This window comes from Chelonia mydas, chromosome 18, assembly GCF_015237465.2.
Source record: "Chelonia mydas isolate rCheMyd1 chromosome 18, rCheMyd1.pri.v2, whole genome shotgun sequence".
NCBI lineage: Eukaryota > Metazoa > Chordata > Testudines > Cheloniidae > Chelonia > Chelonia mydas.
In genome coordinates, this window is record NC_051258.2 from 8788665 (window position 1) to 8931761 (window position 143097).

General features: G+C 50.0%; 1 protein-coding gene and 1 long non-coding RNA gene across 4 annotated transcripts; one reads left to right on the top strand and one right to left on the bottom strand.

Moving 5' to 3' along the window:
- Positions 1–336: 336 nt before the first annotated feature.
- VWA5B1 (von Willebrand factor A domain containing 5B1) lies at positions 337–77930 on the top strand. 3 transcript variants are annotated; one of them, XM_043531839.1, is made up of 22 exons: positions 337–782; positions 15303–15488; positions 16244–16405; positions 16955–17174; positions 17944–18089; positions 18546–18677; positions 19188–19312; positions 29276–29452; positions 37809–37919; positions 39635–39837; positions 42172–42286; positions 47035–47220; positions 48657–48852; positions 50160–50353; positions 55315–55537; positions 58381–58698; positions 62530–62667; positions 63617–63751; positions 67891–67959; positions 68644–68713; positions 70306–70429; positions 70958–77930. In XM_043531839.1, exons 2-22 carry the CDS (start codon positions 15350–15352, stop codon positions 71723–71725), a joined length of 3951 nt encoding a protein of 1316 aa, XP_043387774.1. In that variant the 5' UTR covers positions 337–782; positions 15303–15349; the 3' UTR covers positions 71726–77930. The 3 variants fall into 3 exon arrangements, with proteins under 3 accessions (XP_043387774.1, XP_043387776.1, XP_043387775.1); XM_043531841.1 differs by having other exon boundaries at positions 339–782; positions 17947–18089; XM_043531840.1 differs by lacking the exon at positions 337–782 and adding an exon at positions 961–1142.
- On the bottom strand, positions 28888–51377 carry LOC122463275. Its single transcript, XR_006286470.1, has 3 exons — positions 51308–51377; positions 35861–36007; positions 28888–29041 (listed from the first exon to the last, which is right to left on the bottom strand). It is a non-coding gene; the product is annotated as an uncharacterized LOC122463275 (long non-coding RNA).
- Positions 77931–143097: the final 65167 nt, after the last annotated feature.

Below are 143097 nucleotides of genomic sequence, written 5' to 3' on the forward strand. Positions count from 1 at the left end.
GGGAGGATTTATAGCACTTTTATTTTAAAAGGCTAAGGGTGAGGGTTGGGGTGTGGGGGAAGAGAACAGTAGAGAACTGTAATAAAGGAATTCCCCCCCCCCCCCCCCCGCGGATAGATTGCTGTGAAAAACCCTCACTCTTGGGAGAGAAGTGCCTTGATCTGCGATTCTAGTTTGGGCACTGTGCTGTGATACAGTCTCTTGGTAACTTTTCTATTTCAAGGGCAATATTTATCTGCTATGACCTTCCAACCAGCCTGGCTTCTTGCTTATCTTGTCTTTCCGGATGCCAGGGTCAGAAGAGGTATGTTAGAGAACCATAGGTACATTCACTCTATCGGTCTCATCTCCTCTGGTGACACAGATGTGTGAACGCTGCAGAGAGAGACTGGCCATTTTGACATACAAATGAGTGTCAGCTACTTGTCCCTTGCAGCTGCTGAGCTAAATGCTCCCAAACCAAGCAGAGAGAAACGATGCAAACTGGAGACTTGTTCCATGCCCTTAAGAGATGGGGCAGGGAGGGAGAAGGTGCTGAGAAAGACAGTGGTGTGTGTACAGGAGGATTGTCATGGTTACCTCTCTGACAAAACAAATGGCACCACTTAATGATGGTCACCCAAAGAGCTATGGAAAAGTGTGTGTTAATCAGCTGGCAGGCAGCGGAGCTAGGTCCCTGCTATGTGAAGCAGAAGCCTTCACAGGATCACAGACAGCCCCCAGGCGCTGGAGGGGAACGGTGGAGCTTTGGCAGAGGGACACATGTTGCTGCAGCTTGCAGGGTAAGGAAGCCCCGGCATCCGGCGGACTTAGCCTGGGGGGGGAAGGTAGCAATGAAGCCAGGGCCCCCCTGGGAGCCTGGGCAGGGTGCGCCCGGGGCGGGGGGCAGAGCGAGCTTGCTGGGATAGCTAAATACCACATGTTGCCGAGGTTTCTTCGCCTGCAGAGATCGCCTGCCCCCCGCACCCCACGCCGGTCTGCCTCCCGAGCTCTCGGTCTCCAGGCTGAAGCGGTGCCTGCCGCCGCCTCCCGGCTTGTCCGGGCTCTCGGTGCAGCCGCTCGCCCCAGCAGCCGGGCTCGGGCCACGGCAGGAGCGTGTGAAGTTGATCCCGGCCTCCCCGCCCCTCCTCCCTCCAGCCAAGGTAGGCGAAGCAGCCGGCTGCTCTCCGCGGCTTCCTTCCGCGCCCGCGCCCGGAGCGCGCTGGCCGCTCCGCAGGGCCGCGGGGAGCGTGGGCGCATTTCCCAGGCGCTGCGCGGTGCCTCGTCGCGGCGCAGCCGCTGGGTGTTAAAAATCCCGGGCACAATATTTCTGCGCGCGAGCCCCCCCCCCGGCAAAGTGCCGCTCCCCTCTCCCCGCTGCAGGGCACTGACCTGCCCCCAGCCCGGGGGCAGAACAGGCGGGGGGGGGGGGGCAGGAGCATGAGGGGGCAGGAAAAGCCCAACTGTCTCTTCGCCTTCTGCCCCGCTCGCTGGGCGGAGAATGAACTTCACTAGCCCCTGCCGTGGGGGTGTGTGTGTGTGTGGGGGGGAGATTAGATTGACTAGCCCCTGCCGTGGGATGTGTGTGTGTGTGTGTGGGGGGGATTAGATTCATTAGCCCCTGCCGTGGGGTGTGTGTGTGTGGGGGGGGGGGGGGGATTAGATTCACTAGCCCCTGCCGTGGGGTGTGTGTGTGTGTGGGGGGATTAGATTCACTAGCCCCTGCCGTGGGGTGTGTGTGTGTGTGTGGGGGGGAGATTAGATTCACTAGCCCCTGCCATGGGGGGGGGCGGATTAGATTCACTAGCCCCAGCTGGGGGGTGTGTGTCGGGGGGGGGGGGTAGATGGGGAGCCGCCGGGTGCCGTGCAGGGCACCGCTTGCGCTCCCCGCGGCGCGCAATGACCTTGCCAGGGCGCATCGCAGCGCAGCGCAGCCCAGCGCCGGGTTCGCATTACGCAGCGCTGGGGACAAGCGCTGGCAGCCAGCCCAGGGCGGCGGAGCGGGGCCGGGCTCAGGGAGGGAAGGCAGCCCAGACTCACCACACGGTGCTGCTAGGCTTGGCCCCTGCAGCACTTGGCTCACCCTGGCCAGCAGCCCCCCCCAGGAACAAGGGCTTTACTTGCAAGGGGATGGGCTTGGTTTGCTCCATCCTCCCTCCGGAATCCTCTGCTCCCACCAGCTGCTGCTGGGGCCAAGAGCTGGCTTCCCTCTGCAGCGACTTGGGCCTTGCTTCTGCCCGAGCGTGCCAGCACCCTGCGGCCAGCCAGCGTGGCGTGGGAATGCTGTTCTGCATCCCCCCCCATGGCAAGCTTACTTGGCAGCCCTGAAAACTGAACCCAGGGCCTGGGCAGGATAGGCACAGCCCACAGCCAATGGAGCTGCTCGCCCCCAGCTAAGGGGTCTCACCTCTGTCCTGAAAAGAACCCCCCCCACGAGCGTGAGAGCACAGGGCTATCTCGTGGGCCCCATCAGGCCCTGAGCGCTTTGCTTAGACTAGCCTTCCAGGTGGCCAATTAGCACCAATGCTGGTGGCCTCTGCTTCAGGGGGGATGAGTGGCTCCCTCCTTGGTGCTAAGTGATGGTTTTAAGGGCAGTCTCCTGTGGGTTTGAGGCCCGGGTCTTTCCGCTTGCATCCCAGAGGAGCTGGCTGCACAGGGGGCAGGGATGCACCTGCCTTTGTTCCTGCAGGATTGTGGGCAGGCGCCTGGCTCTGGGAACCAGGAGCTCTGAGCACCAGGCTGGCCCCTCAGGACAGAGATGAATGACACCCTCTGTGCTTGCAGAGAGCATGTTGCAGCCCGGTTGCTTGCAGGGGTGGCCAGCAGGTGGCAGCAGCCTAGAACCCCCCCTGCTAGGCCCCGGCAGGACTGCTGGAGGGTTGGGATTGGAGAGCAGGGGCTCCTGGGGCGGCTGCAGGTTGCTCCTGAAAATCTGCTGTCAAAAGACTCGCTTTCCCACCTACGGTCTCAGTCCACTTGGGGGCAGGGCTGGCAATGAAGGGCCAGACCCCCCCATCCCACCCCCATGGGCTCTAGTGCCTTATGGGTATACTGGTGTGTGTAAGCCCCCCCTTCCTCCTGCCAGCTTGTAAGTGACATTACAGACCTGGCTCTTGGCTCAGCCCAGGGCAGCCTTCCACGTAGTGGGGCTTCTGCCCGGGAAGAGAGACACAAGCCAGCCGGGAACCATGTCAGCTGGGCTCTTCCTAGGGATGTTTCTGTAAGATACAGACCAGCCATGACCCTTCCCAGGGAGCGCGCTGCTTTTCACTGTGAAGCAAGGCCTGGGGTAGATCTAGGGGAGAAGGTGCCTAGGGTTAAATAATCCACTGCTTCAAGTGCCTCTTCCACCAGCCATCACCACCGCTGGCTTGCAGCGTATGGGAAACAAAGCGCAAAGTCCTGGCCCTGCCCCTTCCACCACGTCCAGCAGCTTGAGGAGAGGAGGCCAGGCTGCCATAGCACTGAAGGGCAGCTGCTCCGCTGCCCATCAGCACCTGCCTACCTACCCCACCCCACCCCACCTTGGAAGCTGAAGAATCAGTATTGGGAAAGAACCTGAAGCACATGCAGCTTCTGACCTCAGTCAGTGGCGATCCACTCCCCAGATCAGGCAGGGGACCATTGCCAGGCCAGCCAGCCCACCCAGCACCATAGGGGACAACGTGTATCACCACCTGATCCAGAAAACTTAAGGGAGCCCTGTGTGGTTACTGTTTTGCCAACATGTCACCGTATTACAAGACCCACCACTAGGATGCAGCCGCTGCTGGGGAGGTGAAAAACAGCAGCTGTTTCTAACAGCACACGGTAACACAGAGATACCATATCCAACCAAAACTACCAGGCGAGTCTATGGCTGTGTCTACACTGCAAGCCCAAGTAGGCAGATCCGCGCTAGCTCTAAGCCAGCTAGGCTGGGTAATAAGAGTAGTGAAGGCAGGGCAGCAGGGGCTAACAACAAGCTCCCCCAGACGTGCTCTGGTGTCCAGCCTGTGCTGGAGTAGAGCCCCTGTTGGTGCCTGCACGCTACCATTACCCAGGCTAGCAAGATTGAAGTTAGCCTGGGTGTACCTACCCTAGTGCAATCACATCTTCCCCGTGCGTTGCAGGCTTACCCTAAGGGTAGGTCTACACTGGAGCTGGAGATGTAGTTTCCAGTTGAGGTAGATATTAGCAAGCCCGGATTGAGCTAGTGTGCTGAAAAGAGCGGTGGAATAGAGGCTGCACAGGTGGCAGGACAAGTGAGCTGCCCCTGGGGCAATTCCCAGGTATGTACTGGGGCGCTAGCTCACCCCGCCACCCCTGCAGCCAGGGCTGCCCTGCTATTTTTAGCGTGCTAGCTGGATCACAGCGAGCATGGGTGTGTCTACCTGAACTGGAAATTAGACTTCCAGCTCCACTTTTCACTGGATATCTTGACCTTGCTTAACTCTGACTTCTGACGAGGCTAAATGGCTGAAGGGAACATCCTGTGCTATATAGCAAAGGCACCATTTGGCACCCGTGCTGGTAGCTGCAAGGGTCCGACTGGGCCTTGGAGACTAAACTTCTCTCTCATCCCTTGGGGGTGAGCTTTCCAAAAGAGGGTTGAGGTGCATTGGTCTGTAGCGTTGGGAAGCTTATGCAATTATTGCCTATATTTTACTGGTTCTGCAGATGAACAGGGCTTCTCTTTCCAGTTCCATCCTGTGGGAACAGCCGCTGAATTCACTTGGACAGGATAGTAACAATGAATGGCCACAATGCGTCAGGTCCGTTCTGTCTTTAGTCTAGACAACAGAACCCGGGAGAGATGCTCATAGATTACAATCGGGCATTTCTTGTGATCATCCTGTCAAGCCACTGGATGTCAGTGTTGATTGATACAAATGAAGCTGAAGGAATATTTACCCAGCAGAAGAAAACCCTGTCTCTCTCTTCCTCAAAGCAGCTTGAATGTGGAGGAGATCTGGAGATGTGACCTCCTCACATCTCAGGGCTATGCCTGGTCTGTTCCTGGACAAGAGACCTCCGAGGAAACCCATACGGTATAGTTAATGAAGCCACCATTCCCTTAGTCAGTATCGATCCAGTACCCCAACCTGGCATTAGGGAGGTGCTGTGCTGTTGTGCGGCTCATCTTTCTGAACAGATTTACAACGGCAGTCCTGAGTGCTTGTGGTCATTAAACATCCCAAGGCACTTTTTGCAACAGTAGGAGCGATAGCCTTGGTATCTTGGCCTATTTCTGGCTGGGTAATTACATTCCACCTGGCTAAAATTTCCCTTGTTGTTTCAACTGGATGCAGTATTTTTCACCGACAGCCCTAAACTGTTGCACAGCGTTCTTATGTGCCGTTAAAGAGTTTCTGGGTTCCCCTGTCGAAAGGGCCGCAGTTCTGTGACGGGGCACACGATCCTTCTCTGTTTAATTCCAACTGGGGCGTTCCGCTGAAATAGTTAATCCCGAGAGCAGAACTCCGGTTCCCAGAGCTCAGCCGTGAGATGCGGCTATAGCGGTGTGTGGGTCCAAGGAGAAAAAAAAAAAAAAAAAAAAATCAGAGGCGTGGCAATGTAGTGGCTCGTGGCTGGGGCCAGTGGGGCATTGTGTGGCTTAGTTCATGCACAGAGGCTGTTTAATATCAGATCTGCTCTTTACTGGAAGCCAGGTGTTCACTCTTTGACCTTATTATCTATATTACAGTAGCACTGAGGAGTCAATCAGGATCAGGCTGCATTGTGCTAGGTGCTGGATAAGTATACATCAAGACAAGGCCCTTGTCCTAAAAGGTCTTTTCCATCTTTGCCTCCTCTGATGCTGAAGGCTGGTGGCAGCAGTGAGAAAATGCTGAAAGGAGCAGGATGCATTTTTGGAAGGGGGATTGATTTAGGGCCTAAAAAGTCCCTTCCCATCCCATCATCCTGAGCTCAGACTAGCAGAATAGGGCTCACTTTAAATGCTAGCTCCGTTACAAATATTAACGTTATCAACTGATCATTAACACTGCCGTTCCAAAGCTGAGAGGTCAACCTGGATGCAGTTACAACCAACCCCCAACTCCTGGCTCAGTTCTCCCTGCCATTCCTAAGTTCTGGATCCTCCCCGACCACCTCCTTTCAGCTGCTGCCCTCAGTTAGGGGGGGCAGGACCCAGACTGGGGTGCACAGTGGCTGGCTTAGCCTGCAAGCAGGACCAGCCATTCAGAAAGCAACATGGCAAAAGCATAAGGGGATGTTCCTGCAAGCAATCCCAAATTGTCTGCAATGCTGCATTGTATCTATTGGCCCATTCGCTAGGCTGTGGCATCCAAGAGGCATCATTATTATTAACTGTATTGCAGTAGTGTCTAGGACCCTTGTACAAACACAGAAACAAAAAAGAGATTAAGTTCTTTTGTGCGAGGACCAAGTGCTCTTGTCTACCTGCAATCACAATCCAGTCCCTCTTTCTGTTGACATTTAATGCAAGCAAACAAGCTCTAAAGAGATTTATCTACCCTCTCTCTTTAATAGAGTAGACATTTAGGAGCAGATTTTTAAAGGCTTAAAGATGCAGATGGGATTTTCAAAAGTGCACCCATCTGCATCTGTAAGCAATTAACCTTTAAAAATCTGGCCCTTAGAACCTGATCCAAAGCTCACTGCAGTCACTAGAAAGACTTCAGTGACTGGAAAAGGCCCTCACTGCTGTGCAAAGTGGGCGTAAAACGCTACTTTCAAGCTTGTTAGTGTGTAATAAAGTTTATTCTCGAAAACAAGGCTCTGTACTTTGCACATCACTGCTGCCCTTCTCGCATATCAATCCATCAAGTCACACTCCCATAAAACTCCCCCACCTGAGGAACATCCATCCACCATAAAACCATCCAGAGTGTCGCCCTGCCACATGACAAGCACAATAATTCACGCCTCCATAAAACTCCCTCACCATCATGTATGCAGAGGATCAGATCATTAACAATACAGGAAAAGGCTCCTCAGCAACATCCCTGCATCCAGGAGTTTGACTGACAAACTACAAGTGAATATTCACTTCATTGCCCACTGGCAGTTCCTCACCATCAGTTTGAAAGCTGATTCATGGAACACACCTGATGCATGGAGCATGCTGGCTGCAGACTAAGCTAGCAGCCTCACACATAGCCGCTTATCTGTCCAGCCTTGTATAGGGAATGCCTGTCCAGCCGCCGGAGCACTGTAATCTTCATTGAGCTTTCCCCTTACCTTTCCCTTACGCAAAATGTAGCAGGTAGATATGAGGATCCCTGGGCTGGTCAATGGACAGTCGCTGCAGATCGGACATCCCTACTTTACATTTGGTTACAGCTGTGCCAATAAGTGATCTTTCAGCTAGTTCACTGGCTGAACCGGAAAGGGGCTGGGGGGGGGGGGGGGGGGGGAAGAAGTTTCTGGCAAACAAAAAAAAATGTTTTGGGGCAAGTGCAATGTTTTGGATGTTTCTGATCTATTTAAACAATAAAATTGAAGTACATTTCAAGACAGATGTTGCAAATTGAAAAATTTTGCTTAGAAAATGTCAAAACAATTTTTTTTTTGTAACTGTGTTTGTTTTGACTGAAACAAATCAGTGAATTTGATGCCAATTCACAACATTTTGCAGTTGACCGAAATCTGCATTTTTGGCCCCCCTCCTCCCCCCAAAACCAAATTTGACTGAAACTTTTCCCCCAGCTCTACGCTCAGTCTTCTCCATGCACCCTGCTGCGCCCGCTGAGTGCGTTTGTGAATCTGTCTCTCCTGGCGGATGTGTAATTAGGGGAACATGGTAAAAGGGAGCGTACAGGGACACAACCAGCTCAGGGTTTTTGGGCGGAACAGGGCTGCCTTTTGCTCTCTTGGGGGAAGGTCGGCGATCATGCCAGCTCAGTGTCTGTAGTGTAGACGAGGACCGGAAGGTACCAGTCGTAGGGCTCAGACAGCAAAATGCAGAGCAAGTAGAGTGCAGACACGGAGAGCACAGTGGGAAGCATGGTAGGCAGAGTTCCTAGTTAGCACAGAGCAGGGTGGAGATGGCAGTTTCTCATCCACTGCTCCTAACCAAGTCACTACCAAATTCCTTGCAGCGCTGTCTGACTGAGGACTGAGAGAAGGGTAGAAGTATCTTTCCCATCATTTTCCTCTATAAAAATTCTCCCCCTTTCAGTCCTCCCAGCCTCCCCCTCTCTGGTGCATACACTTGATGGCGTGCTTGACACAGCCTGCAGCCCGCAGTCGTTCCATTCAGAGGTGATCAGCTGCGCAATGCCTCACAGAGCAGTTTTTGGCATATTCTCTTGGCTGCCTTAAGGGCCTTTGAAGGTGAAGCAGCAGAAAGAGTCGTCGGAGTGATTCCTTTGTTACGCTGCAGCGTTCGTGCTGCTGGAGCCCTCGTGCAGGTCTGATGCGGGGCCCCTCACAGATGAGGGCAGCTTGAGGCAGATAATAACCAGTCCCATCCTAGTGCCTACGGAGGCAACGTGGCCTAGTGGATCGGGCGTTAGACTGCGAGGGCTTGTCCTCACGTACAGCGCTACAGTGGTGCGGCTAGTGAAGATGCTACTCCGCCGATAGGAGAGCTGCTCCTGTCAGTGTAGTTAAACTCCAGAGCTCAGGGGGGTGGATATCTTCTCGTTATACCCATGTAGCTCTGCAGTGCAGGCTTGGCCTGAGTCAAGAGACCGGTGTTCTAAAACTGGTTCTGCTGTGTGCCCTTGGGGGAGTCACTTTCCCGCTCTATGGTCTGTTCAGCCGGTGAACTCTTTGGGGCAGGGGCTGTCTCTCGCCATGAGTTTGTGCAGCGCCTAGTGCACAGGGGGTTTCTAACAACAAGGCTGCAATGGACAGGAGGGGAAATGGTCAAACACAGAGGTGGTGGGGCCGTGGCTTGTGTTCATGCTTGGTAGCACAGGGGTCTGCTGCCCCGTGCAGCAGGGATGACTCTGTTTTCCCCAAGATCCTAAATTCTTCATCCGGGTTGGGAGGAGAGGGACCACGGACTGAACCTATTCAAAACGCATTAACAGCCCCTTCCCTTGAACAGAATATGTTTGAATATGTTTGCAGGTGGATTTGGCACCTCTTTCCAAGGAGAGCTTTAAATAGCTGGTAATCTGCAGCCCTAGTATGCCAATGCCTTTCTGCAGGCAGTGGACAAAAACAGTCGTGTATACAGCAGGGATGGAGGCTTGGTTTGAATAACTATCCATAGCTAGTCCCAGTGTCTCTGGAGCGCCATCTCCACGGTTCTGCCAATAGACCCTGACTCTCTTCCCCCTGTTGGCAACCTTCTCATTGCCCCCAGCTCTCCAGTAGGTTCCCAGCTTCCTTACAGCAACCAGATTCTCCAAGTGACAAACCAGGACAGTTGCTGCAGGGGAAAAGGGATGTGCAGAGTCAGACAGTGGGGTTTTGGCTGGGGGAGGGGGAACTACTGGGCTCATGGGGGAGGTGGAAGAAAGGCAGGTTGGCTCCCAGTGCCAGGTCAATCCGAATACTTGCACCTGTCGCTCCCAAGCTGGTGCTCACAATTCAGACCTGGCTGCAGCTTGAGCATCCCCCTCATAAGAGGCAGGACTTGGGTGTCATGCCTAGAAAGGCTGTAGGACACAGACAGACCTTGTGGTTCTCTCTGGTTCCCTAGCTCCCAGGCTGGGCTTGGGGGAAGGAGGCCCGTGTTGTGGGCCTGAGGTATTGCCGTCCCAAGCCACTCGGGACTGGCTAGTAAAACTTATTCATGTTTCAGTTCTGGTAACAGCCACAAAGAGGGCTCATCCCCTGGAAGAGCAAAGCTCCTTGTAGCTACTGGTGTGACCTGGGAGGGAGGGGGATGGGCCGAGGAATGGGGAGCCAGTAGGAGCCTAATGAAAGACACTGACTGGGAACGACTGACGGGGTGCACGGGTTTGAAGCCAGCTACGGGAATGCTGTCGCCGCTGCCCACTTGACTGCGGATGAGCCTAGGAGCGTTTTGCTCTGCTGGGCCCCGGGGGATGAGACGTCCTTCTCTACTGAGAGCCATTGCGTGCGAGTCAATGGCACTGAGCGCCAGGAGCACTTTGTTAGCACTCAGCCGCCCACAGCCGCGGCGGCGAACAGAGCCACCGCAGAGTCGTGTCTGCTCCAGGGGTTTTAGATCTCCAGGCTAGTAGGAGTCAAGAGCCCTCGCGGCCACCAGGAAAGGTTGGGAAAACCAGCGAGGCAGCCTGGAAGCCTTTTCATGCCTTGCATCATCTCTCAGCAATGGGTGTGCAGGGTAGAAGTATCTTTCCCATCATTTTCCTCTGTAAAAATTCTCCCTGGTGGAGGAGAATAGGTGGAGCTGGGAGGACCCCCCACCCCTGTCTCATCTCCTTCTCCCCTCTCTTCAGGAGGAAGCCCTGGGTGAAGGCAGCGGCCGGGAACGCAGGAGCTCAGTTTGGCCACTGACTCGCCACGTGTGAGAGTCACTTGTGCTCTCAGGGTGCATCTAAACTGCGATTAGACACCCATGGCTGGCCCATGCCAGCCGACTGGGGCTCGAGGGTCCCAGAGCTCACGCTGCAGCCTGAGCTCAAATGTCTAGGCCCACATTAAACGGCCTCGCGAGCCCAAGTCACCTGGCATGGGCCAGCCTCCGCATCTAACTGCAGCGTAGACATCCCCTCAGTTCCCCGTCCATAAAGCAAGGAGGAGGAGCTCTCATGGAGGGGTCGCTCACCAGCCAGTCCACCCCCGCATGGCCAGCATGACGCAGCAGTCTCATCTACAGTGCCACCTCCTGTCAGAGACCCCTGTGGCCATTTGCCCCTTCTCAGGACTCACCCTCCAGCCAGGTCACTTACAGTCCCCACCCCTACAGAGTCCAATAACCAGACAGGCTAATGGCCTTATGCCCACCCTGGACCCAGCAGCCCACAACTCCTTGCAAGAGGAAGGCTTTTACACCCCTTTTCCTGCTGGCAGGGAGACAAGCACAGATCCTCCCTCTCCTATGAGCTCCAGCCCGGGGACCCTGTACTAAACAGGTCTACTGCCTCAGATTCATTGCTGTTTTCCTAGGCCCCTTCCTACCTTCATCAGCCCTTGGCCCATTTCCCAGAGTGACTCCTTCCAGGGCTTTGTTGGGAGCGGAGTGGGGGTGCTAGCCACTTCCTGCCCACTTCACAGCTGATACAGAGTCCTCTTCAGGCTCCCTGGCCACCACTTTGTGCTCCGTCTGCAGCTCTTACCCCAGCTGTTGCTGGTCTGCCAATTAGCCACAGGTGAGAAGGTCTCTTAACCCTTCATTAGCAGTTGCAGGGTGGGGTTTATAGATCCCATCACACCTCTCTTTCTCCCAGGCTTGTCTATATGGATTGTGAACACGTACCCCGATGGGGCCCTGATGCTGCAGGCAGCTCCTAAGTCCTGCCATACTACACATAATAATAATTACAGCCACCAGCCTTCTCCCCAGATGGGATTGTTATTGTTTGTGTCACCATAGTGTCTAGGAGCCCACGTCCAGACTCGGGGCCCTATTGCGCTAGGCGCTGTGCAAACACAGAACAAAAGAGACAGTCCTGGCCCCAAAGAGCTGACAATCTATGTGTGCCCTTGAGAACCAATCTGCACTCCACCCCCAGCAGGAGAACCACAGCTGTCCTGCTTCTCTGAGGTAGCTGGGGACAGTGTTCCTTGCAGACCCTCACGTACCTCCACTCTGGCCAGAGAACTTTGATTACTGCTCTGAGGGACTGTGAATCAGCAAACCCTGGCACTAGAAGTTGTGATGGATGCAGCTAATATAAATGATCTCATCCTCTTCTAATTCCCTGCACTTGTCGTTGTCTCACGCCCTCTGTCTGGCCCTTTGGGAGGATGAGAGACAAGGCTGCTACAGAGTCTTCTTGACTCTCTAACACAGCGCGTCCTGCCTCCTATCACCTCACCGCACAGGCTGGCTGGGGTTAAGCAGGCACAGAAGAGACTGTTGGCTATGCTACAGCTGCTCCTTCCTAGGGGCAAGCTCCTCCCCAGCTTCCACCTGCTCAGACGAGAAGGCCAGGCACTTGATTCTGACCTCACGTGGCCTGGTGTAAATCAGGAGTAGCTTTGCGGAAGCCAGTGAACCTGCACTTGTATAAGTGATGGGGGAATCAGGTCTCAGGACTGGAGACTGAACCCACCTCTCCAATGTGGCACAGCAGAGAAATCCCATCAGCCAGGCCTGGCTTACTCCTCTGTTCTTCTTTCTAACCTGTCTCCTTCCTTCCATTTTCCTTTTTCACTCAGTTCTTTCTTCCATTTTCCTCCCTTACGGCAGGTGATTCAGCCTTCTGCCTCCCCAAACTGGCAGATCTCACTTCCCCAATGTCCTGACTGGCCTTTGCTATCTGGAGACGGTGTGTCTGGGTAGCTAGATTATCCTCAGTATCCTCGCACAACTACTCTGGCTTTTCCCCCTGCCACACTGCTGGCTTTACAGCACCCAGCAGGATCCTTGCACACAGCCGGCTCCTGGGTTTCTTAGGGTATGTTCTCACTGAAGTCCTGGGGTGTGATTGCAGCCCATGTAGACACACCCAAGCTAGCTGTAATCTGACTAGCTGGGGTACTGGTTGCAGTGAAGCCATGGTAGGGCATGCTTCAGTATGGGCCGTACAAACAGATCCAGAACCCTGGGAAATGACTCAGACGGCTAGCCCATGCTGCCACGGCTTCACGAGCTAGCTCGATTGTGCAGACATCCGCCAGAGGGTCTGGCTTGGGGCACCATGACTACCATGACACGCATTGCTGCTGAGAAGGAAAACAAACTACCCAGACGGCTGAACTGTGCATTAGGGAAAAGCCTGGCTGGAATAATCATGGTCCTATTGAGCACCCAGCAGCTGGTGACTGGAGGCTCCTTTGCACCAATGCCACTGACTTTCCACAGTCTCTGGCTCGCTCTCTCACATACGCAGGCACAAGCAAAGTTTTCTTTCCAAGCAGAAACATCGATCTGCAGCTTCTCTGGCAGGTTAGGCACCAGGGGAGCATCTATGCTTCCCACTACAAATTTCCCACGGAAAGTGGGAGATAGTGGGTACAGCAGGGCCCTGGCAATCTGGATTTTAGTTCCAGGTGTGACACGGACTACTTGGGTAAGTCTCTGAACCTCTGTAGCCCGGGGCTAATAGAACCTGCATCCCAGGAAGGTTCTGAGGCATACTACAGTCTGAGATCCTCAAATGGGAGGTGCCCTTATTGTTACTATTAATTTCTCGTTATATTTTCAGAGCCTTGCTGTCCCTTAACAGTCCTCATTTCAAAAAAGAACTAGATACATTCACAGAGGCTAGGTCCATCAGTGGCTATTAGCTAGGATGGGCAGGGATGGTTTCCCTAGACTCTGTTTGCCAGAAGCTGGGAATGGGTGACAGGGGATGGATCACTTGATAATTACCTGTTCTGTTCATTCTCTCTGGGGCACTTGGCATTGGTCACTGTCGGAAGACAGGATACTGGGCTAGATGGACCTTTGGTCTGACCCAGAAAGGTTGTTCTTATGTTCTTACTAAGTAGCCCCATCCTGGCAAAGTCCTTATTAACCCCATGGTTCCCATAACTCCATCTTGCTGGCCTCATTTGTTCTGTATCCCATCTTGGTTAGCCCTCGCTAGTACTTATCCTCATCTCAGTCACTTCTGGTTAGTCCTTTATGTCCCACCCTAGTTGGCCCAGCTTAGCTCTGCCGCGTTTCCACTGAAAGGCATGGGTGAGCTCCTGGTCCTAATGGCTTGTTGTGTTTGCCTTTCGGGACATTTGATTCAAAAGGTGCATTTAATAACACAGAGTTGGCCAGGAAACGAGAGGTAAATTGATGTCTTTCACTGTGGCTGGCTCTCCCTTGGTCATACAGAGCATTGCATAAAGCATCCAGAGCCAGCCAAGGAGCAGTCAGGCTGCAGCTGTCCCTGGGAATTCCTGACAGAGAGCGAGTGTGGTGAGTTCTGGACGGAAAGGTACCCGCAAGATCCTTATCTGAATTCCTCCGGCTGATGGACATAGTGGGAGAAGATTAGCTAAAGCGGAGATTGGGCTGGCAGCAAGAACAGTTGCAAGGAAAATTTAATTAACAGAAACATTAGAGGCAACAACTTTATGTATGAACAGCTCTGCTAAGGAGGCAATGAACTGAGTCACACTTTGCAGGAGTGAGGTGGAGACCTGGGGAGTGGGGAAGAGGAGTCATTGCATTTGCCTGAAATGCAGGGGAAAAAGGTGAATTAATATAGCCAGCATTGTGTTGCTGTCTGGTAATGGGCAAAGAAATGATAGGCCAAAAAGAATATCTGTCTATCTCCATACGTTTCTTTCTTTCATGAGAACTTTCATGTTTGTTATCACGGAGACACTTTATACTTTAAAAGAAAACAAAAACCAGAGGGGAGTGTGTGTGAGAAAGTTACCCAGTTCTGCACAACATAAAGCTATAAGCAGAAGCACAGCTGCTGGAAAGAAGTTTGATCCTGCCCCTGAAATATCAGCATGTCCTTGGTACAGTCCATGCAGATTTAACTTTACAATGTTCCCAGGTATTGTAGCACATGTCCGGGAATGGGGATTCATGGTGTCTTTCCCATCATGGTGGGAATGGTTTACTCATCTCCATGCCACGAGCTGACTTGGTCATTCACCGTCACCAGTTAGGAAGTGAATTCCTCATTATCAAGCGGGAACAAAGTTGTTCTCTAGTACCCAAGTGTACAGGGGAAGAACCATCACCATTTTCTACCCCCACCAGATCCACGAGATGCATGCCACTGTTGGCACAGCAAGGGGCTGAGGCATCAGTGCCAAATCCAGGACTATCCTCTACCCATAGTTATCCCTACAAGCCTTCCTCTCCCATTAGAAAAGATAACGTTACAGGTGCAGCTTAGGGCAGAAGGGTCCCATGGGGGGCATTTTACTCGCACCCGTCCCACTTGGCGCTGCTGTGGCCCATCCTCACCGTGCAAAGGGAAGAGAGGGAAGCTCAGCAGAACGTGATTAGGAACCAGTGGTTGCCTGGATTCCTGTCTTCAGCCTCGAGGCCGCTTCAGTTCCACCTTTTGCTATCAACTCTGTACAGGCCCCCGGAGGAAGGTCCTGCTGGGGAAGGTGCAGGCTGCCCTGCATGCTGGCTTCTGGGACAGTCGTGTACCTGCAGAGCTCTTGAGGCTGCAGACACTGCTGGGAGTGGGAGGCCCCCGATTGTTTATGCCGCCAAGGGCCTGTATCCGAGCTGCAGCTCTGCTACCTGTCCCCAAGGCTGTCTGAGGCGCTGGGAGTGTTTTGGGCTCCAGCAGTCAGGGATCTTTCAGGCGTCTCATGTCCTCCCCCCCTCTCTCCAGGCTGCCGCAGGTCCTGACACCCAAGCTACCCCAGAGCCATAAGCAGGATGCCAGGGCTCATTAACTGGACAAGCAGCTCCCCCCTCCCCCTCACAGCCTCCGAGGTCACCTCTTGCGTCAGCGGCTATGCCTTTGGGATGACTGCCTCCCTGACCTACGGCAACCCCGAGGTCCATCCTTTTGAAGGTAAGGCTCTGTTCCCTGGGGCGCAGGCAGCGTGGAGGGGGCTCAGGGGTCAGCATGGGAGGCTGGTCACTGCTGGTGTTAATGGCAGCCTCTGGAGTCCAGCTCGGCAGCCTCCCCTTTACGGACAGGGTACAATGCTTGCTACGGGTGGAACCATAGGGCCAGATTCTCTCCTGAACTGAGAACCGCTTGGCATAGCGGGGGGCATTGGGGAGTCAGTTACCGCCGCCTGATTCTCAAGACATGGCAGCTCCAGCCCCGGCCCCAGCCCAGGCATAGGTTAGAGCAGCCTAAAGGCTCTTCTAACTTACAACTGCTGGCTACGGTCCCTAAGGGACCCTGTGCCTGCTGGGAATGTGTGAAGCAGAGCTGCACTCCAGCCTGCCCCTTCCCCAGCCCACGTCCCTGCCCTCCTCTGACATGTGCCAAAGTGCATGAGGCATGCTGGGAGTAGGAGGCAGCTGAGCTCTCCTCCACAACAGCTCAGCAGAGGAGCTGTGGCCAAATTCTGGCCTCTTTGAACAGCAAAGGTGCTGGAGCTGGGAGAGGATTGGGCCCCTAGTGTTTTTTGCTTACAGTTCCAGGCTTCTTGCCTCTCCCAGTGTTTGCTCCTGTGGCTGGTGGTGCCAGAGGAAGGAACCTTTAACAGGGTGTGTCTCCTCTTGGCCACCGCACCAGAGCACGGGACCGTTGGTGGGGACTGGTTGGAAACCTCACCCCTAGGGCGGCTGTTCTAAGAGCCTTCCCTTTGGCAGGTCTCTTTGTCTACCCACTGGATGAGTACACCACCGTGGTTGGGTTCGAAGCTGTCGTTTCCAGGCGGGCTGTGACCGTGCAGATCAAAGACAAAGCCAAAATAGACGACTGTTACTTGGACTGCGGCAGCCTCCCCAGTGGAAGAGCTCAGGATGGCAGCGGTAAGGAGTCCTTTGTGGTTTGAATGGTCCAGGGGAGGAGTGGGCAGGGGAAGAGGAATCGCAGAGGGGCTGTCTGTTATGCAGGCTCGTGATGTGGTGTCAGGAGCGCGTGTACTGAACAGAAGTGGCGTGGTCCCTTTGGGGACGGGAAAAGTCACTGCATGCACTTACCACTGGCAGCAAAAGATCTGAAAATCAGAGGTGCTTCTAGTTGCTTGTAAAGGCTCCATTAGTTCTGGAAGTTCCAGCATATGAGTCTAGAAAGACTCATTAACTTCAGGGGGGTTTGGATCAGGCCCTTTCTGAGTCGCGACAAAGAGACAAGCAAGTCTCCTTCCCTGATCTCAGCCCAGAGCAGGATGGCTGTGGAAGCCCTTCTAATGCACCTGATGATACTGGGATGTTGCTGTGGGTTGTCTAGTATTTGATTAACAAATACCAGGGGCTGGTGCAGGAGGAGGGAGACCCGGACAGTGACATGGCCTCAGAGAGGAGCATCCTCTCTGGTGTCTACCCAGAGCATCTCTCCCGCGTGACCTCTCTGTGCAGGAAGGATTGCGCTGGATGAGGATTTGGAGCGAATCGTGTTTGTGGCTAACCTGGGTGTGATCCCTCCGCTGGAAAGCGTGTCCGTCTTCATCAGCACCTCCTCGGAGCTGCAGACTCTCCCGAGCGGTGCCGTGAGGGTCCTTCTCCCAGCCGTGTGTGTCCCCAAGGTGCCCCAGTGTGGCATGGAAAGCACCAGCCCCTCTGGACACCAGCTCCGAGCGTAAGGGGGAGCCAGAGTCTCCGAGCGGGTTTGCTTTTGAGGAGTGGCCCAGATGCTATGCTGCTGAGGGCTGTAGAAATGCCCCCATCCCTCCAGCAGCCTTCTCTGGAGTAGCCCCGGCCCCTCCTATCTATACCTGCAGGGGGCTGCATGGCTGGAGGGTTGGGCTTGAATTCCTCCTAGATTATGAGGAGCTGAAGGTCAGGCCACGTGCCATTGGAACGTTTCTATGAAAGCCCATTTTCCCTAGCTCAGTGGGCCCCACCATTTCTTATCAGCAGCCTCCCTTGCAACAGACTGGTTGATTGGCACACCGCAGCTCCCCACTTCTGCCCTCAGCTCCCCTCTTGTGCCCCAGCTGCCACTCTTTAGCCATCTCCTTGTCTGTCTCTTCTTTCCCAGCTCTCATCTTCAACTTCAGGGGGGTTTGGATCAGGCCCTTTTTGATCTGCCTTGCTCTCTTGCTTTGTGCCCCGCTGGTGCATCCTGCCCCAGTCCCCTGCTCACCCAACATGCTCCTGGGGCTGAGTCCAAGGGGCTGAGATGCATGAGCTGCTGGGGCTGACTTGGAGAGGAGAGGAGCTGGGGCTGGTGGGCTCCCGTCTAGGCCCACAGCCCTGCAGAAACGAGCTGCTGGCTGCATTAGGAGCTGCCGTGGGAGGCAGGGAAGCTGCCAGTTGCTTTACCCCCAGCCGTGGGGCTGTGTTTGCGGTGCAAGGCACGGGGCAGGCCCAGGGTTTGCAGCTTTGACTTGGTGTCATCTCCTCAGCAGAGATCGACATTCCTGTGGAGCTGGGAGCCTGGATCCAGCTAACAAGTTCTGTCTGGCCCAGCTGCTGGAGAGGGAGGCCACCAACCCCACCGAGTACGAGTTCAGCTTCCACCTGGAGATCCGGGGGCCCTGTGTACTCGCAGGTGAGAGCACCAGGGCTGCCCTTTGAAGCCAAGTCCGCTTGACAACCCCCTCTAAACATTGACAACAGCCCCCCACACAGAGTCAGTTTCAGCACGTTAACCCTGCCATGGCACCAGCTGTTTGTCTGCCAGCTGCAGCGCTGATGAGCGGGTGATACCATCTCCCTCCCGCCACTGATTGCTATTTCTTCCTGGGGCTGCATTTCTGTAAATGACGCTTCAGCACCCTGCACTGTCACGTGGTAAACTGGGCACCTGAGTGTAGACAGGAGACCAGACACATAGACACACACAGATCCTTATTCAACCCTCCTGGTTCCTTTATGCCGTACCCCCATCTCTGCACAGCAACTGTCTCTGCTTTCCCCCTCTGGCCCTCTGAGCCCCAGTTCCCCCCCTGAATTCCAGCTTCTCCACCCACCACATACCCGCGTCGCATCCCTCTTTCCTGCGCAGGAGTGGAAAGCCCCACACACGAGATCCGAGCTGACGCTGACCCCTCTGCCCGCTCCGCCAAGAGCATCATGATCACGCTGGCCAACAAACACACCTTCGACAGACCGGTGGAAATATTAATCCATCCGAGCGGTAGGTGGCCTGTGCTTTCTGTCTGCTATTCGCCCCCTTTCTGGGGGTCCCTCCCATTCCGTTGTCTGGGCAGCAGGTGCCATTAGCTCTGTCTTTGCATGTTGGAGGTAAATACCCCTTTCGTGTGGTAAACGTTGGGCCAGCTATGTGAACTAAATCTCTGAACATACTGGGACGTGCCTGTTGCTGTCCCAGGGTCCCCAGGTGCCAGTGTAACCCACACACCTCCTGGGTGCGGTGTTCTGTCCCATCTCGTGACACCGAGACCACTTAGAGAGAGAAATTAATGAGTTTGTCCTACAGTCTTAGCTAGCAGCCGTGTGGCTTTTAGCTCATGCAGTAAAGGCTCATGCACTAAGCTCCAAAGGCCCCAGATTTGATCCCACCTGCCGCCGACCGGGGTCTGTCGGCGTTACACCAGCTCGAATGCTGCAGTCTCCCACTTCTGCCCCTCAGCGTCTCTTGCAAACACTCTAAGGCTGTTCTCTGCTTGTCCTGCTGACCTTCCAGAGCCCCATATGCCTCACGTCTTGATGGAAGAGGGCGACATGACCCCTACAGCATATGAGCAACACCTGAAGGGGAGAAATGATTTCATTAAAGGGACCAAGAAGGACCCCAGTGCTGAGAAAAAGGTGAGATGGAAAAGGGGTTTGTCAGTAGCTGCGGTTTTATCCAGGACTGGAGGGGACCTTCCCATATGGGGTTAGAAGAGGCAGCAGCAGCATGGGGTTCCTCTGGGAATGGACCACGGAGCTCTGGTTACATACGTTCATCCCAACACACATCACATGGGACGAGCAACCCCTGCAGTCCAGTAACCTGCCTCCGAGGGTGCAGAGTTAGCTCAGTGGGTCTCAGTGCCTGGGTTAGCCTAGCCCGGGTGTGAGCAGCCCCACAGCAAAGCCCTGCCCAAGTGACTGTGTTCTCCCTGTTTCTGCACTCACCATGCGTGTCTGGGAGCAGAGCCCATGGCGCCTTGTGCTGAGATGCTCTAGGATCTTTTCCCAGACAGTTGTGTCAATTGCGGGAAACTTTGCCCTACGTGGGGGGAACTGTGGGAAGGCACCGGAGGACTCTCAAGCCACATCAGCTAGCCAGGGGTTAAAGCACCTCCTAACCTGGGCAGAAGGTTTTTGTGTTTGGACGGTAGAGAGCTTTGGCCCGGGATAAAACCCAGGTAAGTGCTTGGTTTAACTCTGTTGTGAAGACATGTCCTAACAGGGGCTTAAGGCTGATGAAGGCAGAAACGTTCTGTAGTTCTGGTGCTTCACTGAACATGGGGTGAAACTCAGTCACAGAATTAGGGTTTATAATCATTAGTATAGCATTACAGTATATTATATATAGTTAGGGTTCTAGCATTATTGTATTAATTCCATTACTTACAATAATTATCATAACAATTTAGTTATATGACAAACATCTTAGATTGCTAAATAAATATTCACTGTATCTGCACCGGGGGTCGGTTCCAGTGCGAACTCCTGCAGAATGGGTAACAGCACACACAAAGGGCTACTTGCGGTCAGGTCCCTTTAATGCAATTCCTTGATTTGCATACACCGTGGTGGCATATTGACCTGCAGTGTAGCTGTGCAGGGGGTGTCCAATGGAATTGGGGGTACTCACGTCAAACACCTAACTCAGAGGCATTCCAAATCAGTGGCCCCTTTTAAAAATTCAAGCCCAAGGTCACACAGGGAGACACTATCAGCACCAGCGATGTGATCTATCCTAGCGCCCGGTCCCACGTGTCCTGTGCCTCCTCAGGCTGTCACAATGACAGTTTTCTGGGTTGTTGCAATTGTTCATTACGTGTAAGACATGTTGACAATTTTCTTGTAGTTCTTTTCTTTCCTGTGCAATTAGATGCAATGATTAGAGCCTCGTCTGTATTACGCTGCAGGCTTCTCCTGTAATTCCGTTCTGAGTGCGGCAGGTGGAAGGATACGAACTTCCCACGCTGCTGCTCAGATGCCTGCCTGATTATTCTGTGTCTTGAGCCTGTCAGATTATCCAGTGCGTGTCTGACTCCAGAACCATTTTCCAATATGAATCCCACCTGCATGCCTAGGGGGGACTGGAGGCGTGATCACACTGGGAACAGAGCAGCTAAGTATGGATGGTGCGATGGCAAAGTTATGGCTACACAGGGCTTTCCGTCCCCTATATACATGACTCTAACGGAGGAGCCATTGAGTCGAGTGTCCTGAGCCTGTCAGATTATCCAGTGCGTGTCTGACTCCAGAACCATTTTCCAATATGAATCCCACCTGCATGCCTAGGGGGGACTGGAGGCGTGATCACACTGGGAACAGAGCAGCTAAGTATGGATGGTGCCATGGCAAAGTTATGGCTACACAGGGCTTTCCGTCCCCTATATACATGACTCTAACGGAGGAGCCATTGAGTCGAGTGTCCTGGTAGATTACAGGCTAGAGTTGCCGCTCCTGAGAGCATGACACTGAGCACCTCTTTGCTTAAATGAATTAACATGGATACTTCAGCAGTAAATGGTCATTAATTTCCCTTCTTCATTTTGTTATGCAAATGGTTTGAATGCTCATTAGCTAGCAGGATTATGAGACAACTGCTCTGGAATCAACTGGCAGCTGAGGAGATCTGATGAGTTTATTGTAATTGGATAAGGGTGAAGGGAGTGGGGGAAGGTATGGGACAGATGAAATATCTTCCCCAGCTGAGGCAGAGCAATTGTGACTGAGGGGGTGTCTACACTGCAACGTAAACCTGGGCTCTGACTCAGGCTCAAGTCCTAACCCCCCTTCTGTCTACACACAAATCTCTCGGACTTGGGCTCAGACCCAGGGTCCTACAACCCCTCAAGGGTGGAAGGTTCGAGCCCAAGTCAAGGTGGGATCCAGGTTTCAAGCCCTATTGTTTTGCAGTGTAGATACAGTCCCCCCTCCAGGCTCGGGTCCCTGGAGTCTGCCAAAAGTATCCCACAATTCAGTGGGCCGACTTCCTTTGTCCCCTCTCTCCCACGACTTGCCAGTCAACTCCAGGGAAATGGAAGCTCCCCCCCCTTGCTCTAGTACAGCAGCTCGGCATTTAACCCTTCCATTTTATTCTGACCTCTGAGCTGCAAACACACCTTAGGAGAACCTTGGGCATTTGCAATGGATCCCGCCCAGAAGTCCGTCACAAAGCGCACTGCACCCGTTGTCGCGGGAACACCGCCAGATTTCGGTTAGTCTCTGGAGTGAGGCCAGCAAAACAACTGATTTTAGTCAAAGTACCAGGAATGACCATTCATACCCCCAAAGAGCAAAGAAGCTGGCGAGGCTGGAAATTTACTGGGCCGGTGACCAGTGCAGGGAATGGAGTAACTGGCTGAAGACGAAGTACCTGAAAACCAGGGACCACAACTGCACCCCTGGCAGCTCGCTGACAGCGTGCCTGTTTTGTGATGAGTTTGATCAAATGCTGGGGACTGCGTCGAACACCAAAGCCACTGGCGGGGCACGATCACCTGGTCCGTTGGGATGGCGCCCTGCGAGCCCCAGAAGCCGGCACGGAAATTGATGGGCGCCAGCAGCAGGCGCCGAATGAGGCAAATGAAGTGACTCTGCTCATGAAACTGATCCCAGAGGAGGCTTTGCCACAGGAGCAGCTGCAGCACATCCCGGGGCCATTCTCAGGGGAGCTTTGTCATACCCCCCCCCCTTCCCTCGCCGAGAGGAACAGCCCGCCGCAGAACCGGCAGCCCAAACGGGAGAGAGCGAGAAACTGCCCCAGAGCCTGGTAAGTTTCTGACTCCGTTTTTGTGTTTACTAATATAGGAATGGGAGGGATTTCCCTTCTGTGAACCAATGCAAAAGACCTTATACGCCCCGGGTAGCAACGTGCATCCACTAATGTTGGATTGCATGCCAGCGCCCTGGCATCCTTCCCCTCCTGCCCCCACCGCTACGGGAATTCAAACTGGAGACTGGAAAATGCAAACAGTAAAACAAGCACATAGAAGTGACGTTTTCCTGGGAAGGTGCACATTTTTGCTAGTTCATTCTGGTTTGTTAAAATAAGAACCTTGTATTACCTTCCCTGTATGTAGGCTGCTCGGCCCAGCCCACGAGGTGACGAGCCACTTGAAGAGACGGAACTGTACAGGTGGCGAGGGGGATGGTCAGAGGTTCAAATGTAGTCCATGCAGTCCCTGGGTGACAAAACCATTCGTCCCAAATCTGCCTGGGGGGTGGAATTCAGCCAAGCGGAAGGGGGATGGCAGAAGAGTTGTCTGTGTGGTTCCACGCAGTCCTAACAGGCTGCACTGGAGGTTGTAGGGAGGCACTAAGCCGTGCGGATACAAATGCAGCATCCTGTTGATTCCCCCGTGAATTCTGACCCGGTCCTGGATGCTGATAGCCGCAAACTTTTCCCAAAGCAGGAACTCCAGAGAAGCAGTCCCATTTCAGGGGTGTATTTTTCAGGGTCGCCTTGGTAGCTCACTGGCCCACTCCACTCGTCGCTGTGCAGTTCAGTCACCCTACGTGTGACTATTTCAGTGGCATCCGTGCTCAGTGTTCCACCATCAGCTTTGAAGAACATCTCACTTTGCCAGTCGGGCACCACAAGGACTGTTCCATCCTCCAAAATGTGTAATGTCTGAAATGATAGAGAAGCGCTGTCACCAACCTCCCCCTAAATTCCATTTTTTTTTAAAATTGTGGTTTCGAATTTCCCATTCTCTCAGCACTGCTTTCACTGCAATGAATCCGGCTGGGTGCTGGAAGCTTTTGTGGTCTGAGCAGCCCTCTGCCAAGGTAATGAAGTTCAGTCTCAAAAAGTAACATTTTCTGTTCTGGAAATTCCAAAGTGATTTTTTCCCCTCTGCTCCTGCACTGAGCTATTCAGGACAATAACCGTTTGCGTCTTGTCTTATTCTAGGCTCCTTGGCATCTCCAGCTTGCAATATCTCCACAGCTCGCCCACATGCAGAAGCCTGGCTCACTGGACCTTCGCGGATTGTTCCAAGAGGAAGCTTTTCCGGGATTAATTTATGGTCGGCGTTCTGGACAGGGAGAATTGTTTGAGCAGCTGCTGTCTCTAATGGCTTCAAGGTTGCCAGCTGCTGCTGTGCCTGGACCATAGGCTGCATCCCCTCTGTGGTGCCCTGCACTCCAGGAGCAGCTTGGACAACTCCATGGCTGGGTGGCCCTATGAGTGGCTGAATAGGGCAAATGTGCCCCATGCAGTCCTCACTGCTGAACCCCTCTCCTGTGGGCACTTCCCCGCGCCCCCATGGCAAACAGGGAAAGGAGAATAGGGGGCTCACGGGAGATGCAGTAGTAGGTGGGGTTGTCTTGTACCTAGTTTCATTGTTTGCGTGTGTTTATGCGCTTTATTCATGGTAACTTTTAAAGGTTTGGGTGTTGCTCATGTTTTGGGGTGTTAGGGGCAACTGGCCTGCCCTGCAACGGTTTCATATTGTACTTGTCCAATAAATGTGTCAAAATAAAAGTTTTGATTTCATAAAGAAATCTTATTGCCATCACTGCAACACAGCATGTAATGTGTATTTCAAATAATAAAGGTAAACACATGATCAGGGACAGCAGGGAAGTGGCATGCAAAACCCATGTCTCAATCCAGCTATGTACATCTATCCTTACATCGGTTATTTACATCAATCCATACTGTCTCCCCATCCCCTTTCATGAGTGGTCACGTCATTCAAGAATATAATGCATGACAATCAACCCCCGTGACAGGTGACACTCACCTCCTGAGTGCCTCCTAGTGGCTGGGAGAAGTACTGTGATCCTTTCCCCCACTCCTGGCACCCCTTGTAGGTGGCTGACCTCGCTAGGCGGGTCTTCAGTGACTCAGTCCTCTGGCCAAGTCACACGCTCAAAAATGAACCCCTTCCCAGGTATCGATGAGTCAACAAACTGGCTGCCTGCCCTCAGCAGGGTCTTCAGCCCCATCTCTGGGTCCTTTCAATCCAGCCCTTCATTCTGGCTTCTAAAGCCTTGTCCCGCCCACTACTCCGGGTTCCACCCCTGGGACCCTATAAACAGCAGCAACGTATGGCTCCCTTCAGTTAGCTGCTGCTGCATTCCCTGGGCCTTTTCCCGCCTGCTCCCTTGACCTCCACCTGCTACCTTTGGGTTAGAGTTCCTAGGCCCTCGCTCTCCCAGGTCCAATAACAGCCAGCTGAGTGCCTGTGGCCAGAGGGGAGCCCCCTTCTTTCCTTCCTCCCTCTGGTCCCAGCCAAGAACTGACCCCCGAAGGCCCTGTAGCTCCTTTTAGCTGAGGCTGCTGGGCTCTGATTGGCTGCTTCCGTGCAGCCTTTCTAGGCAGGCCTGGAGGGCCCACCTCCACTGCTCCTTCCTGGGGTGGGGTGTGGTAGGAGCATTGGGCCTCCAGCAGGGAGCCAGGAAGGCCTGGTACACCCTGTCTCACCCCACAGCCTACACAAGCAATCAGCACCCCCCCCACTCCCCGCCACAAGCACATTCGTACGGGTACTGTTCTCTCTCTTCCATTGGTCCATGCAAGTCCATACGGTGGGAGCACAAAGCATCCCTGACGTCTGTTGCCCGGGTGCATCCAGGGCAGGTGCACTTTCTGGCTGAGTGTAACGGGTCAGCGGCCCCTCGCTGCCATAGGCCCATTCAGGGGGAAATGGCTCACCTCTGGCTTCACAAAGACTGTGACGAGCAAAACAAGCCACGGTGAGGCGGACAGCAGCAGTGTCACCGGAATCCAAATGGTTCCGTAGACATCTCCAACGGGATTTCAGCCTGCCAAATAGACATCTCCAACGGGATTTCAGCCTGCCAAACTCATTCAACCACCATTCTCCATCTGCCGGGAGTGGACTTAAACCTTCTTTTGCCTCCGAGATCAGGGGCTGGTTTCAAAAGCCAACACAAAAGGGGGCACACGGGGTCCTCCAGAATAGCAGTGGGGACAGTGACGCCGTTTATGACAATGTCACGTGGCAGGAATCATGGCTCAGTGTGTCCATGAATGTAGACTCCCAATTGCCAAAAAAAACCCCAAACCCTGGCATCATGAACTTTTCCAGTGCAGCCAACCCTTACGTTCATAAATCGCCCTCTGTTGTCCACGAGGGCTTGCATAACAGTGGAGAAGCACCCTTTGCAGTTTCGGTACTTGTGCTCCTTGAGAAGGGCAAAGTATGGGCACTCGGATCCCATCAATGGCCCTGGCGCAGTCTGGAAACAAGCCAGTAATTACTTCAGGAGTATCTTTTATGCCTGCCATCTTGGGGTCAACCACACCCCTAACTGCCTCAGAAATCTCTGCCACCATTTTACCCACCATCGACTTTTCAGTCTCAAACTGGTTGGCAATGGACCTGTAGCAGCGCGGGATAGCCAGCTTCCAGATGGTAATAGCAACCCACTTCTGGACCAGCCAGGCCACCCTCATGTGCGTGTCTTTATGGTGGAGGGTTGGATCTGTTCACAGAGCTGCAGAAATATAGCTTTCTTCATGCAACAGTTCTGGACCCATGGCTGGTCACTGCAGGTCTGCAGGATGATGCGATCCCATCAGCCAGTGCTTACGGCCCTGCTTCAGAAGCACCGGTCTACATAGTGGGCATGAATGGCTATACCAACCAACATCAGCCAGTTCAAGTCTGCCATGTCCGCATCCTCCCGCTCCTGCTCCATCATTAGATCTGTCCGGTGCCTTCCGTGGGTCAGAAAACGCTGCCGAAATGCCCACCAGTGTCTCGTGGAAGCTCTGCCTGCATCCTGAAATGGGAGTGAAAGCCCAAGCAAGAGAAGTGCTTGAAATGGCACCTTCTCCATGTTGCTGGCTCTGGCTGCTGGAAGTGCACAGACCAAAACGACGGCTTGGCAGGCTGTGTTGGCGGACTGCTCAAACTTCCTGTAACATGCACCGTGGGCAGTCAAGCTTTCCCACACTGTGCCACCTACAAAGAGTGAGAGTGGTCACATTTTGGGAGGGTGCTAGGAAGTCTGGGATACAATTGGTTGGACTCGGGTCTGCCTACTGCAGTGTAGACCCCAGAACCCCGAGTTTGGGCCCAGGTTAAAATATTCTTTACCTGGGGTTGGCAATCAGTGTATGTGCTCAAGCCCTGGGGTCTCAAACCCAGCGTCTGCTCTCTCAAGTGTCATTAACCCTGGCCTTGCATTGAAATGTAGATCTACTCTCAGTGTCCTGTTTACCAAGGCTTCCCTTGCAAAGCTCTCTCTGAAGTCATTGGGAGTCCCATGCTTATTGGGCTGCCAGGATTGGGCCCTGCTCGGCTGAGGCTCTTTCAACTTTGTGAGGTTCTGAGTGCCTCCCAGTATCCTCACCTGCAGAACAGCCTAGTGCACCAGGCGCTGGATTTAGACTCAGGGGACCCTGGTTCAGTCCCCCGTTCAACCCTAGGCTTTTATGTGACCATGGGCAAGTCACTTACCCTACCCCATGCCTGATTTCCCCATCCGCAGAATAGGAGTGATGCTTGCCTGTGGCACGGGGTGCTGGGAAGAGAAGTGTGACAGGGTCTGCTTTTACGGTGGCCCAACGGGACACTACTCACCCTGTCCTGGAGTCTGGGACGGTTGGTTGTGGGTCCAGTGCAGTGGTGCTTTAGCTCTCTGGCCTCCTCAGTCCCACCCCTTTCAGGGTATTAAAGTCCAAAGAGAAGGGAATCTGTCATGGATGGTTCAGCCACAACAAATCCTGCATCTTGGCAGGGGTTAGGCAAGATTACCCTTGCGGTCCCATTTAAGCCTATGGTTCTATGCATACAATGAACTCAAAAACATCTTCAGCAGGACCCACCCTTCTGCTCAGGGCTTGTCTTCATGCAGCCCGCCCTTCTATTCAATTTTCCTAGGGCAGGTCATCCCATCCACAGGGGACTCATCCAGGCAGCAAGCTGTCTCCATCTCTTGGCTGACACCAGGCTTCCCTTGTGAATCCAAAGGTGTTATTACAATCTGTATACAGCTGAATAGTAATTACAATGCTGGAAGACACCAAGGGCCCTTTAATCTGCTTTCTGACAGAGGCCAATGCTGCATGCTTCTGAGGAAGGGGTGAAACAATGTGACATTATATGGGGAGGGGGGAGCAAAATGACTTCCCAACCCCTGCAGCTGGTGAGCAATTTAGATGCTGAAGCATGTGAGTCGATAGTCCTTGTCATTTGTAGCCAGGCTAATGTAACTACAGGGTTCTGTACGTATACCTATAAATGTGATATACATTTCCACAGGGGGCAGGGGGAGAGAAATTCTCTCTGTGTTGCTGACAAATAAAACCTCTGTGTGCAGATCAACCCAAAGTGGGGCTGAGCTGGGGAGAGATCAGCGGTATGTGCAGACCAATACAGAAAAAGAAGGGTTTGTAATGACATTATAGACGGCTCTGGGGATGGAAGCCTCACTGGCTGTATAAAATAAGAGCAATCATTCAGGCAGAAGGTTTGTAAACTTCCCATGAAATCAGAGAGAATCGGCAGCCTTGGGGTTTTTTTTCTTTTTTTCAGACAAATTGTTGACTTAAGCGTGTGTTTCAGTGCTGCCGAGCTGGGACAAGGGGCCAGATGCGCAGCTGGTATAAATCGGCGTTGCTCCATACGTCAGTGGAGCTCAGTTGATTCACGTCAGTTTAGGCTCTGTCGGCTTTTTGTTCTGCTGTTGTACAGCACCTAACACAGTGGGGAATAAGTCCATGAATGGGGCTCCTGGGCGTTATGGTAATATAAATAAATAATCCTAATACACATAACAAAGAGGAGTCTAAAAGCATCATGGGCCCTCTTTTTTTTTTTTTAAAGTTCAATGTTATTGATTTTTTAAAATGAAGATTGATACGTAGAGTAAAATGAAAAAATGCAAAAAGCCAATAGGTCTGAGGTCTGATGTGTAGTGAAGAAACTATGTATCATGCAGTTTTCTACTGCAATTATACCTGGAGTGGTAGGCCAGGTATTTTAATGTATGTGATAAAATATGATAAAAAGAACAGGTAGAAAAAAACAGAAAGAGCAGAAAATAACAGAGCCGGACATTGTGCCCCATTTAGATGTGGAACAATGCTTGAGGCTGTCATGTGTTCTGTTCCTAGCTCTGCCATTTAATTCCTGTATGACCTTGAGCAAGTCACTTAATGGCACGGGGCCTCGGTTTCCCCATATGTAAAATGCACATGCTAATAATATGTACCGACTTCATACAGAGAGGCTTACTTAATAAAGCATTTGGAGATCCTCTGCCATAAGGTGGTTATCCCAAGATGTAGATTGGTTGTGTTCCCACTGTGCATTCATGCAGGCAGTCAATATGTAGGTATTCTCGGATTGGGGGTCTCATGCAGCATTTGCCCTCCAGAATGTATCTTCCCTGAAATCAGACATGTAATTGAGCACTGGAGCTGCTCCACAGGGGGTAGGAATGGGGAAGCTGTAGCATAGACAGGGCTCAGGTGTTTTTGCCACTGTGTTTTTTACACTGCTCTGATTCATGCCTAGAGTTAAAAGGTGGGGTGGGGGGAAAGGGACAATACATGGAGGGGTTTTACAGATAAGCCGCCACACTGGTGCTCTTCCTCTCAAGTTCATTTCTTGCTTGTTGCAGACGGAAATCATCAGGAAACGCCTGAACAAGGACATCCCTCACCACCCCGTGATCATGCTGAACTTCTGCCCTGACCTGAGAACCAGCCAGCCAGACCTCAGGGAAACCCAGGGAGAGTTTATATTTCTGATAGACCGCAGTGGAAGCATGAGCGGCACAAACATCAACCGCGTCAAGGTACCACAGGGGGGTAAAACACGACTCCTAGGGATCTGCAGTTGCGGAGAATTGGCTGAACATTAAACTCTGGTTAAATATTAGCTAGCAAAAGTGTTTCTTTAAGTGCTGATGAAGCATCTCTGCCCATCTTTCTCGGCTCTCTGGGGGTCATGAGGTGTTCTTTCTGTGGATGGAACAAATCCAAAGCAGTTTGGTTTTCAGCATCTCACTGGTTTGCATGTAATGTGTTCTTCAGCCATTCTACCTTTGTCTGGTCAAATTTCACAGCCTAAACAGAGCGTTGGGACAGGTCAGTACTTTGATGGAAGACCCCCAAAGAAACTCAAAACGCCGCAGGAAGTGGTTGGTGCCAGTCACTCTGCAGGTGGCGTTCTGCCACTGACCTGCTCTGTGACCCTGGGCAAGTCATTTCACCAGTCAGTGCCTCTGTTTTCCTCGCTGTAAAAGCAAAATAATAACATTTACCTACCTCTGTGGAATGTGTGAAGGACGTTGAGCTCTTTGGATAGAAGGTGCCATTATAAATAATAGTCAATAATGTACCTGTTTAAATTCCCTTTGCAGCTTTGACTGGTAAAGGAGGTCTTTGTGGCCTGTGCTAAACTGTCTTGTGGTTTTGCGGTGCAGTGTTACAGAGCTGCTGCATTGCGCAATGACTGTCTGAGCCGTGGGTGACACTGAGCTGTCGAGGTAGATAGGTACAAGTGCATATGCCAGGGGATGTGCCGCATGCACTATAATCCGTAGGTACATAGGAGTAGGGGCCTACCAAATTCACAGTCCATTTTGGTCAATTTCACTGTCATCGGATTTTAAAAATCATAAATTTCATGATTTCAGCTATTTAAATCTGAAATGTCCCGGTGTTGTAATTGTAGGAGTCCTGACCCAAAAAGGAGTTGGGGGGGGGGGCGCAAGGTTATTGTAGGGGGAGGTTACGGTACGGCTGCCCTTACTTCTGCGCTGTTGCTGGTGGCTCCCTGCCTTGAGAGCTGGGCCGCGGGAGAGCAGCGGCTGCTGGCCGGGAGCCCAGCTCTGAAGGCAGAGCCATTGCCAGCACCAGCACAGAAGTAAGGATGGCCCGGTCTGGTGTGGCCACCCTTACTTCTGCAGTACTCCTGGCAGGGCGCTCTCCGCTCTGAAGGCAGTACAGAAGTAAGGGTGGCAATACTGCACCCCCCCTAAAATAACCTTGTGACCCCCTCCCGCAACTCCCTTTTGAGCCAGGACCCCCAATTTGAGAAATGCTGGTCTCCCCCTTGAAATCTATATAGTATAGGATAAAAGCACACAAAAGTCCAGATTTCATGGGGGGAGACCAGATTTCATGGTCTGTGATGTGTTTTTCATGGCCGTGAATTTGGTAGGGCCCTACATATGAGCTATAACCCTATATAAACACGTCATATTGTTTTGATGACATTATGGTAACTGGCTTTGGCCAAGGCCCCTAGAAGTCAGTGGGAGCCTTTCCATTGTTTTCAGTGTGTTTTGGATCAGTCCCTATAGGCTCAGTCCTGCAAACCTTACTCACATGAGGAGACTCAGTGAGTTCAGTGGGGCTATTTATATGAATACAGCTCACAGGATTGGGCCCTATGAGAGCCAAGGTGACTATTTAGTTCTTGGAGGTCCCATTAAGTGCTTTGCCGAATGGGGGGCTTAGAGATGACCCTCTCAGGAGTGAAATAATAGAAGATGGGCAGTAAGACAGGGGGCTTGGGTATGGCTGGCAAATATTCTTCCCTTGGGATGGATTCAGTGTCAGCTTCCCGCAGTGACTTCAGGGACATCTACCCTGTGGGAATAGCAGTTGGATAGACAAACCCGTGCTAGATGTACTCTAGTTAGTTGATAACAATAGAAGTGAGAATGGCACACTGCAGGCTTCAGCACCAGCTGTACAAGCAAGTACAGACCTGGGGGTGAAGGTTGGGGGGTCGGATGGTTGGTACAGCCCACGCTGAAGCCTGAGGTTTCTATCTTTAGCAAGCTAGCTGGAGTACAGCGAGTACAGATATGTCCACGCAAACTGCCATTCACCCACCCTGGCTGCAATGCAGACATACCCTGAAAAGGGCGTAAATCAGGACAGAGTCTGGCTGTGCACCACTGTCTGGTATAACTGTACAGGCCTGGACTTAGCCAAATTTCCCTCCTTGAAACTCCTACAGCCATCGACGGGGAAATCTCTCTAGTCACTATTTAATGATTCTTGTCTATGCCTACTGCACTTCAGAGGCCAGGTCTGTGTTTGCCAGCTGGCCCTGGCAGGTCTCAGTGAGCAGCTGCAGTTTGGGGAGGGGCAGCCCTGGAAAGATTTCCTTCTGGACTCTCTGGGGTCAGTTCACCCCTGCATTTTACATTTTCCTGAACCAGTAGGGGCTGTTACAATCCCTAGCCCTGGGGAGGGCAGGTGGGGTTTGCAAAGCCACCCTTCCCCTGGAATTTCTGCTAGGAAAGGGCAGCTCTAAGTTGCAGGTGAATGCCCTGCAGGCAGAGAATACCTGGGAGAGCCACTGAATTAGCTCAGCCCCAGGTGTGCGGCCACACCCTCTCTTCCCACAGTGCCACCCATGTCTGGGGCTGAGCTAGGTGGATGGAGACCCCTACCGCTGCAGGAGCTCAGTCCTGGGCAGTGGTGCATCCCCTTCTGGGCATAGTCTGCCTCTGGGACTTGCACCGGAGGTGCCCCAGCAGGAGCCCTGTTCAAAGTCTTATCATTGCCAAGCTGGCTCTTGTTTCCATGGGAACAGGATTCGGAAGGCCCCCACCCGCAGAGAATGAGAGCGCTGCCTGCTATGTGCTGGCTGTTGGCAGAGTTCTGGAAGGGCTAGTTTGTACAGGCCACCTGCAGAGAGCCAGAGCCTGCCTGGGGGCCACTAAAGCCTAGTACCCTAAATCTTATGTATGCACACGTGTGTTTGTGTGCGTGCCTGGGTGCATACCTGCATGTTTATGTGTGCACACGTGAATTTTAAAGAAATAGATTTAAGTATCACCGCATTCAAAATTCCCTTTGTCATTCTTTGAAAAGCATGCAGTCCCGTCCTGCCAGGCAAAACCCCTTCTCTCACCCTTGCAAGTGTGAGACCTGTGGGACACTTAGGGAACAGAGCTGCCTGCAGAGCTTACTGTTCCCTGCGATGGTATCACCAAAGGGCTACACTGAGATGTCAGAGCCGCTGGAGATGAAAGATTACTTCACTGATGTGCAAGGAAACACTGCTCCCCCCCCCACATTTTACAACCTGATAGTCATTAGGAGCTTCTATTCTGCTTTGTGTGCATTCCTTCCCACTCAGAGGAGCAGTATCTAGGGTCAGAAAATCTAGATTCTATTCCCAGCTTCGCTACTGATTCACTGCGTGGACTAGGGCAAGTCACTTATCTCCCCGGGCCTCAGTTTACCCACTTGCAAAGGGGATAATATCTTATTCACAGGGGTGTTTTAGGCAAAGTTAGTTGTTATAATTTATTTTATGTTTTTGAGAGTAGCACCTAGAATCTCCAACTGAATTCAGGGCCCCATTGTGCCAGGTGCTGGTACACAAACAGCTTACAATCTAAATAGACAAGACAGACAAAGGGTGGGAGAAAAGAAGGGCTGTTATCCCCATTTTAGTTGGGGAACTGAAACACAGAGAGATTCAGTGACTCACCTAAGGACACACCCATTATCACCAGAGACTTAGTCCCAGTCCTTACCCTTGAGAACCACTGCCCTAGATAAATGTGAAAGATTATTGTTATTTAGTAACTAAAATAATCTGTGCCCATTTGTGTGTAGCATGGCAAGATCTATGGATGAGATGTGCTCTATCAGGGATTGGTGCTGTGTAATGTTATTTAACGTATAACCTTGAGCTATGGGTTCATTAATTCTTACAAGCTAAGCAGGTCAAGCCTGGTCATTATCTGCATGGGAGACATCAAATATAATTTCAGGCTGATGCAGGAAGCTGTGTAAATTACACTCCTGTTACAAACCCAGTGAGTGCCAGGTCTGTGGAACTTACACTATTTTGTCACTTTCACCTATTTTCTGACATACAGTGCACCCTGTGTGTGTAACCCTATCCTACCTAAGGAGTACTTGTGGCACCTTAGAGACTAACCAATTTATTTGAGCATAAGCTTTTGTGAGCTACAGCTCACTTCATCGGGTGCTCAAATAAATTGGTTAGTCTCTAAGGTGCCACAAGTCCTCCTTTTCTTTTTGCGAATACAGACTAACATGGCTGCTACTCTGAAACCTGTCCTACCAGTCCCACCTGTCCCACTTTACATAAGCTATTACCAGCAGGAGAGTGGGTTGGGGGGAGAGAAAACCTTTTGTAGTGATAATCACCCATTTTTTTCATGGTTTGTGTGTATAAAAACATCTTCTGTATTTTCCACAGTATGCGTCCGATGAAGTGAGCTGTAGCTCACGAAAGCTTATGCTCAAATAAATTTGTTAGTCTCTAAGGTGCCATAAGTCCTCCTTTTCTTTTTGCGAATACAGACTAACATGGCTGTTACTCTGAAATCTGTCCTACCAGTTACATCAGTGCTGAATTTAACTCATTATTCTTTATGGCTGGGATTTTTAAAGGGACTGAAGTGAATTAGGCACCCTGGCTTTATGTACCTAACTCCTTTGAAAATCCTAGCCTACAATAGCTACTTTCTGGGGGTGAAATTCACCCTGGCAGCACCGAGGGAACTGTCTCTGGTACTGAAATGGGACTGCTCAGGAAGGCTTTGGGTTCTGCCTGGCAGTTTAACTAGCATGGTAAGAAATGCGCTTGAAGATTTCCAGTCGTGTGGCCATCCTGAATGGAAGAAGGATGCTTGCCAGCCCACCCTTTCCCTTCTACTTCTAAGGAAAAGGAGAGGCCACCTTTCAAGGCAATGTATCTTGAGAATCAAAAAAAAACCACTCTCCTGTTTTCTCCTGGCTTCTGTCGTTCGTAAATGTCTGAATGCAGTTGCTGCTTTTAATGTATTTTGGATGGATTGAACTTGATTGAATAACATTTGCATAGTCATCAGCTTGGACTATAAATTGCATGGGATGAACTTGGATGTGTTAGAAGGAGGAAATGGAGCTGCGTGGTGTAAAAACTGTGCTATGTGACAACAGTGCTATCTGTAGATTAAAATTAATCAAAAATGAATAGATAGGGAGTAATTTGGTGCTTGTTTTCTGTGTGTGTGTAATGGGGGGGGGAGGGGGAAGGGAATTCCAGACTAAAATGTTAAGGGGGAAAGTTCAATGCTTTTAATTTCCTGCGGCTGATTTCATTCTGGCAATCCTGCTCTAATGCAGCTCACCATTTCAAAAACACTGTATACAGGGTGGTAAGTGTGACTGTGTCTAGCATATATATTGGCAAACATGGAATAAGAAGCAGATATAGACTTCTCTTGAGGTGGACATCTAGGTTTATGGATCTGTGAAATAAATATCGAGTGCAGGAGAACTGAGATCAATAGTTACCTTAAGGAGCGATAAATCTTCCTGCTCACTGAAATGTGAAGTCCGTATTTGTAACATACATTTGAATTGCTTCATTAGAAATATCTGGAAATCTGTTTTTGAAAACTACTTCTTAAAATACCAACTTCAAAATCCTGGGGGGAAAAAAATCATCTCTGCTGAACCTTTCAGGAAGCAGCAATTTGAATATGTTCTCTCACTAACTCAGTTTTCCCTAACTCATCTGCAGCCAGTCAAAACGCATACATGTACATCGGTTAACATTGCTCCAGATCTCTGTATTGTTTACCTCTCAGAGAGTCTCCAATACAAACTTACGGACTTGTCACATGACTGTTTTCAGCCAGTCATGAGCCAGGGTTGTGTGTGTGTGTGTGTGTGTGTAACAGTACAGAGCTCAGGCATAACCCCCCCACTGAAGTCACTGGGAGCTCCAGACCTGGATGCCTTGCAGATGTGATGCACTGTCTGTAGTAATGAATTTGGGGTGGCCATGAAGCTAGAGAGGTGCTATCAACTTGTGGCAATAAAGTTACTATAAAACTTTAAGGATCTGATCCAAAGCCTCATGGCATTTTTCCATGAACTTCACTGGGCTTTGGAACAAGCCCTAAGAGCTGAAGTGTTTAACTCTGGTGCTATGGCGAAGTTCTAATTGGGAAGTTACAGTCTGATAATCTAAAATTCCCCTTAAATTGGAAATGGTATATTTTTAACTTCCTGGCCTTTTGGGTCATCTAATCCATGCCTCTGTCAATGAGAAAGTGAGAAGGCTCTCCCACTTCCTTTGACCTTAGCAGCTATTCTCTCAGGGCTGGCTCTTGGGTTTCTGCTGCCCAAGGCAAACTGACAACTGTATGATCTCATCCTCATGTAAACACACAACACCAAAGCACTGTGGAACAACACAAATCACTGACCTGCACTTGGCCTTTAACCATCCTCTTTTTCACAAGTGAACTCCATATCCACTGTCTCCTGTTTGTTGTCAAAACGAGCAGCACCCTTCATCCTGGAGCATTCCATTCCCACCATGCATGATGTGAGATCGATTACATTTCTTTTCTCTAATAAAAAGAACCAGTTCAGAAGGGAAAATTACAGAGAATTTTTCAGGTGAAAAATCATTCATTCGGAGAGAAAGCAGTTTAAAAATTTTTTAAAAAAACTGATTTTTTTCAGCATTTATGCTGTTTTGTTTGTTTCGTGCACTTTGCTCAAGAAAAAAACACAGCAGACAGTTTCTCTCACAATACACATGGCTACATTCACAAAAGAAGATTTCTATCCAAAAATTGGTTTCAGAGTAGCAGCCGTGATAGTCTGTATTCGCAAAAAGAAAAGGAGTACTTGTGGCACCTTAGAGACTAACCAATTTATTTGAGCATAAGCTTTCGTGAGCTACAGCTCACATTGATTTTTTAAAGTTCACGAAAACAATTCTATTAAAGTTCTGTAAAGCCTCTTATTAAAACCCATCCCCCAAAATCTTACATTTTGGGGTGCATACTACCCATCTCTGTCCCAAAGAGCTTTTTTGGAGGAGAATAGCAATCAGATGCATGCAGTGTTTTCTTAATGTGTGAATCACTTAAAAGCTAACTTGGAAATTGTGGTCTAGATGAAATTACTATAAGGTGGGTGTGCATCTGGCTGAAAGACCATACTCAAAGAGTCGTTATGAATGGTTTGCTGTCCATCTGGGAGTGCGTATGTAGTGAGGTCCTGCAGGGGTCAGTCCTGGGTCTGATACTAGTCAATGTTTTCCTTAATTACTTGGATAATGGAATGGAGAGTATGCATATAAAATTTGAGGATGACACCAAGTTGGGAGGGGAGGCTAGCACTTTGAAGAATAGAATTAGATTAGAATTTAAAATAACCTTCACAAATTAGAAAAATGATCTGAAATCAACCAAATGAAATTTAACAAAGATAAGTGCAAAGTACTTCACTTGGGAAGGAAACCTCAAATACGTGACTACATAATGGGGAGTAACTAGCTGGGTGGTAGTATGGCTGAAAAGGATCTGGGGGTGATAGTGGATCACAAATTGAAGCTGACTCAACAATGTGATGCAGATGTGAACAAGTCTGATATCATTCTGGGGTGTATTAGCAGGAATGTTGTATTTAAGTTCATGAGCTAATTGTCCCACTCTACTCAGCACTGGTGAGGCCTCAGCTAGAGTTCTGTGTCCAATTCTGGGTGCCACACTTTAGGAAAAATGTGGACAAATTAGGAGAATCCAGAGGAGAGCAACAAAAATGATAAGCAAGTTAAAGAACTTGACCGATGAGGAAACATTAAAAAAAACCAAGCTTGAGAAAAGAAGACTGAGGTGGGCCCTGTTAACAGTCTTCCAATATGTGAAGGGCTGTTACAAAGAGGACGATGACCAATTGTTCTCCATGTCCACTGAAGGTAGGACAAGAAGTTATGCACTTAATCTGTAGCAAGGGAGATTTAGGTTAGCGATTAGGAAAAACTTTCTAACTCTAAGGGTAGCTAAGCTCTGGAAGAGGCTTCCAAGGGCGGGTGTGGAATTCCCATCACTGGAGGTTTTTATGAACAGGCTGGACAAACAGCTGTCAGGGAGAGTCTAGGTTTACTTGGCCCTGCCTCAGGGCCGCAGGCTGGACTTGATGACCTTTGGGGTCCCTTCCTGCCCTGTATTTCTATGATTCTGAGAAACAAGCAGTGTTATTCTGTTGTGTTATTGAACTGCATGCAGCCAAATGCAGGGTAGTGGTGAAGTTAACATGGAGAAGGAAAGCCAGGAGGGTAATGTTGCTGGTAAAGCCAAGGCTGCCAATCAGATATCAGGCTTCCTGATGTGTTCACTTTTATTTCCTTCACCCTCACAGGATGCCCTGCTGGTCATACTCAAGAGCCTGGCACCGGCATGCCTCTTCAACGTCATCGGATTTGGGTCGACCTTTAAGACCCTCTTTCCTTCCAGTCACACTTACTGTGAGGTGGGTGAAGACATTTCTGAACTCCTTGGCCTTCACAGAAGAGGGCAAGGGCCTTGCAGCTCGGACGCTGCTGTGGGGGCTGGCACATGCTACCTTTGCAGGATGGTAGCAGGGAACGTGCTGCAGCTGATGTCAACCGTGCCCTGTCCTGGGGTCCAGGGAGCTGGTTGTGTAGCTCACTCACGGCTCTGCCTCTCTGTGTGAAGCAGCTGCACACACCATTAGCCACAATCCTCTTGTTCTGGAGTCCAGGTTCCTTCACTTGGGCCGGTATGCTCCCATTGACAGGTATTAACAGAGGGGTGCTAATATCCCAGATCTTCCACACTGGGTACATGAATTCCAGGGACTTTTTCTGAGAGGACAGAACCTCTGAGACACCAGAACCCCTTTCGTTGTGGCCAAGATAGCGACCTAGGTTCGGAGGTTCTGACTTTCCATCACATGGCTTTTAGGAACCCACCTTTCCTGGACTCTCTCTGCACTGGCCATGCTGAGCTCTTCCCGAATGAGCAAGAGCCAGAATGATCAGAAACCTCCTGAAACAGAAAAGAGCTACCCCTGCAGATTACATCAGCCCAGCCCCCTTCTCCAGCAGGGGCCAGGCCTTTATGCCTCTGAGCCATCGCCATGTCACTAGAAAAGACCCCCATGTCCTCTTGTAGCCCAGCATACTGCAGGGTCGGGGTTTGCACCCCACATAGCATCAGACATTGACAAATGGGATCTAGCCTTTCCATAAAAAGGCTACTGTATGTGCCAGTCATTCACACCTAGAATGTTACAGGCATGAGGCTATTACCTCCTGATGTCTGGGTCGATGGCACAGATCACCCTCACCTAAAACAAATCCATAGCGTTGGGCTGAGCAGCGCGAAGAGTTCCTTAGGGTGTGGATTAACAGGCACTGGATAGCCAGCCACACAAAAATGCACACAGTTCTGTGTATACCTTGTGCAGCCCTAGACATGCACCCTGCTATCACAAAAGATCCCATGCACTGTCTTCCACTTTTCTCCCATTCATACATACAGTGCAGGACCTTCGCTGCTGGGCCCATGTACTCACATGTACTGCTGTCACGTATGCACCCTGCAATTGTCTTCATCGCTATTATTGTTTATTTACAGAAGCACCTGCTATGTGCTATTGTTTATTTATGGAAGCACCTTCCAAGCACGGAAGAAGCAGAGACCCTGCTCTAGGGAGCTCACTGTCTAAGGACAAACACACAGGTCTACACAATCGCAGCTGCCCTTGCACACAGAGTGAAATTACTCCCTTGCAGAGGGACAGCAGCGGCACCCTGCCCGGGCACTAGCCCCGTTTAAGCCATAAAGAATCAAGCTTAAGTGGGATTTCTGTGTTGCATATGCCTTGCGCTGCCCTCCGCAAATTTCACCTACAGAAAATAGCTGCAGATGCATTGGGTGCGTGCCTTTTACAGAGGCAGCGTGGCTTGGTGGTTAGATCAGGGGACCAAAAGTTGAAAAGCTGTGGGTTGCATTCCCAGCTCTCCCACTGACTTGCTGTCTGACCCACAGCAAGTCACTTCTCCTCACCAGGCCCCTGTTTCCCCCATCCGCTAGGGGGTGTAGCAATGTCGTAATGTGCTTCGGGATCCCCAGACAAAAAGTGTTATATCAGCGCTCAGCATCACTCACAATATTTACCACAATGACTCTAGCTAGTGGGCGCTTCTGCTCCCTTTGCAGGAGAGTCTGGCTATTGCGTGTGAGAGCGTCAAGAAGATCCGGGCGGATATGGGCGGCACCAACATCTTATCCCCTTTAAAGTGGATCATCCGGCAGCCCATCCACAGGGGCCACCCGCGCCTGCTCTTCCTGCTGACCGACGGAGCTGTCAGCAACACCGGGAAGGTCATTGAGCTGCTGCGGAAACACTCTTTCTCCACCAGGTGTGGATAACTCTGGGATCCTCTGGCATACGGCAAAAAATCCAGCATGGAGGGGACTCGGAGTGCAATGCCAGGAGTAGGCCTCCATCTTACATTTCACAGTCATCCCACACTCAGAATGAAAGGCAGGGTGGTAGCTTGTAGTAGCAGGGTTTGGAATGGATCCCAGAAGTTCAGGTCCTTTTCTGGAAGGTCATCCAGACAATCTGAGCCAGGGAAATTGGGCTGGCAGTTTCACTAGAGCAGCCTCTTCACTGATGTCTTCTGCTTGCAGGATTGACCTGAGAACAGTCTTCCTTGCAGTCTTTTAATACATCTGGTTCTGAGTCCCAGCTGGGTCCAGTGCGGGGCTGCATAAAAATCAAATATTCTGAAAAGCAAATGTGAAAAGCAGCTTAAAGGAAATGCATGGTATTTATGGAACATAAAGAGAACTTGTGGAACTCATTGCCATAATAAATCATTGAGTCACATGTCCTGGGATGGTTTTAGAAAAAGATCAGACATTTATTAAGGGGGGGGCTGTGTTGAGATTTGCAGCTATTGTGGGGATTGAGTCCCTCTGGTATGCATGAAAAAGCATAAGTATCAGCACCCAACTTCCCACACTTGCTCCTGGGCCAGTGAGCATTTGAGGGATGTGGTGTGCGGGGGGTAAGATGTGAACTGAGCAGGCACTGGATGTTATTGTTGCCTTTCCTGGTGATTTCCTTGCATTGATGGGAAATGCAATCAAGCAACTTTCCCTGTAAATGTACTAAGGTCTTGTCCATGTGTAAAGTTATCAGGGGAATAGCAACTGTGTTTTAAAATCACACCCTACCTTAATCCCAATTAACTTCCAAGTGTAGACGAGCCCTAAATCCATTTGGAAGGGGCACAAATAACAGGATCTGCAGTTCTGTCCACACAATGAAACCACAAGGCCTTTCCATGAGATGAGGGCATCAGCTGGGAGCAGGGAAGGAATTCCCCACCCTGCAGGGTCCCGTATGGCAACGTCAGGTGTGTTCTGGAGGGGCTTGTGCTTTCCCCTGAAACAGCTGGTCCTGGCCCCCATCAGAGACAGGATCCCAGATTAGCTGGAGCACCAGGCTGCATACCTTTCCCACCAGACAGGCTGCTACGCAGTTTCAGAAACCAGAGAAACAGAACAGAAAAAACAAATGATAAGTTTCCCTCTCATCCTCGAAGATTCTCCTTCCCTCCTTGTGTCCATCACTCTCGCCCTGCCACCCTCCCCTTCTGTGGGGCCAGCGGGACCTCCAGACCCCTCACTGAGGGAGGAAGGTTCTGCTCAGACTAGCAGCAGCAGCCCTAGGTGTCAGGCTCTCAGGCCCAGAGAGGTAATTGCTCAGGGTGTTCCAGACAGGCAGGGCTGGAGAAAAGCAGAGAGGAACGAGGTGCTGGGGGGGCTTTTTGTGTTTCCTCTTCACCAGTCCTTAGACAGTCCTTTCCTAAGGGAGGTGGAAACCCCTGCTCCAAGGCAGGAGTGTATCTTAAACAGACGGGGACGAGCACCTGCAACTTCCATTGACTTCTGTCCATCCCTCCCTCCCTCTCTTATAACAGCTGGTCATTTCCCTGTGCTCAGTGGCACAGTTCCCATGGTCGTCAGTGGGAGCAGAGCTGATCCCTTAGTCTACGAAGTGAGATCAGTGCTTGCCTGCCTTTCACTAGCCAGCTAGGCCCAAGCCCCTGGCTGCAGAGGGGCTTGCTCACACCCATGGTTTTTCCTGCCTGATGCCAACTCTTGATCGCGGGCTTCAGCCAGAAGCAGCAACAACGAAAAGGTCACTTTAGCAGAAGGGCTGGGAAGGTCAGGAAAGCACTTGGCTGCTCTTTCCTTGAGAAAGTTTATTTGAATCCTGAGCAGAGATAATCAGCCGGACTCAGCTGGGGAAAACAGCTGACCCTGTACCAAAGCGGGCTGTTTGTATTCAGACAGGGAGCGAGCTGCTGCAAAAGCTGGCAAGCGGAGGTAGAGGGAGGGGGGTGCCCCATGGCCAGTGCCCAGCAAGCCTGCGTCCCTTCGGGTGCCACCAGGGAGGCATCCCCCTCTATCATTTCGTCCCCTTTTGACCAGGGCTGAGCAGTCGAAGCTAAATATCCGGCTGACTTGCTGCATGCTTAGGTACCTCACTGGAGGCTGATTTCAGAGGGCTGACCGCCTGCAGCTCCCATTGAAATCAAGGGGAGCTGGGACTGTTCAATGCTATTACATTGCCCAGCATTAGTGGGGGGGTAGGGGACTGATCCTACATCCGGCCTCCTGCTCTAATGGCCCCCTCTCCTCGCCCCTGACCTGTATCCTGAATTTCCATCTTTCCCCAGGTGCTACAGCTTTGGCATTGGGCAGAACGCCTGCAGGAGGCTGGTGTGCGGGCTGGCTGCCGTGTCCAAGGGGAGTGCAGAATTCCTGGCAGAGGGCGAGAGGCTGCAGCCAAAGGTACTGCTACTCAGGATCCCTCCCCTCTTCCCATCGCTGGCTTTTCCTTGGGTGGGGGGGCAAACTAGGCAAGGCTCAGAGCTTAGGTTGGTCTTGATAGCTGCCCCAAAGACTGGAGGCTTCTCTGCACCCCGACAAAGCTGGGCTGGGGCAAGGGAGCAGCTGCCCCATCAAAGTCCGTCTTGCAAAGGGGCTGGGCTGGGACTGCATAAAGACGAGGGAAGAAGGCGGATGGATTATTTGCTGATTTGACAGACCTGCAGCTGAGCAGGTGGCTGACGGCAGAGGTCACTGATGGGCTTTGTGTCAGCAGGATAGCAGCCAGTGGGGCTGGTGCTTTTCACCGCAGTGAGATCTGAATGCACACCAGGCATGTCCCCGAATGATGCCCAGATGGAAAGGGGGAGGGGGTGATGGGCCGAGGGTACATGCTAGGCGGCAGGTGTGCTAACACCAGTACCCATCATGCTGACCCTGACTCGGATTGTCTCCTTGTGCTCCTCACTTTGTCTATATTCTGTTGTCTTCAGTGTCAGGGTTAATAATACTCACTTTCTTTGGGAAATGTCTGAGGGATAAAGATGAAGAGCCAGGGATTATTAGTCAATTATCAGCTCTTTGGGGCAGGGCTTTCTGTCCTGTGTTAATTAATAAAAAAACAAAAGGAAGTACTTCTTCACACAGTGTACAGTCAACCTGTGGAACTCCTTGCCAGAGGATGTTGTGAAGACCAAGACTATAACAGGGTTAAAAAAAGAACTAGATAAGTTCATGGAGGATAGATCCATCAATAGCTATTAGCCAGGATAGGCAGGGATGGTGTCCCTAGACTCTGTTTGCCAGAAGCTGGGAATGAGTGACAGGGGACGGATCACTAGATGATTACCTGTTCTGTTCATTCCCTCGGGGGCACTACCTGGCACTGGCCACTATCGGAAGACAGGAAACTGGGCTAGATGGACCTTTGGTCTGACTCAGTATGGCTGTTCTTATGCTCTTATGTGTTTGTCCAGCACCTGGCAAAGGGGGTTCCTGGGCCAGGACAAGGGCTACCACAACCCTAATAATAATAATAGGAAGCCTTAGAAGCCAAGGGGGCAATGGCCCAATCCGCTGACAGCCATGTGAAGAGGTGCTTTGTGACGGGACATGGGGGTCGTCTCTTCCTTGGAGACACATGTCTCCAGAGGAAAGCCAGTGGCAAAGCGCCCGCTGGTGAGACCAGAGATTTGTTCCCCAGCTAGCCAGGGACCTTCCGATCCAGCCCATGGCACCCTGCCCTCTTTCTGTATAATGGGTCCGGGCAGCGCACCGGGAGGGAAGGGGCGGAGGTGTGGTGGGTGTTTATTCGTGCTGAGGGATGGATCATTTTTAGCAGGATTTTAGGTGGTGAATTTGAAGGAGAAAGGACTCCAGCCCACTGGGTTTAGCACTGGAGTTTTACGCCACAGTGGGCTGTTAGGATATGCCGGAGGAGAGCTGCCCTGTGCGGCTGAGGGCATCTCCAGGCTGCTGATATATGTCCCAGTATGAGATCTGCGATGCCAGGCCCTGCTCCCCATTGGAAAGGTTTTGGCTGACTAGGTGAATCCTAGGAGAGGAATTTAGAATTGCCACTTTCCCAGGTTGATCCAACAGGACAAAGCTGGGTGTCTCCACGTTGCCGTCCATCAGCACGCCCATGGCATGGCAACACTGCAGCGCAATGGGCTCATGTCGAACTGATGGGACAGTTCCTAAAAACCAGAGGCCCCTCCTGCTATTTTGTACCACCATTTTTGCACTCACAGAACGAACGGCCACTGCAAAGCCTGATTTACACCCCCCCCCATCCCATTGCAGGGGCAGCAAGCCCGGTGTGGATTTCGCAGGCCCAGACACCACTCCCCGAAGCTGGGGGATCATTGTGACCAAGAACTGCCTTGCAGGGATGTTTCTCAGGCCCTGACTTTGACGGGGGGGACACGTTAACATCCCACAAACATGGCTCGTGGGAAGCAGGATCAGGATGATCCTGAACACACCAGCACAGAGGTGTTGGACCGAATACCCCCTCCCAACCTCTTCCTCTCCTGAGCTGAAATTCCTGTAGGCCCCTCTGGACTCAAACAACAACAGTTTCCCAGGGGAACGGACATGTTGCGTTTTAGTGAACTTCTCATCTCATTGCGGGTGGGGGTGGTCACAAGCTGCTCTTGGCACAATTCCTTGCTCTGGGACTGGCTCGCCAACTCCTACACAGCGTGTGGGCAGGAAGAGCTGGATGAAAAAGGGCCTTCATGTCAGACTCATTGGAGAGTCAGAGCTTGTGCGCAGGGAGGAATGGAAGCGGCAGGCGCGACACGCTCCTGGTTGCAAACATAGCGGCCGTGGTAGACACAGACCGAAACAGAGGGCTTGGCATCCAGGCAGCTAATAGCTGTGAAGTGAAGTTAAAATCCCGTGTTTCGCTCAGCCCAGCCGCCTGGAGGTTCATGGGGGCCATGGAAGAGAAATAACCGTGCAGTAGTTTTGCTGGTTAAACTGACTTTAATGCAGGTTGGCAAGCAGTTCTGAGGTTTTGATGTCTGGCTCCCACGCTGCCAATGCCATAAATAACGGGGCTCCCTGCACCTGTCACTTTCACTCCACAGAGTTGCATTGCAAGGTTCATTATTCACAACCTCACTATTCCCACCTCTCCTGGTTACATCCTGTCTCACTGGCAGCGTTTGAGACCCTACACCCGTCTCTTTTCTACAGCATTTATACTCCAAACTGGGAGATATGGTTCCTTTATCATCTGCCTCCCCTCCACTTCCATTCCCGTTCTCTAGGGGTTTGTCTACACTGAAATCATGGGCAGCGATTGCTGCTAGTCTAAACACACCTGAACTCGCTTGGATCAAGCCGTGAAGCCCGGGAGGGCTGTGCAATTACTTGGGAGACTAGGGCATGCTGCAGTCCATGCTGCTGCAGCTTCGCTGCTCTGGTACCTGAGCTAGCTAGATTAAAGCTAGCTCAGGTCTGTCTAGCCATGACTGCAGTGTAGACAGACCCTAAACCTTATGCATTTTCCCACCTGGCCCCTCTGGGATAGAACGCTCAGCTCTCCCCAGCAACAGTCGTTGGGTTCATATGATTTACTGACTTCAGCGGGAGGCTGAGATTCACCCTTCTTTGTGCATTAACTTGACAGGCTCCCATTGGTTCAGTCCAGCCTAGCGCCAGCATCAGAAACGCCAGCTGTAATGACTGTTTCATGGAAAGGGCCCGATCCTGTTCCCTCTATAGCCCAGGAAGCACTTTCAGAGATAGAGAAGCACCAGCGTCTGTGTTATAAATTAAACCCCAAGACAGGAAAGGGCGTTTTTACAGGGCTGTTAATACAGGCCTCACTTGTTATACAGATGGTCTTCAGCCATCTGAGGCATCAATTAATGGCCCCATCAAACACATCCTGGTGTGTCTTACAGATCCTGTATTGTGGACATTGAACCATATAGAAAGTTTAAAATGCCCTGTAGGTAAATCTCTTTTTAACTTCTCTCTGCACTCTGGAAAACAGTCCCGAGTGGGAAAGCAGTAACGAATGGATTTGCCTATAATATATATATTGATATTGGCCTAGATCTCCAGCTAGCGTAAACTGGCATAACTCCATAGAGGTCAGTGGGGCTACGTTGATTTACACAGAGTGTTGCCAGTTGACCCCAGCTGGCTCAGTGCTTAGCTACCAGTAGCCTCTTTGTGTGCTTGCGAGAAGGGCTCGCTGTCCTTGCGAAGATGCGGAGTCACGTTGATTCAGAGCGCAGAGATCTCTCGGCGTCTGCGCTGGAGGCTTGTTTGGAAAGGCCCAGGGAATTCTCTACAGAAAGGCAAGCATGTCTCGTGGCTGGGGAGATTGGGAAGGGATGGCGCGGAGTTAGAGCACTCTCCACACTGTGTGTGTGTGATTAATGCCTGTGCAGAGCAGGGACCTGCCTGCCATCCAAGGTACCAGCGTGTTATCCTGCAGCAAAGGCATCTGCTGAAATTCATACTGAGGATTTTCTGAAACGCACTCATGGTTGGTTTCGTTGCCCCTGATGTAGGGGGCTTGGCAGGGCAAAAAGAAAATTGGCTGGAGTGCAGAGGGCTGGTGGTAGATGGCACGATTTGGAGCAGCCTCAGGGATGCTCTACGTTGCTTTCTTGGACCAGACTGGTGTCTGGCAGCTGAAGGATCAGATGGCATAAACCACCTGCATGCTCCGTTGAGGGGGTTGGAATACTGGAGACAGGTGGCATGTAGCAGGTGAGTTCCCAGGGATCACAGGGCCGTCTCGCTCTACGCTGGTGTCTCTCACTCCCATGGGGCAGATCAGTTTGCCCAATCGACCAGATGTGTACAGGGTGGATTTTTTCCACTTTCCCCTGAAGCATCATGTGTAAGATGCAGGCAGGAGACAAGAGCAGCTGGGCCATCAGCCTCTCCCTGTGAGCTCAGCCTGTTCTGTCAGCTAGACTCAAGACATCACATTGTGATGGGTTCTGGAGAGGACAATCGGCGACTGAAATCCAGGTGGGCAGGTCTGTTTATCTTCACTGTGCAACACACTGAGACACCCCGGCGTGTTCGCACACTCACATACTCACCCACAGGGGCATGCCAACACACTCAGGCATCTATGCATGCCCATGCTCACAACACATGCCCGCACACTCATTCACAACACCCTCCCCTCTGCCGTTTGACAGACCACGTGAGTTTGTGCTCTGTCCTGCCAGATGATCAAGTCTCTGAAGAAAGCTATGGCACCTGTCCTGAGCGATGTAACCGTGGAGTGGGTCTTTCCTGAAACCACTGAGGTCTTGATCTCCCCAGTCAGTGCCAGCTGCCTCTTCCCTGGTGACCGGTTGGTTGGGTACAGCATTGTCTGTGACACGTCCCTGTACATCTCCAACCCCAGAGCTGTAAGTAACCTCTGCCACATTTCCCAGCCCCATGGGCAGTGTGCGTGCACCCTGGGTGGGTATGCATATGCCTGTGTATGTTTGTGTGTTCATATGTGTTTGGGTGTGCATGGGCATGGTGTGTGTGAATCCATGTGTATGTGTGAGTGCGCATGAAGTGTGGGGGTGTGCATTGCATGCGTGTATGCGGGTGTGGTGGGGGAGCCAGTTACACACTCTCTCACTCCTCCCTGGCATGGAGACTTGTCTCTCAGATACGAGTCATGAAGTGAATGCGGCTGTATGGGGAAGAGGGAACCATGGCGGAGAGTTCCTAGCTTGGTAGCCACATACTGTTGCAGGGCTGCTCTACCAAGGCCACGATGGCCCTAACGTGAATCTTTCTTTGGATATTATGCTCGTCACATGCACAGAAAACTCTGCCACCAGACAGGGTGTCTTGCTGAGTGGCTTGCCCCACTTCCATTCACAGGTCAACTGTGCACCACTGAGGTGCAGGAGGAAGGTGGGGCGGTTGTTTGATCCCACTGTGCTTTTTTCTCTTCCTCTCCTTCCCAAACATAACACAAGCCAACAGAAGAGCCAACAGTCTTGAAAAGCACCAGCTGTAATTGCCTGAGGCATAAGGATGTGAAGGAGTGAGGCAGGAGTGTTGCAAGCAAGACACGAGAAGTAATTCTTCCACTCTACTCCGCACTGATTAGGCTTCAACTGGAGTATTGTGTCCAGTTCTGGGCGCCACATTTCAGGAAGGATGTGGACAAATTGGAGAAAGTCCAGAGAAGCGCAACAAAAATGATTAAAGGTCTAGAAAACATGACCTGTGAGAGAAGATTGAAAAAATTGGGTTTGTTTAGTCTGGAGAAGAGAAGACTGAGAGGGGACATGGTAACAGTTTTCAAGTACATAAAAGGTTGCTATAAGGAAGAGGTAGAAGAATTGTTCTTCTTAACCTCGGAGGCTAGGACAAGATGCAATGGGCTTAAATTGCAGCACGGGCAGTTTAGGTTGGACATTAGCAAAAGCGTCCTAACTGTCAGGGTGGTTAAGCACTGGAGTAAATCGCCTAGGGAGGTGGTGGAATCTCCATCATTGGGGATTTTTAAGAGCAGGTTGAACAAACACCTTTCAGGGATGGTCTAGATAATTAGTCCTGCCTTGAGTGCAGGGGACTGGACTAGATGACCTCTCGAGGTCCCTTCCAGTTCTACGGTCAGGGACAGCGGGGGAGGGGAGAAGGGGTCTGGGTCAATGGGATATAGGGAGAAGGGGCACTAGACATGGGGTATCCCAGCACTTCATCAAGAGGGGTGGGGATAATGTACGAATTGCTAAGACTGCCAATTCCATGTACATCCTGAGCCCTTTCCAGACCCAGCAGGCCAGAGCGGATGCAGCATTTCAGCCCAGTTCCTCTCTTTCCCTTTCTTTCCCAGGACAAGAGACGGCGTTACAGCATGATGCATTCCCAGGAGTCAGGCAGTTCCGTTTTCTTTCACTCCCAGGAAGAGGGAGCTAGCTCGGACAGCTGGAGCTATCCCAAGGACTCTGCGGGGGGGCTCCCTTCAGAGCAGACCCCTGATCTCTTGGTGGTTGGCGAAGAACCGAGGGGAGAATCTGACCCAGATACTGGTCAGTTTCTCCTCGTTGTAAACCCAGTAGCAGATCCTCTTCCTGATCATTGCCTTTAGCCACTGGTTTGTCACTTTCAGATAACATCCCTTCAGCTGTATCTCTGTGAAGTGACAGGGGTCTCTGGAGAAGTGGCAACAAATCACACAAAGCTCAGAGACTCCACTTGGCTTGGCTGCTTTATTCAAAGATGTCTGGGAATCGAACTGGGAACCCACTGAGCATAGACATCCCCCGAGATTTGCAGCACATCCTGGGCTTTGGCCCTGGGATTATTATTGCAAAGTTTATGCTCCCTCTTGTAGTCAAAACCATCTGCACTAAAAGGCTTCCCGGGCTCTTGGTGACCCTCTGCAAGGTTTGGATCAGGCCAAATTCCAATTCCAGATGTAGGATCTTACTGATCCACTGATCCACTACTAGGCAGCCTGAATAGTGTATTCCTCTGGAGACATGCCAGGCCCTGTTGCTTCCACAAAAGGAGGGAGAGGGGTTAGATTAGGGGACTGGGAATCAGGACTCTTTGGTTCTCTATTCCTGGATCTGCCACTGACTCTGCTGGAGACTTGTGCAAGTCACTTTGCCTTTCCCTGCCTCACGTTCCCCATCAGCAGAATGGGGCGAATGATGTTTACCTACCTGCCAAGCCTGGGAGAGGACAGAGGTGTTCAAGTCTTTGGCTAGACATTCCTCAGACTTGCAAAACAGTCCCAGCACTTACCAAGTATCAAAGTCACACTCAACAGCGAGGAGAGAGGAGTCTGGGGCAGTTGTAAAACCCAGGACCTGAAATCTTGGACATTAACGAGTCCCTGGCACTTTTCTCAAGGCTAAGGGTATTAATCCTGTTGGCCCAGTCAAATTCCAACAGTGTCACGGCTGTGTTCCATCCCAGGAAGGGCTGCATGTCAGTCCTGGGTGCAGGGATCCCTGATTCAAATAGGGATATTTCAGGACGAAAGGCACTCTATGAACGTAAGTCCATGTACTGTATTCCAAAGCTTGGCCCCTTCATGCCTGGGCCACCCCTGCGTATGAGCAGTGTGGAGGGTTCTTTTCCCTGGGTGCTCTCAAGCACAAGTCTCTCATTGTCCTTCCCCCTGCCTGGTTTATCTCTCTCCCATCCAAGGTCCATCTTCCCAGCAGAGTCAGGGGGATTCTCTGTGGAGTCGGTAAGAGTGATTGAGTGGGGCTCTCTGCCCTCTAGAGGAAGGGGCCTCCCATTCTCTGCTGCCTGAGACAAGTGATGTTAAAGACCTCATTGGCATTGGCTGGTCCCGCTGCTGATCAGCTCTTCCTTCGAACAGGGCTGGACCCTAAATCCTCCTCCAGGCGAAGGGTGTACAGCACCAATCAGATTGCCAGCCACGAGCCTTTCAAGAGGGTCCCCACAGCCAGCGATCCGAGCGCAGTCCTGGGGAAGAATCCCCTTCGCAAAGCCCACATACAGGATCTGCGCCAGCTCAGCCCGGAGCCACAGCCATGGTTAGCGGATTTCCAGGTAAGGGCCGGTGCTGGGCCTCGACGGTGGGATATACCAGCACGGGCCTCACCAGGGTATCCTCGCACTGCTGCCCCTTATGCCAGCGCAGCGTGGGCCTCGCTTTCTAGCTCGGAGAGGCTCTTTCAGGAGCACATGGCAGTGTCACTGCCCGCAGGTCCTGTTACATGGCGTAGTTCCTGTCTGACGTGCCATTTTCTTACACTGGAGCCTGCAGATCCAGGAGTTACAATGTGACACCCCATCCCCAGTGTCTCCAGCACAGAAGCTGCAGGGTAAGAGCCTTTCCTACCCTTCTCCCCCCTGGACCTAGCAGAGCAGTCTCAGGGCCACCGCAGTTCCCCTGGACACTCTGGCATCCCTGTACTGTGGCCACATAGGGCCAGGTTTTCAAATGCACTCAGATCGGCTGGGAACCAGTAGCCCGATTTTTGAATGATCTCAGCGTGCTGGGTGCATGGTGAGTGGAAGGAGCAGAGCAGATTAAAAACTTCCCCAAGGTACAAACTTTGCCTTGTCTTTGAACAGTATGCAGCCACCACCAAGCATTTTAAACAAAGAACAGGGAAAGAGACCACTTGGAGACGTCTTCCCCCAAAATATCTCCCCAAGCTCTACACCCCCTTTCCTGGGGAAGGCTTGATAATAATCCTCACCAATTGGTACAGGTGAACACAGACCCAAACCCTTGGATCTTAAGAACAATGAAAAATCAATCAGGTTCTTAAAAGAAGAATTTTAATTAAAGAAAAGGTAAAAGAATCACCTCTGTAAAATCAGGATGGTAAATACCTTACAGGGTAATCAGATTCTAAACATAGAGAATCCCTCTAGGCAAAACCTTAAGTTACAAAAAGACACAAAAACAGGAATATACATTCCCTCCAGCACAGCTTATTTTACCAGGCATTAAACAAAAGAAAATCTAACACATTTTCTAGCTAGATTACTTACTAATTTAACAGGAGTTGGAAGGCTTGCATTTCTGATCTGTTCCCGGCAAAAGCATCACACAGACAGACAGAACCCTTGTTTGCCCCTCTCCAGATTTGAAAGTATCTTGTCCCCTCATTGGTCATTTTGGGTCAGGTGCCAGCGAGGTTACCTTAGCTTCTTAACCCTTTACAGGTGAAAGGATTTTGCCTCTGGCAGGGAGGGATTTTATAGCACTGTATACAGAAAAGTGGTTACCCTTCCCTTTATATTTATGACACACCACCCCAGAGCTGGGGCTTCCAGCATTGCTCCCAGGCCCCAGTGCAACCTCTGGGGTGTAGGATGCTCTTCAGTGCGCCATGTCCAATGCCTCCTCTCCCAAGGCCCGTCTCCAAACCAACCGCTATAGTCACACAGTGCTCTCCTGCCCCCCTTAAAAACACGCTCAGGTGACTATGCCCACAAAGTCAGGTGCAGGGGCAGCCTTGCGGTGGCAGGCAAAGCTCCCAGGTTCGAGGGGCTCAGACCTGGGGCGCACTTGTGCACGTATGCGCATTTTGTGCTGCAACGTGGTGCCAAGGAGAAAACTTTTCCACCAGAAATAAAGGCCAGCAGGTAGAAAAAGCCTGTCCAGATTTCCAGCGAGGGCACACGATGGGTCCACCACTTCTTTTCATAGCCTGGGCTCACGTGTTGTGTCGGCATCTCTACTGTCTCCTTCATCAGAGGGGCCTGAACTTTGTTTGCTTGATCTTAGTTATATCTTTGAATTCTTCTTGGGTTCATATTTCAGTGGAGTTTGGCCAAATGATCTAAACCCTTCAGATCTGTAGCAGTGCCTGCGTACCTCACAGTAGAACACAAAGTTAATCTTGATGCAAACCCCCTGTTAATACAACACCGGGTCCAAGGAAATGAAAGATAGGGTACAAAAGGAGCTGGAGAGGAAAGTCTGCCCCAAGCAAGTTTCCAGAGAGATTTTGCTTTAATTCACAGCTCTTTCTTTTCACATAGACACAACAGGCAACGTTATCCCCAGAATGAGTTTGCATCAATGTCCCAATAATTCTGACCACTCCCACACCTTAAGAACCGTGGGTCCAATTCATTCCCTGGTGGTACTTCATGGGGCCAGAGAGATTCAGGTGTGCCTGAACTCCACCCACTGCACCTGAGGCAGGGGACAGAGATGGCTTTGTCAAATTTTTGCTCCCCTACTATCCCAGAGACAGCTAGAAGATAATTCAGCCCCTCGTGCAAGCTAGAGCAGCCTCCAAGCGGCTCTAACTTGTGCCAGCTGGAACAGCTTCCTAGTGCTTGTGGGCCCCTAGGGCCACCCATGCTCCAGGGATAGTGCCTTTTTACAAGAGAAGGCCAGGAATATGCTGGGAATGCTGAGGGGGAAGGGTCCGAAATTCAGCCCACAAGAAGGCTGCTCGCTTCCCTTCTGAGGTCCTTATAAACTGAAATGAAAAGGTGAGGTTAGCTGAAAGGGTGATTTCCGTGGTTTGCGGTGAATCAGAGACATTCAGTCCCCTTTGACCCTGATATCAGCATGGCGATTTTCAGGCAAGGGGCTGGAATCGCTCACTCTGCTATTTGACGTGAATGAGACGGTCTCCTTCGAGATCAGTGTCTGCAGCAAGCCTGGGCAGACCAGAACACGAACAGCTGCTGCTGCATCCCCGTTCCCATGACAACCCTGAACAGGGTATCCGAGGTCTTCGATAGGCTTCTTATCTGCCACAAGGTTACAGAGATTGGCAGGGAAGGGAGCGGGGAAGGAAAAACGGGGTGATGGAGAGCTGTGAAAGAGAGACAATAAGAGAGTGGAGGGAAGAGACGAGTAGAACACAGGGGAGAGGAATTAGTCCCGCAGGGGTAGGGGGAGATGTTGGGTGCTGGTCTGTGGAACATCACAAAGTCCAGGCGTTTCTAAGGGATGGTTCATTACAGACATGCCAGGGTGGATGCTTCATTCCTTCTGTGCTGTAGGGCAGGAGAGGTATTTCTGTCCTTCCCCCATTCGGTGTCTGCACCGTTAGGGTCGGCCAGGCCCCAGTCTCTGTGCATTGTGGGGGATGATGGTGTTTAGAAGACGACAAGGAGAAACCGGCCCTCGTCAGAACACAGCCGGGGGTTAGACGTGTGTGTTCTGCTTGGTTTTACATTGCTGCCTGTTTTACGGCATCTCTCACACTGTGAGAGCCACCTAGGGCTGCAGATTGGACATGGGGGGGCGTGGGGGGAAGCTTGACATTTTTAGAGATGTGGACGCAGAGCTCTTCCCCCCTCCCGCCCATACCCACACCGCAACTGGAAAGGAAAGGTCAGCGCGCCAAGATGGATGTTTTGAACTCCCAGACACTTCCCTGATCTCCAAGGAGAAAGGCTCAGGCGGGGAAAGCGCGAGCGGAAACATGGGGCTGGGGATGCGGAAATGTGCCGGCAGCAGCTTCCACAGAGAGACTTTCCACTGAGCTCACCTCAGATGCCTCCTTGCTTAGGCTCTACCTCCGTAGGGGCATTTTCAGGGATCAAGAGACGCCAAACTCAGCTGAGAACAAGGGGGAGGGAGTGTCCCTTCATCGCAGGTCTCCCTACATGGGGCTGGCATGGCTTAGACAAGTCAGTGAGCCCTCCTCCAAGGGCTGGGGCAGTACTAGAGGGATGTTTATAGGAAAGAAGCAAGTAGTGGGCAGGGACTCAAGAGGCCCAGTGCGGGGGAAAGGGAATTCCCTCCGACCCAGACAGAGAGGGCCCTGGACAATCGAGGAGCGGTGGGGAGCTGGAAATGAGTTTGGTGATCTGCATCCAATCCACAGGAGACAGGCCCATCATCCAAAATCCACCCTCCAAGCTGCTCTGCCCTCACTCCCCTCCATTCTTGTGGGCAGTTTTAGAAGAGAGGCCAAGGGTTGAATGGGTTATGGAAACTGAATGCCCCACCCAACCCCTAGAGAGGGCCCTGCCAGGTCAGGACAGAGGTATTTTCACCAGAGGCCAGGGCAAAGCTTGCCACTGCCATGCTGAGCTTGGTCTGTGAGTAATCAGAGGATATTGGCCTTCAGGGCATCTTTCTGCAACACTAGGATTTCTGTGTCTCCCTGCTCCCAGGGACATAGTGTCCATACAGAGACCAGCCTTAGAGATGCTGGACAAAGGTATGAATGCTGCTGTCTAAGGCCTAGTCTGTACTAGAAAATTAAATCAGCTTACCTATGTTGCTCAGAGGCGTGAAAAATCCCCCTCCCCCGGGAGGGGCATAGTTAAGCTGACCTAGCCCCCCCAGCATAGACAGCGCTAGGTCAATGGAAGAATTCTTCTGCCAACCTAGCTACTGCCTCTCGGGGAGCTGGAGCATCTACCCTGGGAGGAGAACCCCTTCCGTCTGCATAGGTAGAGTCTACACTGAAGAGCTGACACAGGGATCTGTTTCGCTCCCTTTCTGCCCACCCCCAAGGGACTATTTAAGGAGGAGGAACACGCTGCTCAGTTTTCCCTTCATAACTAAGTCGCTGGGCCCCAGCCTGCCTATTTCGTCCTTCTCTTAATTTCCATGTGAAGTCATTAAAAGAGCCGGACTGTGGAAATTCACATTGATCCTTCCACTGGTCAGGGGAAGGCACTCCCTCGATGACTCATTCCAGCCTCAAGGGGAATGCATCTGGGGCATGCACTGAGAAATAAATCCCAGTCGGTTGTCAGGGAAACTTTGCGGGGTGGTGGTGGTGGTGAAACACTTGTGTTCAGTAAACAGATGCCGTTTCCCATGTCAGGGTTTTGCATGTCTGACAAGCCAGTAAGATAGCTGGGTCAGGAAGGGAATGGGTCAAACACAGGTGGGTGGGTGGTAGGATCTCGCCTTCCTATCGATCATCCATTTCCTACACAAACCTCTTCTTTCCAGCGGTCTGTCGCCATACACACCCCTCTAACAGTTGTTGTGCCCGTGTCTTTCCTAACAAGACTCTCACCCATTGTCCATGCCCGTCTCTCCCACTCTGACCTTTCCCTGTTCACAGCCTTTCACCGCCAGCCCCTACGTCGCCACCACACGGATACGAGGCACCGGCGCCAGGAGGCCCTCTCTGCTGCAGCAGAGCTGCATGTCGTTTTGTCATGACATGGGCGCTCCCCAGCCACGGGATGGCCTCCAGCACATGGCTCCAGGCAGGTGCCTGGGTCAGCCGGAGACCAGCTCTGTCCTGAGATCCTCCTCGGGCAGCCGGAGCCCTGGGGATCAGGGTAAGTGACATCCAGCAGGTTGCTATGAAGAGCACTCTAACCAGTCTGTCTGTGCACCTCCCGCCATAGCACCTTGCGGCCTGTATTGGTAAATTAGGAAACGTTGGTCAAATCGTAAAGAGGCCAGTGGCAAAACTGCTGCCCCAACACGCCCCCTCCTGGCTGAATATGGAATTGCACCACTTCTTGCCTCAGTTCCCCCTCCCTTTCTTTTGGCCTACTCCAGCCAGAAGAGGGTCCTAGCCCTTCAGCCAGCCCATTTTACAGAGTCTAGCCCCTTTTGGGACCACAGTATCCTTGACTAAAGTCCAGCAGAAATGTAAACAAAGCAAACCTTCAGCCCGGCTGGGCTCAGCTGGCCTTCTCCTCTTCACAAGTACGTCTCATCCTCTACCGTTTGCCCCTGTGCCTTGTCCAGGCTCCTGGGCATTCAACAACCCCACTGTCTGGGCTGGCAAACTCAGGGCTTCAGGCAGGTTCCAGTTACTTAAGGCCCTGGTCTCCAAGCAGGCTTCCAGCTCACCCCTGGAGTAGCTGCTCCGCTCTGTTTCCTCAGGCTGTTTCCCAGAGAGAGGGTCTCCTCTCTCCCGCTGGGCACTCCCAGGCCCCAGCGCTTTATGAGGGAAAACAAAATCCCAGCAAAAACAACCCCAGCTCCCCTCCAGCTGGGCTTTATCCCTAATCAGGCCTGGCGCCGCCTCCTGGTGCCCGCAGCCTGGTTAACTGGCTTCTCAAGCCCATATTACCCCTTTCACAACATGTGTGGGGTAAACCAAACTTTGTTTCACTCACTGGACCAGATCCGCAGCTGTAATAATTCCACTGACCGTTGATGGAGCCATGCCAATGTACCCCAGCCAGCCCACCATTCCTGTTGTAACCCTGTTCTTGGGAGCCCAGCATTGTGTGGGTTCCAGAGAGATGGCCTGAGAAAGGGGATGACAGCGTGGGAGGCCGTCCGTGGCGTGGCCATTCTATCAGGGGTGTCGTAGACTCCCAGGGCGGTGTGCTTGGTGGCAGTGATCTCCAGGTTGCCAGCCCTCCAGGATTGTCCTGGGGAGGCTCCAGGAATGGGAGTAATCTTTAATTAAAGATCATATTGTGCGATGAAAACTCCAGGAATATGTCCAACCAAAATTGGCAACTCTGACACCAGGGAGGTGGATGAAAGGTGTGTCACTCTTCCCATTAAAGGTTGGTGACACCTTTTACATTTGTTCTCCAGGAACAGCAGTTTATTTTAAAGCACCCGACGAGCGTCAATCACCCTTGGCAATGTTCTGGCCCCTTTCTGCATCTCCAAGTATCCCAGCATGCATTGCAAAGCGGCTAATGCTCTCCCATGAACGGCCAGGCCTACGACTGCACTTGGCCTGATGCAGCCCCGTGGGGCTGTACACTGCAACCCTCAACCGCTCTCCTCTTTTGCAGTCTGCAAAGACGCCCGGTCACTTGTATGAAGATGGAACATTGCATGCTGGGATAGGTAGTTTCCAGGAGAGACATCCCCCTCCTTCATGTTGTTAATTATTACTTATTGTTTTGCACTTAGGGTGGCCAACTTTCTAACAGCACAAAACCAAACACCCTCGCCCCACCCCTTCCCTGAGTCCCCGCCCACCTCTCACTACATTCCCCCTCCCTTGGTGGCTCGCTCTCCCCCACCCTCCCTCACTTTTACTGGGTGGGGGCAGGGGTTTGGGGTGCAGGAGGGGGTGAGTGCTCCGGCCGGGGATGCGGGCTCTGGGGTGGGGCTAGGGATGAGGGATTTGGGGTGCAAGAGGGGGCTTCAGGCTGTGGGGTGGGTCCGAGGGATTCGGAGTGTGGAAGGGGGCTGCAGATTGAGGCAGGGGGTTTGGGTGCAGGAGGGGGTACGGGCTCTGGGCTGGGGGTGCAGGCATGCATGGTTTTGGGTGCAGGAGGAGGCTCCGGGTTGGGGGGGGCTCCGTGCTGGGGCAGGGTGTTGGGGCTCGGGGTCAGGGCGCGGGCTTACCTCAGGTGGCTCCCAGTCAGCAGCGCAGCAGGAGTAAGGCAGGCTCCCTGCCTGTCATAGCACCGCGCTGCACCACGGAAGTGGCCAGCAGCAAGTCCGGCTCCTAGGCGGGGGGGCCAGGAGGCTCTGCGCGCTGCTTTTGCCCGCAGGCACTGCCCCCCCCCCCCCAGCTCCCACTGGCCGGGGTTCCCAGCCAATGGGAGTGCAGAGCCGGTGCTCGGGGCTGGGGCAGCGTGCGGAGCCCCTCAACCCTCCCGCCTAGGAGCTGGACCTGCTGGCTGCTTCCGGGGCGTAGCACAGTGCCAGGACATGTAGGGACTAGTCTGTCTTAGCCCTGCTGCACCGCCAACCGGACTTTTAATGGCACGGTCAGTGGTGCTGACTGTAGCCACCAGAGTCTGTTTTCAACCTGGCGTGCTGGTCAAAAACCGGACACCCTGGCAACCCTATTTGCACTGCTATCGTGTCTTTCATCCAAGGATCAAAAAGTGCTTTACAAACACGAATGAAGACTCATAAAGACCTGGGAAAATGGTATAATCCCCATTTAACACTGGGGGAAACTGAGGCACCAAGCAGTTAGGTCACTTGCCCAACGTCACACCGTGAGTCATTTGCTGTCAGATACAAAATACAGGAACCCACTGACATCAGTGGGTGTAAATGGGAGCAGAATTTGACCCAAAGTGTCCTGACAGTCAATCCTGGGTTCTAACTCCTACTCTGGCATGTTGTCAAAGTAGCCCTCATTTGGGAAGCTCCTTGGCACACCAGTGACAGCAGAGGATGGGAGGTGGCCTTGCCCTTCACTGTGATGCTAATTCATTATGTGCCTGTTGCTTGCCTGCAGAATCTGCCCAGCACCCTTCCTTTGCCTTTGAAACAGAGACTTCGTCAGACTGCGATCCCCAAGAGCTTGATCTCAGCTCCACCACATGGTCCCCGCGCTCCCCCAGGGCCATCTGCAAGGCAGTGGTGAAGGGGTTAAGGAGTAATGAGCCTGTCCAGTGGGAAATCACCTTTGACATCCGGCCCCTGTTCCAAGACAGAGAGAGCTGTGAGAACGGCGAAGGGGATCTGTGGAACGAGACCTTCCACCACTTGGCGGCAAAGTCCATCATCCGGGATTTCGAGCAGCTGGCCGAGAAGGAATGTGAAATCGAACACGGTAATGCCGGCGTCCTTGCCAGCCAGCCTCAGTGAGAATGGAGGGCCAGATTCCCAGAGCTGGTGTAAACCATTGCAGCTGCAGTAGCCTCAATTATACCACGTCAATTTACGGCAGCTGGGGATGTGGCCCTCAGTGTTATCACATGTTAACTCAAGGTCACATGGTGAAGATGCACTGTGGCCACGTGTTGATGCTCCATGTGATGATCTGAGGAGAGTCTCCCAAAGCTGGCCTCATGCCCTCTGCGCTTTTCTCCAGCTCACCTAATTACTCATTAAATATCCCTGCTGCATGTTTGCACGCTCCTTCTCCTCACCCTCTCACCGTCTCCCACACTCCCCTGCTTCCCACATAGGGCGGCTAGTTATATTTTTAGAGGGTTAGTCACGTTGAGTCGTGAGCCCAAATCAAATGCTTTTTAGGCCTTTTGAGAACCAAAACACAACACCTGCTGTTCAGCCTCCTCCGCCATGGAGTCCCAATTCTCAGGGCCTGGCTTTGAATGGAACATCAAACGGTTCCATTCAAAGAAGGATCCAGAAGTTTAGGCTCTACTAGGAAATCTAGCCCTGATTATCACTCCTTGCGGAGCTGTTTGGACATGTCTCTGAACAAGTCTGTGAATTAGCCAAACCTCCTGGGCTGGGGATCTCTTGATCACAAGTCCCCTTGTGATATTTCTGCTATTTCCCAGTTCTGGCACAGACAGAAGTGCAGAGAACTGTTTGGTCCCCTTTTTGAATGTCACTGTTTCTGCCTCCAGTCCTGGCCCAGAAGTGCAAAGGCTTCTGCCATGAAAATGAATGGGCTGGGAAAGGAAAACTGAGCTGGGAAAGGAAACTGACAGGTTTGAGCCTGTTCGGCTGCGGATTGATTTTCAGGTGTTGCTTCAGTGGCTGGGGAGGGTTATTTTTTCTTTGCCTATTTATTGGTGGGAGTTAGAGAGCCAAATTCTGCTCCGATTCAAATCCATTGAACTCTGGGGACGTGCATGGGCACAGAATTGGTCTGAAAACACACTCTTCCAAAGACATATGAACCAAAAAGGCATCATTGGGGTAACTTCCACTGATTTCAAAGGTCTTACATCAGAGATGAATTCAGCCCTCAGGAGTTAATAAGGAGGCGGCCTTTGGCACTGCAGAACAAGAGACAGTGAGATGGGAGAGAGGGCTGGGGGGACACAGGATTAGGAGCCAGCGTACAATGCTGAGCTCTGCCAGCTAGCAATGTCCTCTACTGTAGGCTGGTAGCATCTCTCCGCTCTTCATCCCTTTCTTGAAGTAACCCAGGGATGAAAATGTCATGGAGAAGTAAAACCAAAGGCATGCATTAAGAAACAAGGAGAGAATTACTAGCCAGCCTTGAAAGGGACACACATGCTGACGAGGAAAGGGGGAGAAGATGCTATTATTTAGATGGGAGCTGGATATGCATGGGCAGCTACTGCAGAATGGATTCTCTGCGGGTGCGCTGGGTTGCAGCTGGGCATGGCATAGTCGCTCCTCTCTCTCTAGCACCCCCTGCTCTTGGTCACTCTGGTCCCGTGATGCTCTGCCTCCTTTCGTGACTCCATCCCCCAACCAGGTCACACTTTAGTCCCATCCCTGCTGGGTATCAGAAAGTCCAACAAATAAAACTTCAGGGTGCTTACAAAAGATTTTCTGCCTCGACTGGAGGCCCTGTGGTCCTCAAACCTGTTTGTGTCTCAAAACTCCTTATCCTGTGTCATCCAGGGCTGCACACCACCTTCCCAGTGATGAGCAGGGGAACCCAGGCCCCCCCATTACACTGGGTTCCAGTCCAGGGGCCCTATAATCAGCTGTCAAAGGCTGCTCTGTCAGACACCATGCTGCTGCCTCCCTGGGATTGTACCGACTGCAGCTGGTCTCTCCCACTGCCCCCCAGAGATCACCCTTCTTTCAGGGCCAGGACTCACACAGCTGTCCCCTGGAATCCCCCCAGAAATCCCAAACCAAAAGTACAACTTAACCCAACTTCTGCTCTCCTTGGGCTTAACCTTCCACCCCTCCTCAGTTAAATGCCTCCCAGGGCTCTCTTCCCAGACATCCAGATCCTGCAGGACTCATCACCAGAGCTTGCTCCTACTCTCTCCTGAGCCTCCTGCCAGACTTGTCTACTCACAAGAGGATCCCAGTGTCAACTCCTCCCTCGGGCTTCCTCCTTGACCCTCCCAGCCTCTCCATGGTTTCGCCCAGTGATACTCAAGATGGCGGCTCACAGGCCACACACCGCTCTTTAATGTGTCTCCTGCGGCTCTTTGCAGCCCATGATATTAAAACACCGGGTGCTTTTACTATGTTATTAACCAATTAAGTTATCAACTTGCACTAAGTTATTAACTTATTTGCCGTGAGAATAATATACATGTCTATAAAAAGCAAAATATTTCCCCTGTCATACTGTTTAAATCTGACTAGAACGTGTAGTAAATGAAACAATGAACTCACATGACTGGGGCTCTTTTGGGCTTACCACTAATTTGACTCCTGAACCGCCATGGTCTGAGTACCGCTGCTCTAGTCGCAGAGAGTGATTGCAGAGTTCCTCCCTGCAGCCCCCTTCTAAGCTTAATTTCCCTTCTTTATAGTCACCACCCAGCTCCTTCCCCAGCTGGGCTTCATCTTTAATTAAGCCTGGGCCATCCCTTCCCCCCCACTGCATCCAGGTAGCGTATTAGCCTCTCGGATCCACATTAACCTTTTCATTGCCTGTGTGGGGTACACACCCCATAAGAGGAGCACAGCTGAAGCTGGGTTGGGCTGCTAATTGGAAGCATGTGAGGCTTGACACCTCTGGGCTTGGCCTGTTGACTCAAGTGGGGATGGTTTGTTTCACGGTGGCTTGGTTTGTTGGTGGGCTCAGAGGTGTTTTACGGCAATGCATTGTGGCACATCACTTTCCAGTGGTGCGGTACGGATGGATACGACAACATTCAAGGGCTTTCGAAAGGCACTGGTACCAACTGGTGCCAGCCCCAGCAAGCGCTGACTGTGATCCCATCTGTGCTATGGTGGCAAAGAAACATCGGGCAATCCAAAGGGTCCCAGTGCCTCAGATCACTGGGATCCTTGAGTTAAGACCCAATGGCTCAACATTAAGGTACAGAAGAGCTGGCAGCTTGATTGAGCACATCAGTCAGAGCTGGCTGTCTCCCTAAAGCTGACTCAGCACTTCCAGACAGCCTGCCTTGCTTCTTGAATACAAGCTGGGATGGGGTCTTTGAGGGCACACCGTGAGAAGGGGTTTCCAAGGCACTAAACCAGAGGAAGGAGGGAGAATGAGCAACATAGGGGAATCTAATGGATGGCCCCTCGCACCGAAGCAATCTCTCTCCTTCTTTCCCTAGGCCGTTCCCCTGTTCTCATCTCTGTCCCACCTGGGAGGAAGCCCCAAACTGGCCGAGTACCTGGAGTGCTTCTCTCTGGGCTGTAATATTGGGCTTACTATCTTTTTTGCTTGACTTCAGCGCTCGGGTGCTGGATGACGAGCCCTGGAGTATGCAGTGTCTGGCCCTGGAGAATGGCACTATCTAGTCAGCCACCGAATAGGACTACGGCTTGCAGCAGCCACAGAAATTTCCTCATGCTTCCCCATGCCACTGTGCCTTGATCCTGCCCCAGAGAGACCACAGCTCTGGGAAAAGGGATATGCCAGTCCCCACGGTCAGTTCAGTCCTGGGTGTCTTTGCTGAGAGTGCCAGTGAGGAGGTCAAGGAGTGTAGGTGGCTTTTGTGATCTAGGCCCTGGGAGAGGGTCTGAGCCCACAATACTCATGGATCGTAACCTGACATCTCTCACCCAACAGGGGCTGGGAGGCGGTACCAGATAAACGCCGTCCAAACCAGCAAAGTCTGCAATGTCATCAGCAAGTACACGGCCTTTGTCCCGGTGGACCTGAGCACCAGTGGCTACCTGCCAACCGTGGTCGAATATGTCAGTGCAGGTAACAGGACACCAGCACAGCGTCGTTACTAGGCTGAGGCTGGCATGCATCCCACACTCCCTGCTAATTTCCCATTGCATAGGAGTGTGAGGGGCCAGCCTGGGGGTGTCACAGGGGAAACGTGGTTCAGACAGCACCTCAGAGCTTGGGCAGGGGGAAAAAATCAGGCCTCTCAATGTAGGTAACAACAAATCCATTCTCTTCTGTGAGCTTCAGGGCAGCTGGGCCCTGGATCTCCAGCTGCTCCTTCAGTGCAGGTCTCCATGGTCTTCATGTGTCCATAGAACTAAGAGGTTCTTAGCCTTGGGCTATGGTTGAGCTCTCCAGCATTGGAGCCCAAGAGTATGTCTGCCCAACTTGGAGGCCAGGGGCTTTCCTCTCCACCACACAGTCCTGACTGACCACAGCCAGCTTGGGGCCTGGAGGTGAAGGGGTCTCTCAGCCTGGGCTGTTCTGAAGGCCCACAGCCTATGACAAAGGGGTCCTTACAGCAGGAAAGGGGGTGTGCTTGGTTGGTGAGCAAGTAGGGTGACCAGACGGCAACCGTGAAAAATCGGCACAGAGGGTGGGGGATAATAGGCACCTATGTAAGATAAAGCCCCAAATATTGGGACTGTCCCTATAAATTGGGATATCTGGTCACCCTATGAGCAGGAGTGTGATGAATGTACTTCTCTTGGGAGCCTGTGGCCAGTTAGGGGAGTGGTGGGCTCTCAGAGGGCTCCAGGCTCTTAACCACAGAGTGAGTGCCACAGAAGCGGCCTACTGATGAGGAAGGAGTTCCTAGGCCAGACAGGAGTACAGCAGCCAGTCCCAGGGCGAAGGAGGGTGCCATTGGTAGGCCTGGATGCCATGAAGTGACTGATTTCACCCAATTCACTTTATTGTCATTGTGTTTGTCTGTCCCTTGGGAACGGTAATGCTGGGAATTCCCTTTGTTCATGTCAAGGGCCAGCGTCCAAACAAGGTGGCCAGAGGAGCTCAGGCTCAGGAAGCAGAAGGCACCGAGTCTTCTCCGTCGGACTCGGACGCACCCAGTCAACTTGCGGCCAGGATGGAGCAGATGATGGATTTTACAGCATGCGTAAGATTGCAGCCCTTCTGGGGCACAGTACTGTAATCATTGAGTAGAACCCGTGGGTATGATCTTACAAAGGATGGACACTGACACATGCTATGAGCCCTCTCTATTTTTTGCCTCTCGTCAGTTTTCTTCTTCTGGCCCTTTCTTTAGAACTGATGCCTGTTTCTTGAAGGGCAGTAGCAGCAGAGAGTTTAACTCCTGTAAGCAATGACAGCATTTTCAGGATGAAATCCTGACCCTAGTGAAGCCAGTGGGAGTTTTGCCATTTACTGCAATTGGGCCAGGATTTCATCCCAGGAATCTGTAATCAGAGCAGCACCAGACCAACACAAACTGTGAGTTATGATGCCCTGGCTAGCTCCAGGGTAGATGAAGGCAGTCCATCTAGGCTAAATCCCACCTGCTATAGAATTGTCTCTGTCTTTCCTATGGCCAAGATGACCGCTCTTTGGAGAGGAATATACTCAGCTACTGTCATATGAAAGGTCTGATGAGGAACAAAGCATGTGGTCTGGACAGATTCCAGCCAGAAACATGGTTAGCTATCTCTTGAAACAGAAAATAACGAGAAAATAACTTATTCTGAAACTCTCAAATCACGAGAAGTAACTCTTGCTGATGCTCTGAAGTTAACTGGCAGCCACAACACAGGGGACACGAGGGGCTGAGCCTGCTGTAATTAGAGACTAGGGGACTTCAGACACTTGACTGTCTCTGTAAATCTCCTACTAATGAAGATAAGTTAGGTTGGACTTTGTCTCATGCAGTCATGACTGCTGCTGAGTTAAAATGATCTTCTCATTCAGGGACAAGGAGAAAGCCGGAATTCATGGTTGTGTGGAAAGTAACTGTGCTGAAAAATACGTTTTATCTCTCAGAATACATCTAGAATCAGCTGAGCTAGGTCTCTGCAGAGGGCTTGTCCAGGGGGTCGCACAATAGTGTTTTGAACTAGCTATACATCCAGCTGTTGTTATACTGTAATGCAGGTATTTCTATAATCAGCCCCTGAAAGGGAAGAGTGGCCATTTGGCAGCTTCTCTTATATGTATTGAAACATAAAAATAAATACAAACAACAGGCAGGCTGGATCCTTAGCTGTGGAAACAGGCTTAGCTTTATTGAAGTCAATGGAGAAAACAGTTCAAGTTATTCGCATCAATTACACTCCACTGATTTACACGTGTATATGCAGGTACGTTGGATCTGCCTGTCTGGAACAGACCAATGGTCCATCTAATCCTGTATCCTCTCTGTGGCCCTGGGCAGTACCAGATGGTCCAGAGGAGGGTATAACCTCCCCACAATGCACCAAATTCTGCATCCTCTACCACCGTGGAGGAGATGGATTCTCCCTGACACCAACTAATGATCTATTTATTCTCTGAACTGTGAGGATTGTCATCTCTAGTCATTTCTGCCCTAGCTAGAGGGACCCACAGATGCTGTTCGGAATCGTACAATTAAACCCCTAATCCTTGCTGAATGTTACTGCAGTATTTGGCTCCACAGTTTCCTGTGGTAGTGAGTTCCACAGTCTGAGGCTGATGGTCTTTAAAATTGGGTTGTCACTTTTCCTAGCTCGCATCCCCACACCTTATCAATGAAAGACCCTTCCATAATGGCTGTAGCTGAGTCCAGCCCATCCCCTTGCCCAGTGCCTTGAGACTGGATGCCTCAGTATCCCAGTATGCCCAGTGTTCAGAGTTGTTATTTGACCAGGTTTTGGCCCGTCCATAAAGGCTTCAGAAATCTGCCACACCAGCCCTTGTTTGCTCTAGGTTCAGCTCCATGCCCCCTGCACTCCCTAAAGATTAGACCTCGGCACCACTCATATTGTCAGACTTGCTAAATAATCCAGTGGGCATGACAGCTTCTTTCCAAGCTACCCAGCTTCTCAGGGGTAATTTGACCTGAAAAACTCAGTGATCAGCACTTGGTCATTAGTGCTGTCCCAGTGTGTACTCCAGGTTCCCTGGCAGCACAGGGGAGATACGGGTTGCATTGGGAGGATGAGCACAACAGCTTGGCTACTAAACATTTCTGAGACACTGAAAGTTTTCCATCACCGAGAGCAGGGGGGAGAGGAGGAAATCTCTGGCTAAAAGAGAGAAAAACGCCGTTAAAGAAAATTTAAAAAGTCAACCAGGTGCAGGCAATAGCATGTCTGATGATGCTCTAACTTGCTTCCCGTTTTCTTTACGTGCTCAGATAAATCACATTTCTCAAAACCCACTGGGTTTATTTCAGAGTTTGAGGCTTATAAATTCTAGATTTTTTTCCTGGAATGAATAAAATACAGACTGTCTTGGAATGCGCATTCCTGTAGCACCTTCCATTCCAGCATTCCTGAGCAGTTTCCAAACCTTAAACCACATAGCATTCTGGAAAATGGGATTGTCCCCATTTTACAGAAGAGGAAAATGATGTTTATGACTTGCCCAAGGTCAAATAGTGACTCATTGGTAGAGATGGGAGTAGGAATGACTCCTGCTCTGCTCCAGGTTCTAGGCCACACTCTCTTCCTGGATTAGAGTAGACTAGAATAAAGGTCACGAGAGCCTGATTGATGGATTCAGATCTGCAGAGGGACACAGCAATGTCTGACCCTTTGGGAGCCCCCTTTTAGAAGGCTAAATAGCCTCAGGTGCTCACACCTTTCAGGTCAGTAAGGCGGTACAGCCAGCTTCACCGAGATGTGTTAGAATGCATCTTCCGGGGTTGGAATTTCCTCCCCTTCGCCTCTAGAGCTCTGGTTGTCCTAAGCAGAACAGAGGTCAATTGAAGGAACCCATCAGGCGCCATGAAGAGAAAGTAGATGTGGCGGAGGTGCAGAGGGACTGTGGATGATGAAACAAATAGTGATGGTGACGCAGTGGTGATGGGTGAGCTGGAGGTTGCGGGGGTTGATGGGTTGGGAAGCAGTGATCTCTGTTCAGGATTAGGGTTTGGTAAAGGTGGAAGAGGGGCCCAAGGATGCTGAATGTGGTTGTGATGGGGCGTCTGCCCCACACTGGTGGAGAAAGGGTTAAAAGCAGCCCTGGGGAGGCTGCGCAGGAGACAGCCAATCAGTGAGGGGCTTCAAGGAGCAGCCAATCAGGGCAGAGCAGGCCCAAATATAAAGAGAGCTGCAGGGCAGAGGAGTCAGTTCCCTCTGGGAGCCCAGGGAGAAAGGACTGGGTCCCTGAAGGGCTGAGGGAATGGAATGGAATGGAATGGAATGGAATGGAATGGAATGGAATGGAATGGAATGGGCAGGGAAGCGAAGCGAAGCGAGAGGGAACTCCAGCCTGACTGGCTGAAAGCCTGGATACAGGGGCAGAGAATGTGCTAGGGCTATGGGGAAGTGGCCCAGGGAAACGGACAGAGCGTGGCTGCAGCCTAGAGGGTCCCTGGTCAGGACCCGGAGTAATGAGTGGGCCTGGGTGTCCCCACCCACACTTGCCACTGAGGGGAGAGGCCAGTGAAGGGCTGCAGTTTGCCACTGAGGGGAGTGGCTAGAACCTTGGGCTGCAGTTGGCCACAGAGGTGAGTGGCTGGACAGAGGACTGCTGCTCCCCCAGAAGGAATGGGGCACAGCTGGAGGGCTGTGTCCTGATCTTGAGGCGACACAGGTCCAGAGCAGAAGTGATGGCAGGCGAGACACCACCGGAGGAGAGCGCTCTGCGAAAAGACTGAGCTAATTTCCAGAATAACCAGCAGGAGGCCCCATGACGGAACCGTTACAGTGGTCAATAGAACGGTCACACTGTGTAATCCTGACATGGCGCTTTCCCTCTCCAAAGCTCAGTGTAGCCACGGCACTGGTTTTGATTGGGAGACTGGTGTCGAAGGTAGCTACATCCTCAGCTAGTGTAAGTCAGCAGAGCTCCATTGAAACCAGTGCTGCTACCCAGTGTGTGCCAGCGGAAGGTCTGGCCAAGCCATGGCAACCAGGAGGAGGAGGGAGATGGTACAGTGTGTGGTGCCCAGGGTGACGAACAAGCTGGCAGACAGGCAGTGCTGGCGGTTATGGAGGAGGATGGTCACGCCAAGGCAAGGGGGCTGGTTGTGACCCTCACTCCGAGGCCAGGGTGATGCTGACATGTGGTAATGATGCGGAGAAGGGTGACGTGGCCATTGTGCTTCTGCTGTTGCAGATGAGAACAGCCTGTCGCCCGGCAGCGCACCTGCCTCTTCCGGCTGGGAGCGCTACAGTGTCCCGGAAGGTAAGAGCAAGACATGCACAGGGTTTCTCAAGGTCGCCGTGGCACCACTTCCTCCGACTGAGGTTTCAAGTTGAGCTGAAAAGTTTTTAAACCTGTCGGATCAGAGTTCGGGGTTCTGTGCTTCTCCTGCCACAGCTGGTCACGGCCAATGGCAGGGCAACGTCTTTCTGCGCTGAGCCAGGGGTTGTGAACCTCCAGTTGTTAGAGAGAGCTCAGGTGTGGGCAGCTCCGTGCCTGAGGAAACGATTTTCAGCTATTGTGTTTTAAAATGTATTAGCTGGTAAATCTGGTGCCTGCCCCTGACTTTGGCTGGTGATTTGGGCTCTTAACTGAATTATTTAGAAGTACTTTGGCCAACGTATTTTTTAAACACTGGTGCCTAAAATTAGAGACCTAAATCCATATTTAGGCAGCTAAATCAGTACTCTGGTTTCTAGAGGTGCTAAGCCCTCAGCATCTCCCAGACAGCCTTTTTTGAATGGTGGATAAGTCTCATTATCTCCGTTAGACACATGGGGACACAGAGGCAGAGAGAGATGAAGTAACTTGTCTAAGGTCACAAAGCAATTTAGTATCCAAGCCAGGAGCCCAGCCTCCAGCCAGTGGTCCCTGAAATCTCTGATTAACTCTTCCTTGACGCCAGACATTTCCTTACTTCAGCCTTGGCTCTGTATTTCTCTCCAGCTTCGCTGCAGAGTCCGTCTGCTTCCTCTGCTCACTCCCAGAAGTCTATTGATACCCTTTTTTCTGCCAGGTAAGGTGCAGCAGAGCATTCTCTGACTCAATGAGACCTCCTGGCCCCAGGGTGGAGTATTCCATTGCTCAGTGTTTTCTCCTGGGTGTGGGTTTGACAAAAGGGGCCCACAGGAAGGAAAGCCTGTCAGCTGTTCAGGGGGGTGTCCACATGGGGCAGATGGTTACACTGTAGAAAGGGGGTTTGGTAACAGGAATTTTGCTCTGCAGCCCACTCTTGCTTTGATACCGTGACACTCGTTGGCTGGTGTACTGGGCCAAGCAGACAGCTTGTGAGCCAGGCTTAGTGACAATTAGCCAACACATTGAGCCTGACGATCAGCAAACAGCCAACCAAACTGCCTCTTTTTTATTCTTTATTTTAAATGTATCGTGCAAATTTGGTGCTTGTAAAGGGAAGTACTGGGCCAGAGTCTCTCTGTGCCACCGATGCAGCCTGTTGAAATCTGGTGTTACCGAGAGGAGGATTTGGTCTGTGTAGGTTCTAGTCTAGACACTGCCATCACATGGCAGCAGCAAAACAAGCTTCTTCAGATTGCCCCACCAGGGCTCCCTAACTCTGACTTGGAAGGGCTACCAGGGAGGGGAGTTCAGGCTTGGTCAGTGGCCTGGGTCTCTCTGCTGAGAGGGGTGAGTAGTGCCAAGTGTGGGGTGGACACCTGCCCACAGATCCCCCAAATTCATGTCACATTGGCCCGTGACCAGCCAAAAGATAGGAACATTTTGCAGTTACTATTTAGCTAGGCTGGATTTGAACCAGGGACTTCGCGATTAAAGACTCTAGACCACTACCATGCCCCTGAGCCATCCAGGGAGGGGAAGGTGGGTATAGCTCCACGTCATCTGGTATGGAGAAATTGTGCAAGTCTAGGCCTATTGAAATCCAAGGGTACAGAGGCTCCTAAGTCACGTAGGCATTTTTGACCAAAAAAAATATCCTTCTAAATTTTTCCCTCTTCTAATGACTTCAAGAGAGGAGGGATCAAGGCAAAATACTCCCTCTCTTCCCCACCTACCTACAGACTCCTCACACTCTCTTCTGGCTACCTCCCTGACTCCTGGCCTTGAAAACCCCTGTCAGAGTCTCTGAGTCACATGGCTTCTCCGGAAAGTGACAGGAAAAGGATCAGGACTCAGGGGTCCCATGTTTTTGACAAGCTGAAGCATTAGCTTCTGGGCCACTCAGAAATGATGGTCCTCAGAGCGTCCCCTCCCAGTCTGATCTTTTGGAGAGTCTAACAGGAGATGTTCCTGGATGGAATTTGCATTCCTATGGGCGTATGCTAGCTTGAGGAGACTTATCTGTGCGGAGTGGGGAGAATTTCCAATACCAGAGGCCAGGCTACGTTACAGTCTAGCGCAGAAGAGAAAGGGGAGAGGTGGTTGTGTCTATTGTATGGGAAGCCAGTTGAATTGATGTCTCGCAGCCAGACCGAGCATATGAATCTCTGACAGCTGCGTTACCACATGACTTAGTGTAGGGTGCTGTGCGTCAGTTACTGGGAATGCTGAAAGGTGATTGGTTAGTGGGAGGCAATGAGTCCGAGAGGCAAGTATGTAAATGCCTTCTTTGTTACGTCTGTCCTGATGCAGATTGACCCTTCATAAAACAAGACTGCTGACTCGAGCAGCCAAAGGTTTCATGAGTAAATCCCCAAGTCGGATGAATGAACCCAGCTCCGACAGCAGCAATGAAAACATTGACTACCTACCCCTGGTAAGCAACCAAACCAGACCTTAGGCTCATATAACTGGGATGACGGGAGGTGGCGGGGGCTCTGAAAGCATTTGCTCAAGCTCTTCTCTCTTCTGGCATATCACCATGCACGCACACACCCCACACACATGGGTTAGCTTGAGTTCTGATCAGCGGGCCCCCAACTCCCATCCCAAAATCCCCCAGTTGGCGAAGCTGGAAAACTTCCCAAAACTGGTAGGAGCAGAAGAGGCCAAAGGAGAGACCACTGCACTGGGTGGAAAGGGGTAAAATGTGGCCCAGCTGGGGCCATCTCTCCCTCCCCCAGCAACCTTTTGGACCCTGAACTGTGGAGAGGAATCCCCCCCCTACTTTGGGGGCATGAGGGCCCAGGTGGTGCCTCTCCTGTCAATCTGGAGCCCTGGGCGCAAATGGGGTGGACTCTTGGTGGGCAGGTTGCTCCAATGCCCTGGCTGTGCACAGAGAATGCGCTCTTCCCCAGGGCCTTACCTCAGCACCTCCCTAAGGAAGTGTTATCCCTCTCCACAGGTGTCTCTGCAGTTGGCCTGCGGTGCCTTCCTGCTGAACCCAGCGTTCTGCCACGCAATCAGCATTCCCATGGAGAAGCTGAAGTGGACGTCTCCATTCACCTGCCACCGGATGGCTCTGAGCCCCTCCGCCAGCTCCTACAACGCTAAGAAGTCAGGCCTGCCTCGAGAACCCAAGAGCCCTGGAGGCAGCTGGCAGCTGCTGGCACCGAACGACGTTCCCAGAGAGAGCTTCTCAGACAGAGACTTCACTCCCAGTGCAACGCTGAACGGCTATGGTGAGAGTACGGGAGACGCAGGCCGGCCTCGCCACTTCTCTGGCAGCGCAGTGGAAAGCCTGTCAAAGGCCCTGAAAGCTGAGAACGAACTCTCACCCCCTGCCATCACCATCCGCCGCTTCTCCTCCCCTGAGAGCACCCAGTCCCCTCGGGAGCCGCAGAGCGACAGCGGCAGAGGCTCTGAGTCGGACAGCTCCGAATTGCAGTCCCTGCTCTTTGACATTGAGCTGCATCAGTGGGCTGAGCCGGAGGGGATGCTCTGGGCCACAGCAGTCGCCCTGGCCTGGCTGGAGCACAGCTCAGCCTCCTACTTCATCGAGTGGGAGCTGGTGGCTGCCAAGGCCAGCATGTGGCTGAATGAGCAGAAGTTCCCGGAGGGCCGTAGCCCAGGGACCGTCAAGGCCGCAGCCCGGCAGCTGTTTGTTTTGCTCAGGCACTGGGACGAAAACCTTGAGTTCAACTTGTTGTGCTACAACCCCAACAATGTGTAGGAAGGGGGAGTGCGAAAGGGGGGAGTCAGGCAGTCATCTGAGAGAGCTCCTGGGGTACAGGGACTGGTCCTTAAAGAAACACAGTCTAATGGCTAAGCTCTACCACTGTGCCATGCTATGTACCTTTATTAGAACAAGCCTTTCTGCGGGCCAGAAAATAACCAAGGTCATTCAAACCCCAGCACTAAACAATCATTATTCTTGTTGTTTAAGCAGGGTATGATTCACCTGTAGCACTCACTGCTGCAGGATGTTATTAAGGCCAATATCTAAACGAAAGGATTATTCAGTTCTGTGACTAGGAATAGCATCTCCAGGTACACAAGATACTGGGCACCTTCCCTTCAGGCTGGGTGTCATCTGATCCCCCGCACCAGTCCCAGAAAGAGAATCCCAAATCTTCATTCAACCCTCTCACACTTCGCCATCCAGCCAAGCCATTCCCCTTTCCCCCAGTCCCCATCAATCCTGCGTTCATCTTTTCACACAGAGCATTTCCAGCTGTGATTCATCGTTCCCCGGCCTCCATCTAGACTGCGTTATCGTGAAGATTAACATGTGTCTCGTCTCAGGAATTTGTGTTCGAGCAGCCACTCTGCCTCATGGGTCAAGGTTATTGGAAATCCAGACTGCGGCCAAGCAGCTTAAGATAGAACAGCAACACTGGGGATGGGGAAAACCATGGAATGAATTGCCAGGTCCTCCCAGATCACTCATTCTCTACAGTTGTGGATTTGGACTGGGATTTTCAAAAGGAGCCTACAGGATATAAACATCCAGATCCTATTGTAATCCCAAGTGGGTATATACCTCCCTTAGGCATCTTTGGATATTCTGGCCTTGGTGCCAGGGACAGTCGGTCAGCTGTGAACCAACCTGTAAATGTGCCCTAGAATCTTTTGCATGCAGAGCGGGGCTAGGCCGGGGCCAGACTGCATAGCCAGCGAGCAGCCGGAGGAATGCAGGAGGTGGATTAAAGCAAATCTATTCCCCAGGCACTTTCAGGCACAGCGTAGCAGAGCTAGTAGAACGCACCTTGGATTAGAGCAGTTAAAGCTTTTCAGTCCCCATCAGTGCATTGAGTACATTCCCAGGAGGCTGTCCTTCTAGAGGGAGAGGCTGTATCAGTGATTTAGACTATTATATATGATCTGAACCAGAAGGTCTGGCCAACAGTCCTGCGTTATATCTACGTTTTCAAGCCCATGCCACTTTGCCCAGTGGCTTTGAAGCTTGTGTTCTTACACTTAGATTTTTCTGACCCTCATGCAAAACAGTCTGCTGTCCCACTGAAAGCGTCTGCTAGCCATGCTTGTGGCTCAGGGGTTTGGTGGAGCTCGCTTGCCATTGACGTTTTTCCCCCCTTTCCCCGGCAGACCGAGTGCCACTTTCTTGTGCCCACTGCAGACTTGTTGCATGACCTTCCATCATAGCTCCCCTCTCATAACGCCGCTCTTGAGCGTACAGGCAAAGCTAAGCGCTGCCCAGCATTTGTCTCTTGCCTGTCTTTTGAACTGCTTGGATTCCATCCTCCTTCCTTGAGCCTCGCTGCTGAATTTGTTTCCATTCTCGCAGTGCTGTGTTTTGACTTGACTGCCATACCCCAGCTCAGCATATGACAGGCAGCATCTGTGACAGCTGATAGCAAATTGTATTGACAGACCTTTTTTTGAGTGTAATTACTCAGCAGGAACCATTCTGAATCAGTTATTCATCGTGGAAGGCAACTTTAATCCAGAGACTTCAGTTCTCAGCAGCATCACCAGAACCGGTCCCATTAACTCTTGTTAATGCCACTTTGGCTGACAATTGTCAGAAACATATTAATTAAATGAAATACATTACAACCCCCTTAGTTCAGAATAGATTGAAAATTAAAGACCGGATTCTGCCCGCGGGCCCAGCGATAGGACTCACTGAAATCAATGGGCGTTTGGACACACGTATCCAAGGGCAGTATGTGACCCATGACAAACCAATCAGCGCAACTTGCTTGCCCTAATAAATATGCAAACAACTGTGGCTGTCTCATCGGTGGGGACAGATGGCGAATGCATCCTCATTCCCATGCAGGGAAGTGGGTGATGCCCTAACATCAGGGCGTCTCCTGCATTCAAATTTTAGGCTGCCATTCAGGAAAACATCCCTATTCAGGACAATGCTTAAGCATGTGTTTAGGTCCCACTGAAGTCAACAGAACATAAGCACCTACTTCTCTATATCTGACCCATAGCCATTAGCTGCTCCCTGACTACAGAGAGTTGGAGGTCTTGGGTGAAAGAAAGCTAAAGATTTGAGGTTGATGGGTGAGGAATGGAGCTGGTTGAAATTTATCGACCCAGACACTTTCCGCTGGAAAACCTGGTTTAGTTGAAGTTGACATTTTGGAGGGAAAATGTTGATTTCAATGAATTTTGGTGATTTTTTTTTTTCCTGACAGGAAAATTCTAAAAATAATTTAGTTTCAGCTTCAAATTTTGTTTTATTTTTGGTCCCAGGAAACTGACCAATTTCACTTTCCCTTTTCAGTTTTTGGTTCTTCTGCCCCCCCCTCCAATTTTTATCCCTCCCCCTTTTTTCCCATTGGAAGAAGGCAGGAGAGGTAAAAAGAATGTGAGAAAATGAGCTTTGTTTTGCAGCTGGAAATAATTAGAAAGCAGAAAGTGGGGCTTTCCCCCACTTCCTGTTGAAACCAAACCTTTCATTTGGAAATTTCCCATGGAAAATGGACATTTTTCAACCCAGACATACTCAGTGGGCATTTGTTGCAAGAAAGCTGCTTGTTTCTGACCAGCTCTTGTGAGAACAAATTGCAGGGGGTCTGAGCTGCTTTTGTCACTAGAGCAGGTTACAAGAAACTCCCCATCCCTATTGCTGTCAAATCCAGGACAATTATGTCTTGTCCACTCAGGCAGTGGGAGTGTGTTCCAGTTCCAAACCTTTCCAAGGTCTTTCCTGGTCATGTTTCAAACGAGTCTCTGAACCTGCTGGAATCCCACGCATGATCAGAAGGGCACCACCAGCCCAAGCATTACAGCAATCACCCTTGTGTCATTGGGTGATGTTTCTACTTCATCAAATGGGAGTGTCACATTCCCTTCCAGGCAGGTCAGCTGCTCCTCTTGTCTCAAGTACCATATCATGGAAGACAGCAAACTGAAGCTTACACATACAGCTAAGTGTTAGCCTGTTCCTTGACCATCTGGCCCTGTGATGTGGTATCAGTGTGCAAGGGCCCGGTTCCAGGCCACGTGATGTTAGTCTGAGTGTCTTTTGGTAGGTGGCATGACCTGACCTGTTTGTGAAGTGTTTTTGCAATGTCCTGTCCTCTCACCTCATGCCCCTATTCCCCTTCGCCGGCCCCAAGGCTCTGCTTTGTAAATACCGGAAGCATAAATCAATGCAAAACACCCCACAGTGTCTCCTTTGTACCATAGGGGAGAACCTGGCTCTCTCAGCAGACCTAGTGAAGCTAGTGGGTAAGTGAGGCCCAGACTAGAGGCCTTGAGTGGTACAGCCACACAGGCTGTGCACATGTGAAATGCAAAGGCGCTTAGGAGATGCATAGACCTGATGCACAGGTCCTGGGGCGTTGTCATGACAGCTCTGTCTACAGTGCTGCAGGAGCTTATTTCTATGCATTCAGGTCACTTTAGATGCTTCCAGGTTATGTGCTTTTCATGATCCTTTAAACCAGCTTTGCAGTTAGAGACTTTGCAGGAACTTAATATGTGAGTCACATTCTAATTGCTCATTTTACACAGCTCAAGACCTCCACAACGCATACAGACCTTGGAGGTGTAACCTCGCCAATCACCAGAATCCTCTTGATGCAAAACTATGGCCTGGGACATAGCATTCAGAATCTCCCAAGAGAATGCAAGCCTTGCTAACGGCAGCTAGAAACATGGCTGACGTATCCTATTGCACAGGGTGTGTTTGCTACAGCGTAGGAAGAACCATGGCCTGTTCAGAACAAAACAGTGAAACATGCACCTTCTGGAGCATGTTATGTAACAGCAGCGACGTACGGTAACATAGGAACAGCCTTGATAAGCGTGGTTAGTGTGTCTTGGCTTTGCCCCGCAGCAGTTCTGGGAACTAATGCATCATGCCTGCGACTTTTGGCCCCACATAACTTGATGTTTATTGGCAGCCCTGAGAGGATAACAGCAGGCACTCCCACTGCTCTGTTCTCAGAGATGCTAGCAGTCTCGAACTGTCAGCTCAGCAGTTTTCAATCCATATGCCATCATTCAGAGGTCATTAACCCCAAGGGAAGGGGACCTTGAATTCAGCGCTCAGATAAGATATTATTGGGGGTAATTAGGTGGGGTTTTTTTAAACCTACCCGCAAAACCTACCTCTCTCTTGCCTTTTTTCCAACCCCCCACTCACCACACACATCGGCACACACACCCACTTCTGGGCTGTTACTACAAAGATATTAGCAAAGCCTTGAATCAGCTTCACCACTGGGCCATGTATGGGGGACTTGACCCAGACCTCACCTTCACGGATTGACAATTAACCAAGCTGGTTCCAATCAGTTCTCCGAAAAAAAGACACTGAATCAGTGGAGATTTGAACCACTGCCCTTATGCAGCTTCCTACAGCTTTAAGACTCAGTTCTGGTGACTTGAAACGACCTGCAGACATCTGAATGTTTCCCCTTTACAGGTTCCTTAAGGCAAAAGGCTCACAATTCGGCCATCTAATGTCTAACTTTGGTATCAAACCTTCATACCAAGGTACCAACACAACAGCTTTAGCATGGACAGGATACGCTGTGGCCCTAGCTGTTGATTGTACATGTTGGGTGTGTTAAGGATAGCACTTCTCGTGGACGCTCACGTGAATGTTTAAATCCTGCATCACTTAATCCCTCACTGACTGCTGCCATGAAGTCCCATAGCACAGCCTCTGGGTTTGCTGTAGGTTGCCTGGGCTGGCCACCAGAGGGTGACTTCATTTCACAGTCACCAAGATACCGCTTTCTATTTGGCTGTTAATAACAAGGTAAAGCATTAAAGGCATGACTCTCATCCTTAGCGTCTGGGCCGCTCTGCAGGTTAGAACTTTAGAGCAGTATATGTCATGCTCTCCCCTGCAGCACCAAGGCCCAGCTCTGTAGATAAGCCAGCTCCCTCTACCCTGAAGTCTGTTCAGCAGCGAAAGATCCTCCTGGATGGACTGTCTCTGGATGACAGGGTTAGCAGTATGATTCGTGCTTTCCCTGAATCTTTTACCTGACCCTTGGCATACAGTTGGCTGGCTGATTTCTACTTCCCATGTTGCAAATCCTTTTATCCAGTGTAAAAACCCATGACCATGCTGAAATACTTCACATTTAGCCAATGCTAAGGGCACCGGAGCCTTGTACAAACACTATCTCAGCCTCACAGTCCCCTGTAAGAGGGGTAAGGATGATGATCTCCATTTTACAGGTGGAGAAACTGAGGCACAGAGGTTAAGTGACTTGCCTATGGTCACCTGAAAAGCCTGTGGCAGAGCCAGGAATAGAACCTGGGAGTCATGACTCCCAGCCTCCCTGCTCTAAACACTAGTAAACACTGCCTCACACACTGTAAGACAAGGTTGCAGTTCTCCAACCACCCTGTTGTCATCTGATCTTGGATTCAGTCCCTGGTGCCAGGGATGCATTGACCCCACACCTGTGCTCAAGTCAGAGTTCTCTATCGCTGTACTGGTGCTGGTGAAGTGTGTGGTGTAATTTAGCTGTCAATTTAACTGGGTGGCTTCATGCAGTCTGCTGTGGTTCGAGTGACATGGCTGGCGATTGTCCTCCGGATCCTCAAGTGCCTATGGACGTGACCTCACGCTCTCGCATACAAAGTGACTGTCGTCCCGTGACATTGTCCTGCTCATTGAAGACCTGTTTCCTTGCGCTCACTTTCCTGATATATAGCAACATCGCCTCGTTCAGTGAGCTTTGATTTTCATGTCGGGGGGGGGGGGGGGGGGGGGGAGGGGGAAATGCAGTGTTTCTGCTTCCGGCCTGTGGTTCAGGTTCCAGTTCGTTTGTCACTGGTGTAATCTCATTGATTGGGGTCTGTCATTCTGCAGTGTTCAAAATGTCTCTGGGTGAGACAGCGAAGGTCTGTCGGCTGGTTCCTCGTGGCAGTTGCATTTTCTGTTACAGAAGCATGGTTATCCCAGTAAATCAAGGTTTGTTTGAACAGCCCAGCGCCCTCCTGAGTGCTTTGTTTCGCTGTGCTTGCCCCCCCCCCCCCCCCCCCCCCCCAGTTCTACGGGATACCATCCTGTCCCCAGAGCCTCTCATTTAGAAATGCTTGAATGGTTATCATTGAAAAGGGGGGGGAGAGTGGAATGAAAAATGGATTTGCCAAGGAAATGAACCTTGTCACTTCATTCAATGCTTTCTGGGGTTTTTTTTACAACACAATCCACATTGAAAAGTGAAACCAGACTTTGCCTGCACTGGGTCAGCACTTCCCCACTGCCAGCCAGGCTCGCTTTGCAAGAAATGAAGAACGCCCTTACTGGGTCAGACTAAAGGGCCATCTAGCCCAGTGTCCTGTCTTCCGACAGTGGCCAATGCCAGGTGCCCCAAAGGGAATGAACAGAACAGGTCATCATCAAGTGATTTGTAGCAGCAGAGAGGGCTCAATGCATGCGCAGTCAGCTCCCTGTAAGGGATTCATGCTCAGAGGAGCAGCTGCAACCCCCAGCCCCTCTCCCTCCTCCTCTGAAAAGGGATGTGATTGTGATCCGAGAATGGAGGGTCCTCCTGGAGCTCCCTGGCTGCCGCTCACCAAAGCCTTCAAGCACGTGGCTTAACTTAATGTTGACGGGACTTGAGCACAAGCTTAAAAATTAAGCACTTGTCTAAGCATGTTGCTGATCTGAGGTCCAGGTGCTTTGCTAGGGGATCCAGAGCCTGCTGAAATCAGTGGGCTCCAGTGGGCTTTGGGTCAGGCCCCAAATGAATTCATTTGCTCAGCCAGAAAATGCAGGGGTGGACTGCAGAGGGTGTGCCCTTCCACCATGCGCTCGGGTGCTTTACCGGAGAAGCAGCAGTCACCTTTCGTTTGAAAGGAAAGCCGCTGGCGTGCAGAGCGCCTTCCCCTCGTGGGCCTCTCTTTAACAGCTTTCGGACCCTATCGATTCCATCTCCCACGCTGCATATTCCTACAACGGCTGCTTGTGGCCAGGAAGCACAGACCCATCAGGCAGAGCCAGTGGGACCCAATAAATATGGGACATCTTCAAGGTTGGGTCAGAGGAGGCCTGTGATTGAAGCGTTTCAGAAGAGAGTGGGACATGGAGTCGGGTAGTTTTGGACTCTGCTTAACGCCCGGTTCGCTTAGTCCAGGTGTCATTTGCCAAGGCTTGCGGTTAGCTTCAGAGCAGCCTGTTCTGAGGCTGCTTTTTCCCCTCTCTGAGCTTGGAGCCAAACAGTTTTGATTGCTTCACTTGTAGTTTGCAATGCTCCAGTCTCCTTTAAAAGTTCAGGTTCACCTCGGCCTCCCTGCGCCAGGCGTAAATAGATCTCCCGCTTCCTTTAGCATCTCCCGCTGCTCTCTGCTAATGGCTGAAAGCACCATTTCAGAGAATCCACTAAGTGAGTTTACAGCAGGTCAGGGAGGGGAAACTGTCGCTCCTCTCACCCCATGCTCCTCACTTCCTGACTATGAGTATGGGACCTTTCATCCCAAGCATTATCAGCTGAGGCCAACGTTTTCTGACCCAAGGGCCTATAATTAAGCTCCTAAATGCAGTTACCTAATGAAAAACGATGAGCCGATTTGCAGAGGTGCTGAGCATGCACTGAAGAGTTCCTGGTCTAGTTTGCAAGCCCCAAAGGACTGGAGTTCTAACTGCAGCAGGGGTCAGCCCCTGAACTTTGGGGAGTGGATTCGAGCTTTCAGAGATTCACCCATTGCCAGCTCCAGCACCACAATGCCTAGAACTAACCAGCAAAGTTTGCCCCAGTTCTAGCTGTCAGCTTTCGAAGCATGCTGGAGATCTGCCTTCAGCCTACACCTTCCTTCTTTTCTTAGCCTGGCAATTATTATAGGTATTTATAAAGCACCCATCTCCATGGTGCCTGTTAATGTTTGCAAAGTGCTTTGAAAACTCCAATCACTAAGTAGGAATGGAATATTCTGACTTATTTTCCAGAGGTCTTCACCAAGCCAGTCAGGAGGCCTGATTCCCCTCTCACTTGCACCAGGTTATGCTGGCGTAACGTCACCAATTTCACTGCCATCACCGCCGATTTACACCAGTGCTGCTGAGAGGAGAATCGGGCTGAGTGTTGCCACGTGGCACTGGGATTTACACATCTGCAGCACCTGCCTGTCAGGCATCATGAACCTCATCTGATTTTTCACACTCCCAGTTGCAACACAACTCAGATACATGCTTGGCAATGCCCTGTCCCACGGAGACAACATGGCTTCCTTCATCTCAGGGGGCGTCAGCCCCCTGCTGCACACCTCCTGCGCCACTCCACTCTTAACAGCCCCTTGTGATGGGGAAAACTTCTCCTGGGAGCTTGGGAGACACCTTTTCCTTCAGCCTGTCTCATGGGCACGAGAGGGGCATGGTCCCAGCACTACCCCTGGCAGCAGCCCCAGCTGGGGGGCGGGGGCTGGAGCAGGGAGGGATGGTCCCTTTTAAGGAACTACTTTGTTTAGTGCCCATCTGAATTTTATTACTGATTTCCTCTCTCCCCACGAGGAACCGTGAGCCAACCACTGGCCCATGCCACACAGGTGCACCAAGGGGATAACAGACAGCGATGGGCGCACACCACAGGGCCAGGCTCTAGCCTGATCATAGCTAGGATCAGCACAGAGCTGCTGGGCAAACAGCAGTGGCTGAGGCTGTGTGAGGTCAGCTATCCTATCCTATCAGGAGCCCAGTCTGTGCTCTCCATCCCCAAACAAGTCACCAGGGGGTGCTCTGCTGCTAGTCTAAGCTGCAGCAATCATCAGCCAGGGCTAATCATAAGTTGTTTGTCTCTAGGGTGACAAGAGCTACCGGGAAAGAGTGGCAATTATTCTTCAAGTGGCCCTCGATAGCCACTGCTATAATGAGTGTCTTCTCAGCAAGGAGGGGCTGCTCTCCTCCCCCCAGACCCTCGGTGTGCGCCAATCTGGGGCTGGCTCGCAGATGGGTGACAAGAGCTAAACTTGATGTTTTCTGAGCTGCCCGTTTCCTGGGAGAAAGTTCAGGCTGACCACAAGAACTGCATTATCAAGCAGATTCAAACCCGGTTCCAAATCCAAGCCCCCCAGTGTAAATCCCTGAGTTCAGCTGACACCCAAATTCTCACCAGTGCTCCTGCCCTGAGGCAGTTTCCCACATGGCCCAGGGAGCTCTGTGTCTTTTTGCCCCTCTGCAAACAATCAGACAAGTGAGGGACCTGGCTTCTCCCACCATTCCTGTGATGCCCAGGGCCACGAACCAAGCAGCAGGATGCAACAAGCAATGCCAATGCAACCAGGGGTGCATGTCAACTTGTCCAAGCCCTGGCTCTGACACGCTGCAAAAAATCAGCTCTGCAACAGGATGCTGAAAGTAGCTGGGACCAGATCCTCAGCTGGGACCCGTGGACCAGAACAAAGCTACGATCTGCTCTTCCATTTTACACACCCCACATTGGACTTTGCTCCCAGCAAAGCGCAGCTCTGCATAGGTCTCCTTTCATCCCAACTAAACAGGGACAAGCCACCCGCCACCATCCCTACAAAACAGACCAGGGTGAACGCTTGCTGCCAGGGGCTTTGGGAGCAGAGACAGGAGTGCAAGGAGCTGCAGGGAAGGCCTCTGGGGTAGTCAGGGTGCTGAGTGGGATGGAGAGGGTGCTCTGAGGCTGCAGAGAAGGAGCTATAAGAACAGACCTGGAGAGAAGTGATGTGACCCTGCTAATGGGCAGCTAGCGGTGAGCCCAGAGAGCGCTGAAAGAGCAGAGGCTGGAGCAAACGAGAACTGGCAAGAGGGAGTGTTCAAGGAAAGGCTGGAAAGCCCTGGGACTGAGGAGCAGAGGGAGAAAGTCCATGGGGAAGCAGCAGGCAGGGTGTGAGACTGGCTGCAGGGGCAGAGGCCTTGGACTGGGGAGGGGAGCTGGCTCAGGGGCAGCAGGGCGGGTACATAAAGCCCTGGGGGTAGAGGGGAGACAGGAGCAGGTACAGCACACATGTGTGCGAGCAGCGGGGAGCATTTGCTGACTGAGGGGAAGGGGCACACAGGCCAGTTAATTGGGTCAGGGTGAAGAGTGCAACCTAGCAGCAGGTGTAAAAAACAGTTTCCTGGTAATTGGTTGATAAGAGGCAGCTGTGTGTTTATGTAGGGGTGTATTTGTCCACATACAGACATGCCTCTCCCATGTGGCTTTACATTGCTTTGCTGTAGCTGATCACAGTGATTTTCCCCTCTGGTGGTTGCAGTCGGGGTGATTTGCGTATACACCACCGTGGGGAATAGAGGCGAGTTACAGGCGCTTTGGGGCAGGGAAGGGACAATCAATTTGGATAACATTAGAACCGGCCCTGTCTGTTAAGAACTGGTGCCAAACCCTGCGTGTGCTCAGGCCAAGCAAGAACGACCTGGGGGGAAGGCACGCTTTCAGACTACAATCTGCAGAGGGAGTTGGAGAAGCAGCCAGATTCCTGGGGCTTAGCCATGCAGTGAGCCACACCCACATGCCCAGCCCAACAAGGGATTTTCCTTCTGTTCCTTTTTTTGGTTGTTCTTCCTCCCTGGACCGGGAATGATTTCAGACCCGGAGGGCCTGGCCAGCTGTGTGTCAGGAACCCGAGTATCTGCACATGCAGGCTGAGGGCGGGTGAAGTGGCCTGACTGCAAACCACCCCTGGAGGCTGCCACCGTTGGCTTTTAGCCCTGAGGGAGGGCAGGAGACCTCGCTCTGTGGGGACCACACTCTGCTCTCAGTAACCCCACTGATGTCAAAGGAGGCTGCAGTGGTATAACAGAGAGACACCTGGGCCAGCCCCCAGTGCAGGCAGGGACAGAGGGGACGCAGTGTGTGCCTCTGCTCTTCGGGGCTTGCCAGGGCTGGTGCAGCATGCAGCCGCTTGGAGGGCTGTCCTAGCTCATCTGCTTCATCGAGCCCTCTGGGGCTCTACGGGGGTGTAGGATCATCAGGGGACAGACCTGCCCCAATCTCCTCCCCTCCCCTTCCAGCCCACACACCTGGGCTCCAGCCAGCGCCACAAGGCATTCAGTGTGTGTGTGTGGGAGGGGGGGTACTACAGAGGCAGCATGGAGCTGGTAGAGTGGGCTGTGCACCTGGCCATAGGATCCATCTGCACCTGCCGCCATACACACAGCTGGCACCCAGGGACCAAAGGGAAATGATAAACTGGGGCCTTTGCCACTGGAACAAGAATACCGGCTTTCTAGCAGTGTGGTAGCCAGAGGGGCTGGGGGAGCACCAGCCAGACCAGTCCCCCCATCCCATTCCCTAGTTCTCCCTGGACAAATCCCACTCCACCCTTCCTGCCTTTATCCAGGAACCTCTGAAGTGCAGCTGACCCAGATCTTCTCCTCTATCAGGTGACTGGAGAGGCTTTTATAGCACCGAGTAGGGTAGCTCCTGGTGGCTGCTTCGTGCCCTCTCACCAGGCGGTGAGGGGGCGGCTGCCCATTTACAAAGAGCAGCAACCAGTGAACTAATGGGGCCACAGGGAGGCTGTGACCGTGACCCTGACCCAAATATGGGGGAGGGGGAGCTCAGACACGCACCTGGCGGGAAGGACATCCTTGCAGGTTCCCCCCAGAAAAACCACATGGAGGGCACTGTGATATCAGTGCCTCCGAGCACCTGTAGCTCTGCAGGCAGCGATGGTGCCGGTGGGTTTTGATGTGGGCGGAGGTCCTGGGCAGAGGCCCTGGGCAGCTCAGGACCAGTGGAGGGAGGCCATGTTCTGACCAAGGTGGAAGTCCTGGTCTTGCCAAGGGGCTGTGTAATGGGGGGAGGTGGGAACTCACCGCCAGAGCATCCACTCACTCTAGGTTATAGCCCAGCTGGAGTTCTCCCACTCTAGCACCTCTGACGACCTGCTTCTGCTGTGGCCTGCGTTGTCCGGGGCCCAGCCTTCCAGCCAGGTCACTGGTCAAGCTCTATCCCCTGCTGGGGTAACAAAAGCCCAACTAATAATAGTCCCAATCCTGATATCCAGTCTTCTGCCCATAGTCCTTACACGCTTCCTCTCAGGGCTTTCAACTGTCCTAAGCTCCTCCTCGGGGGCTTGGTACCAGCTTCCCAGTGGGTGGTCAGGGAACCCAGGTGTTCCCACCTCACGGGGTTCCAGTCCGGGGACCCGATAACAAGCAGCTACAGTTTGCTCTGCCAGACCCCTAGCTGCTGCCTCCATAGGTGATTTCTTCCAAGCTCCTACCAACCGCATCCCTCACCTCAGGGCCTCCCACAGCAGCTAGGCCGGGCCTAGATCCTGCTCTCTACAGCCTTGACCACAGCGTCCTCTCCCTCAAGCCTTTATCTGAGGCCTGGGTGTTGTTCACCATACTGACCTCTGCCCCCACTCCTCCCGCCTCTTCAGGCTGAGGCAGCTAGTTCTGGCACTGATGGGGCTAACTGACCAGGGCTGGCTAGCCCAAGCCTCCTGGCCTTTAAAAGGGCAGGCTGCCCTGTTACATGAGGCCACACATCAGAGCTCCTGGGATCCCATTAATCGTTCAGCAACTAAGCAGAGATGGTGTCAGCCCAAGGGCGTGTTCCTCCTGTCCGTTTAATAGAGCCCATGCTGAGGGGTTGGGGTGTTCTTAGGAGTGGATCTGCTGCTCTAACCACTAGGTAGCACATTGCTCTACCAGCTGATTTAATACCTGACCTTCATGCCTAATAACCAAGTACCTCACCAGACTCCAGCCCAGCCCAGCCCCCTGTGCAGGTTATAGGAAGGATCCAGGCAATTGGCTTGGGGCTGCAAAGAAGACTGGGAAGCACGGTGAAGTCAAGGGAGGGCAGGAGAGAGCTGCAGGGTCTCCATGTCAGCCCAGCGAGCATCCTGGAGGCTGTGGCCCCAGCCCCTCCTGCTTTGTGCTGAGCCTGCCGCACCCAGGGGATCTTTGGGGGGATTCCCCCTCCCAGGGAGCAGGGGAATGTAGGGCGCAGGGTTATCATGTGTGTCGTGCAATAAAGGGACCCCTGTTAGTGCAGTGGCAGATGCTGGGCCCTGTTCTCCGTGGGACTCCCGGGGAGGTGGGTTCAGCCTCTCACAGGATGGGCTGCCATGCATTGCCACTCTGGTGCTTTCCGCGTCTTTGGTATCAGTGCAGACAGATTGCATGCACCGTCTTTCTTTCTCCCCCCAGCTCCCTGCCTTCCTTTCATCCTCAAAAACGAGCCTCAGCCACATTCACCTGCTACCTGAGTCCTGCCAATTAAGCCTTTCCCTGCAGCTACCGACCTGTGATCAGACTGTCTAGAGAAAGATGAAATGCATCTCGATGAGACTGTGTGGGGGACGCGTGTCTCCCAGTAATGGGGCTGGGTGAACCATCTGCCTGTCCATCTGCAGCCTTTTTGGAGGCCGTGATGCTGTCAGCCTGGTACAGACAGCCGCGTGCGAGGGGCTTGCTCCATCTCTATTCTCCCTGGGCCAGAGGGGATTTTTGGGGCGGTTAGTTTGTTTTCAGACGAGAAATCACATTAACATGGAAACTACAATGCTGTTGCCATGGAGACCACAAGTGCCTTTATTAAGAGAAATTAGTTTGGATCCAGTTGTCAGGCGTATCTTAATAAATAACCCCTTCACGCTGTGTAAATAAATATTACCATCTATTGTCTGCACGGAGAGAGAGAGACGTTCTTTGCATGGGGTGGAGGGATCCCACTGAAGTCAGTGAGGAAGGAGAGCTCTCAGCACCATGCAGGATCAGCCCATCAGAGACAAGAAGGTTCAGATTTGTTTTCCGGATTCTTATCCTGTGTAGTTTATTTGAAGGCCAACAAACAACTGAGACTGAAGCAAAACAAACCAACCCTGATTTCTCTGAGCAAGGAACTACAGATTTAGGATGGAGGGAATCCTGGGGGCGGGCTGTGACTGATGTAATAGGGGATTGGATGCCAATGGAGTCTTTCACCTCTAGCTTGCAGTCTGCCTCAGGGCCATAGTCATCACCAAACATTCCCACGCAATGGCTGTTTGGCCTGCAGACTCCGATGCCCGCCCACCTCCTTAGGCTGCAGACCCCACCCCCGGGCTCCAGCCAGAACTGCAGCTTCAAAGCCCTGGCTACATGGCTATTTTTAGAGAGCTGGTTCTGTCGACCCGGGCTGGGAGGTTCATTCCTGCAGGCTCCAAAATACTGTGTAGACGTACCCTAAGTGACTTCACAGCCAGATTCTCAGAGGCATTTAGACTGGAAAAATCCCACTAGGTGCCTAAATATAAAAATCTGGCCCTGCCGAAATCCCATTTTCAACAGGAATTTAGGCTCTTAGGGGGCCAAGTCCCCCTGTATCTCAATGAGACTAAGGCCATGTCTATATTACAGATGCTACAGCTACATCCCTGCAGCGATAGCGCTGTGGCACTGCAGTGTAGACCCTTGCTACCGTGATGGAAGGGGGTTTTCCATCAACATCGTCAAAACACCACCCTGAGCGGCAGTAGCTAGGTCAATGGAAGAATTCCTTCTGACGACGTAGCTGCATCTAAGCTGGGGGTTAGGTTGGCTTAACTACGGGGTTATGGTGTGGATTTTTCACACCCCTGAGTGATGCAGCTATGTCGAGCTAAATTTTAATTATGGACCAGGCCTTAGGCTCCTAAGAGGGAGATTTTCAAAGGTATTTAGGTGCCTAAAGAGGCAGATAGGCACTGAGTGGGATTTTCCAAAGCTGCTTAGGTTCTTTCTAAAATCCCACCTACAGATGCCTAAATATCTTTGAGGATCTGGCCCTAAGTCACTTTGTAAATGGGACTTAGGCCTGGTCTACACTTAAAAATTAGATCAGCCGAGCTACCTTGCTCAGGGATGAGAAAAATTTGGCACTCTGAGTGCTGTAGTTCGGTTGATCTAACCCCTGTAGATGCAGCCAGGTCAATGGAGGAATTCGTCTGTTGCCCTAGCTTCCGCCTCTCGGAGAGAAGGATTAACTACGTCGCCCGGAAAACCCCTTTTGGCTGTGCCACTGTAGCATAGTCATTTAGGTGCTTTTGAAAATGTTACCTGTTATCTTCTTTAGAGAGGGATTTTCATGCTGACTGCAGCAAGCTCCAGCTGACGGATCGTTTCTTCTTCCCCCTCCCCCGCGAAATGTAGCGGGTCGATATTTTCCCAGTACATTCTTTGCAATGATGGCAGAGTCGTTTTAATGACGGTTTCCCCATCCCCAGCTCAACTCTCCGGGCTGCTCCTTCCTGCAGAGAAGTTGTAATCCTCAGTTTAGAACCCCACCGCCTGTCCTGCTAGGGAAGGGGCTGGGACGAAATGGAGTCAGCTTGTTAATGACCTCGCTGCAGGGGCACAAGCTATTATTTCCCGATTTATGTCCTTATTTATTAATGTATTTATTAAGCACCAGCTGTGTGCTTAATAAATAAATAAAGACTGGAGCATGTGGGGGGAGGGGAGACTGGGCTGGGAGGGAGGAAGCCCATGGAGCTTTGGTAATTAGCAAACAGGGTGTAATGAATCTATGACTTCTAGCTTGTCACTGGAGCTGAACAAATACTAGGTAACAAATAACTGGTTTGATGGATTTCCCCAACCACGTTTGTTTTCAAATCAATCCAGTTTACTGGAATTTTTTGTTTTAATATTTAGAATTTGCACTCTTCTGTTCAGTGGTGAGTGGCCAGAGACATTGTCACGGGGTACTGCTTGTACGTCCCACTGGGACCAATCTAACTCTTATGTTTGCATTTCTAGTGCATGGCCGCAGAGGACACAGAGCACTCACTGTGTCTGGGCCCCAAATGGGTTTGTGTAACTCTTATGATCACATTCCCAGTGCAAATGCTTGTGGAAAGCTAATTTAAAATTTGCTTTCCACGAGTATCAGAGCTTAAAATCCATCTCTGTGAGCATTCATGCATGAAAACTCAATCAGGGGGATCTTGGCAGGAAGAGAACATAACGGGGGCATGAATACAAAGGCAGATTTGTGCCAAAATGTGAAGAAATATCAGATGGGAAAGACTTGTCCTATTTGCTTTGGCCACTTAGAATTACACTGCAACTGCCATGATAGAACCCAGATCCTCTGCTTCAAAAGCATAGACTGTTACTATGTCAGCTGAAGGAGTATCTCCATCCACTGGTAGCAGTACAGGGCTGATGACACACAGTTGAGCAGGTCTGATTCCATCCAGCAGGGGGCAGTGGGACAGACAGACAGACATGCATACACACACAGTAGTAAGGCCTGAGATAAGAACAACTTCTTGGTGTAAGTGGATTTGCCTTCAACTGGATATATTCTAATGCTTGCTCCAAAACGTCAGCTTTTCTTTAAAAGATTTAAGTCTCAACCAGTCTCTCAGCATGGTTTCATATGAAGAAATGTTTCACATGTGCCCTTGTAAAGCTAAATGTTGGAGGGAACAGGACCACTGGGGGCCAGATTTTCAGCTGGAGTAAACCTGTGTAGAACTACCTCAGCCAAGGAAGCTGCACTGATTTACAGTAGCTGAAGATCTGGCTCTGTAATGTTCGATAGGGTACGAGGGGCACCTTGCAACTAGCACAAAAATGACACAGGTTCCCTTAGCTTACTTGGTAATGTCACTTAACAAACCTAGAAGTAATTACCATGCAGACTGTCCTTTGCTCTGGGCCCTGGATAACAATTGTACCAGGGGATGGGTCTGAGTACTGCTATAGGATAGGGTGACTACCTGTCTGATGTTTTAAAGCAAGTCCCTTATTTGGTGCCTAACCTCCTGCAAATGGTACTGTAACATTTGCTACTAAGAAGCAATTTGATCTGATAAAATCTGGCCACGTCACTAGTGATCTTATTACCAATCTGAGACACCTTAAAGGAGGCTGGTCAGGGAGCTGAATCTGCCAGCTGAGATGGAATTCATTGGCTTCCCAAACCCAAAGACCACTGCTGTGGGAGTGGGAGACCACAAAACTGAGTTTGTGATCTCTGAAGAGAGAAAAACAAATGGGCCAAGCTTCGTCCCCCTCCTGTGCTGTCTGGGTTCCTGCTCTCCTTGGGCCAAGCCAGTGGAGAAGAGCTGGCTGGGAATTTTCCATCAGAAGGCTTTTCCGACAGAAAATGCACCTTGGGCAAGACTGACATTTTCTGCAGGAAAATTTCAGTTGTGCCAGAAAATTTTGATTTTTCCACTGAGAAAATCTAAACAAAAGCTCAAGTCCCCAGCAGCCCTCCTGGTGGGGCTCCCCCAGGCTTCTCAGCCCACTACTTCCGCAGCAGCCCATTTGGGAGCTGCCACGCAGCCAGGGGTCCTGGGGTTTCCAGGCTTCTTGGGTCCCTGGAAGCCTGGGAAGTCAGTGAGCCTGGAATTGGAACAGAAAAGAAATCTGAAATATCAGAATTTCCCCCAAAAGGGAATTCCAAGTTTCAACCAGCTCTGCTATGAGACTTTGTTTCAAGCCCATCCCGTCTCTTTGACTGTGAATGGACCTGAGCCAAACGCTGGCTGCACTGGGTTGTCCGTAACCCAAGGTCTCTGCATAGCTCCTGGATTATCAAATGTTGAGGGAGGGAACGAGCCGGTCAATGAGAGCTGTGAGGTTTGCACAAGGTGTCCAGTCTATTTTCAGTGGAATGGGCCAGATCCTGCAGTGAATTGGGTTGGATTGGTGCAACTGAGAAGAGAACAAGCGTGTGTTATCTTTATGTCCAGAGAGGGAGCCAGGGCATGGTCATTGCTCACCCCACAGCTCAGATCTGTAACTCAAGGACCCAGACTGCTCCCAGCTTCACTTAGAGACACGGAGGCAGCTGGACTGGGGGTGGGGATTCACCCCAGTCCATTGGGCTGGGGGAAACATTCACTTTGTTTCATGCAGAGATTATGGTGGAACGGGTTAGATGGAAATGAACTCAATCTACGTAGGAAGGGGGCTGACTGGGAAGAATTTCCCCTGGGCTTATGCAGGGTTAGGAGGAGAAGGGGAAGGAGTTAAATCCATACAGAGCTGGTGGGTGGGTGGCCTGCAAATTTACACAGGGAAGGGAATGAATCCTAAGGAGTGGAATGCAGAGGCAGGAGATGCGTTTTAACACCCTCAGTGGCCAGAAAAATATCATTGCTGTGTTCTCTGTGCCTTAAGAGCAGCACAATGGGCCCCGCCAGCTGTGGCTGGTCTTTCTCTGTCCTAGTTACTGGTCTCATTAGTCTTGGCAGAATATTTAATGCTAGAGATTTTTCTGCAAAGGTTTCTCCCCGGCGTTTTAGTGGGATGCGTCTGCAATAGCAATTACCACATTGCAGGCTTTTCATCCCTGCCCTGTGAATGATGCAGTGTGGAAGAGACAAAGGAAATTAGAATAATTAAACCTGCACAGTCTGCCTGAATCAAAGGGATGCTGCTTGCTGTCAGGGCGCTAAAGTGGATGCCCAAAAAGGACAGCCAGCTTGTGCTAGGGAGGGGCTGGAGAGTGGCACCAGCTGCTGCTATGTGTGTTAAAAGCACAGAATGGTTTCTCCAGCGGAGGGAAAGGCAGCAAGGGGCAGCACAGGTTCCCTCTGCAGTGCCTTCCAGGACGGGCCACGCAAAGGGATTTCACAAATGGTCCCATCCATGACTTAGAGAGACCCTTTCTGGCAACATTAGTGAGTCTGGGAGCTAAGGAGCCAGGAGGAGCAACAGCGAAGAATCCCCTTTACATGCATTACACCCAGGTTCCATCTCCTCACAGTCACTGGCGGTGCTGCAAAATACAATGGGTTGAATTCAGCCTTGTGTAACTTCAGGGATGTACACGCTGCAGCAGGAGGGGTCATTTCCGGCTCAAAGAGGCACAGCGGTGTGGTCTTACTGTGGCTTTAAGAGGCTGATCAGACTCTCCAGCGTGTGGGAGCTGACAGTGGGAGGAGGTGGGTGGGTTTAGGGTAGACGGAGATTGACCGGAGTTAAGATGCTCTGTCTAGATGTTAACTATGTATCTGATGAAGACTGTTGTTAAGTTACTAACAATGAATAGTTATTAAGACCAACGGATTACTCAAATATAAAACAATGCGACACACACAAGCTCAGACAGAAGTATAGCCGCAGCTGTGTGTGTGGCTAGCTGCCCCCAGTACGATCCCGTCCAAGACCCTAGGTCTGCACCACCATGGCTACACTTCTATATTTGGTGTGCGAGCTCCATCAGGTGTCTCCTCGAGCTGGGAATTCTACCTCCAGCTCCCACGTGTTAGAATTCAGTATCTGAACAATGCCCAGTGGTAAGAGCTGCACAAAAGAAGCCAGTTGCAGTCTGCAACAACCAGAGCTTTTGGTCCTACAAAATCGGCAGCTACGCTGAAGATTCATGAGCACCCTCTACTGTGGATCTATTAAGGAACCCTCTAGAGACAGAGAGCATTCCTGTAACACCGAGGACTCCCAGGCTATAAAACCCAACCACCTGCAGTTATGAAAAGCACAACCAGGAGCAGTGCTGAAGGAAGCCAGCCAGAACAGTGGGCGGATAATGCAGGGCTGGGGGTTGCGGGGAAGAGGGAGTATAAAAACCTACAGAGAGCAGAGAAGTCTTGAAAGCAGTGACATGTGCTGAGCTCTCTGCACAGTGATGTTAAAGAAAACACAGCCTGGCATAGGGGGAGGCCACTGTACGCTCCTGGTTAAGCACAGGCATTCCCAGTCCTGAGGCAGCAGCATGCTGAAAACATGCCCTTTAGCAAGAGCAGTATTTAGCGTGTCCAGGGTCGGCCACAGTGCCGCGCAGAAGGCAGGTCTGCTGAAAAGTAAGTGTCTCTGCCCTGAAGAGCTCACAGCCCAGATGCATGAGCAGGGACAACTCAGAGGAGGTCAAAGACAGGCTGGAGTCTGGTCTTATGCAGCAGCCTGAATTGGCCTTTTCTAGCTTTTTAAAGCTGCAGGTAAGGAATCCCATCCAGCTCCCACTAACGTCAGTGCAAAGACTCCCATTGCCTGCAGGGGGAAGCCAATGCGGCCTTTGGTGGCTGTTCATTGGGAAGCTGTTCTGAGCTCACAGGGTAGCCCGAGAGAAGGCATGAAGTCTGAAATGGGTAAAGGCGCCTCAGGAGCTGCCAGCGATGTAGGAGGAGAACAGAGCAGTGGTGTAGACAAGGGCAGAGGCTCAGCTGCTTGAACTTAATGTGGAAGGGGCAGAGAGGCTCTATAGTGCACTCTCTAGAATGCTGTGTTGCCCTCTGTAACATCCTGGGGGCATCCTCTCCAGCTCCCGGGCCAGAACTATGGAAAACCAGAGAGCCCACCCCAGCTTTTACTCTGAGCCTCGTGGATGCTGGACCTAGGACTTTGGAAGATTAGCGAGTGCTGTTTGACTACCCATGCAGTGCGAACATGGCCCGTAGAGCTCATCATTGTGTCCTTCACCATCTTGTCTCAGTGCTTTGATGTAAGCACTGAGACAAGAAACATGAGTTACCGTCCTATCTCCAGTTCCATCAGTGTCTGGCAGGTGGCTACTAGTCAGCATGGGAACCAAGCCCCCTATGGGCTTGACTGAATTTTTGGAGTGGGCAGGTGATGGGTGAACTCCTGAGAAGTTCAGTTGCGGTCCGAAAAACACCAAGAAGTTTGCATACTCATCTGAGCTAACCAAAAGTGATGCTGCAAAACTGAGCTCACGAGAACCGCTTCTTTCATGGTCCTCTGGCATGTCTGGTTCTAGTTGCAATGAGAACTCAAAAGACCAGAGACCCCATGGAAAACCTGGAAGTAGGGGCTGACATAGAGGATTGAACAAGGAATAAAGGAAAGAAATAAAGGGCTGAACAATGGCCTTCCAAACTGCAACACCATGATCAAGAAACAATTCAGGGACTGATCGCAGAAACCAAAATCCAGCAACTAACTCCGTGCCTGCAGCAGGCAGGTGCTGGGCATTAGAATAGAGACAACTAAGGGGACAAGTTTCAGGAAGTATGTGATTCCTAAGCATAGAACGAAAGATGGAGGCAACATCTTAGAATGTAAGATTCAGGAAAGGAGAAGGGTTTGAAGATGTTCCTGTGACCTACAGCATCTTAATGCAGAGGACAAGTCATGTGTGGAATTAGGACTGGGTTGAATTATGCACTGAGAATAACATTCCTTGTGACCTCAGCCCCCTCCCCCCCGTTTCTGTTTGTGACTCAATCCAATTTGTCTTTGAATTTATTATTATTGTTATTATTGTAGTTGTATTCCAGAAGAGCCGATAGGTCCCAGTCAGGCTATGGCCCCCTTTGTGCTAGGCACTGCACAAACTGAGTAAAAGATAATCTATGACCAAAAGAGCTCATTCACTGGCCAGTTTGGACAAACCATTTCCAGCCTATTGGCCATTTGCAAAGTGTTTACTTCATCTATTCACTACTTGGGGTGTGTTACCTAAGTCACGTGGTACTGAGTCTGCCCTCTCATTGGATGACAAAGTTCTTACATTAGAGTGATGACTAGCCAATGGCAAATGGCAATGGAGACACTGCCTAGTTTGGATTTTCAGACCAATAATAATTTGCACTCAAATTCATGAGACTTTGGTGATTTGTGAATGTTTCAGCAATGCCCAGGGGTCATTAGAAAGCAGCAGAATAACTAATAATACAACCCCACAGATCATGCTGCACTGAGCTTGGCAAGTTAGTCTCAACAGTATTCACCAGTCCAGGTTTCTCATAGTAATCCCCCAGCTCTGTTCTTCTGGAATGTTTTGTAGAGGTAGTAGGAGAAGCAGCAGCTGAGAACATATTCCCCAAATGCACCAGATGGGCTTTCAGAGGCAGAGAGATTAGAGGAGAAAATCAAGGGAGATTCTGGTTTGCAAAATCTCCTGAACTAGATTTTGCTTTTGCAAAATAAGTTGCTTGTGTAACGCCAACAGATCGTGGTCGTCGGTGGGCAGGATCGAACCCGGAGCTTAGTGCATGAGCCTCTACCGCCTGAGTTAAAAGCTAAGGCTGCAGAGCGCACGCGCACACACACACACACGCACACACATACACAGTGTGGGTTACACTTGGATCTGGGATCCCATATTCAGGGGTGCAGCTAAATGATTCTGGCTCAGGCCCCAACGACTGGCGTGAGGCTGAACCCAGATGTGCCTGTTTACATTCAAACCAACAGCATGCTCTAGTAACACAGAGAAAGGGAAATGATAAAAACAATGCCGAGATGGCTGAAGTGAGGTTTTACATTTCTAATTGGTCCCTTTGGGAAGGCTTTTGCAATCTCCTTGCCATCACTTCAGTGACAGGGCCAGATCCGACACCGCCTCCCGGGTAGCAGGACGCGCCTCAGAAGCCCAGATCTCAGGGCCACTCAAGCAAAATACCTTGCACACTTGTTTTACAAGCCCCACTCCCTCTCTCATGCTCTCATCTTTTCATCCATGCAGCTTTGTTCTCTGGCGTTTGATGGCTGGCGATCACTGTGTGTGCTGAAATTGAGGAAATGAGAGAGACCTTGAGCAGCCCGAACAGCTTCCCATCAGATAATGAATAGCTCCGCTACAAGGGGTGCCATGCATCCTGGGGGTCTGTCCCAGCTACCGGGACTTCTCGGGTCTGTAAACCTTGACTGGAAATCTCCCCAGAGTGAGTATTTAGGCTGGAGGATCATGGTGGTTGAATGCTGTCACTCCCCATCCCCTCTGGAGGGAGGAAGCACAGAGGCAGCAAAGGAAAATAATTATAGCATTTTCAAACATTCACCCAACCTATTGAAACCACGAAAATGGCTCATTTTGTGGTCACTTTGGTCTTGATCCAAAGCCAATTGAAGTCAATGGGAAGGCTCCTGTGGCCTTTGGTTCAGACTCTTTGACTTTCAGAATCAAGACTGAGCCTGGTCTAATCAGATCCAAACTGGTTTGTCAATCTCAAGCCCCGTTTGTCCAAACCACTGGGCCTTGCGGTTAAACCAGGAGTGGCTTGAGTTTAACCCAGGGTCTCTAAACAACCTCTGGAGTGGATCATGTAGCCCAATGGCATGGGGTCACCACATTGTTATTAGTACCAGTGGAGGTCCGAGGAGACCCAGTCACAGACCAGGATTCTGTTGTGTGTGAGGCTGTACACACACAGAACAGACAGACAATCCCTGCCCCGAGACCTTACACATTAGAGATCATTCCCTAAAATACAAGGATAACCATAAGGGATAACGTGTGGGAAATGCATGAGAGGCTACAGCTGAACTGACTATTCACACACCATGAATTGCAGTGGTTCATGATGCATGAAATCTAGCACATACAGCAAGTACTTCTTCTCCCCTGCCTCTAATTGTGTGACGATTTCTCAAACTTTTCCAGCAGCTCCCATTTTCTCAGAGAGATTGCCTATAAACATGACTCCTGTGGACCATCCCACTTCCATTAATGATCCTATCACATCCCAGTGGCAAGCAATGCCGTTACCTGTAGGAAAGTCATTACTATATTTTTGCTGCCTATGAATACACTTTAGAAGCTGGGAATAAGGAGGAAGAACCAGTACCATGTCACCTGTCTGCAGGCTCCTACAGACCACCAAAGAGCTACAGGCCACAGCTGGGAAGCTATTGGCTTACAGAGATTTTTCTGTTTCTGATGCAAACACTTGGGAGGGGGTGTCTACACTGCAATCAGAGGTGTGACTGCAGCAGGTGTAGACAGATCCAAGCGAGCTTTGATCTAGCTAGCTCCAATCACAATAGCAGCAGGGGCTGTACCAACCCACCCAAGATCCTGGGTACATACTTGAGCGACTAGCCTGTGCTGTTGTGGTTTCATGGCTCTTGTTATTGGAATTAGCTAGATCAAAACTAGCCCCCGTATGCCTATGAGTGCTGAAGTCACACCTCTGATTACAGTTTAGATGTGCCTTGGGTGTGAACTAAGCTACCAGGCAGTACAGCTGGTTTCAAATAATGCTTATCAGGGCAAGTGAGACATTGCTCTTAAAAGAGGTTTGCAGTGCCGGTCTGGGCCCCTGCGCAGAGAGATGGAGAGAAGGACGCTGGAGTACAAAAGGCGAGAAAGCAGATATGGAGGGAGGGAGAAAAAAAGAGGGGAGGACGAGGATGAAAAAGGCACTGATGAAATCTTAGCTGAAATGGGAGTTTTGCCATTGACCTCAGTGGGATCAGGATTTCACCCAGAGAGAAGGAAAGAGGTGGGGGAAGGGAGCCGGAGGGAGAAGGAGCATCTTGCTGATCAGTGCTTTCTCCCAGACTCGCCCTGCAGCTCCTGCCCTGTGCTGGGGGCTCTGAATTACTCACTGAGGCTTTTGTGTGGGCAGTGAGCCAGGATTACAATTCAACTGCCTCCAGATCCCGAAGAGAAAAAACACCTCAAACCACACTTGGTAATTCTGTTAGCAGTTTCTGCTCCGCCTCCTGCTGTCGCCTCGGTGCCAATAATGATGCTATTAACAGTGGTAAAATATGTAAATCAAGAGACCTTAAGGGCTGAGGAGAGGGCTGAATAAGTTTTTTATAGCAGTTAAGTTATCTGGGAATATTATACCCCCTCCTACTTTGCATATGCTACTAATGCCCCTGAGTGATTCTTCTCACTGGCTCGTACTATCTGTCGATTCTCCCCAACATGGGTAGAGGTCCAAAGAAAAAGGGCATCAGAAGCCGTAACATTTGGGACACAGTTAATGTTGTTGAGGCTCAATATCCCGATCCCCAACAGTGGCTACATTTGGAACCCCATAAACTGGATACACAAGGGAATTAGTTACGTGGGAAGTTCGGTGTCCTGTTAATTGATGTTACAGGTGATGAAGGGCAATAATATTTTAATGATGGAGTTGAACGTTTCACTGGGCTAAAGCTTGGCTCACAAAATACCTGCGTGAGAGATTTTATTTTTTCCATAAGAATCTCTTCTGCCCTTTCACATATTGCAATAATAGCGATAGACAGATTATAGGCAGAGTTGGTAGCATGTGTGCACACAACCACCTGCTATGCTTACTTGTTCTAAAGGCCTCTGTCCTCTCCTGTTACTTGAAAAGTTTTTTAATAACAAACTTTTCATTTTCTTCCTTTGCTCCAGTGAAATCGCCCCCACATCTTAATTAAATCTGAGCTTGGGAGAGCAGCTCAGTTCACAACAATCCACCCTTCCTTCTCCTTCTGCCGGTGGCTGTGTGTGTGTCACTCTCCTCCTGAAGCATAATAATGGAGTAACAGGGGAGCTACAATTGCTGATGATGCAGCAGCCTGGGTGGCTTTTCAGCCACTGCACAGTGCTAGGCTGCTCTCTCCCAGTGCTCACTTGTCAGGTTTGTTGAACAGGACTGGGAGAAAGGGCCGGGTCAGGTCAGGTCATGGCTTGTCCCCAGCCCATGAAGGACACCTGGTTGCAGTCAGACTCGCTTATTTTCCAAACAGAATCAAAACCAACAGAGTCCCTCAGAGCACCCTGGGCTACAGCTCCCAGGGGATGTTTCCCTTTGACTCTCTGTCCCTCCTGCTTCAGGGCCTATTGCAGGATTCTTCCTTGCTCTTTTAACTGAGCACCAGCTCTCAGAGCTTTCTCCCTAAAAGCTCTTCTCCCCTAGTTCCCTCACTGCCTCGCCTCGCCATGGGATTTTATCAGCCTTTTCCCCCAGACACTCCTTGCTGTTTTTGTTTCCCCTTACGGGCAATTGGGTTCTTTCCAGGACACATTGCTGCCCCACCCCTTAAATGGCAAAACTGGGAACATCTGTTCTAGCATATGGGCGCTGGATCTGCTTCATTTAAAGGGGCCAGCCACCCTGTGACAGATCATTTAGCAGGGGAGGGGGAAGGTGCAGTGTACTGGATGACCTGGGCTAGGAGTTTTCAGCTCAGGAGGGCAATGGGGGTTCAATGTGTCACTCCCAGGAGGTTCTGAGGTTTGAAAAAGTTCCCTTAATGTTCCCAGCTGTTTTTCCTTTGTGTGACTATCTCCTGCTTCCACCCAGGACCAAAAGCAGAAGGGTCAAAATACTGCCAGGCAAGCTCTTAGCATGGTATTTCTGGCCCACAAGCCCAAGAGTCTTGTGAGCAAACACGTTACCACAAGGCTTCCAGCCCCAGTTTTGAAGTCTGAAGAGCTACGGTTATTTCCAGTAAGCTCTGGCTGAGACTCTAACCATCTGAGCGCTTCTCTGAACTGAGCCACAAATCCTCTGAGGTTCTTCCATCATTATTTTCAGGAACATGCACGTGGCAGTCCCAACCCCCTAAGTAGCAGGGAAGCGTTCCCAGTGAATGCTCAGTATGTGGATGAGTTTCACCTTATTCCTGTTGCCATAGCTACCACCCACGGCAATCTGGGCAGATAAAAATAAACAAACAAACCTGGACCACATGATCTAACACCTGAAAACAACGTGCGATTAGTCATGGCACCATATGCACAACGAGTTCTGATCCAGGTCTGGATTTAGAATCTGCTGCTGTCTCTGACTCAGCCTGGTGATCTGTGTTAGCTGGAGGGGGCTGTGTTGTCCCCCCCCAGCTCTGTGTTTTCCATTTCTGCGCTAAACTCATAAAAATAAAAACAAATACACCAAGTCTCCCGAAGTGACTTGGGACCTTGAGGGTGTGAGCTGCATGGAAAGCAGATCCCGTCTCATAGACTCACAGACTTTAAGGTCAGAAGGGACCATTATGATCATCTAGTCTGACCTCCCGCACAATGCAGGCCACAGAATCTCACCCACCCACTCCTGTAACAAACCCCTGACCTATGTCTGAGCTATTGAAGTCCTCAAATCATGGTTTAAAGACTTCAAGGCGCAGAGAATCCTCCAGCAAGTGACCTGAGCCCCACACTGCAGAGGAAGGCGAAAAACCCCCAGGGCCTCTTCCAATCTGCCCTGGAGGAAAATTCCTTCCCGACCCCAAATATGGTGATCAGCTAAACCCTGAGCATGTGGGCAAGACTCGCCAGCCACATACCCAGGAAGAATTCTCTGTGGTAACTCAGATCCCACCCCATCTAGTGTCCCATCACAAGCCATTGGGCATATTTACCGCTAATTGTCAAAGATCAATTAATTGCCAGAATTAGGCTATCCCATCATACCATCCCCTCCATAAACTTATCAAGCTTAGTTTTGAAGCCAGATATGTCTTTTGCCTCCACTGCTCCCCTTGGAAGGCTATTCCAGAACTTCACGCCTCTGATGGTTAGAAACCTTCGTATAATTTCAAGTCTAAACTTCCCAATGGACAGTTTATATCTATTTGTTCTTGTGTCCACATTGGTACTGAGCTTAAATAATTCCTCTCCCTCTCCGGTATTTATCCCTCTGATATATTTATAAAGAGCAATCATATCTCCTCTCAGCCTTCTTTTGGTTAGGCTAAACAAGCCAAGCTCCTTGAGTCTCCTTTCATAAGACAGGTTTCCCATTCCTCGGATCATCCTAGTAGCCCTTCTCTGTACCTGTTCCAGTTTGAATTCATCTTTCTTAAACATGGGAGACCAGAACTGCACACAGTATTCCAGGTGAGGTCTCACCAGTGCCTTGTATAATGGTACTAACACCTCCTTATCTCTACTGGAAATACCTTGCCTGATGCATCCCAAGGCTGCATTAGCTTTTTTCACGGCCATATCACATTGACAGCTCATAGTCTTCCTGTGATCGAACAATACTCCGAGGTCCTTCTCCTCCTCCGTTACTTCTAATTGATGCATCCCCAGCTTATAACTAAAATTCTTGTTATTCATTCCTAAATGCATGACCTTGCACTTTTCACTATTAAATTTCATCCTATTACTATTACTCCAGTTTACAAGGTCATCCAGATCTTCCTGTATGATATCCCGGTCCTTCTCTGTATTGGCAATACCTCCCAGCTTTGTGTCATCTGCAAACTTTATTAGCACATTCCCACTTTTTGTGCCAAGGTCAGTAATAAAAAGATTGAATAAGATTGGTCCCAAAACCGATCCCTGAGGAACTCCACTAGTAACCTCTTTCCAGCCTGACAGTTCACCTTTCAGTATGACCTGCTGTAGTCTCCCCTTTAACCAGTTCCTTATACACATTTCAATTTTCATACTGATCCCCATCTTTTCCAATTGAGCTAATAATTCCCCACGTGGAATAACCGTATTAAATGCCTTACTGAAATCAAGGTAAATTAGATCCACTGCCATTTCCTTTGTCTAAAAAATCTATTACCTTCTCAAAGGAGGAGATCAGGTTGGTTTGGCACAATCTACCTTTTGTAAAACCGTGTTGTGTTTTGTCCTAATTACTATTGACCTCAATGTCCTTAACTACTTTCTCCTTCAAAAAATTTTCCAAGACCTTGCATATTACAGATGTCAAACTAACAGGCCTGTAGTTACCTGGATCACTTTTTTCCCCCTTTCTTAAAAACAGGAACTATGTTAGCAATTCTCCAGTCATACGGTACAACCCCTGAGTTTACAGATTCATTAAAAATTCTTGCTAATGGACTTGCCATTTCATGTGCCAATTCCTTTAATATTCTTGGATGAAGATTATCTGGGCCCCCCGATGTAGTCCCATTAAGCTGTTCAAGTCTGGCTTCTACCTCGGACATGGTAATATCTACCTCCATATTCTCATTCCCATTTGTCATCCTACCATTATCCCTAAGCTCCTCATTAGCCTCATTAAAGACTGAGGCAAAGTATTTGTTGAGATATTGGGCCATGCCTAAATTATCCTTAACCTCCACTCCATCCTCAGTGTTTAGCGGTCCCACTTCTTCTTTCTTTGTTTTCTTCTTATTTATGTGACTATAGAACCTTTTACTATTGGTTTTAATTTCCTTTGCAAGGCTTTTGGCCTTTCTCACTTTATCCCTACATATTCTGACCTCAATAAGGTAGCTTTTCTTGCTGATCCCTCCGTCTGCTGACCCTGCTTGGGAAAGTGATCTGTTATGGTGGCTTTGCCTCTGTCACATACAGCATCAGCTCTTCAGCTGGTGCGAATCGCCATAGAAGCCAGTCGCAGCCAGGTTAAGTGGTTTGCCTGTGGCCATACAGAGGAGGTAGTGTCAGAGCCAGGATTAGAACCAGATAGTTCCTGGGGGTCCAAGATGCTCTGTTTAGGCCATTAGACTCATTAATTATTATTTGTATTACAGGAGTGACAAAAGGCTCCAATTGAGATCGGGACCCTGCTGTGCTGGTGCAGCACAGAGGTGGTCCCTGCCCTAACAGAGAAGGCAGGCAAAGGGTGGGAGGGAGATAGCGATACAGAGCACTAGCAGACTGTTTAGAATGCTGGATTGCAAACATCGTGTTCGCTCCAGTCTGCTCTCGCTGGGGTTGGAAATCCTTCATGACCTCCCAACGGAATCTACAGTAATATATTTCCTGAGGTCCTTTCTTTCAGAATCTATGTCAGAAGAGGGTCCCTATTATGTTGCTACTGGTGAATACTCTGGTCTCTCACTCTGCAAGCTTCCCAGCTGTCTGGGTGCACCACCAGGGGTCTTCAGGGTATAATATGCAGCTCAGTGAAAACTTTTACAAGGCTGTGTGCCTTCCTTTAGCCGGCACCAGACTAGAGCACACGTGCCACTGTGTTGTGGTATGATGTTACAGCTCATTTGCCTCTCCAGCGCATCATCAAGGATCTACAACGTATCCTAAAGGATGATCCCTCACTCTCACAGACCTTGGGAGACAGGCCAGTCCTCGCTTACAGACAGCCCTCAACCTGAAGCAAATACTCACCAGAAACTACACACCACACAACAAAAACACCAACCCAGGAACCAAACACTGCAACAAACCCCGGTGCCAACTCTGTCCACATATCTATTCACGGGACACCATCATAGGACCTAACCATATCAGCCACACCATCAGGGGCTTGTTCACCTGCACATCTACCAATGTGATATATGCCATCATGTTCCAGCAATGCCCCTCTGCCATGCACATTGGCCAAACCAGACAGTCTCTATGCAAAAGAATAAAAGGACACAAATCTGACATCAGGAATTATAACATTCAAAAACCAGTCGGAGAACACTTCAATCTCCCTGGTCACTCAATAACAGACCTAAAAGTGGCAATTCTTCAATAAAAAGCTTCAAAAACAGACTCCAACATGAAATTGCAGAACTGGAATTAATTTGCAAACTGGACACCATCAAATTAGGCCTGACTGGGAGTGGTTGGGTCATTACAAAACCTAATTTCCCCCATACTAATTTTCCCCTACTGTTACTCATACCTTCTTGTCAACTGTTTGAAATGGGCCACTCTCATTACCACTACAAAAGTGATTTTTCCTCCCTTGATATCCTACTTTAATTGAATTGTCTCGTTAGACTGACCTCCCACTTGGTAAGGCAACTCCCATCTTTTCATGTGCTGTGTATTTATACCTGCTACTGTATTTTCCACTCCACGCATCTGATGAAGTGGGTTCTAGCCCACAAAAGCTTATGCCCAAACAAATTTGTTAGTCTCTAAGGTGCCACAAGGACTCCTCATTGTTTTTGCTGATACAGACTAACAGGGCTACCACTCTGAAATCTGCAGGGATGGACATGCTTACAGCAAAGTTCTCACATGATTTGGTCCTATCCAACTCAGCAAAATGTGCCCCAACCCAGCAAAATGTGCACTTGAGAGGGGACCTCTTGGGTGGGGATTAGTGCTTACAGGGGGCCTCGGGTTGAGAGTTTAGCTGAAGAAGGGCCTCTTGGGTGAGGATCCCTGCTGTAGAGAGGGCCCCGGAGCAGGTCATGAATCCAGAGCAAGGAAAGCTATGCATCCTTTCTGGAGTGATTCACCCAGCGAGGAAGAGAGTTTGTTTGGATACAATCCCAACCTTTCTTCCTTTGCTAGAACAGAACATTTCTGAGATTTCAATTACCAGACAGCTTGCCATTCCACTCACGTTTGCAAAACAAGAATAAGCAGGAGAAGGAAGGGGGGATAATCAGACCTTCCTTTCAGTGAACGGCTGTCTTGGAGGGCTGATTTGTTTGTAACACGGATATGTTTGATTTAAAATAAATTGTATTTTGATAGGTTTGAATGGTGTTTTTTTTTCTCTTTCTCCTTTTGATCATTTAGACAGAGAGTTTCCTCATTTATTCTTGGCTTCCAGCAGCTGCTGCCTGGGTGAGCCCATAGATGATCTCAAAGCAGCTGGATGGATCTATGAGCTTAATAAGCTGCACTTCCTCATAAATGGTTACCGTGGGATGCTCTGACCTAAACTGCTAATTAACATTGGCGCTAATCGGCCTGGTCTGCTCAGTTAATCCCCTGGCACCCCCCCACCTCCAGCCTCATTATACCTGTCTGTTGTCTCTCTGCCCCTCCCCCCAGCCATGTGCTCAGCTGCATGGCAGGATGCGGTTGAATAGAACAAACCGGGAATGCTCGTGTCATCATGGGGCTCCTGGCCATGGCACCAGGAGGGCAGCTCAAGACGAAAGGAGATGGGTTTGTGCAGCATTCTGTGGCTGAGAAACCTTAAAGACTTTGTGTAGGTACCATAAAAAACACCTACCACGTACATGCACCCCCCAGCCACATGCCATGTGCTCTGTAGTCTCCACTCTCATTTCACAGTTAGTGGTCAGCTAGATTTCATTGCAGCAAATCCCACTGTGCTATGGGACGTGAGGGGGTGGAAGAATCTTCCAGGATACCCCCATGGTCTCCTTTGTTCCTCCTCTTCTCCCTCTGTCTGGGATGGGGGGAGGCAGGTTGCCACAGCTCCCCCTGGGGTTCATTTGGCATCAGGAGGGGAGGTGGCTTGAGAGCAACATGAGACTGTCTTGTTCCAGGTGCCCACTGATCTGCAGCCAGAGCATTAACAGCTGCTTCCTGCCAGGTCAGTTCCACCACCCACTGGGGCCCTTCCAGAGACCCATGGCCTGCTACCCTCGGGCTCCCAGCCCCAGCCCAAGAAGCAGTGATTTTTGAAAAAACACACTGCACACACATTAAATGCATTTTAAAGTTCCTAGTCAATCGCCTTCGAGTGTGCTGTCACTCTAAATGTGTGACCACAGACTGCCTCCCCCCCTCTGTCTCACTCCTCCCGAAAAAAACTAACTACTTCCGGAAGCCAGCCCCCATTTTCTCCTCAGAAGAGGGAGTTCCCCGGCTACAAAAAGCGACATTTTTGGCTGGGAAAAGATGGGCTGAGCCTCACTGCCTTGTAATGAAATTGTCTGTTCAATCCAAAGGAGTTGGCCAAAGAGAGCCATCTGGGGGCAAAGATGAGAGACAGAGGCAGACTGCTGTGGGGATCGTGCAGAGACCCCCAGAGCCTCTTCCCCCTGCCGCATCGGGGAAGAGCGCCACTACATAACCCCTGCGGAAGGTGCAGCATACGCTCCCCTCTGGAGCTGCCCTGGCTTGAGCGGACCTGAAAGGGGCAAGGTAGTTCCAAAAGTGGGGGAGCTTGTACCTTGGGGCAGCTAACAAAGAGCAGTCCCTGGGCTCAGGAGAGCGACTGTACTTTAAGGGACAGACTCCTGGCCCCTTCCTCTTGCGTGCACACATACCCACGCCATGGCATGGCATTAGGTAGCTTCTTAGCACCCGATCACGCAGGGAGAGTAACGACAAATGGATCGGTCCTCTGTGGCCCTGACTCGGGGGCCTGACATTTTTCATACACTTTGGCAAAGCTTGTCACACCACTCAAGTCTTATTGAATGGCATCGAGCCAGGCACAATGGAGGCCTAAAGGCCTTTGCTGTCTTGGAGATCTAATTGGAGCGGAGCGATACTTGCTGGCATGATGTAATCATATTCTTTGGACGGTTTGCACCCCCAGCTCTGATATTTCAGACCAGGATAGTAGCACATAGTTGGGCTCCATGACAAACCTTTATCTAGATATCTTGGGTGCTTATGTGGCCCCTATTACCTGGTATCTAAGTGCCTTTAACATGTTACTTTCACCTAGTTGCCAACCCTCCCGGATTGGCCGGGAGTCTGCCGGAATTGTCATAGATCCCCGAGGGACTACTGAAAGCAATCCGGGAGATTTGAATAGGCTGCTAAAAGTCTGATTGGTGTCTCAGCGGGCTTAAGGCAGGCTCCCTACCTGCCCTGGCTCCACCGGGCTCCCGGAAGCAGCCGGCATATCTGGTTCCTAGGTGCAGGGGTGGCCAGGGGGTCTCTGCGCACCACCCCCGCCCCAAGCACCTTCTCTGCAGCTCCCATTGGCCATAAACCATGGCCAATGGGCGCTGTGGGGGGCAGTGCCTGCAGGCAGGGGCAGCGCATGGAGCCTCCTGGCTGCCCCTGAGCCTAGGAGCTGGTTGCTTCCGGGAGCCCCCCAAGATAAGCACCACCTGGCCAGAGCCCGCACCCCTCACCTCCTCCCTCACCCCAACCCCCTGCCCCAGTCCTGAGCCCCCTCCACACCCTAACTCCCTCCCAGAGCCTGCACCCCTCACCCTCTTCCACACCCCTGCCCCAGCCCTGAGCCCCCTCTGGCACCCAAACTCCCTCCCACACCCCCTCTTACACCCCAACCCCCTTCCCCAGCCCTGAGCCCCCTCCCACACCCAAACTCCCTCCAGCAGTCTGCACCCCAAACCCCTGCCCCAGCCCAGAGCCCTCTCCTGCATCCCAAACCCCTCATCCCCAGCCCCACCCCAAAGCCCACACCCCGAGCCCGAGGGGAGCCCTCACCCCCTCCCGCACCCCAACCCCTTGCCCCAGCCCAGTGAAAGTGAGTGAGGGTTGGGGAGAGCGAGGGGGGATGGAGTGAGCGGGGGCGGGGCCTTGGGGAAGGGGTGGGACAGGGGGTGGGGCGAGGGTGTTCTGGTTTGTGCGATTAGAAAGTTGGCAACCCTACTTTCACAACACCCTGCTGTGGTAGGCAAAGGTGTTATTCCCACTTTACAGAGGCGAAACAGAGAGCCTCGGGCCCAGCTCCACAAAGTTATTTAGACTCCTAACTTCAACTGAAATCAATAGAAATTGAGAGCCTAAATACCTGTGTGGATCTGGGTCTCAGTGACTTGACCAAAGTCACACAGGCTGTCTGTGGCCAAGCAAAGAATTAAACCCAGGTCTCCCACAGCACAGGCCAGCTCCCTATCCACCCATCCATCATCTGGCTGAGGTATCTGCAGCCAGCAGTACTGAGAACAGTAAGAAAGGCAGATCTGACAATGACAAGCCACTACTGCAACCCACCCCTGTCCCTTCCAAAAAAAAAAAAAAAAAAGATACTGAAGCCAGCAAGCCTGTCCCAGAACAATCAGATTCAATGAACGCTCTTGAGTTCTGAGTTCAGAGCGGGGCGCTAAATGCATTTGAAGTTATTTCATCCACAAACGCTCCTTCGCTTCCCTCCTCTGTTGCCAGCAAATACTGGAAATGAGCCTGTAATGATCTTTTCATAATTTTATTTCCACAAAAGCCTGCAGGGGAAGAAGCTGCAGTGCTGACCTCGTATGTTTCTCAGTCTATTATCTCAGAATAAATATAAAAGCGTGACTAACACCATCTCTTAAGGGGATGATAACACTTTGGGTGAGTGCAGCAGAAGACATCTCTGCCTTTCCTCTGGTCTTTCTTCTTTTCCCCTGCCTTTGTCTGGGGAACACCACTCTCTCTCAATGGAAAGATGCAAGACAAGACTCCTCAGATGACTCATACGTTTCACAACAAAACTCCATGGAAGCGAAATGTTTATGTTCTAGAATAGGAATCCCTAAGCCAGGCAGCAGCGGGATGAGTCAACGGCTAGGAATGAACCCCAACCGTTTTATGGGACATTTATTAATTAAAGGAGAAACAACCCTCTCTTCATCACATGGGCAGGATAGAGATGGGAGAATGAATTTTCTGACATTGCCAGAGCTTATCAGGACCATCCAAGGCATTGACATTGGCAGGCAAATGAACTCATAATGCATCGAGGCATGGGACTCAGTTAATATTGGCTGAGTTGTTATCAGCTGTTGGTGAAGATTAATGCATCCTTTTTATTTTTTTTGAGTTAATACGTTTTTCCTAATGATTATTCCTTTATTTTGTTAACCTCCGTGGATGCTTTAGCTGAGCGTTGGAAAGAAGGGGCTAGTGAAATGAAAAGCCACAGACAGTGAGTGGACTGGGCTGGGAATTGTGGTTTAGGTCACTGAAAAATCTCCGAGATAGAAATTTTTGTGCATCTCAGTTTTTGGGAGCCCCACTTGGAATACCCAGTGTCTGATTTTATAGAGGTGCTGAGCATCCACAGATGCCTTTGACTTGTGTGGAAAGAGTGGAAGGCAAAGCCACCCAAAAATTAGTGGCCACTTTTGAAAATGTTGGTCAGACTTTGTCTGTATGGCTGTTTCTTCATCTGTGAAATGGGGCTAGTAATGATTGCCCACCTCTGAGATCCGTGGATGAAAAGCCCTAGGTGACTGCAAACGATTGTTTATTATTATTATTCTGTCCTGAAGAATTTCTGTTTATTGCTGTTCACATGGGAACAAAGAATCTGAGTGATGGTACAGTTGGAGGAATCAAGAACAACATAAAACCTGGGAAAGATAACTGGAGACAGAGGTCAATGTGGAAGACCTTCCCCCTGGGCCCTTCCATCACCAAGTGGGAATGAGAAGACATGTTGGAGACCAACCGCTGGCTGAACTGGAGATGCAGAGAGGAAAGTCTACGATTCACAAAGCACTGACAGATCTCCGGGAATACTGGGTGGCTGGTTTGAAATGGTCTGCAGCAGAGCAGCCAACCTTCCACATTCAAAAGTGGCAGGGCTCAGTAGGTGAGCTTTAAACCAGGTCAGGAGAGAACAGCAAGAGGAAGCTAGTTGGGAATAGCTGGCTTGTAACTGAGAAGGGAAATTGAAGAGCAGGATGAATTTCCTCACCATGAGACCTGTTAGAAAGTGGAGTAGGCTCCCAGGGGAAGTGGTGAAAGCCTCATCACTTGGGTTAGTTAAAACTGAACAAGACAAGCCGCTCACTATCCACCATCGGGAGCAACCCTGCAGGCCCCCCCCGGGGATTGGCAAGATGTTGCCATTTCACATTCCTGTTTGCCAAAGCCTGCCCTCATTTATACCCATTCAGCGGAGGCGAATGAGGCTGCAGGGGGCAGAACGGAGCACAGGGCTTAGCCTTCAGTGATTCTGTTGGTTAACTTAATTCCACATTTTGGTCGCGCCGTTTAAAGCGTTGTCATCGTAATGCAGGTTAACGAAATCCAGAAAGTGAATTGTTCCTTAAAGTCTTGGAGGGAGTGTGATTAGATCTATGGCAGCTTCATAATCCTCACTGGTTTCCATAGCGACGGGTTCAGTGCCAAATTGGCTGCAGGCCGCCTGGGGGATGAGGATGAAAGGCAGTTGGGGGGCGGGGGAGGGAGAACTGAATAAAGGGCTAGAAATGAAACATCAAGGAGGCATAAATAGATGGAATCTTTGGGCTGTGTCTGCACCTGGTCATGCAGCAAAATGATGATCTTTAGTAAGAATAATACTTTGCCTTTCATCAAGGGAGCCAAGGTGCCGTGCAAAGGCAGGTGTCCTCGGCCCCCCATTACAGAGGGGAAACTGAGGCACAGAGTGGTTCAAGTGGCTTCTGATTTTGAGTGCCTGACTTCAGACACTGCTCCCACTGACTTTGGAACCTCTGGAAAAAATTAGGCCCAGGGTGCCTCCAACTGGACACCTGAAATCAGAGGCCGATTCTGAAAACGTTGACCGAAGTCTGTTGCCCCAGGTGACGCTGTGAGCCATTGGCAAAATGGGAATGAGAACCCAGGACTGCATGCACCCTGTGCCCTGCTCTAAGCACTAAAGCTCCCTGTTAGGAGTTATGCAAGAGAGTGAGCTGAGAAATTCAGATATTTCTATTTCTGATACAGCAGGGAATGAACACTGTGTCCAGTCTGGGCCGTTCCACCCAGGCACCAGGGAGCGAGCGCACTGAGAGTCCACTATGGAACATGGCACCCAGATAGTAGTGTTATTTTCTATTTGTACAATGCATCCAACCAACAGGTTGCAATGAAAAACTCTGCCCTGCCCTAATGGACAGTGTCACACTGGCTGACCAGGCAGACTCTGCACTGGGACTCTGGAATTTAAGGTGAGAGTTGACTCAAAATCCTGTATCTCTAGTTAGGTGTTGGTGGAAAAGTGGCCATGTTATTGGAATCTTTGATGCAGCCGGGGTAGACTTTGGTTCCTTTGGAAGAATATTTGTAAAAGGAGAACAGGGCTGGAGTCAGTGCAGGTGGTGGGATGAGCAATCCATTTGACCCGTTTTCCAAAAAGGAAACTTTCCCTTCAGATAAGGGCTATCCCAGGTAACCTGTCTGATGCTAATCCAAGTGCACAGCGTGGCTATAAATATGCTCCTCCACCACATGTGCTTGGCTTATCCTCACGCCCCATTCAAAGGAATGGTCATTCTGTTGGGAACTCTCTTAATCGTTTGATCACTCCTTAGACTTGAAGATCATCTGATGCCTGTCAGCTTTTAGAATAATAGAATAGAATCACAGAAGTGCAGGGTTAGGGTTAGGGGGTCATCTAGTCCAATCCCCTGCTCAAAGCAGGACCAACCCCAACTAAATCATTCCAGCCAGGGCTTTGTCAAGCTGGGCCTTAAAAACCTCTAAGGATGGAGATTCCACGACCTCTCCAGGTAACCCATTCCAGTGCTTCACCACCCTCCTAGTGAAATAGTTTTTCCCAATATCGAGCCGAGACCTCCCCCACTGCAATTTGAGACCATTGCTCTTTGTTCTGTCATTTGCCACCACTTAGAACACCTGAGCTCCATCCTCTTTGGAACCCCCCTTCAGGTAGTTGAAGGCTGCTATCAAATCCCCCCCTTTTCTGTAGACTAAATAACTACAGTTCCCTCAGCCTCTCCTTGTATGTCATGTGCCCCAGCCCCCTGACCATTTTCATTGCCCTCCGCTGGACTCTCTCCAATTTGCCCAATTTTTATCACTTGGACCTAAAGATACTGCACTCGGTGGCCACTGAGCCACCATATTCTCTCTTGAACATGAGAGGACTCTGGCCCAGATCCTCAAAGGTATATAGGTACCTGACTCCCACTAAAATCAATGGTGGTTAGGAATCTAAATACCTCTGCAGACCAGGGCCTCTGTCTCTTCATCTATCTTTAAACGGAATCTAAAAACTCCCACATCCTTTGCTGTCAGCCATTAGCTCGGGACTGCAAACTCTACCTGTCGTATGTTTTCTGTCATGCTCCTTGCCGTGTTTTGGCATAATAAGGTGTGGCAGTACTGCCTCCTCCTCCTTGCACTCTGTGCTCAGAGGGCATTGATCCAAACTGCTCCTGATCTCAATTCCTAGCGGAGGGCGCTGTCTCATTTCTTCCCTCCTCTGTCCTCAGGAGCCTTACCCCAAGCAGAGCTCCACGGTGAACAAATAATGGGGAGTGAAAGCAGCAAGCTTTGCTGCCAGCTATTAGTCCGGCTAGGATGGAAGGGGAGTGAGATGCCTGCTGTTATTGCTAATAATCGAATACTAATTCATAGTCTTACATGTACGCTGCGCCCTCCATCCCCATGCCCATTACAAATGATGGGCCTGGTCCTGTGGGCTGAACTTTCCTTTGCAGCCGGACAAGCTCCAAAACATACACAAGAATCATTTCACACACTCGCAATATGCAGACGCCTCTCGGTGGAAAGCAGCAGCCGCTGAACACCCAACAGGCCAAGGAGTGAATAATATCTGTTCTACCTACCTGGAGCAGCAAAGCAGAGTGAGGGATGCAGAATGTAATGACCTAAGTTAGCATATGGCTCGGGCGTGAGACTTAAACACCCCAGTGGTTGCCAGAAAGGCTGAGGGTTTAATGACGAGTGCCTGGGGGGGTCTGTGTCCTTTTGGAAGGACAACACCTCCAGCAGTGCTTTGCCCTCCGCTGTACTTTAGTTACACGGGCCCTAACCAGACTTCAGAAGCGGATGAGAATTCTTTTGCCATCCGGCCCCAGAAAGGGGCCCTGGAGATGGCAGGGTTCAAAGCAGAGCACCAGTGCCTGCAGGTAACGACACGCTTTAGCACCTCCTTCAGCTCACTTTGTGCCGTGAATTGACCTTGTGATGAAACTAACTGGGCCAAATTTGGCTCTTGGTTACACCTGTGCTAACTCACTGGGCCAGCTCCCCAGCTGGTGTAAATCAGCATAATTCCACTGACTTCAGAGGTGCTGTGCTGGGGATCTGGCCCATTGATTGAGGGCAGAATTGGGCTTCCAAGGATCTCAGTGATTAGCAGCCTGCCCCCTTCCAGCCCCAGAGACTCTAACTCAGTGGGAATAGTGTTCACTTGGACCCAGGGGCTGGAAGGAAGTCTTCTCTTTTCCTGCTTTATTTAATGTCCTAGACTAAACCTCTGGAAATCTCCAGGATGGCCAAGCCCATAATTACAACCCCCAAACCGTCCAGTGAGAAATGCAGTTCATTGCAATGTTTGTTCCAAATGTTTTTCTTGAAGAAAAGAAGGTTCCAGGAATTAACGTTCACAGTCTACAGCCAAATTCTCAAAAGCGGCCTCTGATTTTGATTGAGATACTTTGGGCCTGCTTTTGTTGAGGCGATGAGCTGCCCCTTGACTTCGATTGCAGCTGCAGATATTTGGCACCTCTGAAAAAAGAGGCCCGAAGTGTGTCAAGTTGGGCATCCAAAAATGGAGGTACCCAAAACTGAACATGTTGGCCCTGGTGTGTCCCGTCCTCACACGGACTAAAATGGGACAAAATTTCCAAACTCTCTGCACATTTCCTCCTGTTCTAAAGTCACTACAGGGCAAAAATCTGCTCTCAGTGCCACGGGTGCTGCTTCAGTATAAGGGAGAGCAGAACTGGCCCACTTGCTCTGTGAGGACTACGTGAATATTGTCATATATGCCATTTGTTTTTCTTTCAAGTGGCAAATTTGATGGATGGTAATGTTACCAGACCAGTTTAAATTACAGTGCTAATCCAGATGGAAAGTACAGTATCCTGATTGGACAGCTACGTTTTGTAAGGATTGTGGATTAACTCTCACAAGTCCCAGGAAAGGGCCACCATGACAATTAGAAATAATAGCAAACACTTTCATCCAGAGATCACTAAGCACCTTACAAAAGGGTCAGTATCACTCTCACTTTACAGATGGGGAAACTGAGGGCAAAAAGAGAGGAGGAGACTTGGCCAAGGTCCCACAACAAGTCAGTGGCAGGGTCTGGAGGACAACCCAGGAGTCTTGATTTTCAGTCCCCTGCTGTACCACTAGACCATGGTCCATCACAAAAAGACAACAACCAATCAAGAGAAATAATCCCAGTCATTTAACAACGTGAACCAGACTGGCCCAGGGAGTAGAGCAGCCTGCGGGTTTCAAATCTGCAATACTGCAGCCCAAGCACCTCCCTGACAGAACCATTCCAAAGAAGGAATCGCTGCTGGACCGACAATGCACCCACACTGTGGCAGAAGTGGGCGCCCGTCTGCTTCTCTTCTGTGGTATTAGCATCCCAGGCGGGTGGCAGTTGGTGCGCCTCCCACACTCTGGCAACAATTTGCTGGCTCTGCTGCTGCATTATTATGTAACTCTCCTACAGATTACATAACCTGCTAGGAGTGGTGCATTCACGGTGAGGGGACGCAGGATGCAGGCAGCATGGAGAGAATATATCCCGCTAATTGAAAATACATGGAAATTGAGTCATTACCATTGCTCAGGCTCTTGGCATGCCAGCCTGCAGGTCTAATTGCCCTCTGGGCACAGCACACATGTCTGGTAAGGTTCTGGTTATGAGTTAATAGAAGCAGAAACCATCTGGCATACTTAGGGAGCCGGGGGAGAATTTAGTGCCAGCTAGTAATGAAAAAACAAACATACTGCAGTATTCTGCAGTGAACAAATCCTGCAGCAATCACCCCATCAGTAACTGCAGTGACTTGGACAAGTATTACAGAGTACTGCAGTGTGTGGAGTACTGAGTGGAGTACCATAGAGTACTGGAGTGTGTTAACATGAGCGGAACTGGGGCCAGCGACTTTTCCGTGTCCCTGGTGCAAGAGGAAAGAAATGGTCTTCTGGCTAGCTAGATTCTAGATGCTAGAGCATCCTTGGCCTCTCTCCCCCCAGTCCTTTGCTGGTGAGCTTTATGAAGGCCAGTGGATGGAGAGTGTCCAGCTGTCCTACCCGAGACCTGTACATCAACACCCTCCATTTCTCTGCCCCGGCACAGCTTTGCTACACCAGCCCCTCTGTGTGTCAACATTGGGTTGCCAGTGACCACTGTCTCGGTAGACCCAGGCTACCCATGTCCACCAGGGATCCCTGTACCCAGCAGGTGGGATAGATTGTAGGCACATGCTAGGAGGGAATGCCAACAAATCAAGAAGCCCATTGAGCTTCCATACACCATGTTTCCCCGGACTCTGACCTGCAGCCCCACCCTTCCCTGCAAGTGGAGTCCTGTCAAACAAGTAGATAGAAATAAACAGAACGACGAGCAGGGGAACCCAGAGAATTCCTCTTCGCCATGCGGAGGCCCAACCAGCTGTGGTTTCCAATTACGCTGAAAGCACTGCTGAGACTACAGGCCCCATTTAGGGCAACAGCTACTATCTGTGCATCTATGCGCTCTGGGATTGCAAGTAAAACAGAGAGACCTCCATGTGTAGGGGCAGGCTTCAGACAAGAAAAGGATCCACCGCTGTGACTGCAAATCTCCAGGCACAGGCCTCATGTGCGGTTGCATCCCTTGCCCAGCCAGCCCACCATCTGCTGAGTTAGAATGACAAAGGTAATATATGTCTAATGCATTATAGCTGCTCTCTCCTCCAATCCCCTCCCTCCCAAGGTCACACTAGTCTCAGTGACCGTGCTGAGCCACCTGGTTTCAATGTAAAAGGTATCAGGGTCTGGGTTTCCAATCTGGAGCTCATCCAGCAGGAATCCACATTTCAGAAAATTGGTGGCAAACACAGAAGAGATGTGTAAAGTGTGTGTATTGGGGGGGCGGGGGAGGTGCGTTAACTATTAAGTGGGTTTGATTCTAGATCGATCAATCTAGGCCAAATTCTGCATGGATTTATACCCAGGAAAGTCAATAGGATTACGTAGGGTGTCAATCAAAACAGCACAGAGAGTCCAGAGGGAATCAAGGGCCAAATTCTGTCCACAGTGACACCAGTAGAAGCCCAGTGATCTCAGTGGGGCAAGAGGTTGAGAGAGACAGAGGGTGCCGGGAGTGGGGACTCCCTGCCCTAGAGCTCATACATGATTCTGGGTGGAAGAACAGGCTGGAATGGAGCTAGATGCTTTCCAGCCAGCCAGAGAGGAGGGCAGCTTAGCTCCCGCAGGGGCTGTAGGAGAAGCACCTTCAGGGCCTGGGAAGGAAATGGAGGGTAGGGAGCGGGTGGCAAGGGCACAAGAGGGGGGAGGAGTTCCCTTGGCAGCTCTAGTCTCAGAGAAGTCGATGCCCCTTGGAAATCTAGGCTCTAATAGATGGGCCAGGCTTGTAAGCAGGTTCCTGCATAAGTCACTCTCCCCTCGGAGGGAAAGGAGGGAAAGGAAGAAAATCGCCCTAGTCAAGCAGGAGCCCAGCCCGCAGAGCTCGCTCCAGAGCAGGCTCTGAGCCCCAGGGGCTGTGTGTGTAGGGACCTTTCGGATAAGCCAGGGTTAAAACCAAAAGCAGCTCGGTGCACTGGGAGGGGGTGAGCGAGGCTGGTGAACTGCCTGTAACCTACCAATGCTAAGTGTCTGGGATTCAACTGCCTGTTTCCCTTCAGTAATGGAGCCCTAGGGGGGATCGTCCCAAGTACAGATCATTGTTAATGACTTTTAATTAAGTAGAGAAGAGTGTGGGAAGTGGAAATTCTCTCTCATGCATTTTGCATTACTCTAGCATTCACAAGGCTGGGAGCTACAGCTCTGGGTAATAAGGGAAATACCTGGGTTGGGATTTAATCTAAGGGATGGGGACGTTCCTTTGGCTATGCACCCCCACTGCCACCTCCCGCTGGGGAGGAATACCCTCCTCCCTTTTAATGAGTACTTCCAGCCCTAGAGCCAGCCAGAGGCAATCTGCACTGTGCCTTAGCAAGCATCTGTTTGCGTGTGCGTGCCTTCATGTACAGGATGTGGGGGGTTCAGCTCCGATGCCCCAAGTAGCGAACCTGCTTGGAATCACCTACGATACAGAATTTTCCTGCTGCTGTCAATGGGCCCTGAACAAACAACGCGGTCCTGCTCTGCGTCTCGGCTTGCTCCTCGCTCCCCTCCCTATCTTCCCTGTAGCAATGATGCTAGCCTGGCTGCCCCCACTCTCGGCTTCTCCCAGGCCACCCCCTCTGCACTAAATGACCTCCTGATCCCAGTCTGCCAGGCCCATGCCCCCTTCTACCCGCCTATTGGCCTGCTTTTTCCACAAAGCCCCCAGCCACCACCCCCCACCAGTTCACACCAGCCAACTGCTCTCTGCACCCCGTGACAGGGCGATCTGTCTAGGAACTCTACTTTGCCTGTGTTGAACCCGCGTGTAAACAGGCCTGAGGGCAGCATGCTGTATTGTATTCCAGACAACACCTTGCCCAGGAAAAGGGCCTGACACCTCGCCGAAGGACTAGCACTGAGAAAACCTCTCGAATCCAAGTTCAACCCTTGACTTTGAATGACTCTACTACTGGCCCAGCCCCATGGAACAATAGGCTTTCTACACAGGGGCACGCGTGATGCAGGGGAGGGGATGGGCGCATCCCACTGGAGCACATGGCAAAGAGACAGACTCTACTTAAGAGCAGGAATCTGCTCGGCGCAGGAGGGCTGGGCAGCGCCAAGCGCAAGGTCTTGTAGGAGAGAGAGCACAGGAAGGACTCTTCCCAGCCGGAGCTGCTGACCTACCTCAGACTTGCAGAAGGGGAGGGGAAGGGGCATCTCAGGACTTTTCTTGTTGTCAGAGATCTGTAACTATCAAATGCTTTTAAGAGTCCAGTCGCTGTGGTTAAGAAAGCCCTTTGCTATGCCTGTGTCCCTTACTGTCCTGCCATGTGTTCCCTGAAAAGGTTAAACTAGAAGCCCAGAGGGCCCACAGCACAGGTGAAGCTCTGGGGCAGCATGTGTAAGTGACTGGAGAGCTCAGGAGAGCTCAGACATTGGTTTAGGGTCGAGGGCAGCAGTGTCCCGCGTCCCTAAGGAGGGCGTCAGACAAGAGGTCTGAGCCTGGGCATAGGCCCCAGAGTCCCAGAGCTGGATGTCCAGTTGGTTTTGATGTACGAGGGACCCAGCAATCAGGTTCACTTGCAACCAGCTGGGTACGGGGCCAGGTTGTAATACAGCCCATTTCCTTCAAGTCTCCCAGGGCATCTTGTCTTAGCCAGGTAAAGCTCCTCAGAGCTGGGACCATACAGCACTGACGTTGTTGCCTCTTTAAGAATCTCTCTCGGGGCCAGCACGCTTTTGCACTTGACCAGCCTTCCCTGGCTACATTTGTCATGGTGTGCAGAGCTAGAAGTTGAGTACAAGTCTCATGTATGCTTGTATGGGTAGCTCTCCACTCTGGGGGGGGCGGGGGGGGGCGTGTTGATACCGTGCTTAGATGTAGCTGTTGTATGTGTTTTTTTCTTGGGAAGGTGGCCTTGCCAATCATAGGAAAAAATCGGTTTTCCCACCGGGCAGTCTCTGTTCACATTGAAACCAGTGGGTTCAGCGGTGTCCTCGCATACAGCCGTGAACTCCTGGCCTGCAGCGGGATGTGCTGGCACACGTGGAACTGAGGGCAGAGTGTGGCTTACTGTCCTGAGAAAAGAAGAGAGATCCCAGCTGTTCCTGGGGACCGTGGAGCAGGAGACTGATGTGAGCCAGGAGAGCATTCATTAATTGTAACATTCCCTTTATTTTCCTATCCTAATCCTTGTGATTCGCATGCCGGTGACTGAAACAGCACTGCTGCAGATCCTGGGAACTGGAACAGGAGGCTACCCTGCCCATTTGAGTTTTGAGGTCTACTCCCAAGAGGGAGGATGCCAGAATCCTAGGAGTGGGGAAAGGTGTTAGACAGATAGCCCGGAAGCCTCCGATCTGGGTTGCTTTCGTCTCTGAAGTTTCTAGTGTCCATGGCCCATTTTACATGTGCAGCATATGGATGGTGGAAGATGTAAAATATGTTTGGGTGCACAATGGAGACACTTTTCGAGGGGCCGAGTTGGCATATATACGCTATGCCCAGGGTGTGCCTGGCTCAGCTGGCACACACAACCGACAGCTCCTGCGCCTATGAGACACGCAATCTGCTTGCAGGCCCCTTTACATACAGCTCCTGGCTCCATCCTGTTCAGGTTCTTTTACTGTTCTCAGATACCACGGTGATGGGCACAGTATAAGGGAGGAGATTTACACAATTCCTTCTGATTCAACCCTCTGCTTGGACAAGACACCCAGAGCTCTACTTAAAAGGAAAATATCTGATCACACTTGGAATCAGCAGCTCCCACTCTAAGATGACTGGCATTAAAAATACAAGGGACAACCTGCAGCCCCTTGATGTAAACGACCAACAATTCCCTTCCAAATCACAAAGGTAAAGAAAAGAAACTGTCAGTTATTACTGAGAAAATCAGTCACTTGACATGTTAGACAAAGTGAAGATTAATTGCACATTCCTCTACCATGGTCTCAGTGCAGACTAAGGGAAAAGGCTGTAGCAGGAAGAGCACAGAGGCAGTTGTAGCCACTATCTGCAAACCTAACTGAGATGAGTAACGCTCGGGAGATCCTGAGTAGGGAATTGCTTGGCTTGGGGCCCTGACCTGCTTCCCACTCATCTCCCAGCATTTAGGGAGAGTAGCTTCTTGGAACTAATTTCTGGCCACTGGACTACACTGCAGCTCAGAGAAGACCAAGGGGCCGGATACAGTGCTAACTCATGGGTAGCAGTTTAATGGTGAATGAAAGTAACTAGGTTAACTAATGACAGGTTTCAGAGTAGCAGCCGTGTTAGTCTGTATCCGCAAAAAGAAAAGGAGTACTTGTGGCACCTTAGAGACTAACTAATGAAAGTGGGGCCGAAAGAGACAGAGTCAAACTCAACCCTGGGACAAGTGGGTGCAACTCCACTTACCTCTGGGTTGAACTTGCCCCCAAGTCTCCAGCTCCCAAAGCACCATCTCTGGATGAGGTTGGATATGGACTGAGATTCCCTACAGCCCTGCACTGCTTCTTCCAGCAGCAGTCTTCTCAAGGCACCACTATTTGCTTCACCGTACGTGCCACAGGCAGGAATGGGGGGTGCTGTGCCTGCATTTCCCTAGAAGGTCTCTTTGGGAGTCATGGAAATCATGTGAATAGGAACAGTTTGGAGATGTTGGACTCTCTGGAGGCTGAAGACTTGAAGCCACTGACCTTTCCCATGTCGGGAGGAAGGGAGGGCTAAGCCCTCACTCGTTGTGGTTTAGCTAGGTAGGGTGGAGCTTTAGCTCAGAGATTGTTACTGACTCTCAGCCTCTGGAGGTCAGGCTCGGAAGGCGGGGAGGGAGAAGACACACCGCACGCTGACTAGCATTGCCTCTGCCCGTGCTGTCGATAAAGACAAGACACCAATATTTCCTAGAACACAAAGCAGGAGAAGAGCCAGAGACTCCTGAAGTGCACTAGGGGCTTCGTTATTGCCATTCAAATATGGAAGGTGTTCAGATACACCAGTGATGGGTGGCATACAAGCCCCTAAGAGAGGTGGATGGAACAGCATGCAGGGCGGCCAGTGCAGCACCAGGCATACAGTCACTTTAAAAAGAGTGAAATTCAACACTCAAATTCAACCCCCAAAATGAATGTATAGGCCATCAAGTGTGAACAAAGGCTCTGAGGAGTAGCTGGTTCTGACCCTATGTTTCTCTGGATGGAGAGGTGGTAACGGCAAGCCCAGGCTCGCTCTCTGCCCTGCTGTTGAGAGCTGAGATCCCAAGAGGCCAGCCCACAGTGGGTGCTGAAGGATTCTCGGTCATTGAGCTGCTGTGAAGTAATTAGACTCAAGATCCGAAAAGATCAATTAGCAGAAAAAGAAGGTGCTTAAAGGGCTAAAACTCCAGCCACTACCCCCTGGTGAGTGTTAAACTTACAGATCTCTGGAGAGGAACAGCACTAAGATTAAGGCTTGCAGAGCAAAGCTGCTGGGTGAGTGAAACCTCACTAAATCCTTTTCCATTTTACCAAAAAGGAACATGTTTGTAAGAAGCATTTGGCCTTTTGAAAAAAAATATCACATCAACTTGCTACAGCCCCCTGGCTTCACTGAACACGCTACCGATTAATCCTGAAAGCAAATGGAAGACAGGCTCCACAGAGAGCCGGATCATTCTCATTTGAAAGCAGCTTGGACTGTGCTTTTATAGATTTTGAAAAGAAAATTGAAAGACAATTGTTAATGGGGAATTTCTAAAGGGCTCCTCGTCCACCCAGGTATCTTGAGCCACCAAAGCCCTAGGAGAATGGCCCACTCCTCTAGACATCAACTTCCTGGGCACATATAGACTGTGAAATGCTTTGGATCGATGCATAGAGTGATGGGGACTGGGAGCAACAATGTGGCTAATAGAGGGGTTCACAAACTGGGAGGAGCGTGGAACTGCTGGACAACGGTGGGGAGATTGGGTGAGGCATGGGATTGATGGATGGGGCTGCAATGATGAGAAGATGGGTGCAGAGGGATGGGGCTGTGACATTTCACTCCATATTCTTTATGAAAATAAAGTCTGTGCTAGAAAAAGGGATAGAATCCAGTAAGTGCATCGTTGCAATTGATTACCCATTACAGCTTGCAGAATAACTCCTACCACAATACATCTAAGGAAGATGAAAAGATTGCAATTCTTATCAATGACATAACTGAGATATACTCTATGCAAGATGGGTCTTGTAAGGGACCATTGGAAAGGTTCTGATTTACTGAATGTGATTATCCAATTCGCATGTATCATTTCTGTATCTAAAGTTAGAAATATGGACTAGGTAACAATTACAACCGGGTGTGTATTGGGAAGACACCCACCAGACAACAGGCCATCAAATTTGATGAGCCATGAGGAAGGAACAACAAGAAGATACTAATCTCTCTCCCTCCTAGGAGGCGTCCGGGGACGTAACTGTGACACTATTTGGTCAGGTGGTCTGGTCACCACCTGATACTAAACATTACCTGGGACTTCTTGTAACTTTCCACTGGAAGGAAAGGGGGGGAAAGTTTGGGAAACAAAGGATTCCCACTTTATGTAAATCCTATTTAAGGGTGGGGAGGAAGGCAAACAGGACTCCTCCTCTCCATGGCCTGTCTGCCCAAAAAGAAAGACTGCTAAAGCCACCTGAAAAGAAGGTGGGGGCGGGGGGGAGGAATCCAGACTGAGACGGGGGTCCAGTCTGAAAAGAAATATAACTGGAACTCTGAACGACAGAAACTTTGAAACCTGCCTAAAATAACATTTAGGGTAAGAAATTACATTTTGTAACCTGTTTCTCAAGTATATTGAATTTAGCTTGCATACTTTGTTTTATTTGCTCAGCAGTCTGCTTTGTTCTATCTGTTATTGCTTATATTCACTTAAAATTCACCCTTTTGTAATTAATAAACTTATTTCTTGTTTATAATATAATCCAGTTTATGTAATTTCTAACTGGGGGGCGGGGCAAGAAGTTGTGCATATCTCCCTCCACATTGAGGGAGGGGATGAATTTCATAAAACCTTTGGGTTTGTACCCCTTAAAGGGAGTGGGCACCAGCGTGCTGGGGTGAGGCCATATGGCTGAATCTTTCCAGACCGGATCTCCATCTCTCTGTGCAGCCCTGCCTGTATGCTTGGCTGGAAGAGGCTTGTGAGCCTACCCCAGCAAGGCCAGGTAAAGGGGACCCAGGTTGGCAGAATAGGCTGACTCGGTGGTACCCCAGCACATCAGTTGACACCCCAAAGGGCCTAAATCTGTCACAGGGACATCAAGAATGTCAGAGCAGAGGGCTGATGGCTGCAGGAGATTGGAAGCTGAGTGGGACCATGGGGCTGGGGACCAACAACGGTACATTTAGGTGCTAACTGTCATAATAACATCACCCAGTGACATGAGTGAAAATTGTACTTGGCAGATAAATGGTGTCAAAGAAAAGAGTGACAACAATAAAATGAGCTCAGTCCATCTGGGCTTGTGATCAAGAAGAGACTGATCATCCAGCCCTAATGGAACAGGAAGTCTGCGAGACCTATGGTCACGCTGTGCATTGATTTTTTCTAAAGCAGAAATCACCATTCAAGTCAATGGGAAGCTTGGCTAAAAAAATCAACTGCATAATATAGTCCCCCAAGATCTATTGGTATAAGCCGAAGTCACTATACAGACTGGGCAGGGCAGAGGTGTGGGGAAGAGATGGAAAACAGGAGAAGTTTGTCCACACAGCTGGGTCCATTGGCAGGTGTATCTTTGGATGAGGCACTTGGGTACAAATTGCAATTCTTAACTTACTAAAATGTCACACAGCTCAGGGTAAGTTCCATGAGCAGATCCAGTTCCTAGTTACTGTTGCTATAGCAACCACCTCCTTGGTATCTATGAGTTCAGCACATCACATGAGGAGACAAGACAAGAGTAAGGATGGATGGGTCAGACAAATGACATTCCCCCCAGGGCGTTTTGAGGCTTTTCAGCTGCTTTCTTCCAGGGAGGTGCTGCACATCTGCAAATCCCACTGACTTTACCAGGAGGTCCAAGTCTCAAGAGAAGGTTGTTTGCAGGTGCTGTTCTCTCCCCTCAGTCCATGCTTCCTTACACAGGTCTAGGTGGATGCTGGAACCACTTTCACACCACGGACTAGGAGGAGCTGCATATGGGTCCCTGCAGTCTCTCATGCCAATTTGTCCTCTGGGTCGCCTTCCAACAGTTTCTACTGCACTCACAGTGGACTCCTTTAAAGGCTTTCAATGACTGGTCACATTATTACATGCATCACTTCACTGCTCCCCTGTGGGGTCTCAATCCTGCAAACCCTCCATCACAGGAGCAGTCTTGCTCATGCAATTAATGCCACTGGAGTCAATAGGGCTCCTCATGGTAGTGAGATCAAGCAGGATTGCCCGGAACCTTGGCTTGCTCTCTGTTCCCTCCCTATGATACACCATGATTGGTGCATTTCTCATGAGTGCTTCTCCCTCTGTCTGGAAATCTCTCTCCCCTTCTAACATGTTGAGTCACAGGCCAGAAAGGACCATTGTGATCATCTAGTCTGACCTCCTGTATAACCCAGGCCAGAGAATTCCCCCACAATAATTCCTAGAGCAGGTCTTTTAGAAAAACACCCAATTGTTTAAAAGTTATCAGTGATGGAGAATCCACCACAACCCTTGGTAAATTGTTCCAATAAATTACCCTCAGTGTCAAAAATTTACACCTTATGTCCTGTCTGAATTTGTCTACCTTCAACTTCCAGCCATTGGATCGTGATACGCCTTTCTCTGAAGAGCCCATTATTAAATATTTGTTCTGCATGTAGCTACTTATAGACTATAATCAAGACACCCCTTAGCGTTCTCTTTGCTAAGTGAAATAGATTGCACTCTTTGAGTCTAGCGCTAGAAGGCAGGTTTTCTAATCCTTTAATCATTCTCAGGGCTCTTCTCTGAACCCTCTCCCATTTATCAACATCCTTCTTGAATTATGGGCACCAGAACTGGAGACAGTATCCAGCAGCGGTCGCACCAGTGCAAAACACAGAAGTAAAATAATCTCTCGACTCCTACTCGAGATTCCCCTGCTTATGCACCCCAGGATCACAGTAGCTCTTTTGGTCACAGGGTCACGCTGGGAGTTCATGTTCGGCCACAACCCTCACATCTTTTTCAGTCACTGCTTCTCAGGATAGAGTCCCCCATCCCGTACGTTTTCTCTTCAGCTCTCACTTGGAAACCTCTATTTTCGGTGTGGTCTGTGACGCTAAGACTCTAATACATACAAATGCAACGTATTGTGTAATATTTTATCAAAATCTTGCTAAACAGGCACATATTTCTTTTGTATTTTCTCTTCCCATCACTGATGATTACTAAAGGTATTTATATGTAAATAGAAGCTGTCTCCTCTAATCTGCCCGCTTGTATTTTTCTGACTTACTCAATGATGGTCCAGCCTATTATTTCTGGTGCCAAAACGGATTCCATGGTAAGGGTCAGGGCCGGGATGCTGCTGGGTGCTTGGCCTGCTGAGACCACATTGATCGGACTAGTAAATTGAGCTGTCTTTTTGCTTTTTCTAATGAACCACTGATCATCTTAAAAGGTATGATCTCTCATGGGTACCGAGGGTACCAACTAACGCAATGGACTAATAGAAAACTGGGAATCTTGTCCAGCCCTGGTGGATAGGTACCATCCCTAAGAGGAAGGAACAGGTGGGGTGGGGGAGAAATCACTCTTCTGATTACATCTCTCTTCTCTTACATCTCTCATTTCAGACCTGAATTTCATAGTCATCTTCAGATTTCAAATGGTAAAAGATTTTAAAAATCAAATCCTATGAAGAATTGCATTTCAGTTCTAGAAGTTTGCAAGAGTGCAGGCTGCTAAAAATCACAGAGGAATTAAGAGGAGGAAAAAAGCAAGATAGCCTGATTTAACAGAGGATGCTACCTAATTTGTTCTATTTGAGATCCACACTGCTGCTGTTGTAATGTTTTCTTGCATAGGTATATCTTACAGGCAGTAGGTCTAGAGGTGAGAAATTATTCCAGTCAGAGTGAATGATACAGTGAACAAACCTTACTCATATACACTCATCTTCCAACAAACTGCACCACAACTAACAAGCATTTCTCCAAGATGCAACTGCCCATACAATCAGCTAAACTGAACTTGCACTCACAGGCAATTTCCAATAATATGCAAATGCTTAAGTCAGCTGTAATAAGAGGAGCTACAGCTGCTCAGTGAAGTTAAGTGGAGAAGATATTCAATTAACTTCATGGAGCTTTTGTAACGCATTTTGAATGTGTGTGTAGGAGCCATTTTAGATATAAGTGGCAGACGCATGGGATTCAAATGGCCATTCAGACTTTGCTGGGAGATGGAGTCACAGCTGAGGAGAAAATATGGGTGTTTATTGAAGTTTTCCGTGTTTAATTTTTCTTCAATTTTTTTTTTCACCTACCATTAACAATTTAGGTGACATGCTGACTTTAGAGGGACACCATCAGCTTGTAAAGAATTACATCTGTCTGAAAGCCACCTAAGGAGGGAATCCTCAACCACCAACACTCCTAAGGGGGATGGAATCATCCATCTGCCATCCAAACCGGGAAACTTGAGACATGTGCGGTTTGCCTGGAGTTAGAATTCAGGATGTGATGGAGTGTCTTCCTAGACTGATCAAGCCCTCGGACCGCTACCCCTTCCGACTTCTCCACATGGGCATCAATGATACTGCCAAGAATGACCTTGAGCGGGACACTGAAGACTACGTGGCTCTGGGAAGAATGAAAAAGGAGTTTGAGGCACAAGTCATGTTCTCATCCATCCTCTCTGTTGAAGGAAAAGGCCCAGGTAGGGATTATCCAATTATGGAATTAAATGCATGGTTGCACAGATGGTGTTGGAGAGAGGGCTTTAGATTCTTTGACCATGCGATGTTGGTCCAGGAAGAAGGATTGCTAGGAAGAGATGGGATCCACCTAACAAAGAGGGGGAAGAACATCTTCCCAGACAGGCTTGCTAACCTAGTGAGGAGGGCTTTAAACTAGGTTTGCCAGGGGATGGAGACCTAAGCCCTGAGGTATGTGAGGAAGTGGGATACCGGGAGGAAACACAAGGAGGAGGGTGCAACAGGGGAGGCCTCCTGATTCATACTCAGAAAGTACTGCAATCGGCTAGTTATCTTAGATGCCTGTACACAAACACAAGAAGCCTGGGAAACAAGCAGGAAGAATTGGAAGTCCTGGCACAGTCAAGGAACTATGATATGATTGGAATAACAGAGACTTGGTGGGGTAAGATCATACCTTGACTTTAGCAAAGCTTTTGGTATGGTCTCCCACAGTATTGTTGCCAGCAAGTTAAAGAAGTATGGATTGGATGAAGTATGGATACTGATTGGTAGCCGGTATCAAGTGGAGTGCCCTAGGGTTCAGTCATGGGGCCAGTTTTGTTCAACATCTTCATTAATGATCTGGATGATGTGATGGATTGCACCCTCAGCAAATTCACGGATGACACTAAGCTGGGGGGAGAGGTAGATATGCTGGAGGATAGGGTCCAGAGTGACCTAGACAGATTGAGCCAAAAGAAATCTGATAAGGTTCAACAAGGACAAGTGCAGAGTCCTGCACTTAGGACGGAAGAATCCCATGCACTGCTACAGGCTAGGGACTGACTGGCTAAGTGGCAGCTCTGCAGAAAAGGACCTCGGATTTACAGTGGATGAGATGCTGGATACGAGTCAACGGTGTGCCCTGGTTGCCAAGAAGGCCAACGGCATATTGGGCTGCATTAGTAGGAGCATTGTCAGCAGATCGAGGGAAGTGATTATTCCCCTCTATTCAGCACTGGTGAGGCCACATCTGGAGTATTGCGTCCAGGTTTGGGCCCTCCACTACAGAAAGGGTGTGGACAAATTGGAGAGAGTCCAGTGGAGGGCAACAAAAATGATTAGGGTACTGGGGAACATGACTTATGAGGAAAGGCTGAGGGAACTGGGCTTATATAGCCTGCAGAAGAGAAGAGTGAGGGGGGATTTGATAGCAGCCTTCAACTACCTGAAGGGGAGTTCCATAGAGGATGGAGCCAGGCTGTTCTCAGTGGTGGCTGATGACAGAACAAGGAGCAATGGTCTCAAATTGCAGCGGGGGAGGTCTAGGTTGGATATTAGGAAAAACTATTTCACTAGGAGGGTGGTGAAACACTGGAATGGGCTACCTAGGGAAGTGGTGGAATCTCCATCCTTAGAGGTTTTTAAGGCCTGGCTTGACAAAGCCCTGGCTGGGATGATTTAGTTGGGGATTGGTCCTGCTTTGAGCAGGGGTTGGACTAGATGACCTCCTGAGCTCTCTTCCTACCCTAATCTTCTAAGATTCTATGAAAATTTTGGATCTACTGTAGTTAGATGTAGCACCCAAAATCTCTACCACTAAAAGAATTTAGTAAAGATTTTTGTTTCCAAGCTCAGCTGAAGTACTTTTGGCATGTGACAAGAACTTCGTGTGTAGTCAGTTTCACTGATTCCTTGTATATTCAGGTAATTATTTGCTGCCTTGCTGGAAGGCCCTTACAAAACAAGGGAGCAGAACACATTAAATATTGAAAAGAAGTAAGTAGTACAATAAATATTTAACCCAGACTTTGTAACAGGGGCTTTGTCAGAAGTGTGATTTGTTTAAAGATTTCTCTTTTTAATGAAAAAAATTCAAGTTAATTGCATCCTTTTAAAAAGTATATTTCATAACTTGTTGGGGCGGAAAAGGTTGCTGTGACAAGGCACAAAGGGTTTCAGGACCAGTTAAATTTCCCTAGCAGTTGTCCCGGGCCACTGATCAGTAAGAAAATTGTTCAAACTCAAGAGTTCCAACAGCGCCATACACCAATCTCTATTCCCCAGCAGCACCCTCCAGCATTCAGGATAAGCACTAGAAAGCATATATTAGGCAATGGACCTAATCTATCTGGACCGTCCAGGAGAGGGCTGGGCAGTGCGGACCACACATTTTGGAAAAAAATCCGTTCAGCACATGCAAGAAACGCAAAGAAACTCACCTGGCTTCAGGTCTCCTCACATACCCCAAACTCAGACAAAACAAGGTTCTTCCACCAAAAGGTTGCGAAGTTTAATGAGACTTTTCACTGGGCTCCAGGGCAGAACTTCAGCAAGCCTGAGAGAGGAGCTTTAAATAGACTGAGGTCCAGTTATGATTTTTTGTAGAAATTATGCAACATTCGGTGATTGCAGCTGCGTTTCTCTTGGACTCTGGGTTGATTGGAAGCCAACATTCTAGGGCTACGCAGCTGCATACAGTAAAACCAAGATATATCTATCATTCTTGGGCTTTCCACAAAGCAGTGAGAAATGTATACGTGTGTGTGTTTAAATGGAGTTTCTTCATGGAATACTACTCCCTCCCTTTGAAGCTTTTTAATTTATGGACTGTCTTGATTTTATAATTGTTATTATTACTCACTTTTTCCTTATCCTTACTTTGTCCCAGGCCTATCAGTCATTTTAATAACTGTTTACAAAATCTAAGGTCTTGCACAACATTTGCATGACTTATATCAAAGGACTCTTAAATCCAGGTTTTTATGGGTTCTATTCTGGAAGTCATGAAACCCAAGAAACAAAGGAAATGCACTCTCCAAAGCAGCAACATAAATTGATTAGTGACAGATTAGCCTCAGCAACTGTAGAGTTTGCATAAGCACTCCCAACTCTGAGTATTTACTTCAGCTGGTCACACTTGGTGGGTCTATAAAACTAGAGTCAAACCCACAAATGTTTATAGCCAAGTGCAGCATGCCGGGGGGATGGGGGGGTGTCAAGAAAATAGTGGGAGGAAACAAGTGCAACTGACTAGAGGACACGCCCATTTCAAAGCCACTTTTGAGATTTCAAAATTTGTTTTCAGTCCAAACGATCAAAGCTTTTTGAATACGGTCACAAAAATGGAATGGTGTCAAAACATCCGTTCTGGGACCAAAGCCTGCACTTTTTGAGTCAGGAAGAAAGGGGCACACATGGGGCTAGGGCACTGGTGTGGGACATGGGAGACCAAACGCTTCCCAATATGGATCCTGTGGCGCCCCGGTTGTTAGCTAAAGCTGCCCCTCCCTCCAGCATAAACACCAAAGGGGTGGGGGAGGGAAGCTGCTGTTATATCACCTACTCTCGCCTGGGGTGAAGCCTCCCTGGGATCCCCCTTGTGCTAGAACTCGTGTGTCAAAGAGGAAAACCCCCAGAGAAAACATTAGACGCTCCTTTCTAGCCAGCCAGCCCTAGGAGGCTGTTTTGCAGGGGCTCCGCTCTATTGGCAGTATGCCTGCATCCCCATTAGGCAGCTGGTTGGCAGGGAGATGGGGGCCGAGTTATGGTTCGGGTTTGAACCTGAACTGCACGGTTCCAGTCTTTTAGACAGTCACGCTTTTTTTTAAAACTGTAACACACCCACCCTCCAAAGTTGGTTTCATAACAACTTTAGCTTAGAAGAAGTTAACAAGGAGATTTTGGTCAGTGGAGAATGATCTACTGCAGATGAGGAGAAGTGTCCCTAGCAGACAGATCTTTGTACAGTCTCCTCTTCCATTAACAACGCTCTACCACGGAGAGCCAGCAGCATGTGAGGACTTGCTTCACCTAGGCCTGATGCTCCAGGGCCTCTCTTGCAGTCAGACTCTAAACAGCAGACACATGCCGAGCAAGCAAGCCATCTCTGGCCAGGGACGCACTTCCAAGTCTGGGACACGTTCAGCTTAGGGGTAGAGGGGCTGGCCTTATTCTGGTGGATGCACAGTGAAGGGCGGGAGGAAGGAAGATCATGGGAGTAGCCTCTGAGCAGGACCCAGCCGCACTGCGAACACCAAGTTGTCATGCTCCCCGTGCACAAAAGGGATTTTCATGCACGAGTCCTGGGCACCTCATCTGGGGCACAGAGAGCGAGTGCCAAGGGGATGGGGGGAGAAAGCATTTGCTGCACCATGTTAGAGGGTGTAGCAATGGCTGCTGCTCTGTGCGCTCCACAGGACCCCTGCCTCCCTCTGTGCACAGGAGGGAGCTCCTTTGGGGGTGGAGCAGAGTTGTTTGCAGGACTCCTGCCTCATTTGTTGCAAAATTGGAAGGTACATATGAACAAGGCAGGGAACTGCAGGAAAAGAAAGGATGGTTTCAGGGTTAAGGCAGTCAAATGCTTTAAGAGAATTGGGTTCTATTCTGCCTCTGCCATAGAGATCCTGTGTGATCCTGGACAAATCACTTAGGCTAAGTTTTTCAAAGGTGGCCAGTAATTGGACATTCCTCCTTTTCTGCACGTGAGACCCTGGAGTCAGATCTGCAGAAGTACTGAGCACATGCAAATGAAGTCGATGAGTGCTGTGCTTTGGACATATAAAGTACTATATAACGCTAAATACTTTGGAGAGTCGGGTGCTAGGCCTCTCAAATTGGGCATCCAAAATGAATGGATACTTTTGACTTTAATCTCTCTGTGCCATAGCTCTCCATCTGTAAAATGGGTACAAGAATAGCCCCTCACCTGACAGGCATGCTGCTAACATTAATTAATGCTGGTGAAGCACTCAGACACCGTAGTGATGAGCACCGTGGACGAGCCCATGAGGAAATTAATATTTCTGTCTTCAGCACTGAGTTTCAATAGTGTACAGTAAATAAAGCCTGGGACCATACACTGAACAAGGATAAAATAAAATATTGAATTGTTCTTTTGTTGAGCACCATGCACTCTGTGCAGTGAACGAGGCAAGGGTCCGGTAGGAAAGAAATAATATGATCATGTCATTGAAGATTACCCTAATGCATATGCACAAGGGGGCTGAAGTGAGGTTGCACAGGCTATTGTAATGCTGGTATTTCCTAATGTTTGAGGGCTTGACTTTAAATGTTTATAATCTTCTTTTAATGTAGCTTTTGGAGGAATTTTATTATAGTTCCAAATAAACTGCACAGAGGCTCTCTGGTTTGTTTTGCCTCCATGTTGGTCTGAAAATCCTCTAAAAGGCAGGAAATTACAACTGGTATTTCAAAATTTGGGGGTGGGAGTGGGAGATCCTCCAGGGTCCTCATCCTCATGCAAATATGTCCTGCTTCCCCACAGATTTTGATTGCCCAGCTACAGGCCTGAGTGACTGGCTGCGTGCGTTGGAGCAGTTTCTATGCTGGAAGACCAAGGGAGCAGTTCATGGTGCAAGGGTGGAGTTTGCGTACAGCTGGGGGCTCAGGGTGTGCACTGACATTGCTGTAATGAGTGATTTTTCAGGTTTTTCTTTTTGGGGGGGGGGGTCAGGAGGGTTGGGGGCCAATATTGATGTGAGTCTACTCTAAACTAAGGCTGAGTGTCACTGAGACTTGGCCAGACACCCGAGTGCAATTCGTTCATCACACAGGAACCGGAAACACCTGGCAGGTATGCACAGCTGACCCAGTCTCATCTCCAGCTCCCGCTGTGTGCCAGGGCAGTGATTTGGGGTCTGTTTATGGACAACACCGCTGGGGAGCAAGGATGTTTGGAAACTTCTTACAAACATGCAAGTCCAGGTTGTGTGGCAGCTCTTTCTGGTCTGTTTTTCTCAACTCATTAAAAAAAATACGCAGAAAATTGATGAACAGCTGGAGACACCAGACTTTCAGATCCATGCAGCACCTTGCTATCAACATTTCAAGTGTACCAAGTACTAAATCCTGTTTCTCCAAGCAGCTGGAACAAACATGGGGCAGAGATCCAGCAGCGGACAGCAGTTCCAGGTCGTAACAATCAGTACCGGTTAGAGTGCAGAAAATAAGTGTCCTGTATAAATAAATCAAGCTGGGATCACAGAACCTCAGTGGCCTCTAGTGGCTGTAGAATAAAGAGCCAAGAAAAGGAGGGCGAAGGCTCCAGCCCACGGCAAAGATGTTGGAAAAGAGAAGCCCTCATACAGGTGGCTGAGCTCTGGAGTCAAGGGGTCGGGGGAAAGGATAGGCGGCACAGGGAAAGCGTCACAATCGCTGCATTTCCATTCAGACCCTCCAGATTTGTTCAATTCTCGTTATTCAGAAAAATCCGTCGGGCTGCAGCGGATCCTGCCACAGAACACACCCCCTGCCCTTGGGATGGGATGAGGAGAAAGTCCACAGCGCAATGGAGATGGACAATTTTGGTTTCTTGTTTAATGGTGGCAGTTGCATTTATTGGTGAGTGTTGGAGACTCCTCTGTAGTCAGGGGAGTTACAACAAGGATGAATTTGGCCTGGGCTCACCTTTCTTAAGGGATCAGATTGGAAAAAGAAAGGTCGTGGTACTCTTACAAGCTCCGCCCACAAAGTAAGCTCCACCTGCATGAGATGTCACGTACAGTAGACAGTGCATATGCATACGTCTAGGCTCCTTGGGTTTGGCTGCCCCTTGGTGAGATTGATATGCCCCACTGGGCTTCTTGAGATTGGCTCCCCTTGTGGGCCCTTCAGATGCCCCGTTGGGCTATGCCAGGCTCCTCAATTTGGGAGTGTGGAACACTGGCTCTCCCAAGCCCACTCACTGGCGGTTCCAAAATGACCCATCTCACTGTCGATTTCATATCATCCTCATCCCTCTTTCTACCAGCTTTGAGCAGTGAAATAGTTAATAGCTTAAATGTCAACACTGTCATCACTGGAACTGTGTGAGCCCCTCGTAAGATGAACGGGGCCGCTCACACCTAGACTGAGAGCTATCCTTGCAGTCTGCAGAAGCAGCGGACAGGTAGGATGTTTTCAAGGCGTTTTCAGCACCACGATAGCTAGAGACGTTGGGGATGTTTTTTCAACAAAAACTTAGATTCTGGAGAATAAGGTGACAGCGTGAAATAGGTGCCAGTTAACTGTAACCCTGCATGCCAGCTGAATAAGCCCTTCCTCTATTCATTCGCCACTGAACGGTGAGCGCGGTGTGTCCAGTCTGTGCTGACTGACTGCCCAGCCTCCCCCCCCACGTTTCAGAGATGTTATATGTTGATGACTGCAGTGCTGTAAAGGCAGGTGGCATTCCAGTGTGAACTCAGAACGCCCCCTTACTCATCACAGCTTGGTAAAGCTGGAGCTGGAGTCTGGACAGAAGATTTGATGGTGATGTCCATGCAGCAGCTGGGAGTGGTCATCCCCAGCTCAGGTAGACGTACATGTGTTAATTCAGATTGAACTAGTGCACTGGAATTAGCGGTGTGGTCACAGTGGCAGAGGCTAGTTGCCTGAGTACAACCGTATTTATCTGACATCCTAGGTACGTACTTGGGTGCCTAGCCCGAACGACGCCCATGTCACCATGGCCACACTGCTAACCCTAACCCTAACATGTATACATATATCTTCCCAAGCTAGGAACTACGCCTCCCAGCTGCAGTGTGGATGGGCCCTGTAAGTGACTCAGGACAGGAGATTTTCACCTCTTGCAGCTGCTGCCTTGACCAGATTAGAACAAGGCTGTGCCTAGTTATAGGGTTCAGCTTTGATTCTAGTGGGCAGTCTATAATCCAGGTGCTTCACTGAACTATCCAAGGCTCTACTGTCTGCCAAACCGGGGCAGAAATCTCATTACAAAAGGTTTTCTCCCCCCCTCCCCCCCCCCGGCGGCTCTCCTGCTCGTATTAGCTCATCTTAAGTGATCACTCTCCTTACAGTGTATATGATAACACCCATTGTTTCATGTTCTCTGTGTATATAAATCTCCCCACTGTATTTTCCACTGAATGCAGCCGATGAAGTGAGCTGTAGCTCACGAAAGCTTATGCTCAAATAAATTTGTTAGTCTCTAAGGTGCCACAAGTCCTCCTTTTCTTCAAGAGATTAAGGCTCTCTCGTGAGAGGTCTGGCACTTCTGATTCTAGTCTTATTTGTAAAGTCAACCAGAAACACTGAACTAACTTTGCCCAGACTCTGCCTTCCTTGTTCTACTTTGTAGTTCCAGGTGGGACCAGAACTGGAATCCCTAACATTAAAAGTTTTCCTTGTGGCATTTCATGGGTGCCCATCTCAGGCAAAATGCACTAGTGTAAAGGCAGACAGCAAAAACAAAAAAGAAAAAAAGAAATCAATAAAGTTATCAGAATGTATCAGGTGCTAAAGGCTTCAGTGAGAATTTGGTTCTAAATGCAGGTGATGTTTTGTGGGAAGACATCTTATTTTATCGGAAATACAAATACTGTACACAATTCATGCAACAAAGAGAATTTTTTCTACCCATCGTGGGAGTTTAGAGAGCACCTATCAGCAGAGCACGTAGGCACAGAATTGAGGAAGGCAGGTTGCAATTACCCACATTGGAAGTTGGCCAGGATACAAGGGCTGACACACCTGCAAAAAATGCCCTAGGATAAGGAAGCATTTCTAGCTTTATATTTCCAACCCAACCCTAACACAAGAGTTAAGATCCAGGGTTTGTTTGAATCCATTTAGAGCACAAAGTAAGATACATAAGAACCGGGATGACCTCAGTAAGTCTGTCCCACCTCAGTGGAGGAGGGCACCAATCTCCACAAGGCCAGGCTGGCTAGAGTAGTTAGGATGGGGTTAAACTAATAGCAAAAGGGGAGAATAAAAATAGGGAAGATATGAGCACTCAGTCAACACAAAATCAAGATGTCAAGAACAAAGTTAATCAAGGAACCGAAGGCCATGCAGAGTCTATATTTTTGTAGTTGCCAACACCCCAAGGCTAGGAGCCTGGGTTATAAACAAGAGGAATTGGAATAGCTCATTTCCGTGCATAAAATTCGATCTAGTTGGTATTACTGGAGCCTGATGGGATGATTCGCACAATTGGAATGTTAAAATCAATGGTTATAACCTATTTAGGAAGGATCGAGTGGACAAAAGGGCATGGGGGAGGGGAACTCTGTCAAAAATGGCCGCACGCTTTTCAGAATCACTGATAACTCAGAAGAAAATGATCTTGAATGCTTCTGGATCAATGTTCTAACAGATAAAGCACCAGATAGGATATTAGTTGGGAGTCTACAGACCACCAAATCACATTAGGGAACAGGATGACTGGCTCCTTATGTACCTATCGAAAACGTGCAGGGGGAAAAAAAGCAATGTGACCACGGGGGACTTAAATTTGAGTGACATGCTGGAGGTCAATTGCCGGTACTAAAACATCCTTGGAATTTCTAAACATTATAGATGACAATTTCCTAACACAAAAAGTGCGGTAGCCAACCTGGGGGAATTCTATGTTAGACCTTGTCCTAACAGATAAAGAGAAACTGGTCACAGAACTAAAAAGGAATGCTAGCTTAGGTACAAATGACTGTGACTTGATCACATTTATAATGTGCAAGCCGAATAAATATATATATACTTGGTGCTTTAAAAGAGCCAATTTCACAAAGCTGAAAACAATTATGAGCCAAATCACCTGGGAGGAAGAATTTAATCAGAAGAAAATGTGAATGATAATTGGGAATTGTTTAAGAACTTACTAGATGCTCAAAAAGCCACAATCGCTCAATAAAGAAAGAAGACTGCGCTGGTCAAAAAACTAACCTGGTTTAGAGGGGAAGTGAAGGCAGCTGTAAAAAATAATATATAACAAATGGAAGAATGGGGACACTGATAGTAATGAATATAAATCACAAGTTAGGAATTGAAGAAAACTGATAGGAGAAGCAAAAGGACACAAGTAGAAATCTATACATATATTAGGAACAAAAACAATCCTGACAATGATATTGGTCCATTACTAGATGGAAATGGTAGAATTAACAATAATAAGGTAGAAGCATTCAATAAATATTTCTGTTTTGTATTTGAGGAAACACAGATGACATAGTCTCATCATATGATGATAACACTCCTTTCCTAATATCTCTGGATGGTGTTAAACAGCAGCTACTAAAGTTAGACATTTTTAAAATCAGCAGGTCCAGAGAACTGGCATCCAAGAGTTTCAAAAGAGCTGGCTGAGGAGCTCACTGGACTCCTAGTATTGATTTTCAAGAAGTCTTGGAGCACTGGGGAAGTTCCAGAAGACTGAAAGAAAGCTAATGTCATGCCAGTTTTTAAAAGGGCAGGGACAACTTTAGAGGGGTATAATGTTCCTTCAGTCATCTGAGGCAGAAACAGACAGGTAGATTGGTAAGGAGAGGAACTGGGGACTTGGGAGTCCCAACATCTGAGTCCCAACTGTTAGTTTGGGGCTTAGGGTTTTGGTGCATAGTTGGTGTTTTAATAGGATGGAACTTGGCCTTGATAGGTCATTTTGTAATATTATAGTTCCGTAGGCTTCCTGTTTCATTTTGCCTAAATCTTGGCCTGAAATCCTCTAAAATATGGGAAATTCCATCTGGTATTTCAAAACTTGGGGGCAGGACACCCTATCCCCCAGACTCCCCCCCCATCACGTAAATGTTTCCTGCCTTCCCACAGCTTCTCCCACAGTCTCCCTGCTTTTGATTTCCGTGCTACTGGCCTTAGTGATTGGTTGTGTGTCTTGTTGCTGTTTCTATGCTAGAAGTCCAACGGAGTTCATGGTGCACATATGGAGTTGAGTATATTTTGGGTGTTCAGCAATGTGAATGGATGACACTCTAATGGGTGTTATTTACAGCCTTTTAATTGTAACCTGTTTTTTGTTTGGGGGAACATTATAGTATGCAAGTCTTAACGTAAGTCTGAGCTTCACAAAGACTCTGCTAGATTCCCTTGAGCCCATATAAATTTGTCACTGCCCTTCATGAATGATTCCTATCTGCCTAGTTTTCAAACCAAAATATTCCTGGTTGTGAACATGTCCTGTTGTAAGAGAGAGAAAATTCCATTTCACTAAAAGCTTTTGTCTTGTTTCACAGTATTTATCAATATCAGGACATCAACATTCAACCCACTGGGCATTACACATCAGAGCCTATTAGCACGCTCAGCAGCCTACAATTACCGATCATCACAAAGAAATTCCAGCCAGAGGAAACAGATATAATCAAAACCCACTGGAGAGAATTGCCTTTATGAACTATACTGTGTCCTGCTCACAGTAGCCAGAGGATTTCTTCCCAATTGTCCAGGATCCTTAACCACACCCTTCCTTCAACCCTCGTGACTCCCAATCTTACTAGCATTCTCTCCTCTTCAGTGCCCACTCAGCATCGTTCCTTCTTCCTAATCTCTCCCTATTTCTCCCAGTATCTGTCTCCATTCATCTCCACTGCTTCCAGTATTTCCCCCCATTCACTCCTGATTGCTGTCTATTGGTTCCAGTATCCTTTCCCCATCACTGTTGGTCTCATAGAATATCAGGGTTCGAAGGGACCTCAGGAGGTCATCTAGTCCGAAGCAGGACCAATCCCCAACTAAATCATCCCAGCCAGGGCTTTGTCAAGCCTGACCATAAAAACCTCTAACCTCTTTCCATTCCTCACAGTCTCCTTCAAATTTCACTTCTGATCTCTCTCCACAGCTCCAAGTATCTTTCTCCATTCACCCCTGGACCCAATGTCCCCTCCTCATAGTGTGATGGGACTGGACTCAAATAAGAGAGACTGGATTCAAGAAAAGGACTGTTTCTCCTGATATGTTCACTTCGTGCAGGTCAGCCACCCTGCATCTCTCCCATCTCCCTACCCTATGGAGGAAGGGAAGAGAGTGAACTTTGGTCTGGAAGAGGTAGCCACAGTGAAGTGTAGTGGGAAAAGGGGGACAGTGGCCAGTAACGAGGGTGAGGGACCATGACCAATGTCTTTTTATAATGAGTGTTCATCTATAATAGGCAGTGTTCCCTAGTAGACTGAGCAAGGGACTGGAATCTGTAGACTCCTAAATTCTAATCTTGGCTCTGCCACTTACTCCTCACTGTGGCCTGAGACAAATCACTTAATCTCTGTTTCTCCATCTGTGAAATGGGGGTGGGAAGGTTAGCAAATTAATGTTTAAGTGAGAACATGAGAAATGCTGTCCCGTGCCTTCCTTTACTATGTGTAAGGAAAAGGGGGATTCATGTCTGTTTTTTGCACAAGACCTTTAGGTCCGGTCTAGCCTGAAAGACTGTAGAAGGGCTAGGGAAATGACAGTGTCTTAACAGCGAAGAGAAAGTTTAGTAAGCGAGGTGAATGTGTGTGGGGGAGGGGGGATTTAGTCAGCCTGCTTAAAGCTTTTCTTTCCGTTAACATTTTATTAACTTCAATAGTTAACATTTTGGAGAAAGGAAGCCATTGTCAAAGATTCATCTACCTTCCCCTCCCCTCAATTAAGGTGAGAACTAACAACATATATCCTACACGGACACCCACAGACACCGCAAGTCTTCCAACAAAACCAGAATTCGTATTCCAGATATTTCATCGTAATAAACATGAGAAAACAAAACCACTCACCTGTCAGGCTCTTTTTGTACAGCAGAAAGAAGCAAAGGGAAAAGAAAAAACAAACAAACAGAATTCCAGATTTTTTTAAAAGAAGCCCTTTGAAAGGTTGCCTTTTATATATTCTCACAAGTCTGTCCAAAGAGACAGCAATTCAGTACAGAATATGGAATGTGTCACATTTATTTCACACCTACTTTATCTTGGGTTAATCATTGCAAATTAAAATTTCAGCAAATCAGCCCAAGCAGTTGATGGCCGTAGACTGTGCACGAAGGATTTGAGACTGATTGCTATAAAAAGATATTCTTCCTATCTGTGCAACTGTAGCAGAAACATTTTAACTGCAGTTTTAAAGGGACACTGCCAGTATGAATATTCTTAAAATTGACTTGTGCGTAAGCATTCCCCCCCCCCGCACCCCGCCACAATAGAACCTCCTTTTAAAAAAACCCTTAGCTCTATACTTTGCATGTAACTTCCCTTTTGTAAAACAATAAGGATGTTATCATATTGGTTGTTTACACCTGTGTGACTACACTGGTGCAAAAACATCACCAAAAAAACCCCCAAAACCAAAAAAACCCAGAATAGCGAGGGCCTTAGTTGTTATTTATAAGAGTAGGTACATTTTCAGACAATGTTATTTCCAAATTAACTGTGTCCCAATAACCAGCTTTCCTGCAATGTAATCACATACTCACGTACTGCTCAGAGGATGGCCAATAGATCCATGGAGTAGCTGAAAGGACTTTGCTTCTCAGGTAATGAAGCAGCCCCACTAGGGAAAACAACCGTGCAAAAGACATTTATACTCGGGCTCAGTCCTGCTCCCTTTGAAATCAATGACAGTTTCACCACGCTCTTCAATGGAAGCGGAATCAGGCCATATACCTTGTGCATGGTGGCTCATTTGCCCTAGTGACGAGGAGCATATCCTACGACTGACCGACTGTCCCTTCCAGAGGGACTCAGGCAGGAAAAAGGGACTCCGTGTTAGGAAGGACTGACTGCTGTTTCTCTTTTCTTTCCACATCATGTAGCCACAGTGGAAGTGTACCCAATGTGTGGCAGTCACTCTCCATTTCATTCTACTCGCCTATAAATAGACCCCAAACCTGTATCCACTTTGCATTCAAGAGGGGAATAGCACATTTATTTTTTATTCATTGAATGTCTCTGGGGCAGTTGCAGGAAGCCAGAGGGGTAGGTTTAAAAGAGGAGAGGGCAGTGATACAAACGAATGGACCTTCACATCCCTTCTTAAAACTCACCTCCGCTGTGATACTTAGGAGATGCTGTTGGCTATTAATAGGCTTATGTTACTGATACCTCATCCTCCATTCCTCCTTGCTTCCTGCCACTATTTGTTTTGTCCACCAGCTACCTACAGCGTACGCCATTTTGGAAAGGGTCTGTCTTTTTAGTACAGTGCCTATTACAAAGGAGCCCTGATCCCAAATCAGAGTATTACCGTAGCACCTGGAGACAAGTAATAAAGGAAGTTACAAGTTATTATGGACTCAGTGGATCCCTTCGCCAAAAAGGTAGTTTTATCCCCGATAAGACTGAGCAACACCGCGCCTTGTGGATCCCAATGACCGATCCTTTTCCACACTGTCATAACCCTGATCTCAGAAAGCAATGTCTATATACACTGGACAGTCAAAATAAATACAAATAAGGACAACTGAGCAACAGAGATGGTCAGAAAATGGAGTTTCCGTTCCACAGGAAATTCCAAACTTTCTACATGTTTTGTTCTCACTAAAAAACATTGAAGTCTTTTGATGTAAACGAAGCTGCATTTTCCAATAGAAACCTGTGCACTGGAAATTTTTCAGCCCCCTGTACTGAACAGGTTTCCTGGAGAAGAAATGCAAAGCGAGGTGAGAATCCTCAAATCAAATCACAGAGATTCATACTCTGACAGCGTGGCCAACTCTTGAGACTTTATCATGAATCTCGCAATATTTGGTGTTTCTTAAAGCCCCAACTCCTGGACTTGTGAGAATCTAAGTGTTCTTTAAAAATATAAATTTCTAACCCTTGTGGTTGCAGAGAAAAGCTGGAAAATACAAATCCTAAAGGCTTTATTTGTCCTCTGGTGCTGAAAAGATCCAGAAGGTGTTTTTTTTCAAAGTCAGTTTTTAAGCCAATCTTGTGATTCTGGGGCTGCCTAACAACTGAGGAATTACACCAAGACCCTCAAACTCATGTCATATAGGATACTAACTAGCGATGGACACAACTTTTTATCCCTGCATCTGCTGCTTGCCTAGTGGAGAAAAGCTCTAAAGCCCACTAGGGACTTTGCTATTGATTTTACATGGATAGCTCTCCGATACAAGTGAGATAAGCTAGATAACCAACCTCTGAGCCACACAACTCCCACTAACCAGTGCCTCTTGCTTTTCCAACTAGCAGAGCGCACACTGTTTGCATAAAGTTACTACCTCCTTTCTCCTCTGTATTATAAATAAATCATTTCGCAGTAAAATGCTGGCCTAGTTTAACATGCCCTAGTTTAGTGGGAAATGAATATATATTTCAGAGTGTGCTATATTCCAGCGCTCAGCAGAGAGGAATCTTGGAATCCGAGTTTTGAATAATTAACCTGTTTATCTTTCTTCTGGTTTTGCCCAAATTCCTTGAGCCCGGCGGAGAGGAATGTGTGCAGCCCCAGCGAAGACGAGCCTTCCTGTCTCAACACAACACACTGACCTCGTTTTTATGTGGGTTATTCAAACTGCTAATTCCACTGCTGCTGCAGTCGCTGCGCAAGCAGGCGCCGTACTGTACCTACGAAGCATGGCCAAGGGATGAGGAGCTGGAGAGGTACCTGCTGCACCCAAGGCAGCTACCTTCCAAGCAAAGCAGATTGCAATCCATCCTGCCCACAGGGGGCATTCAGACACAGGCCCACCCAAGGGACATTTCTAGGCCTCCTGCAAAAGAAACTTTGGGCAATATTTTAACATATTTCCTAGCACATCCTCAAATGCTTTACAGAGCCAAACAGGGACAGGAGCTCCCCAGATCTGTGGAGATGCTGCATGCTTGGTGCGCAGATCAGCAAACGTTGTAAGGAGGGATTCTGCAGTGCCATGGGTGAGAATGAGATAGCTGGTGTCTGCAAGGGAACACGGAGAGAAGGAAATTAGGGGTAATTCCCCACAGAAGGGGCAGGGGCATTGTGTCCAGGAACAGCATGGATCATACGTGTTCCACCAGAGCAGCGTGCGGCACCTGCTACTTCTTTCACCTATGCAGCAGTAGTGGACGGCTGGCCTGCTGCATAAGCCTTGGTCCTGAGAATTCCACCCCAGATCTGCTGCACCGGATTGTAGTTTCACGCAACCAAAATACTTTCACTCTGGCTTCTCTCCCTTTAAAGGGGGCGGGCCCAGAGTCCAGATGAAAGCTCATACACGCCACCCCCCTGAAGTGCTGACACCTCTGGAGTGGACAGTGGCATCCAGGCAGACCACCAGTGAACAAGAGAAGGACGAAGATCCTGGCCAGGGACAGAAAAGCAAACCCTGTGTCCTCGAGGTGTTGAAGGTCCATGCTGAGCAGAAAGGAACTAAGGGCTCATCAGTTCATTGTAACCAAAAAGAAACCAGAGGATGAGGAAGGCTTTTAGCGGGGACATAGGCATTCCCGAGGCTGTGGATGCCTTCTCCAAAATGCACCAGTTTCAGCCTGGTCAGCACTGACACAGATTGTCAGCTGCCCACGTGAGATCAGTGCTTGGCTGAGACACAAAAGGTTGCTTCTCCTGCACTGGCTGGAAGGGGTCGCCTCTAGTGGCCAGAGGAGAATTGATGTTTTTTGACCTGTTCAGACACAGCCTCTCTGTGGAGACTGTCAAGAAGAGGGCCAATGGTGAGGTGCAGGGAAGAGGTCTAGTTCGTAAATATGGCCATCTGCCCATTAAAACCACCAGCTCATTTCACATAGGCAACCAGACATCTGTCCAATGATTATAGGATATTGACCAGTATGAACCTGGCTTGGATCCTAGGCACCTGTAACCTAGAGGATGAAAGGATCCACACCTATGCGCCAGCCGATCTGGTGCCCTGATTGTCTGTTGCTGTGTGTTCATGTGTATAGGAGAAGGCTTATATTTTTATACCTGGTTGCTATGCTGTGAGCACTGAGAATCTCCAAAGAACTAAAATACAGGCAGTGCTGCATAGATGTGCAGTGGAATTCACAGATGTGCCCTGACTTCAGTAATGTTCATGCTAGTATAAAAAAAAATCCACTGGTTTTGTTAAATATTAAACAGCAGCTGAAGCCCAGGGGGTGTTTAACTGTTCATTCCTGCCTCTTTTGAAGACGTTTTGCAGGGAAGCCGGTGTGACTCCTGGCCTGATCCCAAAGGAGACATGCAAGCTGGAGGGAAGAGGAGGTGTTCAGAGCATTTCCCTTGCCTGCTGTCTGGGCAGACTCCGGACAGCTGGGATTACCCGTGTGCAATTACTGCCAAGTGTGCGTGTGATGCAATCAGCACTTTCGTCTGCAGCTTGCGGTAACTCTGGAGTTGTTCCCCCTTGTTTGCCGAACTGGGTGGAGTGAGATGGCTGAAAAGCTTTGGAGGAGACCCTTGCTGAGAGTAGTTCCATTAGAAAGGAGGCTCAGCCTGCACCCACTGCTTCAAAGTCATGCACCAGTAACATTTCCAGTTGCCCTCACTGTGCATTTATAAAGTGCATGTGGACACACACACACACACGCGCGCGCATGCCTCTCCACCACAGCCAAGTTGCTGTAAGGAAATGCTTTGCAGTGCATATTACCAAAGTAGCAATTCTGCAAGTGCCACAAGGTATCAGCTAAATTATCCCAATTCTCCTCTGATCTCAGTTATTTCCATAGCCATCAGCTGGCCTAACAAGGGAATTGAAGATCCTGAATTACTGGACCACTCAGCAAATTATAGGAAAATAACTTGCGTGGCTTCACCTGACCTGTTACACTGATATTCAAACACATGTGCATTGGTAAGTTACCATAGCAACTCCAGCATCACATGGTGCCAGTGTGTGCTCTACATAGAGCACCTCAGAGAGAGAAACAGAGGGAGAAAAATATCACCACGAGAACTTTATGTTGTAGCAGGTACAGTCACTTTGGTCACGATATTCTTGCCATGAGACTGAACTAGCAGGACATGGCAGTCAGGACATATCAGCTATATTCTTATATCAGTGACATGATAACCCCGACTGGGATAGGTCTCTGCTATGTCATCTGTTTCATGCCAGTTGTACTATGAAGGCAGCCCTCTTGTGCCATACCTGGGTCAGGAGTATGTTTTATTAGGACATCCTAATCATATGGAGACAGCTGGGCCAGGATAGTCCTGGCACTATGGATTTCAAAGACAGATCCTGAATTTCACCAGATTTCAGTCGTGTTTGGAGCTTAGGGTGACCAGACAGCAAATATGAAAAATTGGGACGGGGGTGGGAGGTAATAGGAGCCTATATAAGAAAAAGACCCCAAAATCGGGACTGTCGCTATAAAATCAGGACATTTGGTCACCCTATTGGAGCTAGGGTTTTTGTTTGGACAGTTACACAAATAGTGAGAAAACCAGACCCTGGTCAGCATGTTTAGATTATGGTCCATCCCAACGTGACAGCATTAGATCAATGGCACAAGAGCGAGGCCACATTAGTCACATACGACTAACATAACTGTAGCATTACCATTGCACAGTGGCTGAGCCATGATCATTTTCAGCTGCCTGCTTCACTCTTCATCCTCAGCTGGCTCAGAGAAAACATACAGTTTTCTACATGCCTGTTGATGTTCCCTTTGCCGGCTCATAGCAAGTGAGAGAGAAGTTATTCACCTGTTGCAGGAGGGAGATGGAAAACAAAGTCTCTGCATGCTTTAAACAAGACTTGCGGTGGCGTTTTGTTTGGTTGGAATTTTGTTCTTAGAGACTAAGGCAGTTTATATATACAGGGTACAGCCACAAGTCACACAACTCCCTCCGCAGAGTCTATCAGGACCTACGTCTCTAGCAGCACTCCACTTCTGGCCTGGGTCTCATGAACAGTCAAGGGATGGCAGATCTCAGGAGCACTCCTTATGCTGCCTAGCACTCACCAGGCAGCATGGAGAGTGCAAAGCAAATGGATTACTGCTGGACTAAGCCGACCATCCCATCCCAGGTG

Excerpts from the sequence above, each read along its gene's own strand:
- VWA5B1 (XM_043531839.1), top strand. The coding sequence starts at position 15,350 with ATGCCAGGGCTCATTAACTGGACAAGCAGCTCCCCCCTCCCCCTCACA. Across the intron at positions 42,287-47,034 it reads GCGAGAGGCTGCAGCCAAAG|ATGATCAAGTCTCTGAAGAA; the intron begins GTACTGCTACTC and ends CTGTCCTGCCAG. Across the intron at positions 67,960-68,643 it reads GCGCTACAGTGTCCCGGAAG|CTTCGCTGCAGAGTCCGTCT; the intron begins GTAAGAGCAAGA and ends ATTTCTCTCCAG.